Raw genomic sequence first — 144179 nt, 5'->3', positions numbered from 1 at the left:
AGTTGAGTATCGACTCCTGTGTGCGATGTGTGATGCTTACATCAGGACAGGGCATTTCTTTTGCACTTTTGGCTGCAGTCCTGCACCACTTACCTTGTAGCTCACATTCTTCTAGCTTTGGCCATTGGGAGCCCTTTGCGTTAGTCCTGTGCGCTTCAGCACAGTCTGCTCTTGTCCATGTGTCTGTGCGTGTGGTCAGCACTTCCTCACTTTCTGTCACTACAAGAAGCTCCAGGCCGTGTATGTCGGCTCCAGCCCTAGAATCAGCCATTTCTCCAAGGAGCACTTTTTCTTCAGCCAGAGAACAGTATCAGAAACCAAAATGTGGGTACCGGGTGTGCTCATGGCTCCCAGGGTCTTGTTGTTTCCAGGTCTCCTGGGCTAACAGAGCAAGAAAACATATATACAAGTGTACAGTAACTGAGGAATATGCAGGTCTGTACATAACTTCCTGTATCTAGATTAGGGCTAAAGGTGAGTCCGTACTGATGTTTCCGGCTCTGATGCAAGACCACTCAGGTTTCTTTCCAGCACCCTCCCCTTGCTCATCTGGAACCTTCCATGCCAACAGTGAGGAACCTGGCTCCCACCACCCGCTGTCCATTTACTTAACTGGTCCATTGTGATCCACATTTAACGGTATTAGAATTACACCATGTTCGTGGGAAACACTTATCAACTAGACTTCAGTTCTCACGTGCAGGTCCTTCTGTCTTTGGTCTTGCAGACTGCACCCGTGTCCAAAGTTACTCAGGCCCTGCACTCCCCCACCCCCACCTACTTTAGTCACATTGCATCACACATTCCTGATAGAGTTGGTTTCCCCTGCCACAGTCTGCATTTCATCCCCAGGATCCCCCATCACTAAAACCATTTTAAAAAATTTTGTGCATACTTTTTGGACATACTTATTTCAATCATTTAGATATATATTCCCAGAAGTGGGATTACTGGATCATATGGTAGCTTTATTTTTAGTTTTTTGAGGGACCTCCATACAGTTTTTCACCTGGCTGTACTAATTTACATGCCCAGCCACAATGGACAAGCGTTCCCTTCCCTCCACACCCTTGCCAGTACTTCCTATATTTTGTCTTTTGATAATACACATGCTGACAGGTGTGAGATGATACCTCATTGTAGTTTTAATTTGCATTTCCCTAATGATTAGTGATACTGAGCATTTCTTCATGTATCTGTTGGCTGTTTATTTGTGTGTCTTCCTTTAAGAAATGTTTATTCAGGTCTTTTGCTCATTTTTTGTTCAGGTAATTTGTTTTCTTGCTATTGAGTTGTTTGAGTTCCTTATATATTTTTGGTGTTAACTCCCTATCAGACATATAGCTTGTAAATATTTTCTCCCATTCCATAGGTTGCCTCTTCACTCTGCTGTTTCCTTTGCTGCACGGAAGCTTTTTATTTTGATGCAATCCCATTTGTTTATTTTTGGTTTTTTTGTTTTATGTTATTTACCATAGCCAAATTATGGAATCAACCTAAGTGTCCATCAGTGGATGAATGGATAAAGAAAATGTGTATATACATACACGTGTGTATATATATTTTACCCACACAAACACATACATATATATATGTATAACGTGTATATACACATACAAGGGCATACTATTAAGCCTTAAAAATGAGGGAAATCTGGAGAGTTCTGGTCAAGATGGTGGAATAGATGGTCCCCAGTGTCACTCTCTCCCACAAATCAATGAATTTACAACTATAAAAATGTAACATCAGCCAAGCTGGGGCCGCTGGAGCTCAGGGGAAGAGGAGGAGAGACCTACGGAGTTCATGAAGGTGGGAGAAACCACAATCAGAGAAAGAAAAAGCTGCTCTTAGCGTTTTGGGCTGTGGCTGCTTTAAGGCTGGAGCTGCTGAGTGCATGGAGCAGGAGCCAGCAGAAGCCGCAGCTGTGCCCTTCAGATGGAGTTACTTCGAGGCAGCAAGAGAGAAGAGGACTTTGATGGCCCCCAGGACAGCAAGATCACTAATAGGGTTCTCATGGACCCATGCAGGAGCGAGGAGCCAGAACAACTGGAAAAGGGAGCCACTCAGAGGCCGGTGAGTCATCACAGGGTACTGGTGTAGGACCCGTCCCATGGGAAGTGTTTGCAGCACAGGCGGTGGGAGACACAGGCCCCCTGGGGGAACACTGGGACACAGCAAGGACAGCCGATCCACACCCAAATCAGCACAGGACCACTCAGAGGAGACTGGTCGGGAATGCAGAATTGCATGGGGTGCAGTTTGATGAAAAAACTCAGGCACAGATCAGAGTTTCTACACAACCCAAATCCACCAGGTCTCTGGAGAGCCAGAAGTACCTATAAGGTCAACCATTACACCCTGAGCTGCACAAAAAGCCTTCCCTAGGGAAACAGCAGCAAAGCAGCAATTTAGCTCAACCATATAGCTTAAGTACTGGTTCTCACAGGAAGTTCCCCTGTTTTAGAAGTAAGCAAAGGACAACAAATTAGCTCTGGTCCAGGCACACCACCAGCACCTCAGGGCCCGCCTGGGGACATGAGGCATGGAGAAGGGGACCAGACCCTCCTCCCACAACCAGGCACATCATGCCAGTGCTTCAGGACCCACTCGGGGACCCAGAGCATAGAAAAGGGACCGGACCACCTTCCTACAACCAAGCACACTGTGCCAGCACCTCAGCGCCTTCCCAGTGACTCAGGGCATGGGGAAGGGGACTGGACTGCCCTCCCACAACCAGGCACACCATGCCAATGCCTCAGGGCCTTCCCAGGGACCAGAGGCATGGAGAAGGGAACCAGACACATCCCACAGCCAGTCACACTGCCATCACAAAGGAGCATGCCAAAAACATCCCCTCCATGTGGGTCGCCCACCACAACCATCACAGTAACCATGGCTGCTATAAAAGAGGCTAGATGGCACAGACACCACACAGATGACCCACCAGCCACTGGAGTGCATTGACACAAGGATAGTCACCAGCAGAGATAAAGAAAAGGTGAGGATGTCTCTCTCCACAAAGCCCATTTCAGGGTGACAGAAGAAGCATCTGCTCTATGATAATATTGGGGACCTGATCACATCTCTTAGCATTGGACAGATCATCTAGGCAACAAGTTAACAGAGTAACCATTATCTTTTCAGAAGGAGAGAAGAAATCTAGGATAATTAGAGAGGGGAGGAGGAGGGAGAGGGGATGGGGAGAGATTGGACAAGGGGCATAAAGACTAAGTACGATCTGTAACAATATATATGCTGGTAATATTGATTTGATCAACACATCTCAATGTTCAACCCCAAAAATATGTATAATCAATTTTGATTCAATAAATAAAATAAATTAAAAAAATAAAAATAAAAACATATATTCTGGAAAAAAAATGAGGGAGTTCTGTCATTTGTGACAACATGGATGAACCTGGAGGACAGGGCACTAAGTGAAAAAAGCCAGATGTAGACAAACACTGCATATCTGACTTGTATGTGGAATATGAACCAATTGAGCTCATAGAAGCAATTCTTTGTGTATCCTGGGTACGAAGAGAACAAAGTTTCTGTTAGATAGGAGAAATAAATGGTAAGTACTTGAGGTGATGGGCGTGCTAATTATCTCACTGCAGACTTTCCACCTCATATGCATATATCACAGCATCACTTTCCACCCCTAAATATGCATATATATAATTATAATTTGTCAATATCAAGTAAAATACAAATGATAAAGATTGCGTATATTAAGGTTCACTCTTTGTATTGTGAAGTCACATGGGTTTTAACAACCACGTGACGTCACGTGCCCACCAGTACTGTATCACTCAGAGTGGCCCCACTGCCCTAGAAGTCCTCTGTGTTTCGTCACCTCCACCCTCCTCTTTTTCCTTCAAGGCTCTGATGACGACTGATCTTTTCATGGTTGCTGTATTTCCACCTTTCCCAGCACATTTATAATTGGAGCTACAGAGTGTGTGGCCTTTCTCAGACTGGCATCTTTCCCTTAACAATATGCACTTAAGGTCCAAGTATTTCAGGTGATTTCCTGTCTTTTTGTGGCTTGATAGCACATTTCTGTCACTGGATTACATTCCGTTGTGTGAATGTACCATAATTTGTTTATCTATCCATCCGCTGAATGACATTTTGGTTGCTTCCCGGTTTTGGAGATTATGCATAAAGCTGCCCTCAATATTTGCTGTAGGTTTTGTGTAGATCTAAGTGTTCAAGTCAGTTGGATAAACACATAGGAGCGTGACTGATGGATCATATGGTATGATTCTACTTAGCTTTGTAAGAAACCATCAACTGTCTTCCTAAGTGGCTGTGACATCTTGCATTCCCACCAGCAATGAATGAGTTCCCGTTGCTCCATGTCCACACCAGCATTTGGTGTTGTCAGTTTTGCTTGTTTTTATTTTAACCCTTCTGATAGGTGTGTAGTGGTATCACACTATTGTTTTCAATTAGAATTCCTTAATGACAGATGACACTGAGCATCCTTTCACGTGCTTACTTGCCATCTGCGTACTGTCTTTGGTGAGGGGTCTATTCAGATTTTTTGCCCACTTTTTAATTGGCTTGTTTCTTATTGTTGAGTTTCAAGATTTCTTTGTATATTCTGGATACAAGCTTATTATCAGATATGCATTCTGCAAAATTTTCTTCCAGTGTGTGGCTTGTCTTTCAGTATTTTAACAGTGCCTTTTGCAGAGCAGAAGTTTCCATCAGAATAAAGTCTAAAGCTCGTTTTCTTTTGTGGACTATGCTTTCAGTGCTGTACCTAACCCTAATCACCAAACACAAAGCTATCTAGATTTTCTTTCATGGTTTTTTTTGTTTGTTTGTTTTGGTTTTTTTTTTTTTTTTTGTCTTTTTTGTGACCGGCTGGACCGCGCTCAGCCAGTGAGCACAGCGGCCATTCCTATATAGGATCCGAACCTGCGGCGTGAGCGTCACCGCGCTCCCAGCACCGCACCCTCCCGAGTGCGCCACGGACTTGGCCCTTTCATGTTTTTTTTAAAGAGACTTTATAGTCTTCCATTTTACTGTTAGGTTAGATTTTTAAGAGGTATAATAAACAAAATTTGGACCATGTAGAGAGGGAAGTGAGGAAAAAGGTAGAATCAAGGATGCTTTTTGGGTTTCTGATCATTTTGTGTGAAAATGTTTAATCCAAGTATAATGTAGTAAATGGAATAAATCATTACTAGATCATGGTAATAGCTCAAAGCTTGATGAATTTCTGTGAAGTGAGCACACCCACATAACCACTCCCAGGTCAAGATACTGAACATTCTCAGCACCCGACGGCTGCCTCTGACCCTTCCCGGATGGTGCCTCCTCCCCATGCAGGTCAGCAGCATTCCAACCTTGAACCCATAAGTTAAACTTCTATGAATGGAATGGTATAGCGTTATTCCTTTTGGGTCATCCCCTTTTGATCACCATTGCACTTATGAGACATACTCATGTGTCATGTGCACATGAGTTTTTCATTTCCCCTGTTGTGTAACATTCCATCACACACGACGGTTTCTGTTCATTCTGCTGTCAGTAGACATTTGAGTGTGCTGAAAATAGGGCTCTCTCAATGATTTTAGATGAATTTTTTTCTCAACTGATTTACATATTTCTCTCAAGTATGTGTCTAGGAGTGCAGTTCTTGGGCATAATGCTTTTGTAGATAGTGCTGTGTGGTTTCCTGTAGAGTATGCATAAAGCAAATATACTTCACAGGGCCTAGTTTTCCAAAGCCTTGCAGTTTCAAATATTGACCTTCCAAAAAACAGGAAATTTTCCTCAAGCTATTGAGTCTCTGTTGTGAGATAAAGAATTATAACACAGCATGGTTGATGGTTCAAAGACAGGTTACTGATTGATATGTAAAGATACTGGGAAATTGCTGTAAGAAGGAATGTTTGCTAAATCAAGCCTTTGTTAGTGGGTCACTTAATTGCCTAATAGAATGTCATATGACTTGTTACCAGCTTCTATTGTTAAACTTGTTAAAACTTTAAGCCCACCTATGTCTCTTTCTGCCTTGTGGAATGTCATCTGGCTTGTTTCACTGAAAGTTACCGGCCTATATTGTTAAACTATAATCCCACCTATGTCTCTTGCTGTAACTTCCTGGGCTGGAGAGTAAATACAGAAAGGGAACCCTGATTCAGGGTTACTTTCCCAAATGGAAGGAAAGCCTCTGTCTTAAGGATTCTGGGAGATTAATCCCTTTTCAGGCCTTCTCACTGCTCAGAAGAGATGGGCTTTGAGTAATCTTTGGCAGCTCCATCACCCAGGGGAAAAGGGGTGACAAATCCATGGGATGCAAAGCAACAGATTCCCAGGGCTGCTGTGACAAGTTATCACAAACTTGATGGCTCAAGACAAATTTATTCTCTCACAGTTTTGGAGGCTAGAATTCCAGAACAAAGGTATCATCAGGGCCAGGCTCTCTCTCTGAAGGCTCTGGGGGAGGATCCTGCCCATCTCCTCCAGTTCCTGTGGCCTCAGGCCTCCCTTGGCTCATGGCCTCATCACTCGAGTCTCTCTGTGTGCTCTGTGTCCTCACGTGTATTCTCCATTCTCAAGTGTGCGTTCTTTGTCTTCACATGCATTCTCCATCCCTGAGTCTATGTTTCCGTGTTCTCTCCTTTCCTACGAGGACACCATCATATAGGATTGGGGCCTACAATAATCCAGCATGAACTCATCCTAACTGTAATTCAATGCTATTGTAAATAGAATCATTTAAAATTTTCAATTCTTTATTTCTCTCTCTCTCTCTCCCCTTCCTTCCTTCCTTCCTTCCTTCTTTCTCTCTCTCTTTCTTTCTTTCTTGTTTTGCTGGTGGATAGTAATGTAACTATTTATATTGAACCTAGACTCACTTAATAATTTTTATAGTTAATCTATAGAGTCTTTTTTGTATTCCATACATACAATAATGTTTTGTAGTGAACAATAAAATGTTAATTATTCCTTGTAATCACATATGCATATAAAACACGCAATTATTTACACATTCACGGGGGTGGGGCACACTGTGCCTCTGGTAGCTGCTGGAGCAATCCCAAGCAGAAACACTGGTAAGAACGTCCTTCCCCATTCCTCATCTCAGGGACAGAGTTTTAAAGTTTTTGCTCCTAAGTATGAAGTTTATTGTCGATTTTTTTAAGGTACACTTTATCAAATTAAGAAAATTCCTTTTTATTCCTACACTAATAATTTTTATTTTAAAATATTATATTTTGTATGAGCATTTTCTTAATCAATTAAAATGATTGTGTGGTATTTTTTTATTATTATTATTCTGTGGTGAATCACCTAAGTATTCTTGAGTGTTAAGCTGACCTTGCATTTCTGAAATAACTCATCTTGGAAATAATCTATTATTCTTTTCTTTTTCTTTTTCTTTTTTTGCACTGTAGAATTCAATTTGCTAATATTTTCTTAAAGAATGGTTGCATCTATATTCATGAGAGATATTTCCTGTAATTTTCCTTGTCAGGTTTTGTACCCTGCTTCTGTTATTCTCATAAAATAACTGGGAAACCATCCCTGTTTTTCTAATCCCTGGAAGTCTGTGTGAGATGGGGGTTTTGTACCCTGCTTCTGTTATTCTCATAAAATGACTGGGAAACCATCCCTGTTTTTCTAATCCCTGGAAGAGTCTGTATGGGATGGGGATAAATTCTTCCTTATTTATGAAACATTTTACTACCAAAGCCTTTTGTAGGATTAATTTTCATTGTGGATTTAATTTCTTTAAGAGATACAGAATCATTCAGATTTTCTGTAGCTTATTGCATCAGATTTGGTAAATTGTTTTCCAAGGAATTTGCCCATTTCATCTAGATTGTTAAAATTATTGTCATAATGTTCTTGTCGTATAATTTTATTATTCTTTTATGTCTATAGAATCTGTGGTGATATGTGGTGTGTGTTTCCTAATCCTGAGAACGTGTGTATCATCTCAATCTTATTATTAGTAATTAGTAATGTTTATTAGTATTAATCTTTTTTTGACCAATCTTTCTAGAAGCTGATTAGCTTTAGCAGTTTTAAAAAAGCGCTGGCTTTTGGCTTTTGGTGTTTGTTTTCCCTAATGTGAGTTTACTTTCCATTTTATGGATTTGTATTTTATAAATTTATACTTATAAATTTATATATATAAGCTTTTATTTATATTTTATATATTTCCATTTATTTATTTTTATGATTTATATTTTACTAAGTTTCATTTGCTGTTCCTTTATGAGCTGCTTGAGATAAATGCTGAGGTCTTTGATTTTTTCAGGCTTTTTTCTTCTAATATATCCATTTAAGATTATAAATTTCACTCTAAACACTGCTTTGCCCACATCCCTACAGTTTCATCCTGTCATGTTATTATCATTTAATACAAAGTATCTTCTAATTTCCACTCTCATTTCTTTTTTGACAAATAGGTTATTTAGATGTGTATCATTTAATTTCTAAATATGCAGGGGTTTTTCTGATATCTTCATGTTAATGACTCTAGACAAGGTGCAAAAACACTGTATGATTTCAATTCTTTGACCTGTTGAGGCTTCTTTGATGGTATGTAATATGGTTAATTTGGGGACGTCTCCAGTGCATTTGTAAATATAGTTTGAATATTTTGGTGACAATATTCTGTATATTTCAATTAGGTAAAATTTGTCAATATTGTTCTCCAAATCTTCTGTATTCTTAGTGACCTTTTAAGTGCTCGTTCTATTAGTTACTCAGAGAGGTATGGTAAATGTCCAGTTACCCTTGTGGATTTGTCTATTTCTCCTTGTAAATCAAGCCAATAAATATTACAAAGCTTTCATTACAGGTGTATTGAAATTTAGAATATTTAAACCTTTCTGTTAAAATTACCCCTCTATTATTATGAAATATGTCTCATTACTTTTTGTCCCTATTACTAACATTCCCCTAAAATCTACTCCATCTGCTATTAGCACAGATATAGCAAATTTCTTTTTGCACCCTTCTCATTTCAGACTTTATGTTAGTGTAGCATCTTGTAGCCACTTATATTTGAGGTTTTAAAAATTCTGTCTGACCACGCATTTACATTTGATACATATTGATGTATTCCCATTTAAATCTATTATATTTCCTCTAGTTATTTATTTTTCCATGATGATATTTTTTCTTTTTCTTCATTTTTGACTTCTTTTGGACTGATTAATAATTTCATTTCTTATTTCTCCCCCCATTAGCTTGTTATTTTGCATTCTTTAATTGTTGTTTTAGTTGCCCTAGAGATAGTTAATATTATCTCTGAAATGATTGTACTTAGCTTTAATTATTTATTTTACTACTTTCCAAGTTTGCGCAATGATTTTAAAAGACGTTTTCTATATTTATTTCTTCCTTTACTTTTTGTGATGTTCTTGCAAAATGTACAAAAACTTTAACCCAATTACACATTATCGTTATTATTTTGAGAAACCCACGTTGACCTTGACCGACCTCTCACGCACGTCCCTTCTGCATCGTTGTGGTTCTGGCTGGGACCAGTCTGTGCCCGGAAGTGATGCTGTGACGTTTCCTGTGGCAGAGCTTTGCCTGCAAAGCACCATCTCAACCCCTGTTCATCTGAACACGTGTTTGTTTTGTTTTTGTTTTTGAAAGATATTTTGCTATGGCATTCCGAGTCGACCATTACTTTTTCTGTCAGCATTCTAAAGATATCTTTCTATTATCTTTTGGCTTTTATCCTGTTTTCTCTTTTAAAGTAAGTTCTCTGTTTTATCGTTGATTCTTTAATGCGTCTTTTTATGTCTAGCTACTTTTAGGATTTTTTGCCCTGTCTTTGAAGTCCCTGGGTGTACCTTTTGACATTTATACTGCTTAGAATATATAGACGTTCTTTAATCTATAACCTGATTTTAAAGCTTTCTGCAGCAGTAAAGAAAAGAAATTGTTCCTTGTTTTTTCAAACATTGCTTTTCCCCACCGCCGTTGTCTGTCTTCCTGTGACTGCAATTACACATACGCTGGGTTTTTTCACCATATCCCGCATGTCTCTTCCATTTCTTCCTGATTTTCCACCTTCCGCCTTTCTGCACGTTAATCTAGACACACCCTACTCACCTGCCTTTCATTTCACTGATCCTCTCTTAAGCTGTACCTGGTCTGCTGCCAAACCCATCTACTGAATTTTTAATTTAAGCTATTTTACTTTTAAATTTTAAACTTCCCATTTGAAAATTTCTGATACTTTCCAGTTAGCTCATGAAATTTTCTATTTTCAGCCATGTTCTTGAATGCATTATTCATAGTTATTTTAGCTAAGATGTTGTATGACTCCAACATCTTAATCACTCATGAGCTGGTGGTTGTTTTCCTCTTCGTTTCTGTTCATTTTGTTCTGTTTCCTAGAATATGTGGTGGGTTTTCATTGAATGTTGAACCTCGTGTATGAAAAATTGTGGAGTCTTTGGACGATCTTCTCCAGAGAGGATCTCATCCACCCCACCCCCACGATGGGACGCAGATATGAACAGGTCACTTTGGAGCTACAGGAACTGTGTGTCATGCTCCTAATATCTCCACCCGTCCCCTTCCAATATCTCATCTCAGCACCTTCCCGGCATTGCAAAGCTGCTGAAATTGCCACATAGATTTTCATCTTCCTTAGCTGCTGCCTAAGCTGGTTAGCCTTGCTCCCAGGCACACACAGCTTGGGGATCAGTACGGCTCGAGGGGCACTGCGTGTAGAACTTCAGGCCATCTCCTCCAGTTCTCTCTTCAAGACTGGCATCTGGACAGCCCTAAATCCCAGCTTGCTCGTCCCAGCCCAGGGAGACTCGGGCAAGGCCTTCCTGATCTGCCTTTCTGTCCCATGTGGTGGGACAGCAGCTGCCCCAGGGAAAAAAAGCAGTGGCAAGTGTAGGGCCCCCCACGAAGGTGTGTAGGGAGCTCTTAGTGCCTCAAATCATGGCTGCCTTCCAACAGCCTTTTTTGCCATTTTGGTTGCTCTTTGCAGGAGGGTTAGTCTGATATCAGCTAATTCAACATAGCTGGATGTGTGCGTTCAGGGTCCTGATTCTGAGCCTCTCATTTGCTGTATCCCCAGCTTCTAGAACAGTGCCTGGCAAGTAGCAGGAACTTGGCCTGCGTTTGCTGAGAGGCTGACCAGTGGATGGATGAATTGTGTAGAAAACTGAGGGCAGGGCCGTACCAAGAGCTGAGACAAGATCACAGGATGGAAACTGTACTCTGTGAGCAGACGGTGATCTCCATCTCCCACCTACTGAGCGTGAGGGTGATGGAGATGCCCAGCAGGTAACTAAAGACATTTTCTAGATATCAGGAGAGTGGTCTGAGCTGTCCTTAGTACAACAAAGGGGGTGGAAGAGTCTGTACCAGAAATGTGCCAGTACCCCAATTGTGTGGAATCCAGAACTGAACACCTTCCTCCAGTGTCCCCGGCCAATGTAGTGCAAATGTCCATCTCCGTTCTCTTCATGCCCAGACTGGGCAATGCTGGAGGCAACGCACGACCTTGCAGTGGGAGCTGGTCATGCTGATTCCGTGCAGTGGGAAGAGCCTTGACGTCCACGTCCCGTGCTGAGGCCCTCTGCACTCTCCCACTGCACTGAGGCCAATCTGAGGCCACTGTCTTTTCAGCAAAGATAACATGAAGTTCTTTTCCACTGTTCACCTATTGCAGAGACTCACCCAGAGACTTATTCTGTGGAAAATCATTTGTATTGGGAAATGTGTTTCTCAGGATGAGGCCTAAGTGCCTGAGAGAGTCCATGGGATGGGGTTGAGGAGGCAGGGTGGAGCCTCTCCCATGCCCCCGTGTCCACGCTTCTTCTGGTTGCAACCTGATGGAGTTTGGATGTGTGATCCTCCCAGAATTCATGTGGAAATTTGATCCCCAATGTGGCAGTGTTGGAAGCTGATTGAGTCATGGAGGCAGATCCTTCATGAATGGATTAATGCTCTCCCTGGGGGAGGAGGGGTAGCGAGTGAGTTCTCGCCCTATTAGTTCCTCCGAAAGCTGGTTGTTTAAAAGACCCTGGCACCTTCTCTCTCTCTCTCTCTCTCTCTCTCTCTCTCTCTCTCTCTCTCTCTCTCTCTTTCTCGCTTCCTCTTGCCATGTGATCTGCTTGTACCTGCTGGCTGTTTGCCATTTTCCACCATGAGTAGAAGCAGCCTGAGGCCTGTGCCAGATGCAGCTGTCCTAGAATTGTAAGCCAAATAAACCTCTGTTCATTGTAAATTACCCAGTCTTGGGTATTTTGTTACAGCAGCACAAAAATGGACTAATAATACACAGCCTCGGGATCCACCTGGATCTTCAAACTGTGCCTCCCAACCCAGGGTCATTAAAATCACCTGGGTTGTTATAGAAAATACAAATGTCTGCTCTGCATCCCACACTCAGCAGGGCAGAACCTCAGAGTTGGGATGGTGGGTTGCATGGGCATCTATGGGGTGGCTTGGGTATCTATGGGGTGGCGTGGGTATCTGGGGTGGCATGGGTGTCTATGAGATAAAAGCTTCTAAGCAGATTCCAATGGTCAGCTCAGCTGGCTGGTGGAGTTTGTGTACTGTAAGAACTGTACATTATATCACTGTGTATTATTTATTTTATCTATTTTATCTGTTTAGTTCTATTTTATCCATTGTCGGTGTATCTATTTTATGTCTCATATCCACCTGTCTATCTTATCTATCTATCTGTTTTATCTACTCAACCATCTATTTTAACAGATGCTGTCTCTGTTGTCTGGTCCCTGGCACTGCTGGGGCTGCTGGAACAGGGCTAAGTGGACAGCCGGGAGCTGCCCCGTGGGCACTGGGGGCTCTGTGTCCTGCACACCCCTGCACCTGGGGCTGGCAGCCTTGACGTAGGAGTGCAGAGAGCGCCCGAGGGAGGGAACGGGATGCTCCGCACTTCCGGAAGGCTGGCAGTCTGAGGATCACATTTCACACAACAATGCTGTACTCCCAGGATAAGCTGGCACACGTGGGCACCCCTCTGCCATCCGGAGGGAAGTTTGCCCTATCATTTCCCATGGCTACCATAAAATAAAAACTGCAGACTGGGTGACCACAACAGAGATTTATCGTCTCACAGTTCTGGAGTCCCGCAGTCTGAGATGAAGGTGTGGTCAGGGTGCTTCCCTCTGAGGCTGCCCCAGCCTCTCCTCAGCTTCTGGGAGTTGCTGGAGGTCTCTGGTGATCCTGGGAGTGTAGAAGCTTCACCCCAATGTCCGCCATTGTCTTCACAAGGGGCTCCGTGTGTGTGTGTCTGTGTTCACATTTCCCCTCTTTAAAAGGACATCGGTCATATTGGATTAGGGCCCACCCCACCCCAGGATCTTAACTAACTACATCTGAAACAACTCTACTTCCAAATAAGGTCACATTCTCAGGTTGTGGGGTTAGGGCTTCAGCTTGTGACACACAGTCAGCCCATAACATTTGAAGTCAGAGCAGAACCCTCCCCAGGAGGTATCCAGTCCTATGCGGGCCCGAGGGGGACATGCTTTGCTTCTGTGTGGGCCCCTAGGGACAAAGAGAAGGTCCCCCAGCCACCTGGCATCAGGTTTTATTCTGAGGGGCAGAGCTCAAAATACGTAAGGGGGGAATGCACTCCTACAGGAGGGTCTGCGGGTGCATCTGCGTGGAGGTCTGCTCGACCCTGGGGGAGAGGACAGGGTGGGTTGGGAAGGAAACAAGGTCTCTGGCAGTGAGTGCTGGAGGAGCCACCAGGCTCACCTTTCCCAGGACAGGGAGGGGAGCAAGCTCCTCCCACGTCTCCAGGTGTCCCGAGAACCAGAACCGGGACGTGGGCTGTGAGGGGATCCGCTGCCTCTGTGCCCAGAGGGGAGGCCGATTACATGGCATATTAATGGAGCGAGCAACTCAAGTACTGACTGCAGAGCACCTGGTCTGTTCCTGTTGCCTGGACACGTTTACTTCTCTCTTCAGGAGACACAGTGACATGCTAAGGAGGTGGGCTGATGAGTGATTAACTAAGGCCAGCGGCTCAGGCGCCGGCTTCCTGCGAGGGACACGGGCACGCAGCCCTGTGCCTGCTGCTGTCTCAGCCCACCCGTGTCTGCACATCCGTCCACCCCGCAGGCAGGAAGCGCCGGGTCTAACCAGGACGGAAAACCCTCAGCCAGCAGGGCACTGTGGCCATGGTGGGATCCTGGCAGGCCCCACGTGGCTTCGCTGCTCCCATGACACTCGCCTCTCTGTGTCCTCGCCACCCAGTGGCGGCCACACTGGTTCGTCTGAACACCTGGTGAGTTGGCAGTGAGCAGGTCTTGTTCTCATTCCGTGGCCCTGGGCACCACTGCTGCTGGGCACAATATCTGGGTTAAGCCACATAATTGCCCAGAGATGACCGGGGACAAAGGATTCTTCTCACTGTGTGGCTCTTGCCAAAGGATCGGCCGTGGTGGCCCTCACAGTCCCACTGGGAGCTGGAGCTTTCGCATGTCCATGCTGGGGGAGGCTTTATGCCTGCCAGGCTCCACTGCAGGTGAAAGGAAGAAATCACACAGCCTTTGTGCCCGGTCCACACTAGCCCTGAGACAGCACTGAAGCCAGGTGGGGAGTTTGAAGTCCCCAAGAAAGCCCAGGCAGCCCCAGGAGATCAGTCACTGTCCACCCGCTCCAGCCCCCTGGTGCCTTTCCCTGCAGCCCCACGCCCACATGCCCAGCCATGTTCCACCCAGAGCGGTCCAGCCAGCTGTCCTGTGAGGAAGATCCTGCCTGCTCAGATTCCTCACTCTGAGCTTTGTAGTTGAGCACCAGGGAGGAGCCCGAGGCAGTGGAGCTGTGCTGGACGCCAGGTAGACCCTGTGGCCATCGAGTCCCAGGGGACCTGCCTGCTCAGGTGCCGCTTCTGTGGTCTGGCCCCAGGCTTCTGGGTGATTCTCATCCCTCCGTACACGTCAGCTGGGTGATTCTGGCTAAGTTGTGTGGTTTCCAGTCTTCTCACAAAAGGAGCCACATCTGGACCTTGGGGCTTGGATTCAGCGTCTGGGATTCCCACCTGGGAACCTTCCTGAGATGCGTCCACACCACTCCCCCCCACTCGCCTGCCCACAACCAGCGTGGTCATTGCTGGGCTTGGCCACAGGAGCACAGCCACCAGGAGCACGTGGCTGCATGTGTTTTTCTACCTCTCACCCACGAGCAGAATCACTCGTTTATGTTAAGTTCAAGAACACACAAATCTGAACTTTGGTGACAGAAGTCAATGTAGCGGTTACCTGAGGTTGGGATCGACTGGAAAGAGACTCGAGGCTCCTGTCTGGTCTTGGTGTGTGCTGGGCCTGGCTGCACACGCATGCGTGCGAGGTTCAAGTGCCCAGTGAAGGCTTGGCATCTTACTCTGTGAAGGCAACAAAAAACACACATGAGATAAACAGCAGAACTAGAATTTCCTTTGTTCGCCCCAGCGGACTGTCCTGTGGGTGCCACGCACTTGAGGAATGACACCCCTGACCCACTGGGTTCCCCATACCTGCACTTCTCTGCCAGCCCCCCCCCCCATGCCCGCCTCTCCACGGAGGTCCCTCCCTCCAGCGCTGGCTCCCTCGTGGGCTTCCTGTGCAGAAGGTGCTGTCCACGGTGCTGGGGACCTGCTGAGCCAGGGACAGCGGGTCCCACTAAGGCTGAGGCCGGGCTCACAGTGTCCAGGATTAGCTGGGCAGTGGGCAGGAAAGCTAAGAACTGCCGGGCTTCCGGGGCCAAGTGAGGATGACAGCTGAGGCCTTGCCCACGGGCAACATCAGTACCTAAATCTGAGTGCTGGGCAGTAGCCAGGTATGCAAAAGCCTGGTAGCTCCCCTTGGCTTGGTGGGCACCAGTGTGATGCTTCCAGGGAACTAGGCAAAGGCCCACGTGGCACAGCATGCCAGGGGTAGGAGGGTCATGATGTGTTCGCAGACAGGCAGGTGAGCTCCCGATGGGGCCGAGCGCCACAGGGTGGAGTTTGGAAGGGTCTAGCTGTGGGTTGAACTTACTGGATTTACATTATAGTTTTTGACTGTTGTCAAAAATGGACTGCAGGGCCAGAGAGAGGCAGTGGGAAGGTGTGTGGGGCCAGGGCAGCACCCAGTGAGAGCAGGTGGGGCTTGGCCAGGGGTGTGCAGGAAAGGAGGGGCTCAGGCCTGTTGATGAGGGAGAGTGCCCAGGGCTGGAGGAAAGATGGGCAGAGGGAAAGGGGAACTGAGAGCCACCCAAGGCAGAGACAGCAGAGCTGAAGGCTGAGCTGGGGCAGACGAGAGAGACTCTCCAGGGGCACCGGGAGATCGGAGAGTCTGTTGTGCCCCGTGTTTGAGGAGGGCACTGATGTGCACGTGGAAATTTATCATTGGAGGGTGGGAGCTGGGCATGCTCTTGGCCTGGGCCCTTTGGGGCAGCGTGGGGCCCCTCTGAGCAGGCAGAGTGCTGCCCCTGGGTGTGGGAAACTTCCTTCCCAGACTCTCTAATACCATTAGGGAGAGCACTGGGCTCTGTTCATTCCTAAGGACCTTGGTAATCTCTTCTCCACAGCTGCCAGCCACCGACAATGGCTGTGTCCATCTGTGGGGAGGTCCATTTGGGATTCAAGGGACAGGACTGAGTGAATTAGGGGATCTGGGTTCGGGCTGCTGAGCAGAAGAAAACAACCACCTCATTCTGCCTTAGGAGGTCAGGAAGCCGCGGGAAGAGAACGTGGGAGGGTTTGCCTGGAACACTCATCAGAGTCCAGGCGTGTGCAGCTGTGGGGCAGGGCATGGGGTAAGTGAGTCGGAGCGGGGGGCTTCCAGCCAGTGGGAGGGCATCGCCCCTGTGGGCACCCCTGGGTGGAGATAGGCAGCCTCCCTGCCACAGGGAGGACCCTGACACCCACAGACTCAGGGAAAGTGTGACGGCTAAGTCAGGGCCCTGCTCTGGAAAGGTTTTGATGTAAAGGAGGGAAATTGCATGGTATCCCGTGGTATCTTTGAAAAAGAGCCCATGGGGCAGAGGCCTTAACTCAGACTTCCAACAGATCAGCTGTCCCCACTGGATCTCAGGCACATCTGGGGAATTAGGGTTTACTGAACTGTCTTCCCCCCAATTATATGAGACTGGAAGGCTGACGTGCCCCCCGATTGAGGGGACGCAGAGGCATCTGCCTTGAAAGGCAACAAGGTCCCCTCTGCAAGTCGAGCCCTCCCCTCTTGGACACCACCGCAGCAGCTAGTAACGACAGAGCCCCTGCCAGGCAGGTGCTGGGCCTGCTGGAGAAGACAGCAAGTCCACGCCGAAGGGCGTTGTGCTGGACATGGGGGTGTCCACACAGAGGCACGGTCCCATCAGGCAGGCTTTAACTGGACCAGGACTAGGAGAGACAGTGCTCACAGCCAGGACGGCCCTGGGACACCAGAAGAAGTCAGCATTGATTTCCAGGGACCCTGAAGCATCTTCACGGACCCTGTGAAAGTAAAGCGACTTGGGACCAAGTAACAAGTGTAGTCTTGGGCTGCATGTGGCCTCAGGGGCCCTTTAGGGTCCACAGTCCCTCCCAGCAATCACACCCGGGCCCCTGGATGTGTAAGTGAACGGGACGGTTGGCACTTTGTCCTGTGACTGGTGTGGTGGGTGCTTTCACTGCGGGGAAGGCTGAACGGAAAGATCTGAACAGCAAAGGTCTGGTCATTGGATCTGATGGGTCCGTCGCATTCCACTTAACTCAGAAGCTGCTGGCCTCACGGAGCAATGGGCCAGCATTCTGAGTGCACCTCTGAGATGTGAGCTTGGAAATGGTACCCTGAGAGGACGACATGCCATCTCATACGTACACGCATGGCCATCACTTGGTGCAGTAGCAAGTGACATAAAATGACTACTGGTGAAACCATCATGGATGGGAAAATTACAATTTATCTTTGAACTTAAAATGTTATGTGAAACATTTTTTAAAACCCCCTTACTGTTGATTATTAACATATAGTGAAATGGAAAAAAATAGTAAAATTAGCATTTACTTAGTACACTGCAATTTAAAACACTAGAAACATGAAGAATTAAGTGTCTTGTTTCTTTGTGACAAACATATCGAGGATAGTTGGAGCAGCCTTGTCTTCTCGTCCTATCACGGCAGCACGCAGGGAGCTCTTTTCCACGCCTGGGGAATCCTCATGCTCCTTTCTAAGTCGGATGCTCTTGACACTTCCGGTGTCGTGAAATATCTCTGAGCTCCTTTGATGTGGAGATTTTTGCCGGTGTCACATCTCTGGGACATCTCTGGCGCAGTCCATGCCATGGCGGGGTCTTGAAAAGAATAGCTTGGGCTGCCCTGTCCGAGTTGGCAAGGCCTGAGAGGGAGAGCTGCTGGCAGGGCTACGGCTACCAGCACTTGCTTTCACTGTAAAGATCTCTGCCTTGGCACAGTGGTGCAGCTTTCGCTTTCTCTTTTGATGTTTTGGTCAGCGTGGCAGTTTCCTGAGTTTCCAAAAGATGCAGAAAATGACACACAAACAGTTGTTGTCATAAGATTAGATTATCCCACAAAAGATCCGGGAAGATTGAACAATTCGAAATTGTCCCTTTTGAGTCAATTTATTACCCCAATGGATGTTTTAAAAGCACCTTATGAGTAGCCATGAGCAATTGTTTTGACTGAAGAAATTAATAAACAATAGAAATCTCCATCCTCTTCCCACCATCTGGGTAAATGGTTATATGGATTATAAAATGGGGTAAGGAAAAATTTGGTACCCTCCTGGGGGACATCCTAAATATGACTTAAGTTGGCAAACGTCATTGACAGGGGATTACATTAATGGTAAGAGAATGGTTGGAATTAATAGAAAAAGATACTATAGGAAGAATTAAGTTTATGAGAAAGAATGCGTAGAAACCCTGTTACTCATTGGTGTCCTAAGTTAAATAAAAATATCTTAGTAAGATATTGGGACAAAAACATATGATGCACAACTTTCCCTCCTAAAAATAAAGATTATAGATGGAATTTAGAATGCACCTGGTTCTGTGAGGGACGGTGCTGTGCACTTTGACACTTTACATTGGGCCACATGGCCGCTATATTAAGTACACGCATGATAAAGCTGTTCGAATATCCTTTATTCCTTTTCCAAATGAACAATAGGTTCATGCCTATAGAAATATGAGAATCGTTAAATCAAAGTTAAAAATATATAGAAGGTTTGTTTAACACTTTAAAACCACAATCGCTGCCGTCTCAGTTTTGAGTCAGACATATAATTTATGCTTGCTGGTGCTAATAAGTTTAAGGTTAATAGGAGGGCAAGAAAAAGAAAAGAAACACAATGGTGAAAAACGTCAAGAACAGCAAGTCACGGACAAATCCACCACAACAGATACAATCACCAGAAAGAACTGGCTGACCAGCGAGTTTTATTTAACTTTGTGGATTATTAATTTTATGAGAACTGACGTGATTTTTTTAAAAGTTTCCTTTTAACTATTGGTTTAATAATTCTAAAGGTTTATGTAGTTAAAATGCCCACATTAACCACCCCACCCCCCGTGTTGTGTAACAAATAAAAATGCTGTTTTCAGTCTGAAGGCTGCTTCAGCTGCTTTAGCTGCTCTGGCTGTGACAGTGGTGACAGCCCGCAGGGTGAGAACGTGCTTCAGAGGAACCGAGGTCTCTGCCTGTGCTTGTTATTTTCGCCGGCTTCTTCATCCCTCTTTCAAGGACCCCCAACTCGACTGAAGCTGGTCTCCGGCACCTCTCCATCCTTTCAACACAACCATGCCCTGCTTTTGTATGGCCAAGTCTCCTTCTCTCCCCCTCTGTGTGCGGGTCTCACGTCTCTCAGTCAGTGGCCACGTCCACGTCTCCACGGCCACTCCTTCCTCTGTATCTCCACTACACTCGGTCCCAACTGTACATCCAGAGCTTTCATCTCCTTGGTGCACTCCTGTCTTTGTTGGCTGACTCCACTTCCGATTGTCCATTTATGTAAAGTGTCACACGCACTTACCACGGATGAGGGGACCACACAACCCACGTGGTGCTGTTTGTGCCTGGACTGACAGATGCTCCGGGGCCAGTCATGCTGATGTTGAGAGAAGTGCTCACAGGGGTTGACAGCACCCCGTGTTGTCTGCACTGTGATGTGTGGAGGGGAACCGGCAGCAGAATCTGCACATTGTGCGGTTTCTCAGCTGATGTGTCCTGGGACCCGGTGTCTGACCTGCCTCACTGGGGAACCTGCATTACTTAATTAAACTGTGGAGTGGGGACTGCCTGTGCACCCTAGAAGACTTGTCACTGCTGTGTCTCTGATGGGTAGAATACAAGTGTCTGGGAACCAAGTAGTGGACATAAGCGTGTCCCCATCTGTAATCATGCCCAGTGATCCACTTTGGATATTGGTGCTTCCTGTCCCCACAGATGTGGGCTCTGCAGGTTTGGAGGTCCTGTTTCCCAGCGCAAACACACAACACACATCCCAATAAACATTTACCAGTCACTCTGGGCTCCAAGTTCCAGTGACCTGCGTGCAAGGACAGGAGTGCATTCTGCAGGGGCGACTGGCCCTGGTCCCTGGGGAGGTGGGGTTAGACACTGGTCTCAGGGGAAAGCATGTTGGGAGCTTTTAGTCCATTCAGGCTGCAGTAACAAAATGCTCTGAGCCACAGGCATATAAACAACAAAATTTGTTGCTCACAGTTCTGGAGGTGAAAGCCCAAGACGGAGGCGTGGCAGACTCTCTGTCTGGAGACGGACTCCTGGTCCACAGACAGCACCTCCCTTCTCACCATGTCCTCACAAAGTGGAAGGGGTGAGGGGCCTCTCTGGGGTCCCTTTTACAAGGACACTGATCCCATTCAGGAGGGCTCCACCCTTGTGACCTAATCATCGCCCAAAGCCCCCCAACATCATCACCTTGGGGGTGAGGATCTCTGCACGTGAATGCTGGGGACACAGCATCCCATCTCCCCATGTCTAGCAGGTGCCCAGGTCGTCCACCCCAGTGTCTCTGACTATTTCCCATCCAATTTTGATGCTACATTGGCAGGTGCAGCAGCCCTGGCCTGGACACGTGTAGTGACCAGGGGCTCAGAACCCTCAGAGGGACTGCCTGGGTCACCCAGGAGGGAATCCACCTGGACAAGCAGAGGCGCTGGCCAGATCCAGGGGCACCTGGACGGGACGGTGGAGGAGGGAGATGCGGAACGTCAGTGCTGTCCTCGTGACCGCCGCTGTGGAGGGGGCTGGAGCATCCTTCTCACCTCTACCTGTAACTGTCCCCTTGAGAGGGGCCAGTGAGAAGCCCAGAGGAGACACCAAGACCCATTAACTGAAGCAAGTGCCTGAGAGGCTCGGGGTGGAATGTGCCAGTGCTGAGGGTGGCCCAGTTAGCCTGGGGACCAGCGCCCTCCATCCCGCAGCGGCTGGGAGTACGTGGCGGTGGCGGTTCTCAGCTGAGCTGCTCTGCGGGGATCGCCCTCCAGGGAAGAGGGAAGCTGCCTCCCCAGGCTCTGCCTCTCCCAGGGCAGCCGTGGCCAGTGGCTGGTTGATCTGAGTAAAGGCCAGACCCTCTTGCCCCAAGGTGGACAGCTGGTGGGAGGCAGCTCCGAGCGTCCCAGGCACCTGCCTTGGCCCTGTTCTTCCGGCTTTGCCACTGGCCTCTGCCCTCCACCCAGGCCTTCTCCTCTGCTCCCCAACTGTAGACCCCTAGGGCACACCCCATAAACTGCTCAGACACCAGGCCTGTCTCCTGGAGAAGCCACCTGAGGCGGGCATGCTCGTGATGGCCTGGATGTCCTCAGAAGCTTTGTGCTGTGCAGGGAGGAGTCCTCACCTCTCCTCACCTGTGGCTGATTAGCATGTCCCCCCAGACTCGTGTCGGAACTTAATCCTTACTGTGGTATTTGAAAGGTGGGGCCTTTAAGAAGTGATTGGCCTGTGAGGACTGTGGCTTTGTGAGTGGATTGATCCGTTCATGGAGGAATGGGTTGATGGTTTAATGGGTTCTTGGGAGGAGACTGGTGGCCTTATGAGGAGAGCAGGTGAGCACTTAAAGTGCCCTTGCCATCCTTGCCATGTGGTAACCTGCGTCACCTCGGACCCCTGTAGAGAGCTCCCACCCAGAAGAAAGCCCTCGTCAGTTGTGCCCCTGGACCGTGGACTTCCCAGCCTCCAAAACTGTAAGAGATAAATTTCATTTCCTTATAAATTACCCAGTTACAGGTATTGCATTTTCAGCAACAGAAAATGGACTAACACACCTGTGCCTCCACCATGCAGAACCCTGGGGATCCTGAGACCCAGGCAGAGATAAAACAAGGTGTACCACGAGGTGATGACGGTCTTTCCTAGAACCTGCAGGGGTTCTTCGGTGTGGTCGGTGCTGGCAAGGACAGGTACTTGCAGAGGCCACTGCCTTTGCTGCATGGGGCAGGTGGGATATCGATTGTCAGAGGGCTGAGAGCAGTGCCTTCTGGGCCGGGGTTGCCCTGAGCCCAGGCAGGCAGGTGAATGGGGCTTCACCTGGCACTGCCCCTCTCGGGGGTGTGGGCCTGGACCATTCCATGTTAGCAGCCCCTCTTCCTAAGTATCTTGGTCACTCCCCAAATAGACAGTCCGGGACAGAACATCCACTCCAGTGGAGCAAGATGTGAAGAAAGTGAGGACCGAGAAGGGGAGGACTGAGGATGGGTCTGCTGGCCTCCCTCTGCCTGGAGCTCCACGGGACGCAAGCCTTGACCTTCCCTCCAAAGCAGAGTCACAGCCAGCAGCCTAGGGGCTGAGGGTGTGGCTGGGGCCTGCAGGACAGAGTCTCCTGGGAGAGGTGACCACGGATGCATGCACACACCCCTCCTATATATCCCCACACCACATACATGTACTCCCCACCCACAAACACATGCAATGCATATGTGCACACACACACAACGCCGTGCTATACCACATCCCCTGATTACATGCCCCACGTCACACAGACACCCCCACACACACCACACACCCCATCATAATGTCTGTGCTGAAGCCCCCAGAGCGCCGAGGGGCCACCGCCATGTCAGCACGTGCTGGCAGAAGCCATCTGGGGTCGGGGAGGCAGGACTGGGCAGGAAACCTGAGGCCTTGACCTCAGTCTCCTTGTCTGGGCCTCCACTTACCCCCTGGTTAAACTCATTCTCACAAGAGCTTGTGCTTCTGGGAAGGAGGACAGAGTGGGCAGTGGGTCTCGGCCACACAGCTGGAAATGGGGCCAGCAGGCTTGAACTCAGGCCTGAGTTTCCCGTCCTGGCTGCCCACCCTGCCCCATGCCTGGGTCTTCTGTGGGACTTCAGGACGGTGCCTGCCACCACGAGCAAGGCTCAAGACTCCCAGGCATCCACTGGGCTCATTGCAGCCACGTCCACCACACTCAGCTCACCGTGGCCTTCCAGCTGCGATCCTGGAGGGGCAGGAGGCAGCACGTGTCCTGGTGTGTGAGGAGGCGAGCTCCCTCCCGGGGCCTGCAGTGGCTGCGCTGGGCTTTGCTGGCCTTAATGTGTCACCTGCATTGGCTCCAGAGAAACTCATCTTGAGAGGAAGTAAAAGGATCAGAACTTTGAGGACAAACCTGATTGAAGGAAGCAGTGAAATCACAAAAAGAAGGCAGTGACATCGAGGACCCACCGGCTTCCAGGGGTCTAGGCTGCCTGGGTCGGAGCAGGATGCTTAGACTTGGGCCCAATGCTGATGTCCTGTGTCATAGGCCACCTGCTGTATGTGGCACAGTGATAATGTGGCAGAGATAACCTCCTTTACCATGGACAGATGAGTGCCTGTGTGCATTTGTGTGCATGTATGTGCGTGTGTTTGCACGTGTTTGTGTGTGCCTGTGCATGCATGTGTGTGCATGCAGCTCCCTTTTTCCTGGCTGCACATTGGCAAGACCCTGGCGGCCAAGTGCCCCCTACTGCCCGTGGGCATCTGAAGCTGTGGACCGAGCCCCTAAGCAGTGACGGTGCTCGTGGGATACCCCACAGGGCTGTGCCCATGGGTGTTTCTGCCTTGCTGTGGAGGAGGAACTCTGGACAAGCAGCTTGAAATTGCCAGGCATTGCCTGAGGAGAGAGCAGCGGCCTCCTTTAGAAGGTCTTGGGTGCAGAGTCCCCAGGAGGGCCCTGCTGTCTTGGGACAGGCACACTTGGGACAAAAGGTCTTGGAGGGGGACAGCTGAGAGGGGGGGAGAGGGGGAGGTGTGGTGGTTTTGTGCCCTGAGGCTGGGGAATCAGGTCTTCCCTCACACCCTTGTTTAGCAAGTACCCAGGTAGATGCTGGGTCTGTAGAGCCAGGCCCCAAGCCCTGGGATGCCCTCGGCCAAGCCTGACCATGATGGAGGGGAGTGTCCTGCCCCACTAACCCAAGGCACAGGGAGGACCAGCTGGACCCACACGTGGACCTCATGCCTTTGAAAGCCACCCAGCACTTCCTGTGGGGTGTTCTGTGCACATGCACGTTTCCTTCCACCCTACGCCTCCTTTTCTGTCCTGCCAGCACCTTCTCCAGAAGGATGAGAGGCAACAGAGGGCAAGATGCCCCTCCAAGGAGCAGGTGTGATATGGCCCACCCCACACCACTGCCCTGGGTGAAGTCACCCTTTTCTGACCTTGTCCGTCCACATCCATTAGCCCTGCCTCATCTCACCTGTTCCCCAGGTAGCACTGCCTCACAGGTGGTCTCACTCCTTCCTCTCAAGGCCCTGAGAGCCGCACACGGGGGCTGCTGAGGCTCGCGGCATGGAAGGCCCTCCCCGCCTCCCCTGCACGCTGAGCGGGCTCTGGCCGGAGCTGCTTGCAGTTCAGCAAGGGTGATGCCGCCCTTTACACCACTGACAGCACGGCATCTCAGCAGCCCAGGAGGTGGCCTTGGCATGATGTGGGGGCAGGGGCCCTGCTGTGCCCTTTGGAACTTTCTGGAGGAAACAAGGGGAACTTCTCCAAAGCTGCTCAGTAGGACAAGGGTGCTCCCTTGAACCCTGTCTGTTCCATGGGTTGACCAGCCCCTGATCCATGACATGCACCTGTCTGGCCACTGGGGCAAGCACCCCACTTGTTCCAGGGAGGTCGAGTGGTGTCCTTCAGGCCCTACAGCTCTGGGAGACGGCGGGTGTTTCCTCCCTGATGATAAAGTCTGGCTTCCGGTCAGACCACGTTGTTTTGGTACCAATGGACCCTCGAAACCTTCCTAGGGGACCTTCAGGAACGCCATGTTCTACAGCACGTCAGCCTTGAATCATCTGAGCAGCCTTGACCAGACTGCAAAGTGACCCCCAAACAACCAGGGCCCAGTGCACTGTGGCACCTGTGGCTGATGAGCTCAGGACCAGCCTCGCTGCTAGTGGGAGACACTGTAGGTGAGGACGAGTCTGGCTTCTGACCCCCACTCCTGCTTCCTGTGGTTCTCTGTGCATATCTCAGGCCTGGTTAGCCCTGTATCCTGCCTGGCCTGGGTGGGCGGTGCTGCCCAGCAGGATGCTGGGGTGACGGCCCCACTCCAGCTTGGACGCTCACTCACTGAACTGGCTAAAACCCAGTTTCTTCCCCCTAGTGGGAGGAGGGCCTCAGCCTTCCTGTGCAGCCCGTCCACCCCCAGTTAGTGGGGCACTGCCCTGGGGGATACCATAGCCCGGTCAGTTGTCCGGTCAGTCAGCCCAGGCTCTCAGGCATTCTGGTTTCTTGCTTTTCTGCAGAGAAACTCTTCTGCCTGGGGACCCAGAATTCTCTCCCTCAACTCCAGCCAGGCCAAGCATGGCCAGCAGGGACCCTCGGAGTTATCCTGGGCTGCAGACCCCAAACCCCCTGAGTCAGGCCTGTCCTCTCCTTTCCTACAAAAAGCTGGATTGAGGGCCTGCAGGGCCTCCCCCTGGAGCCCGTCACAGAACGTCTAATCAAACATCCTTCTTAATGGAGGATAAGCAGGGATTTGACTCCTCAGGTGTATTAATAAAGAACGGTTTCCACTGAGGCTTCTTGGAAAACATTAAAAGATTATCTTCTCCTCGAGATGCCCATTAACATCCATCAGAGCCCTCACCACTGCCTCAAGCCGGGAGAAAAGAGCGCTGTGCTGAATCAGAAGCAGAAAAGCAAAATGCTCAGACGCGCCAAATTGGCTGCTGAGCCGCCCCATGGGCTGTCAACACGAGGGGCGCAGACATCTCCAAGGGAGCAGACGGACCAGCCTGCCCGCTCACCCCCCAGCCTCTGGCTTTGCAGCCTGTTTTGCGTGGATTTATTTCTTTGAGGTCTTTGTGATGATGCGAACCTTCATGCTGGACAATGGGGCCTGGGTAGACCTTCATGTAGTTTCTTTTAGAGACACGGTTAGAGGCGTGTTTAGATGTGTGGGTTGAGTGAGGGGTTGGGGAGGACCGGGGTGAGGTTTGCCCCTGCTGCCTGCACACGTGGGCGTGGGTGAGGAACGCAGACGTCTGCGGATGCACCCGCTGCTGGCAAGGGCCTCTCGAGGCCTCTTGGCAAAATTAGGAAGCAGGTCTAGACTCATCTCACAAAGTCATTCAGTCAGCAGGCATTTACTGAGCACCTACTGTATTCTAGAGATGTTCTGCTGCTCAGCGTAGGGAAGAATGTTCTAGGAGTTGCTGTGGTACCGTGGGGGGAGGGAGGCCCTGGCCACTGGAATGATTCACGAAGAGTTGTGAGAGCAAAACAGAGGAAGGTCCAGACTCGACCACGCACACGTCCCTTCCCTGGAATGCACTTCAGCTGGGGTGTCAACCACAGGTGCGACCAGCGTCAGCCGCTGCTCCTGGGAGCAGAGGAAGGGAAGGGGCTTTGGCTAAAGCAGATCACCCTAGAATCTAGGGCCAGGATGGAATTGGATAGGAAAGAGGAGGTGACTTTAATTTTTGTTCCTTTGGCTGTAGGGGGTTGCTTACTATAAGGACCCTGCCTTGGCCACAGCTGAATGTGGCTTCAGAAGCCATGGAGACGGCTTAGGGCTCCCCAGATATGTGAGGAGGCATTGCAGGGGTTCACAGAGCAGCGGAGTCACGGGTCCACGCAGGTGCCTCGGCCATAAGTCCCAGTCTCCCTCTCTCCTCTGGGAATTCTTTGTCGGTGTGCTCACGGGGTGCAGGGGCACAGGGACAGAAGCGTTGCTGAGCCGCCTGCTGCAGTTGGAGCACGGGGACTTGCTTGTCTCGGCCGGTGGCTGCTCCCCTGACACTGGGGCCCAGGCCAGGCAGAGAAACAGTAGGGGATTAGATTCTCGCCTGGCCTGGGGCTGGTGGGAGAGCTCAGGCTGGGAAACCCGGGACCAGGAGCCACACCACACGTCCGATTCCCAGTGCCGCCAGTCAGGACCCTCCCACCGATCTTGCGTGGAACGGGCAAGTTCTCCGACCAGCCCCGCAGTGCGTGGAACGGGCGAGTTCTCCGACCAGCGCCGCAGTGAGTTGCTCCCTTTAGTGAGCTCCCTGATCGGCGCTTCTGGAGAACTGGTCTGGATTTCCTTGCAGCTGTCATTGTTTTGATCTTTTTCTTTCTCCTCTTTCTTTTTGAGAAACCCTCTCAAGTCCAAATTTTCTATCACTGGATGGATTTCTTCTTCCACTTTTACTTGCTATTGATTCCCACGCTAACTTGTAAAAGTGTGAAATTTCTCACACATACCTAAGGGGCAAATGCACATACATGCACTGGAAAGAGTTGGAACAGAGGAAGTGCGTGCACCTGCCGCTCAGCTTAGGACGGAACGTCCCAGTGCACCAGCGGCTCCCTGATGGCCCCTTCCTGGTTCCAGTCCCTCCTCACCTCAGGGGAGGACCCACTTGAATTCGAGGTGCTCATTTCCTTGCTCATCTCTAGGGTGTTGCCACCTGTGAACAGCCCTAAATGACGGACTTGTGCATTTTGCCTGTTTTGGGCTTTACGAAGGGAATCCTACTGTTCATTTTCTGGTGGGATTCTTTTCCCTCAACACCAGGTTTTTGAGACTTGCCATGTGGAGGTGTGTCGCTGTGATTCTCTCATTTCACAGCTGTGTATTATCGATTGCACTTAAGTGTGTTCTGCAAGGACATAGTGCTCTATTCGACTTCTGCTCGTCACATCTTCAAATACTCTTTCCCACTTTTTTTTTGCCTTCTTGATTTATCTGTGTGTGTAAGAGCTTCATTTAAATGAAATATCCAGCTCCCCTGGCTGATTGGTCTGTTCTTCCTGCTTCCATCAAAGTTCACCTTACATATTTTGGGGCTAGGTTAATAAGGGCACATAAACTTAAAAGTGCTAAAGCTTTCTGGTAATTTCAACCTTCTACCATCGTCCTGATTATGATCATGGGATTCTGGAATGTGAGGAGGCTGCTGTGATAGCAAGTGACCTGGGGATGTCTTGGGATGGGGATGAGCAGATGTTTACGCACGAGAGACATAAACTAGACACACAAGGGCAGACCACGGAGGTTGGATGATCGGTCGCATACCTCCATTTCTCTGTTATATGATTGTACAGCCACCCCTTTGCCTGGCCTCCAGCTGGGCAGTGTGCACTTCTCTGCCTCTTGATTTTGAGCTTGGCCACGTGACCCACTTGGGCCCATGGGATGTGACACGCATAGAGACCTGACATTGCTTGTGCAGTTGGGCTTGGCTTCCTGTGGTTCTGCAGTTGGCATCAGGAGAACACACCTGGGTGGCTATGCTGTTCCCGCCTGTGCCCCCAAACCAGGCGGGCAGAACAGAGTCACCCCAGCTGACCTGCAGCCTGACCCACTCTCATCGGCCCTCAGACCCTTGAATAACAAGTACGTTTTTATCACTGTAAACGATTGCGTGTTGGCTCGTCCGCTACAAAGCAAAAGCTGACTGAGACAGCTTCCCTGTCTCTTACGTTCTGCTGTTTTACTCACTGTTCCCTTTTTGTTTTTACGTGCTGTCGATTTGCCAGAGACACTGGGTGATTCGTCCTCTCCAAGGCCTCACATGCCGGCCCTGGCTGACTGCTTTCTTGTGGTGTCATTTTGCATGTTGTTCTGTTTCCTGTAAGTAGATCTAGAAACATGCTGAAATTTGAGTCCATTGTATCCTGAGACACATAATACCTCATCCCACCTTTAGTGATGCTAACACATTTTCTTCTTCAACCATGTGGTCACCCCGATATACAGTGTATTCAGGAAAGGCAGCAAAACTATCAGTTTTTAGGAGAAATGTGTTGGTGCCCTAGAAACCTCCAGTGAGGACCATGGTGTTTATTATTCTTAAGTAACGTTGTAAACTCATGAATTGTATGTTCGATGTATGTCAATCCATTGCAGTCACTTTCCTTTTAATGCCCAAATTACACCATGTCAGGCTGGTGGAAACCTTTTAAAGTTGACTCCTATGTCTTTTAACAAAATCCCATTAAACTTTAATTAACGAGTAAGTTAACTAAATTAATTAGCATTGCCAAAACCCTTGCTTTCTGACATTTCATCTGTACATTTTCAGGTAGAATTAGCCATTTCTCTATGGAGCCCTGTTCTTTTGGGAAGAAATGGTATTTAGAGACTGATATCTGGGTATCAGGGGTGCCTGTTGCTGGTGGGCCTTCATTACTTCTTTTTCTTTTAAGGTAAAACCCTCAGTTCACGCTAAGATTTCCTATTTAAATGTATGTACTTGTGTCTTTTTACTACTTATGCTGAATGTATTTGTTTTTTCCTACAACATATACAAGTATATAGTAGTTCAAAACCACAACATTATTGTGCTGCTAACCACACAGCCACTAAATGTAGTTCACAACTGCTCAGCTTTGCACACTTTGAAGATTTTCCTATAGGACTGTGTGGTCAAAACGTGTTTTAAATTCATGTGAAATCAATATAATCTGTATGGTTATGTCACGTACTTGTTATACAGTAGAATAATTTTTTCCAGCTTACTTCCAAATTATTGGGGACTTATTTCCTTTTGATTCAATTTTGTTTGTTATTATATAGAACATTTTTACGGGACTGCAGTGAAAACATATTCCTGTAACAAGTACATTCAGAGAGCTTTCCCCTCCACCCCTTTCTCTGCTACTGTGACCCCTTCCTTTTCTCTTAGAAAACTCCTTCACAGTGAGGTTTCAGTCTATCACTGCATAGCTTCTTTTTGAAAACATAAGCAAATGTGTACATACATTTGTATTATCCTCTCTATTTGCATTCCGCTAATGCTGTTCTGAGCCTTGATTAACTGACTTAAAAATGTATATTGTAGATCACTCTGTAGTAAGGTTTAAGATTTTCACCCTTTTCTGCCTTTTTTTTTTTTTTTTTTTTACCACTGTGTACATTGGTGTGTGCTGGTAAATGTTCAAAACTGGCTCTCTGGAAAATTGTGATTACATCTCTATCTATCTATCATTTATCTCACTGATATACAAGATGGTTAGCACACAATTTACAAATAATAATAAAATAGGCAATAATCTTTATTATTAATTCCACATGGGCAATTCTTATAGAATATTGCTATTGATTTTGGCCAAACTCTTGAATCTGTCGCCAGGCTATGGTTGCAATTTAATCCTAAACTGACAAAATCAGTCTATGAATTAAATGCTTGATGATTATCCAAGACAGCAAAGAAGTCATCCATGATGTTGGCAAAGGAGTGTGGTTCTCCTGTGGATGTTGGCTGATACCCTCATGTCCATTCCTGAGTACCATGAAAGGGAAACGAGATGTGTGTTAGAGTTTCGCTTGTTCCTGGCTAGGAATCACTTGTTCCCTTGTGCTGGGTGAGCCAGCTGGGCACGAAGGCACGGTTCCCTGTAGCATGTTTCATCCTCTACTCAACCATGGCCTGTTGCCAGACATTCATTTTACCCCCCACAGAGTTTGGCTGCTAATAGGAATGCCACAATGAGTAGGTATATGCATATACCATTCCATAGATTGGCAAGTGTATTTTTGGAATAGATCATGAAAAGTGGGCATGCTGACTTTTGCTACTTTTCTATATTCTATTTTTTTGGAGTGATTTTCACTTATTCTTTTGTGTTTTCTAAACATGCAATCACAGCATCTGCAAATTCAGATAGACTTAACTCTTCCTTTTCGGTTGTTAATACACCGTTCACATTCTCTTGTCTAATTGCATTGGCTGTTACCTCCATGACAATGTTAAACAGTAGTGGAAACAGTGGGCATTCTTGTTTGTGCATTTAATTGAAATGCCTATGGCATTTCTGCATTAAGTAAAATGCTGGCTTTGGGTTAATGCATAAAATTTGTATCATGTTAAAAAACCCTTCAGTTCTTATTTTACTGAGTATTATTTTAGGTAAGGAATGAGTATTAAATTTCGTTAAATGACAGTTTGGCTTTAATGGATGTGATGTTTTCCCCTAGATCAATTAGTATGATAGATTAATTATATTAATGTTTTTCTCAATATTGAACCATTTTTGCATTTCTGGAATAAACTCCAGTTATCATGTTGTATTTAATATTTGATGTAATTTGGATTTAGTTTGCAAATTATCTATTCCATTATTTGCAAAATTTTTAATATTACATTTGACATTTTACATTAATATTTTGTATATTTATCTGTTATTTTATTGTGAATCTTTTTCAGATTTTGGTATGAATGAATGCTTTCCTTGCTTCACAAATAGAATGAGGAAACTGTCTTTATCTACTCCTAAATATTTCAAGTAGCAATGAGATTTTATTTATTTTATTTTATTTTGGGCCACAAAACAAGTCTTAAAACATTTAAAAAGACTAAGATCATAGAAACTATGTTCTCTGACCACAATAACGGAAGGAAGTGTAGAAAATTCACAAGTGTGGAAATTAAACAACACTCTCCTAAACACACAGTGGGTAAAAAAAGAGATATAACAGGGAAATTACAGAGTACTTTGAGATAAAAATCAAAGTGCAATAAATCAAAATTTATAGGAAGCAGTTCTCATGCAGTGCTTAGAGGAAAATTTATACTTGTGAACACCTATATTAGAAATAAGAAAAGTCTGAAATCAGTAATACAAATTTCTACTTTAAGAAAAAAGAAAAAGAAGAGCAAACTAAACCAAAAGAAAATATAAGCAGGACATAACAAAGATTATAACAGAAGTATATGAAATAGGGAATTAAAAAACAATAGAGAAAATTGACAAAACCAAAAGCTGATTCTTTAAAAAGATCAACATTTGTAAACCTTTATCTAGACCGATCAAGAACAAAAGAGAGAAGACTGAAATTAATAAAATCAGAAATAAAGTAGGGGTATTATTACATTGTCATTATGGTATTTTGTGGTAGTAAGATCTAGTTTCTTTCTTTCCATTTGCATTTTTGTTTTACCAGTGGGTTTTGATTTTCCTTGTGTATTCATTGTAGCGGTTATCATTTTCCAGATTCCAGATGCAGGACTTCCTTGAGAATTTCTTGCAGGGCTGATTATATGGTAGTGAACTCCTGCAGTTCTTATTTATCTGGAAAATACACTATTTCCCCCTCATTTCTGAAGGAGAGATTTGCTGGGTATAGTATTCTTGGCTGGCAGTTTTTTGATTTTTATTCTTTTAGTATTTTGAATATATCATCTCATGTTCTTCTGGACTGACTATAAAGTTTCTGCTGATAAATCTGCTGGCAGTCTGATAGGGGCTCTCTCAAGGTGACTTGCTGCTTTCCTTTTGCTTCTTTCAAGATTCTCTCTTTGTCTTTGACCTTTGCCAGTTTGACTATAGTGTGTCTTGGAGAGGATCTTTTGGGGTTGAATCTGTCTGGGGATCTTTGAGCCTCCTGGATATGAAGGTGTGTGTCTCTCCCTATACCTGGGAAGTTTTCCATTATTTTTTCATTGAATAGATTTTCCATGCCTTTTACTTTTTCCTTCACTTCTGGAACACCCATGATTCAAATGTTTCTGTGCTGTAGGTTGTCTTCTAGCTCTCTTAGATTTTTTCTTCCCCCTTTTTTTTATAATTCTTTTTTCCGTTTTTTTTTTTTTTTTTTGTCTGCCTGAGTTATTTTAAAAGACTGTCTTAAAGATCAGAAATTCTTTCTTCTGCTGACTCTAGCCTGTTGCTTAAGCTATTGGTTGTTTTTTAAATTTCATTGAGTTAATCTTTCAGTTCCATGAGTTTGGGTATATTCTTTTTTAAGGTATTAATCTCTTTATAAACTTCCTCCTTCATATCCTGGATTTTTTTTTTCTTATTTCATTATGTTGTCTAACTGAGTCATCTCCTATCTCAGTGAGTTCCCTTAAGATTGTTGCTCAGAATTCCTTTTCAGTCATTTCAAGGGTTTCCTGATCTATAGGGTCTGCTTTTTGAGAATTACTGTATTCTTTTGGTGATGTCTTACTATCCTGAGTTTTCACATTTCTAGTATCTCTGTGTTGATGTCTGGTCACCTGGTAGAGCAGTTGCTTCTCCTATTACCCTGGAGTGGGCTTTGAGGAGAGAGACATCCTCTTGTTTTTCAAGTCACTGCTAGTGACTCTCCTCATGTCAATGTAGTTGAGTGTCTGGTAAGTCACCTGCACAGTAGCTGTGGCTACTGCTGTGATGTCTGACACTTCTGTGGCAGCTATGACTGTGGTGGTGGTTGTGGTGGGCCACCTGTGGAAGTGGTATTTTCGGTGTGCTCCTCAGCTCCTGCCTTAGGACCCCAGGTGTGCTCTCTTTGAGATATTAGAGATTAAAAGAGTTGGTTAAATTTCCCTATGAAATCATTTGGGCTTTTTGTTTGTTTAATGGGGAAGAACTTTATAATTTTATTTCTTGTAAAAAAATTGGTCTTTTTTAGACTTTCTACCTTGAGTCATTTTTTTTTCCCCTGAAAATTGTCTATGTCAATTAGGCCTTCAAATTTATTTGTTTAGAAATGTGATAATTTTTAATTTAAAAATTCTTCCATTTTGATAACTATTTCCTCCTTGTCATTTTCTAATTTGTATATTTGTGCTTTTTTCTTTAAAAAAGTACTTGGCTATTGGGATCCAGTTGCCAATTCCCAGGAGAGCCAAGGAACAGAGGAACAAGTTAAATTGCACAGCCCAAGTTCTTCAGCTGATAAACTATGGGAAAAAGAAAGGGGTGGAGGGGAGCCTGCAGAGCAAGAGCAACTTATCAGATGTATCATACTTAAAATAGTCACAAACAAGTTGTCCAGGGGTTTGTCTTTTACAAAGACACTGGCTTGATTAATATAGTCATTCTGTAGTTTTTACATATTCTGTAATTATTTTCTGTTTTTATCTTTATTACTTTCTTCTGTTTATTTCCAGTCACTTTATGGATATTTTCCCCACATTTTCAATTGACTATTCTCTTGTTTATTTTTATAAAAATACTTATTATTGTGAATTTTATTTAGAGCACAGCTTTATTATTATTGACCAGGTATTCTTCAATTTTGTTTTAAATTTCACTCTGATTCATGATAATTTCACAGAGTATTAATTGTTTCATTGTAGCCTAATAATGTGGTCAGTGTTTATTTATTTAATTTTGTTTTATTTTTATTGAAACATAATTGATTATATATATTTGTGGTGTACAGAGCTACATATCAATACATGTGTGTAATGTGTGATGATCAAATCAGGATAGTTAGTATATCATCGTTACAAAACATGATCATTCTTTGTCCCCCTGAACCAATTTCTTGCTAACTCCCCTCCCCCTCTCCCTCTCCCACCTCTAGTGGCCACAGTTATGTTCTCTCCTTTTGAAGATTTGATGTATTATTGTGATCTTTCTTTCTTTCTCTTTTCTTCTTTCCTTCTTCCTTATTTTTTTTTTTTCAGCTCCCACTTATGAGTGAGGACATGTGGTTTTTCTTTTTCTGTATCTGGCTTATTTCACTTAATATAATTTTCTCCAAGCTCATCCATGTTGCTGCAAATGACAGAACTTCATTCTTTTTTATAGCTGAGTAGTATTCCATTGTGTATATATAACACATTTTCCTTACCCAGTCATCTGTTGATGGACAGTTAGGTTGGTTCCATATCTTGGATATTGTAAATAGAGCTGTGATAAACATTGGAAAGCAGGTATCCCTTTGATATGATGATTTCCATTTCTTTGGTATTTACCCAGTAGAGGGATTGCTGATCATATGGCAGTTCTATCTGCAGCTGTTTAACAAAATTTCATACTGTTTTCCATAACAGCTGAACCAGTTTACAGTCCCATCAGCAGTACAAAAAGGTTTTCCTTTCTCTGCATCCTCACCAGCATTTGTTATTCTCTGTCTTTTTTATACTGGCCAGTCTAACTGGGGTGAGATGATATCTCAGAGCAGTTTTGATTTGCATTTCCCTGATGCTTAGGGATGTTGAGTATTTTTTCACCTATCTTTTGTCAACCTGTATGTCTTCCTTTGAAATATCCATTTAGCTCATTTGCCCATTTTTAAATAGAGTTACTTTTTTTTTTTTCACTGTGAATTTGTTTGAGTTCCTTGTATATTCTGGATATTAATCCTTTGTCTGATATGTAGTTTTCAAATACTTTATCTCACTCAGTAGATTGTCTTTTTACTCTGTCAATTGTTTCCTTTGCTGTGCAGAAGGTTTGTACTTTGATATAATCCTATATGTTTATTTTTTCTTTCGTTACTGTGCTTTTGGGGTATTATTCATAAAGTCATCGCCCAGTCCTACATCCTGAAGTGTTTCCCATACGTTTACTTCTAGGAGTTTTGTAGCTTAAGGTCTTATATTTAAGTCTTTAACCAATTTTGAGTTGATTTTGGTACATGGTGAGATGTACAGGTCTACTTTCATTCTTTACTACATATAGATATCCAGTTTTCCCAGCACGATTTATTGAAGAGGCTTTCCTTCCCCCATGGTAGGTTTTTGATGCCTTTGTCAAAAATCAGTTGGCTGTAACTATGTGGATTGGTTTATATGTTCTCTGTTCTGTTCCATTGGTCCATGTGTCTGTTTTTATGCCAGCACAATGCAGTTTTTGTTATTATAGCTTTGTAGTAAAATTTGAAGTCAGGTAGTGTTATTTGTTTATTTATTTATATTTTGCTCAGGATTTCTTTGCCTATTTGGGGTGTTCTGTTGTGCCACATAAATGATAGGATTGTTTTTATTTTTCTGTGAAGAATGTCATTGGTATTTTGATGGGAATTGCATTGAATCTGTAGATTGCTTTGGGTAGTGTGGACATTTTCACAGTGTTAACTCTTCTAATCCAACAGCATGTAAAGTCTTTCCATATTTTTGTGTCCTCTTTAATTTCTTTTAGTCGTGATTTGTAGTTTTCATTGTAGAGCTCTTTCATGTCCCTGGTTAAAATTATTCCTCAGTATTTTATTTTATTGTTGTAGCTATTGTAAATAGGCTTGCTTTCTTGATTTCTGTTTCAATAGTTTGTTTTTGGAGCATAAAAATGCTACTTATTTTTGTATATTGATTTTGTACCCTGAAAGTTTACTGAATTTGTTCATCAACTCTAAGAGCTTTTTGGTTGACTCTTTAAGTTTTTCTGTATGTAGGATCATATCATCTGCAAACAGGGACAGTTTGACCTCATCTTTTCCAATCTGGATGCCCTTTATTTTTTTCTCTTGCCTGATTGCTCAGGCTAGTACTTCCAATGCTATGCTAAATAGAAGTGGTGAGAGTGGACATCCTTGCCTTCTTCCTTTTCTTAAAGGTAAAGCTTTCACCTGTGTCTAAGTCAGGATTATATTGGTGGTGGGTTTGTTGTATATGGTTTATTTTGTTGATATACTTTCCTTCTATACCTAATTTGTTAAGAGTATTTATCATGAAGGAGTGTTGAATTTTGTCAAATGCTTTTTCTGCATGTATTAGATAATCGCATGGTTTTTGTCCTTGATTTTGTTGATGTGGTGTATCACATTTATTGACACACACATGTTAAACCATTGCATCACTGCGATAAATCTCACTTTACTATGGTATATAATTTATTTGATGTGTTGCTATATTCTGTTTGCTAAGATTTTGTTGAGCATTTTTGCATCTGTTTATCAAGGATATTAGCCTTTAGTTTGCTTATTTGGTTTGTGTCTTTGATTTTGGTATTGGGGTGATGTCTGACTCATAGAATGATTTTGGGAGAATGTCCTCTGTTTCAGTTTTTTGGAATAGCTTGAAAAGACTTGCTATTAATTCCTCTTTAAAGGTTCAGTAAGATTCAGTAGTGAAGCCATCTAGTCCTGGGCTTTCTTTTTTGGGACACAGTTGATTACTGCTTCAAACTTATTGCTTCTTATTGGCCTGTTTAGGTTTTCTGTTTCTTCTTGGTTCAGTCTTGGTAGTTTGTATGTGTCCAGATATTTCTTCATTTCCTACAGGTTTTCAAATTTGTTGGCATATAGTTGTTTATAATAGTCTCTAAAAATTCTTTGTATTTCTGTGATATTGGTTGTAATGTCTCCTTTTTCATTTCTGATTTTTATTTGGGTCTTCTCTCTTCTTTTTTGTTTTTTTGTTTGTTTGTTTGTTTTGTTGTTGTTAGTCTAACTAATGGTTTGTCTATCTTGTTTATTTTCTCAGAAAAACAACTTCTTATTTTGTTGATCTTTTGTATTTTTTGTTTTGTGTGTGTGTGTGTTTCTATTTCATTTATTTCGGCTCCTGATCTTAAATATTTCTTTCCGTCTATTAATTTGGGATTGGGTTGTTTTTGTATTTTTTTAAGTGTAACATTAGGTTGTCTATTTGAAATCTTTCCATTCTTTTGATGTATACATTTATTGTAATAAGCTTCCCTCTTTTTACTGCTTTTGCAATATCCCACAGATTTTGTAGATTTGTCTTTGTTTTCATTTGGTTCAATAATTTTTTGATTTCCTGTTTAATTTCTTCTTGTTCTCATAGGTTGTTCAGGAGCTTGTTGTTTAATTTCCATTTATTTGTATAGTATTTGTACAGTTTCCAAAGTTTTGCTTGTTATTCGTTTCTAGTTTTAATCCATTGTGATCTGAAAAAAATACTTGAAATGATTTCAATTTTTTATAATCTGATGAGACTTGATTTGTGGTCTAATATGTGGTCTATCCTGGAGAATGTTCCATATACTGACAAGAAGAGTGTATATTCTGTAGTTGTTGGTTGAAATGTTCTGTTGATGTCTGCCAAATCCAATTGGTCTAAACTGTAATTTAAATCCTTTTTTCTCTGTTGACTTGTTTTCTAGATGATCTGTTCAATGCTGAAAGAGGGGTGTTGAGGTTCCCAGTTGTTATCGTTTTGGGGTCTGTTGGTCTCTTTAGGTGTAATAGCATTTGCTTTATGTCTGGGAGCTCTGATGTTGGATGCATGTATATTTATGATTGTTATGTCTTCTTGCTGAATAGATCCCTTTCTCATTATGTAATGATATTCTTTGTCTCTTTTTATGGTTGTTGGCTTAAAGTCTATTTTATTGGATCTACTTCTGCTTGTTTTTGGTTTTCATTTGCATGGTAAATCTTTTTCCATCCCTTCACTATTAGTCTGTGTAAGTCTTTATAGGTGAGGTGAGTTTCTTGTAGGCAGCAAATAGTTGGGTCTAGTTTTTTTAATCCTTTCAGCCCGTCTATGTCTTATGAGTGAGGAATTCAATCCATTAACATTGAGGATTGTTATTGAAAGGTATTGTCTTTCTCCTGGGATTTCATTGATTTTTGTTTGGTTATTTTAACTATCTTTTGTTCCTCTTTCCCTTTTATTATTTGTCTTCAGCAGGAGTGGTGGCAGCTACAGTAGGTGTTAGTGGGGGGAGCCATGTAGGGGGTATGGTGGCAGCTGTGGCTGGTGTCAGTAGTGGGCTGGGGCACAAGAAAGAGAAGGACCACTGCTAGGAAGTGCTCACAGCTGAGTAGATTATTTTCACTGCAAGGGAAAAATCCTCCTGTGCTGCTTCTGGTGTTGGAGACATGGCAGCTGAAGGCATGTGCTTCTTTCTCCTGTCTATGCTACTTTCCTGGGGTTTTGTGCTCCCTAGCATCCTCAACAGACTTCTGCACTCCAATGCTCTCCATCCAATCCCGTCTTTAGTGTTTAGCTGTCTGTTCCTTGTTCTGGTCTTTTTTTGTGGGAGGAATGTACCCTGGACACCTGTAGTTCTCCATCTTGCCTTCTTCCTACTCTAATAATATCTAGTCAGTGTTTATTAATTTATCATATGCACTTAAAAAGTAGTTCATAGTTTAACATTCAAAGTATGTGTATATTATCTATATACTATTTCAGTCTTCAATGTGCAAATGTGTGTTTTGTCCATTTGATCTGTTTCTCCTATTGTTAAGTGTATTTTGCTGTATTTTGTGGTTTCTCATTGTCATATATTTTGGATTTTATATTTATCAAAGTATTTATATTTTGTAGTTTCTCTTTATCAAAGTTTTTGATGTGTTATTGAGTGCACTGATGTTAAAAAATGTTATACTCTTGTTATAATTTCTGTCTCTGCCTTGTTTAATGCTTTTGGTCTGAATTCCCTCTCATCAGAGATCAACCACATGACCCTTGTTTTCATTCCATTTGGGCTTTCTTAGTGAGTCTTTACTCATGTTTTTATTTCTATCTTGGTGAATCTCTTTGTTTTAGGTGCATCTCATGTGTATATCATAGTAAGATTTTTTTGTTAACCCAGCTTTTACTGAGGGAGTTAAACCTATGTACATGTATTGATATGCCCTGTATGTTTGGTGTCAGTACTGTCATGTGTGTATGTCTTTATTATTATCTTTTATTTTTAAAAATTCTAAGTTAATTTTTCTGTATCTGGTGCTTGAGAGTATTTGTCTATTTGTCCTACTACATTTATCCTCACACTTTTTCACCTTCAGTCTTTTCAGGTATGGATGGTCTGTACTGGTTTTCATAATGTGCGGTAATGAAATTAGCAACCTCTTCTCTCTTCCCAACTTTTCTCTTCAGCATTTAAATAAAGTATGGTCTTACCACTCTAAATCGATAACTATGAGACAATCAGAGAGCTATTCCACTTTACGTGTATTCTGATTTTCCCTCAAATTTGTTGTAATTTTATTGTCACAGCATATAACAATGTCATAGTGTCACCTATAAACTTTGTCATTTACTATTGGCTCTACACTTAGATCTAGTAATTGCTCAGCACCACATCTTATGCTGAAGTTTCTCCCATGACTTCTCTGTTATCTGTCTGCAGACCCTCCTTGAGTTGGTTTCCCAGGAAGGACCCATAAGAGATACAGGGCTTGAGTTCTTACTTATTCATACCTGTTTGTCTGTTGTCTTGATACCTAAAGACCAGTAGACACAAAACGCTTGGCTTGCATTTTGTTTCTTTGAGTGTCTTAAATGTATTTTTTCTTGTCCTCTGCTATAAAGTTTTGCTGTTGAAAAGCCAATGACGATCTCATTATCTTTTTCTCATATGTATGTCAGTGACTGTATGTCCCCATTTTCCCAAATGAGTCCAGGTTTATGTGTGGTCTGTACAATACAACACATGCAAATATTGCTCCCTTTTTTGTCAGAAATTCCTCTGATTGGATAATTATAGTGTTACCCTACTTACACATATGCTTGATCTTCCATCCACATTGTGTCAGCAGATTTTTTCTTTATCTTTAAAGTCCAGTAATTTTACCAGATTATTGTTCAGTGTTGGCCATTCTGGGTAGACTGTCCTGTGTACATTAACGCGCTCCTTCAGAAAGTCTTCTTTTATTTCAGGTATGGTTGTTTTCATGAGAACAGAAGCCCCTGTTCTGTTCCATTGCTTCCTTCCCTACTTCTGGGGGATTCTGTTCATGTGTATGTTGGATCTTCTTTGCTTCTATTCTATGGCTATTGTTTTGTCTAGAATCTTTATTTTTACACCCTCGCCCTACTTTTCTCCTTTCTGTCTCCCCTTTATTTGGCTGTAATCTCTGTCATGTCCATTCACTCTTGTGTATGTACTGGTTGAATTCTCATTTCTGAAACATGGTTTTTCTCTGCTCAGAAATTATTTTCTGAACTCCTTTAGTCTTTTTCTGCTCCTTCCTTGTTTGGCTAGCTCATTTCTGAACTTTTCTATTTTTTATTTACTGTGAATTTTCATGGATCTGTCATTTTCCTAATTTTGTTTAGTTTGTCTATTGCATTAAGGTGCAGTTTGCTTCTGCTCAGTGGCCATATTTTCCAGAGCATGAACATAATGGGCACATTAGTCAGTTCATGTTCATATTTTATTGGCACAAAGGTATCTTTGCTGGGGGTTTTTCAGAATCCCTTTCTCTCACTCACCCTTAAATGAGATCAATGTTCCTGGATTTTAGAGGAGGTTTCTGTGCATGTGGGAGGTGGTGGCCAGGGTAGTTTTCTAGCTTCCCAACTCATGGCATTCTTCCTCTGCTATTACCAAAAAGTGTTACAGATACAGCCTCTGTCTACCTCTACCTTCACAACACTAAGGACTGTCAGCTCAGCACCAGTCCTAGCGTCTGAGCCTCTGTCCTCCTTTTCCATTGTATTCCTGCCCTTTGCGATTGGGATCTACTACCAGAAGGTGTTTCTCAGGGCAGGTGTTTGTCATCTGGGAAGGTAACTTTGCTGGGGATATTCAGTGTCCTTGAAGGCCTTCGCTATTCTAGCACCCCATCATCTTCCCGTGGTCCTCCACAGTCTTTTGTGACCACCCAAAAATTGGGACCATGGAGCCCTCTCCAGTTTTCTCGGTTCTTCCCAGGTGCTCTGGCTGACGTGTCTGCTCCAAGTGTGCAGCCCTGGTCTGGGGGAGGGTCTGCTGGTGCTTCTATATCTGTGGCTCTTAGTGGAACTGGGACTCTCCTTTCCCTCCTTTCTCCATCCACATATCCATCGATCCCAAGGGGTCTGCATGGTCCCGTTGCCCACCACCCCATATTGTGAGCTGAGTAGGGATGGTTGGCTAAGTCATTTTACTAAAGCGTTGTCCCAGGGATTTTGTCAGTAACTATCCTAGGTTTATCTTAGTTGTTTGTTTGCTTCCATGGGTAGTTTGGGAGATGAATAAAAGACACTGCTACCATGATCTTGCCCAACCATCAATAATTTTAAATGTATTACTGTTGTTGTTATTGTCGCATTCTGCCCCTGTGTTTCTAGGGATCTGTAGTGGAAGAATTTTCAGGTTATTCACTTTTTTCAAATTCATGAAAATGAAGGTTCTTGTCATCACATATTGCTTGCCAGCTTTCTGCTACATCTCACAAATTCCTTCCTTTCATTGCATTCTTCCGAGCAAGCAGCTTGAAAGAGTGGCTGAGCGTGTGGATTTTCAGCAAGACTGCCTGAGTTCTATCTCAGCACTGCCTTTATCAGCTGTGAGCACTGGGCAGCTCCCATAGCCTTTCTGTGACTTTGCTTCTCTATCTGTAAAATTGGGCTAATAATGGTGCATTTCCCCTAGAGGGACTGTGAGGATTGGGGGAGATAATTCCCCAGACAGTGGACAGTCTCAGACACATAGATAGTGCTCAGTAAGGATTAAGTATTATTTATCATGGAGTCCACCAGGCTTCTAAAATTTAATTCTTACTGCCCTAGTGCATTACTTTTTTGAGTCATTGTGATTATGTTTGCTTTCTTTGGATCTCAGTAATTTTTCACTAAAAAATTATTTCCTGGGCCGAGCCCGTGGCGCACTCAGGAGAGTGCAGTGCTGGGAGTGCAGTGACTCTCCCGCCGTGGGTTCCAATCCTATATAGGAATGGCCGGTGCACTCACTGGCTGAGTACCGGTCACGAAAAAGACACACACAAAAAAATTATTTCCTACCTATGTTGATTATCACCTGCATATGTTCAAGTGGGAAGACATCTGTCCAGGGTCATGCTTTGCCTACAGACATGGCGTGTACACATGCATCTTGGTGCATGAAAAAGCCAGTGTCAGATCTACAGGTAGAGAGTGGACTCTGGGAGTAGGTGGGTGGGGAAGGCAGAGGCTGGAGGTTCTGGGTTGTGGGTGGCAGCCCCACATTGTGCGGTGGGAGTTCACCTCCTCTCTTGGCACCTCACCTTCAACCTGGCTCCATGACATCACTGTCTGAAAGCTGAGCCACCCATGGGGTGGGGACCCCAGTGTAATTTGGGAGAAGGGGCCCAGAAAGCACAGTGCACTGTCTGCCTGCAGAAGTAGCACCCAGTCCAACACACAGCCTCACCCACCGCTGCCTCACTGCCTGCTGTGCCTGTCCCCACCCCAGCTGGTCCCACCCCTCCCAACCTGCCTGTCTTCCAAGACTCAGCTCCAGTCCTTGCTGCTATTGGCTCAGTTCCTCTGATTGTTCCCTCCTGGGAGCTCCACAGCACTGATCCCTGGAGGCATTGGCCACAGTGACAACACGTGGACCTCAGGCTTGACAGATCTGGGTTCCAACCCCAGCTCCACACGCTGGCCATGTGCCCTTGGATGGTCCACTTCTTTCTGAGGGGGTATTTTCTCCTCTGTAAAATCGAGTGCATGACACACTTGTGTGGGTTTTGTGAGGATTAAGCGGGATGATGGTAGTGAACAGTGAGGCGGCACTAACGGGTCCCAGAGCTGCCACCACTTCGTTGGGCCAGGAGCCCCCTCCGAGGGTCTCTCACTGATGGTTCTTAGACCATGGTAGGTATTGAGCCATAAAAACTTGTTAGAGAAATAAAGGACTGAAATCTCTTCTCTCCTTAGAAGAGAAGTCAAGCTGGTCACCAGGACTGGGGCCCTCTGGATTCACAGGTTTGGGGCTGCTCTCTAGAGGTCACCGGCTCGGGGGCCTCAGCTCTGGCCCCCCTGTTGTGGGGGCTGGGGCTGCACAAAAGCCTGTCCGTCCAGGCTCTGCAGCCCTGGGAGCAGGCCTCGCTCTGAGGACATTCCCCAACCTTACTCAAACCGATAATCTCATGCTGATGGACAAAATTAGGCTCCGAATTCTAATGAGACTGTGCACCCAGGAGACAGACAGCTCATCCGAACATTAAATGAGAAAAATTGCCACTTTTGCTGGTTCCTTTAGAAGCTCGTTTGCATGCTGTCAGCTCCCATTATGAAGGGAACCTCAGACACTGAGGGACTGGGGGTGGGGTGGGAGGTCTGTCCGGAGTGAGACGGTGTGCTGTGCAGCAGACAGGCGGGGCGGGCTCTCCGCAGGCCCCGTACCCCCACCCCCAGCCTGCTCAGGGGCCTCTCTGCTGCCTGCGCCCCCCCAGGCATTCAGGCTGCCCTGCCACAGCCCTCGCTCCCCTCCCCAGAGCTCTGCGGCAGGGGGTGCAGCCACCTTGGCCCTCTTCCTTCCTGTCCTGAATCTTTTCCATGTGGAGATTTCCCTGTGCATCCCTGCAGGAATCTGAGCAGAAGGAGTAACCCCAGGCAGGGCGGTCCCTCTCATGCCATTTTCTGTGGCTGGGTGGCACATCGTCCCCACACTATGTGGCTTAAAACAGCAGCCATGGATCACTTCTCGCAACCCTGTGCATCGGTGGGACTGTTCTGCTGCTGGTCTGACCTCAAGGGACTCCTTCATGGGACCCTTCGTGGGACTCCTTCGTGGGACTGCATTCGTGGAACTCTTTGTGGGACTGCATTCCACCTACAACTGGGCAAAGCTGGAAGGTCCAAGAAGCCTCCCCACGTGTCGGGCAACTTTGTGCTGCCCATTGGATGGGGCAGGTGAGGGGAGGCTTTGTTTTCCTCCATGTGGCCTACACAGGCTTCCTTGGAGTATCCGGGCTGCTTCCAAGAGAGTCCTGGCCTCGGCTGCTTCTTAGTCCAGTTCTAGCACCGATGTGGCCTCACTCCCTGCAACATCTTCATGGTCAAAGCAGGCCACAGGCCAGCCCAGGTTCCAGGGGAGAAGAAACAGACTCAGGCTCTTGACAAGGAAAGCAGCTTTTTCATACTATGGGGGGTGGGGAGAGACATTGAGGGCACCATCTGTAAAGACTGTCTGTCAGTCCACATCTGCCCACAGTAAGTCATGTCCCTTTTCACCCCCACAGGGGCTGGCAAGATGCATCACCTTTACCCGAGACCCCCAAGTCACATTCAGTGACAGCTTCAGCTTCAGGTCAGTATCACGTGGCCTCTCTTGAAGGACAGGATGACTGCGATCAGCACTGCAGTTATGACAGCAGGACCAAGAGGTGCTGGGCAGAGCAGCTGTGAAATCCAGCCCAGCACCTGCACCACCACCAGTCTCTAAGAGCAAAAATAGTTCTTGATTTGAGCCCAGTTCTCTTCTCTTGGAGCTGCTGCTTAATCCAGTGCTCAGCAAACTGGTCTGTGGGCCAGTTCTGGCCCACTGCCTGTTTAGTAAATAAAGTTTTATTGGAACACAGCCTTGCTTACTCATTTATGTGCTGTCTGTGGCTGCCTTTGTGCCATGCAGCCGTGTTAATAGTTGCCATGGAGACCCTGTGACTGGGGAGGCCTGAGCCGCTGTCTGGGCCAATCCCTGCCCCGGTACATCGCCCTCCTCAGCGTGCCCCTGGGCTCTGGGCTCCCCAAGAGATGCCCTTCCTTTCTCAGCAGAAGTGGCCTGTGTCACGTGCTCAGCCGTCAGCTGCCCGCAGGAGGCCGGAGGCCTCTTGGCCGCTTCCCGTTCTGAACTGTCTTCTTCCCTTCTCGTCCAAGCTAGTGACACTTTCTCCAAAACAATTCTCTTAAAAATGTGAGTACTTTTTTAGAAAATGAATCTGATAGGCGTTGACGCCACGGCCCCCAAATTGCACTCATATCTCTTTCCAGGGCAGAGGTCTCTGCAGTGATCATGTTGTGGGGCTGCAGGACAAGGTGCTGATGCTTCTGGAAGCCCCTCCCCCTCCAGCTTAGAGGCTCTAGATCTTTCTGTGTGACTGACAAGAAGTTTTAGAGTCATCTTAAAGACGATCAACCACACAAAATATCTGGAAACTCTCCAAGTTCTCAGGGTCGGGGGCTTCCAGCAACCTTCTGAGGGGCTATAAATGGACTCTGTTTCTGGAATTTTCTTTGTGAGGTTGGGTGTGCTGGAGTCCTCTGGCCTTCCCAGCTCTAAACTGGAGAGGTCACTGGGCTGATCCAGGCTTCAGCCAGGGGTGGTTTGACCCAACTCCCCAGAAACCAGAACAGAGCGTTCATGGCCCAGCCAAAGAGGAGGTCAAGTCTCCACTGCAAGTCGGCATTGCCAATGTGCCTGCCTGGAAAGCAGCCTGGCACAGGCCAGTGCAAGGGAGGAGAAGACGTGAGAGGACAGGAGACAGGCGAGCGGCTATGCTCAGTGCCTCCCTGATGCCGGCGGTGAGAGCGTGGTGGGGCTGCACGGGTCTTTCGACAGTGACATCCGCACCAGGTGCATGAGCCACAGTGTGTGTGAGTTTACATTTATTTTACTTAACATCCAAATTGCTATTTTCCCCGATGACCTCTCCCTTAGAACCTCACGTGAGAGGTATAACACAGGCAGATCATTAAGTCAGTCACCAAAGCTAACAGCTGACACTGGCACTAATTGTAATTAAAAATTAGCATAGAAATGTGCTTTTAGGAAATTAAAATTATTGGTAGGTCCTGACCCGTCCACATCACCCTAAGTGATGGGCGACACAGGAGCCGCGTTAGATAGAGTACAGCTAATGGGCTTCTGAGAGAGAAAAGATGCAAACACATTGATTCTCCTTTCTCCTTGATTTACAAATGCGTCTTCTGCATGATAAACACCACCCATCGGGACTGCACTGTCAGAGCCTCGTCCTCCTGGGCTGCTCCAGCCAGCGTCCTCATCAATTTCCATGCAGGTCAAGGACCTCTAATAACAGCTTTGTCCCGTAAGCACTTTCTATATTCTGCAAATCGCATTACATATTAGGAATATTATCTTCACGCAGCAAACTATCAGTTAATGATGATCTAAGTGGTAAATGCATGGCAGAAAGAGAATACAGATCTCATGGAACAGTTACAACCTGGAGCTGTGTTTGCATTCTGGCGGGTGCGGTCTGCACGTGGCGGGCATTAGGGGCTGCTGTTCAAAGACGGTGATACGAAGACAGATGTGTCAGGGGGCACTCTGCAGCCTCGGATGCGAACTCTTCACCTCTGTCCACCCAGGGTCCCCTCAGCGAGGCGGGGTGGGGAACAGGCTTCTCCACCCTTCGGAGCCACAGGGTCTCCCAGACAGACGGGGGCAGTGGTGGGCTCAGGCTTGTTGGCAGGACTCAATGAGATGGTGCCCTGGTATAGCCCGAGGCCCGCCCGTGGTGGGAGCTCTGTTCATGCATTCAAAAATTAGGCAGCACCTCTGAGGGGCTCTCTAGATTGGGGAGTGGGACAGACACACAGACACGTCGCCACGCTGACACAGCAGACAGGGTAGACAGGGAGCGGCAGACACATAGTGGATGGACAAAGAAGAGAACCAGGCCAGGAGTTGCAAAGAAACAGGAAGCAGCAGGGGACGGGCACGGAGGAGGGGCTGGCTTAGGTGCTGTCGTCACCGAGGGCCTTTCCCCAAGGAGATGAGGGAGGAAGTCACGTGAACAGGTGGGAGGAGAGACTCCTCCACAAGGGGGACATGGGGCACTAAGCCCTGAGGGTTTGGAGGAGCTGCTGTTTTAGGCCACAGGAAGGCCGGCTTGGTGGAGGGGAGCGGAGAGAGGGCGGGGTGCCGGTGGCAGGGCCACTGGGGCTGTGATGTGGGGATGTGGGGCTCCCCCTCTGGGAGATGAAGGCCCTGCCAAATCCTGAGCAGGGGAGGCCGGGGTTGGACCCACGCTTTAGAGGGTCGTGCTGGCCTCTGTGCAGAGAATCAACAGGGGGCCCTGCAGAAGTTGGGCAGGAGAGGGCAGCAGCCCGGAGGAGGGCGCTCTGAGAAGGGCTGGACTCCAGGCGGGACGGGGGCTCAAGGATGATGACAGGCTTTTGGCTCAGCCACTGGGCACCTGATGAGAGACAGGAAGGGACAGGGCCTCCCGTGGCACTGACGCGAGGTTGAGCATCCCTACTGCCTTTGCCCTCTCCCGTGCATGTGCCCCGTGGGCCGATGCCTTTGCTGTGAGATCCCACTCACAGAGGTTTCTGACTGACTGGGCCGTGCAATACCCCTCTGTAGATTTCAGCACCCACCTGGTTGAACCCATTCCCATGCAAGAGGAGATCTGCCCTGCCCCTCCCTGGAGACCCTGTCATGGTCCTGACATCACCTTGGCATCCTCTGTCTCTCCTCCTCTGGTGGCCTCAGGCCCTTCTCTCCAGGCTTGGGGACCCACGACTCCCCACTCTTGTGTCCAGTCCTGACCCTGCTGGAAATTCCAGGAGCTTCTGTCCAACAACCTTTCTCTCCCCCAGCTCCCTCCCAGGCCTCCAACCCGCACTGGAGCCCAGCCTCACCGTCCTTCAGGCCCTCCTCTCCGTACTTTGCAGAAGCTGCTCCCTCTCCCCTTGCCCTACAGAATGCTCTCACTCCAGGAGAGGGGCAATATGATCCCCGGGCACCCTCATACCCTCCCCCACTGCCAGCAGGCAGCAGCTGCACCCACCAGGGGTCCCGGCCTGGCCAGCACATGGCAAGCTTTGTTGAAGGAAGGAGGAGCCTAGACGTGGGATAACAGGCTCTGTGAACAGGCTGACCATGGCGCTGGGATGCCAGGCCGGACCTGGGAGGCTGGGGTCCCTGGCTGGCTGGGCATGTACATCCTCACCATCAAAGAGGAGGTGCAGGTTCTAGAATCTCCAAGGCCGCTCAAAATTCTGTGGCTTAGCAGTCAGTGAGCGAATCGTGCGATAGCTCAGGATTACTTTTTAAGCTAACTGCTGGAGCGTGCCTGGGTTTCGCTCAGGCTCCTTCTGCCCATTTATCTACATTGCCTGCACCTGCGGTCTCTACCCAGCGAAAACCAGGCTGGCTCAGCGCCTTAACTCCTGGAGATTAATGGATAAAGCAATCATATTCCCTAGAATTGGGTCCTGAAGTCAAAGAAAGGGATGGGGAAGGGGTCGCCTGAGAAAGGCCCACACAGGCCGTTTTATTAACCCTCGGCGACCTCAGCAATTTCTCCCCAGGAGCGGCTCCCTGGGTGAGACTGCAGCGGGCTGGCTGCGGGCGGGGACCTCAAGGAGGGACAAAGAGGCTCTGGGCCACTCACTTCCACAGCGGGGTTCCACCTGCTCCTTGTCAGCCCTTTGAGGAACACCAACGGCTGTTTTTGGTGTCTGAGTGAATTACTTACTGCAGAACAAAAGCCTGACCTCGGAGCACCTTTAAGAATGCAGAGGAATTAGAAGGGTGGACTGGTTTTCCTCTCTGGCTGTCTCTGTTTCTCCTGGAGGGGTCTTGGGGGGGTGCGTCTCAGCTGCTCAGCCGCAGGGCACAGTGGGACCTCCTTGCCTCCTGCACTCTGCCCTCCAGCCGACACCGCTGCTGCGTTCACACCACAGGCCGGACTGTGGCATCATCTGGCCCCTGCCTGTCCTCACACCTCCCATCCAGACCTCAGACCCCAGCCGGCCACCACGCCCACACGTCCTGGCGGCCAGGTCTGCTCTCCTCTCTGAACCTTCCTGCGGGCCCCAAGTTGGGAGGAGTGGCCCAGGTAGCAGAGGTGGCGGCTCCCCTGTGTCCCTCCCTGCCTCCCCAGCCTGTGCCCAGGCTATGGCCATACCCCGCACGTGGCCATCCCCGTTTTGGGGGCCCTGTGAACATGGCCACGTAGCCTCCTCTCACCACATGAGCTCTGCCAGGGAGGCACCTCAGGAAGGTGTGGGGTAAGCAGTCGGGACCCGGAGTCCTAGCCCCTCCTGTCTGCTCCTCAGCAGAGAGAAGACAGTAACAGCTGCCCAGGGGTCACCAGGGTGTAGGTGACCACATGAGGACCTGGCACGCCATCGGGCACACAGAGGGTGAAGGAATGGGAGCCAAGCCAGCTGAGAAGCAGAATCCCAGGGTCAGGTGGCATCACCGGGTAATGATGTTGTCAATTCAAATGAATGTCACTGAAGGAAAGTGGCCCCCTCTCTAGGTGTGGGTCTCTCTGAGCTCCCAGAGACACCAGGACTGGCATGCTGGGATGGAGAGGGGAGGGCTCAGCATGAAGAGCAGGGTCCCCATGACTCACCCATGTCCTGGGATCAATGCCAGGACCCAGGCAAGCTGCAGCCGTCCTTCCTTCCACTGCCAGCCTCAGCCCAAGCCCCAGCACCCCTCAGGGCACCGCCCTCCACTTCCGAGATGCAGGCCTGGCTCTCCCTAGCTGGAGTCAGCAGTGGCGTTTAGATGCACCATGTTAGCTCTGTCCAACCCCAGGGCCAGGGTGCGGTGGTGGGTGTGGGGATGGAGTCCAGGCTGGGTCCTTACAGCGTGTGCGGTTGTGCCCCCGTGGGGTGAGGGGGCTCAATGCCACGATGCATGGGGGCCGACCCTGGAAGCACACAGGAGGCTGGAGTTTGTGATGAGGGGCTGGTGGCTACGCAGTCCCAAGACATCCCCACCTTAAAACCCACCTTCCCACTTGCCAAACTCAGTTCCTCATTCAGCAAATTATTAAACCCGGGCATCATGCCAGATACTGAGATGGGTGCTGGAAATGCAGGCATGAATAAAATACAGTCTTGACATTTGGGGGACACAGATTCTAGTGTCTAGAGTAGTGGACAGGGCAGTAAACGGGCAGTTGAAGACCACATGGCGAGCATTTTAAGTGGGAAGTCAGGGACAGACGTACTGCCACTGGGCATAGAACATGCTTTGCCTCTTTGCTGTATCTGTAGCCCCTATAGGTGCTCAACAGCTGTGTGTCTAGGACCATAGAGCTCGATGTCTGTAGGCTCACTCTCCCTCCACACTCCTCCCCAGGCCGTCTGTTAGGAGGAAACAGGCCCAGCTGTGAGCCTTCGAGGGCTAGTGGGGGGCTTCCATTTATAGCAGTGGGAGGAACTGGATATCCTATTCTCCAAGAAACTTAAAAAAGCTAAATAGAATACATTAAATACCTGTTCAAATGCATAGCTAAGCTCTAAAGAAAGTAAAATAAATCCCTAGGAACCAAAAATGAAGAGCGGCCTGGAAACAGAAGTGCTGAGCTTCTGCGGCAGCTGCCAGGCTTGAGGGCTATTTGCAACCCTGGTAACCAAGAGGCTGGGGCTCCTATGAGCTTCAGGGAAATAGGAGAAAAGGATTTACGCCTAGTGTGCTGGGGGAAGGCACAACTGCATGCAGACTCCTGTGTAAGGAGATAAGAAGGGATCCCCAAAGGGGCATGAGCTCAGTGAAAGGGTAAAGTGGAAAAAAATCAGCCTAAGGGCAAAGGGGAAGGACACTCACAAGCGTGTTTCGTCAGTTGGGTTTTAAATGCACACCGCCTGCAGATTTGTGAAATCAAAATGACAGGAAGTTAGGTTACATTTACTGTGAAGTTGTTTGAGTTCTTTAGACATTCTGGATATAAACCCCTCTTGGACATATAGTTTGCAAATATTTTCTCCCATTCTGCAGGTTGTCTTTCCGCTCCGTTGATTGTTTCCTTTGCTGTGCAGAGGCCTTTTACTTTGATATAATCCCATTTGTTTATTTTTTCTTTTGTTGCTTGTGTTTTTAAAGCCTTTTTCATAAAGTCTTTGCCCGATCCTACTTCTGGAACTGTTTTCCCTATGTTTTCTTTTAATAGTTTTATGTTTTCTGGTCTTATAGTGAAGTCTTTAATACATCTTGAGTTGATTTTAGTATATGGTGAGAAGTATAGGTCTAGTTTCATTCTTTTGTGCATAGATGTTCAATCTTTCCAGCATCATTTATTGAAAAGGCAGTCTTTCCCCCAGTGTATGTTTTTGATGCCTTTGTCAAAGATCAGGTGGCTGTAAGCATGTAGGTTGATTTCCAGGTTCTGTCCCATTGGTCCAAGTGTCTGCTTTTATGCCACTACTGTGCTGTTTTGGTTCCTATAACTTTGCAGTACAGTTTGAAGTCAGGTAGTGTTGTGGCTCCAGCTTTATTTTATTTTATTTTGCTTAGGATTGCTTTGGCTATTCATGGTCTTTTGTCATTTCATATGAACTTTGGGATAGTTTTTTTTTTTTTTTCTATTTCTGTGATTAATGGTATTTTGATGGGAATTGAATTGAATCTGTAGGTAGCTTTGATACTATGGACATTTTCAAAATGTTAATTCTTCCAGTCCAGGAGCATGGAATGTCTTTCCACATTCTTGTGTCCTCTTTAATTTCTTTCAGCAGCAATTTGTAGTTCTTGTTGTAGAGATCTTTCACCTCCTTGGTTAAATTGGTTCCTTGGTTTTGTTTTATTTTGTTTTTTTTTTGTTTTTTTTTTTTGTTTTTGGTGACTATTGTAAATGGGCTTGCTTTCCAGATTTGTTTTTCTGCTAGTTCATTATTGGAGTGTTAAAATGATACAGATTTTTGGGTGTTGATTTTGTGTCCTGCACCATTACTGAAATTGTTAATCAGCTATAGGAGTTTTTGGTAGAGTCTTTAGGTTTTTCTCTGTACAGGATCATGTCATCTGCAAACAGGGACAGTTTGACTTCATCCTTTCCAATCTGGATGCTGTTTAATTCTTTCTCTTACCTGATTGCTCTGGCTAGTACTTCTAATACTATGTTAAATGGGAGTGGTGAGAGTGGCCATTCTTGTCTTGCTCCTGTTCCTAAGGATGATATTTGTGGTGGGTTTGTCATATATGGTTTTTATTGCTTTGAGGTACTTTCCTTCTATACCTAATTTGCTGAGAACCTTTATCATGAAGGGATGTTGGATTTTGTTGAAATGCTCTTTCTGCATCTATAGAGGTAATCATATGATTTTTGTCCTTGATTTTGTTGATGTGATGTATCACATTTACTGACTTGCATATGTCAAACCATTCTTTCATCCCTGGGATGAATCTCACTTGATTGTGGTGTATAATTTTTTTTGATGTGTTGCTGTATTCTGATTGCTAGTATTTTGCTGAGTATTTTTCGTCTGTGTTCATCAAGGATATTGGCCTGTAATTTTCTTTTTTTGTTGTATCTTTGTCTGGTTTTGGTTATCATGGTGAAGCTGGCCTCAGAATGAGTTTGAGAGAGTAGCCTCTGTTTCAATTTTTTGGAATAGTTTGAAGAGAATTGGTATTAATTCCTCATTAAAGGTTTGGTAGAATTCAGCAGTAAAGCCATCTGGCCCTGGGCTTTTCTTTGTTAGGACATTGCTGATAACAGCTTCAATCTCTTTGATTGTTATTGTTCTGTTCAGGTTTTTTATTTCTTCTTGGTTCAGTCTTGGTAGTTTGTACATGTCCAGAAATATATCCATTTCCTCCAGGTTTTCATATTTGTTGGCATATAGCTGTTTATAATAGTCTCTAATGACTGTTTGTATTTTTTTTTTTTTTTGGTAACCTAGCTAATGATCTGTCTATTTTATTTATCTTCTCAAAGAACCAACTTTTTGTTTCATTGATCTTTTGTATCGTTTTTTGAGTCTTGGTGTCATTCAGTTCTGTTCTGATCTTTATTATTTCTTTCTGTCTATTACCTTTAAGATTGGATTGTTCTTGTTTTTCTAGTTCTTTGAGGTATTGCATTACGTTATTTATTTGAAGTCGTTCTGTTCTTTTGATGTAAGCATTTATTGCAATAAACTTCCCTCTCAGTACTGCTTTTGTAGTATCCCACAGGTTTTGCTATGATATGCCTTTGTTTTCATTAGTTTCAAGGAATATTTTGATTTCCTGTTAGATTTCTTCTTGGACCCATAGGTCATCCAGGAGCCTGTTGTTTAGTTTCCATGTATTTGTATAATTTCTAGAGTTTCACTTGTTATTGATTTGCAATTTTAAACTATTGTGCTCTAAAAAAATACCTGAAATGATTTCAATTTTTAAAAATTTGCTGAGACTTGATTTGTGACCTAAAACGTGGACACACAGTAAAAACACAAATAATCCAATTAAAAAATGGGAAGAGCTGAACAGACATTTTTCAAGGGAATACATACAAATGGCCAACAGGTACATGAAAAAATACTCACCATCATGAATCATCAGGGAAATGCAAATCAAAACCACATTGAGATATCATCTCACCCCAGTTAGATAGGCCAGTATTAAAAAGACTGAGATTGACAAATGCTGGCAAGGATGTGGAGAAAGGGGAACGCTGCTCCACTGTTGGTGGGACAGTAAATTAGAAAAGAAAGAAAAGCCCACAGTAATACGTTGATTTTCAGAAGGAGAGAACAAATCTGTGGTTACTAGAGTCAGGAGAGGGGGAAAGAGAGGGGTTGGAGAGACATTGGGTAAGAATAATTATCATTTGTAATAATGAATATGCTAATAATATTGATTTGATCAACACATGTTGTACACAGGTGATGGTAGTCAACACTATACCACAAAAAACATTTATAGCCAATTATGCTTCAATAAAAAAAATTAAAAATTAAAAAAAAATCAAATTATATTGTAGTGCTGCTAGATTTTCCATGTTCTGGGTCACCTACCAGAAGCTAGTACAGATGCCCTCTTGAGGGCACATCCCATCCCAGGTCCTAAAGGATTCTCATAGACAAAGCATGAGCTCACAATCATAAATTACAAAACATACAAAACCAATGCTATCCTGAGAGCCAGGAGAAACAACAGACAGAAGCAGGCCACCAAAACACTGGACATGTGAAGTATGCAATGTGGAATATAAAATGTTTGTCTGAACATTTAACATTTAATAAAATAAAAGAAGATTTAGAAATGTAAACACAAATCTAGAAAAACACTAAAAATAAAAATACCAAGAATGGCTGAAAAATAAATCAATGGAATCTTAACAAGTGAAAATAACTCATTATTAATTTTATTTTTAAAGAGAGAAAACTGGTAAAAATAAAAGCTAGAGCTCATTAAGCTTCCCCAGACAGAGAGGATGAAACATGAAGAATAAATACCAAAGGAGTGTCATAGTTTAATCATAGTTCCAGAGAGATAACAAAAAGTTGAGGACAGGTAATAGCCAAAAGATAACAGCTGAAAATGTTCCAAAATTGGTGAAAGACATGAATCCTCATATTGAGAAAGTATCTTGAATACCAGATTATAAAAATAAGAGTTCCACACTGAGATACATCATAAAAATTAATTGAAGGATACCAAAATCAAAGGAAAGAACTTAAAAGTGGCCAGAAAGAAAAGACATATTGCCTCCAAAGGAATGCCAAGTCTACTGGTCACAGAATTCTTAGCAAGAATAACAGAAGGAAGAATAGATAATAGAATAATAACTCCAAAGGTCTGAGAAAAGAAATATGTCAACTTATGATTTTATAGGTAGTATTCAAAATAAAAGAAAGAATAAAATTATTTTCAGACAGACATGGAGAATTCATCACTAAAACATCCTGGCAGAGGATTTTCTAAAGCAGGAATCAACAAACTTTTTCTGTAAAAGACCAGGAAAACATTTTAGGTTTTGCGGTGCACGTACAGTCTCTTTCCCTTAAGTTTTGTAGTTGTTGACACAACCTTTAAAAGTGTACAATCCATTTTTAGCCAGCAGACTCCCAAAAACAGGCTGCAGACCCGATTTGACCCATGCGCTGAAATTTTCTGATCCCTGTTGTAAAACAGTGGTTTTCAAACAAAATATTGTTGATTTGGGGGTAAAGTGATCATTTCCAATGACCAGGTAATAAATAATTCTACAAATTCAGGTAAGTTTAAAATTCTTTCTTTATCAACATAACTCAGAGTGTCACACAAATTATTGAAATTTAAAATCATTTTAGTGACAACTTATATTGAATGATTTAATCATAAATCAATTTTAATTTTTAAATCATAGTCATTTAAAATCATGTCTGATAATAGATCCCTAATGTGGTTTTAGGCATGAACTGGCCATCCACAGTTATGTAACAAAGCACCTGAAAATGTTGTGGCTTAAGGCAACTGCAATCATTCTAGTATCATCTGTCATGGTTGACTGGGCTCGGGGGCAGGGGGTTCTCTCTCAGGATCTCCTGTGTGGTGCACACGAGATGGTGGCAGGGGTGGCAGGGGTGGCTGGGGCCATCTTGAAGGCTTCTGCCTCATCTGTCTGTTTTGGCAGCTGGGGCTGCCAGTCAGGTCCCATACCTGTGGCCTCCCTCTGTGGCCTGGTTTTCCTGACCATGTGGAAACTGGGATACAATAGCAAACGCCTCTAAAACAACCCCAAGAAAACATACATCTGATGTCAGAGAGGGGGGTCTGGGGGGCCCGATAGTCAGTCTCAGCCCACTCTGTCCTCTCACCAGGTTCTTGACTCTGCCACAGGAAAGAATTCAAGAGCAAAGTCACAGTAGAAAGTGAGAACACGTTTAACGAAATGAATAAGAGATGCATTCACAGAGAGAGTGCAGCAGAGCTCCAGGGACTGAGCAGGGCCCACACCAAGTGTAACACAAAAGCAAGCAATGCACACCTAAGGGTCAGTACCGAGAGCAGGCTGGCTCAAGAGAGCGAGCAGCTGCTTGCTGAAAATAAGTTTGGTACAAAGAGAAAGAAATACGCACTCCACAGGCAGAGTGAAGGCTGCCTCCAGGACGATGAGCAGCAGCCCTGTCTTCTGCTGGGATCTGGCTTTTATAGTTTCTCTGTCTGATGAATATTCAATTAAGGGGATGGGTCCCTGTTGTATAACATTTGGTCTTGCACATGCTCAGTTGGTCTCTTCTTAGAACATGTTAATTCATCAAATCCTACCCCATGTACCAGGCTCTCCGGCACCTGCAGTGGAAGGTCATTCAGAGGATAAACGCCACTTTACTGAGCATGCCTGGCCATCAGGGTTACATAAGCCCCCTCTATTGAGCATGTCCAGCCACTAGATTTGCATAAGCCAGCCTCTTGTGGTTTCAGTGGTCAGTCCTGAAAATAGGTCTAACTGGCAATGGTAACTTTCCTCCAGGGGAGAGCCCAGAGGAGGGGCCTGAGACCTCGGGGAATGGCTCGAAACCCAGAGTTGTGTCCTGTAACCTGAGCCCAGGGAAACTGAGGGCCTCCTATGTCACATCACATTGATTTTTTTGGATTTTTAAAAAAATTATGTTTAAAAAATATTTTTTTTAAGTTAGTCATTTTTTATAGGTGTACAGCTCAGCAGTGTTCAACACATTCACATTGTGCAACTCATCTCAAGAACGTTTTCATCTTCCCAAACAGGAACTCTGTTCTTGTTAAATGCCAAATCCTCAATCTCTTCTCCCCTAGCCACTGCAACCACCAGGCCGCTTTCTGTCTATATGATTTTGACAACTCTAGGGACCTCATGTGAGTGGAGTCGTACAGTATGTCCTTTTTTTGACTGGCTTATTCAATTAGCATAATGTCTTCAAGGTTCATTCATGTCATAGCAGGTGTCAAAATTTCTTCCCTTTTAAGGCTGTCTAATATTCCGTTGTGTGGATAGAACATATTTTGCTTATCCGTTTATCCTTCGATGGACGTTTAGGTTATGTCCACCTTTTGGCTATTGTAAATAATGCTGCTATATAAATGGTGTACAAATGTCTCTTCAAGGCCTGCTTTCTATTCCTTTGGGCACGTACACAGAAGTGGAGTAGCCGGACCATGTGATAATTCTTTTAACTTTTTGAGGACCTGCAGTACTGTTTTTCATCAACTTAGATTCTCCCCAGCAGCGCTCAAGGCTTCAAATTTTTCCACATCCTCACCAATGTTTGTTTGTTTGTTTGTTTGTTTGATGCAAAGCATACCAATGGGTATGAGGTGGCATCTCACTCTCGTGTGTTTGGCCTTTTGTGTCCTGGCCTCAGAGATCACACATCACCGTCCGCAGTGGTCACAGTCTTGTAGAGATTCCAGTGAGGGGAGCACAGCCCCACCTGTCAGAGGAGCACATGGACCTCATGCTGCAAGGGCGGCACGTTGGCCAGGTGTCGTGTGCAGTGCTCAGAGAGGGTGTTCTGTAGCAAACATCCCGCTCACAACTTCAACTAATTGATGCATGTCTCATTCAAAACTTCCCTTCGCTCTCATCTTATTTATATGAACACGGTACCTCAGTTCTTTCAATTAAAAAGGAAAAAACAAAAATTAGGAATAAAGTGGATGCTGAATGTCAGCTCATTGTGGCAATTACTCACATTCAGCTAGAGGGACACGATTTAAATGTGGGCAGAAGCCTCTTCATCAAACTGTTTGATGTATTTTTTTAAAAATTTCTTATGTTTACTAATTATTTGTCAGAATATGTAATGCGTTCATGTAGTTTTAATTTAGTGTTGCTAATAATTATAAAAATAACTTAACCTGGAAGAAATTTCTTTCAGCACTTAAAGCCCAATGACACCTAGAAACTAAAAAAATTATCAATTTTTATATATATTTGTGAATATTATGATAGAAAATTGTGATAGGACTATCAATAAAAAACTTTGAAAAATGAAATATATTATCTTAGGATATAATATTGTGAAGGACTGGAATAGAAATATGAGTGTAAGGTAAAAAATAAGAGCCTTAATTTCAGTTTTAATAGTGAGACAAGAACTTAGTTCTTTAAAAACAGCATGATACCTGTTATCGATTGCTGTAAATTAGGATTGCATTGCAAAAATTTTAAATAATGATGTAGTAGTTATTTTTTAATATTTACAGTAAATTAAAAATCACATTCTTGCAACTATTTACACTTATGATGATAAATTCCAGATGTCACCATTTTATTTCATTGTTAAGAATAATACATAAAATGCATATAACAAATATAATGTGCATCTTGATTAAATTTCTTCAAATGAACAATAAACACCAGGTCACATGAGAAATTGTTCCTGCTCTGAAACTCTTCAAATGCTCCACCCTAATCCCAGCTTCTTACTCTTGCCCTGGAAGTATCTACACTGAATTACTTTTTAAAATTGTATATATTTACCCTCTGAATATGAGCCCTGATGCTCTCACACAGCATGTATAGGAATCATACACTCTGTACTGCTTTGTATCCGGCTTCTTGTGCTCAAAATTATGTTTATGAGATTCACCCATGTGCGTAGCAGTAAACAGGTTTGGACTGCTGGATACACCACGATCAATTACTTCATTCTATAATGTTTATGGATTTTGCTTTTGTGTCTAAGACCGAGTCATGAAGCAACTCTTGTCTATGGCCATCTGGGGATTTACCGTTCTGTTTATCACTTTACGTTTACAGTCCACCCGGACTTAATTTGTACGTAGGGTATGTCCAAGGGTCAAGTCCAACTGCATTTTTCCCACACAAATCCTCAATTATTCCAGCGCCATTTCTGATGTCCACCTGTGTCGGCTGTGCCGCTGGACTCGCTGCTCCGTTCCAGCTCCTGTTGGACTGTTTCTGCTCTTACAGCACGCTCTCCCTCACTGTGGTTTTATGATAAGGCCTTGATGTCCAGTGGAGAAGTCTGACCACCTTGTTCTTATTCAAGATTGTCTCTCAACTTCCATCGAAACAAAGCAAAACAAAATAAAATTTTACTGGAATGTTTATTGGGAACACATTGACTCAACAATATTATGACAATTTTTCCAGAAATAACATCTATAAATGTAGATCAACAAAAGAACAATATTAGAGTAAAAAAAAATTAAAAATTAAAAAAATAAAGTTTATCTGGAAGGGAAATGTTTTCAAGAACAGCTAAGAGAAAAAAATCGGGGAGTGGATAACAAGATTTTATATATTGAAATTCTCTATACTGTATCCTTATATTTTATTTACTTCATCTGCTGATTTTTTAAGGTAGGCATGTAAACCACATTCCATGTGATTTGGAATTTATCAAATGCTTTTTAAAATTTTCTATCAGCTTTTGCTGCTTCTATTTCAAAACAGTGTTGTACAGTGAATAAAGGTTCATAACGTGTAAAAAAAATAATAAAACAAGTATAACCATAAAAAATAAATAAATAAATGTAGTTCAACAATCCATAAATATGACATGACTCCCTATTTATTTAGGTCATCTTTAATTTTCCTCATTAATGTTCTATAATTTTCTGTGCAGGGATCTAGCACATCTTAAATGTATTTAAATATTTTGGTATTTTTGTGAATTTTATCCTTTTTAGATGTCTTTTTTAATTGATTATAGTATTTAGAAATATAATTGACTTAATTTATGTGGACTTTTTATCCAACAACCTTGCTAAATTTACACATGAATTCTCATAGTGTATTTGTATTATTACTCATTTGCTGCGTATCCAATCATATCATCTGTAAACAACGAGAGTTTTATTTCTTTGCTTTCAATACTTACAGATTTTAATTTATTTTTCTTGACGATGCTCTGGTTCCTTCAGTTCGTTGGATATGATGGTGAGTTTCCTTTTTTATCTCCAACTTCAAAGACAAGCCTTTAAAAATTTCTCCATTATTTAAGGTGTTTACTGTAGATTTTTCTTTTATTCCTGTTGTTGAAGAGACCATTTGTCAGCTTAAGACAGTTTTCTTCCCTGAGTTTGTTAATAATTTTTTTTTTTATTTTGCTTTTTTCGCAACCATTGAGATGGCCCTGTGATTCTTCTTCTCAATTTTGGTGACGTGGCACATTACATTCACTGATTGACAGGTGCATGTAAGTTTAGAAATGTTATATCCACCAGTGATTTGAATCTTGTATCATGAAACGTCTATGTATTGTTAGTTTTCTGTCTGAAGTCTTTTCCAAGTAGCAACTTTATTTTGCTTAGCATTTTACATCTTTTATTGTTTTCCATCTTTTTTTCCTTTAAACATTCTCTATCTTTTTATTTTAGATGTATATCTTGTAAATGCTCTGTATATAGCTGTTGTTATTTTATCCAGTTAGAAAACCACTTGCCTTAGAAGTGGAACATTTGATTCCTTTTCACTTAACAAAAATAGTGATATATTTCGGATTAATTATAACATCACATAAGTGTCCCACCTGCTCTAGGTTCTTTTTTATTCATTTATTGCTTTATTTTGTATTGATTGTCTTCATCATTCTGATTTTCCCCTCTGGTTTGAAAGTTATAGTGTCTTTTACTATTATATTGTTAGATATCTTTAAAAGGATAGCATGTATTTTAGACCCAGAAATGTCTCATATTAATGGGTATTCTTACCCTCTTCCCTAATAAGGAAACAACTTAGGACACTTAATCTCCATTTATTCTCCTGACCTCATATGCCTATATTGCCAGGTATTGATTCTCTACTTTAAATGCCTCGAAATATTATTATTAGTGTCAGTATTCATTTGGATTTGCTTTCATGCTTACAGTTTTCACTGCTATTTATTCCTTCCTACATCTCCAACCTTTCCTGTTGGATCTTTTCATTTAAAAAAAAAATCTAACAAACTAACAAAGTGTGATTCTGCTGAAATAAATATCCCTCAGTTTTGTGATTATTCTTTGGGCGGGGGAAGCAGATGATGACAAATATATGATTTTATTTCTTTATTCTTGAAGGATGTTGCTATTAGATAAAATATCCTCTGTTGGCATGCATATTATTTTATCACTTTAAAGATATCATTCCACTTGCTTGTTTTCTTATTTGTATTGCTTCTGTTGAGAAGCCAGCTAAATTTCTGACTGCCTTTTTAAAGGTAAATATCATTTTCTCTAACTATTCTTAGTATTTTCTCTCCTGTCTTCAGTTTTTAGCAGTTTTTACTTTTATGAGGCTAGGTTTAGATTTCATTTTGTTTAACCTGCTTGACACTTATTGGGCTTCTTCCATCTGAGGATTGATGTCTTCTGTCAATTTTGGAAAATTCCGTGTCATTTTCCCTTTCTCATAAAGTAATAAACTTCATTTTTTAAGAGTAGTTTGAGATTCGTGCAAACATGAGCAGAAAGTACAGAGTCCCTGTAACCCCTGTCCCCCCAACACATGCACTGTTACAGAAAATGCAGCAAAGGAAACATAGACACTCAGAGAGATGGAGAAGTCAGATGATTTATTCCACTTGCAGTTCCAGGTGAACTTTTGTTCCAAATTCCCAGGCCCCAAGTGCAGGGAGAGCTGGGGTTATAGACCTTTCCTGAGCAAGCATGCAAGCTTTCCTATTGGCTCTGTCTGTATCCAGGCAGAGTCACCCAAGCTGCGGACTTCATCAAACAGGTGAGAAGCTTCATAAAATTGGGTTACAATGGCAGGAAATATGGTTAAGGGGCTTTCTGCAAACCGAGCTGTCAGCATCTCACACACACAGGCCAAGTTGACAGGTTCTAGCCACAGAGTCACTGAAGCCAGAGATATAGTTAACTGTTAACATTTAACAGTAAGGGACTCTTAGACATCCCTTACAAGCAAGCACATTTTAGCTGTAAAGTTAAAACAGGGGAGGCAGGTAAGAAATTTACATTTTGGGGTCCACTTGAGCACAACCTCCCACATTATTGACATTCTGAATCACAGTGGTACATTTACTACAATTGTTGAACCTACACTGACATATCATTATCACCCAAAGTTCCATATTTATGTGGGTCCATTTCTGGACCCTCAATTTTGTCTGATCTATTTGTGTGTTCTTTTACCAATACCACACTGTCTTGATCACTGTAGCTTTACAGCAAGTCTTGAAGTCAGGTGGTGTCAGCCCTCTGGCTTTGTCATTCACCTTCAGTATTGAGTTGGCTATTCTGGGTCTTATGCCTCTGTATACAAACTGTAGAATGAGTTTGTCCATATCCACAAATCAGCTTGCTGGGATTTTGGTTGGGAGTGCATTGAATCCATAGATCAAGTTGAGAAGAACTAAAATCTTGACAATATTGAGTCTTTCTATCCATGAATGTAAAATACTTCTTCATATATTTGGTTGTTCTTTGATATATTTTTTCAAAGCTTCATAGTTTTTCTCATATAAATCTTGTGCATATTTTGTTAGATTTATACCAAGTATTTAATTTATGGGGGTGCTCATGTAAAATGTATTGGGCTATTAAATTTGTATTTCACTTGTTCATTGCTGGTATATAGGGAAGCAATTGACTTTTGTATATTAATCTTGTATCCTGCAACCTGGCCACAATCACTTATCAGTTCCAGGAGTACTTCAGTCAATTCTTTTGGATTTTCTACATAGACAGTCATTTCATCTGGGAACAGAGAAAGTTTTATTTCTTTCTTCCCAATTTCTATATACTTCATTTCCTTTTCTTGTCCTATTGCATTAGCTAGGACTTCCAATACGATGATTAAAAAAATGGTGGTGAGGAAGGGCATCTTTGCCTCTTGATCTTAGTGGAAAATCTCTAAGCTTATCACCATAAAGTATGATGTTAGTGGTAACATTTTTGTAGATGTTTTTTATCAAGTTGAGGAAGTTCCCCTCTAATCTTACTTAGCTGAGAGTTTTTACCATGAATGAGTGTTAAACTCTGTTAAATGCTTTTTCTGCATTGGTTGATATGATCATATAGTTTATTTTCCTTAGCCGTTGATGTGATGGATTACATTAATTGATTTTTGAATCTTTCACCAAACTTGCATACCTGGAGTAAATCCCACTTAGTTGTGATGTAGAATTCTTTTTATATATTGTTGGATTTGACTTGCCAATATTTTGTTAAGTGTTTTTGCAACTGTGTTCATGAGAAATATTGCTCTGTACCTTTCTTTTCTTGTAATGTGTTTGTTTGGTTTTGGAATTAGGGTAATGTGGCCTCATAACATGAGTTAGAAAGTATTTCCTCTGCTTATACCTACTGAAAAAAGATTGTAGAGAACATTTTTAAAATGTTTTGGTAGAATTCACATGTAAAACCATCAGAGCCTGGTGCTTACTGTTTTGTAAGGTTATTATTAACTCAACTGTTAAAATACATATAGAACTATTCATATTGTCTATTTCTTCTCATGTGACTTTTGGCAGATTGTGACTTTCAAGGAATTGGTCCATTTCATCCAGGTTATCAAATCTGTAGGTATAGAGTTGTTCATAGCATTCCTTCATTATCCTTCTGAGGTCCATGGAATCTGTAGTGATGGCCTCTTATTTATTTCCAATATCAATAATTTGTGTCTTCTCTCTTTTTCATAATTATCCTGGATACAGACTTATCCATTTTATTGGTCTTCTTAAAGAACCAGCTTTGGGTTTATTGATTTTTTCCTCTTTCAGTTAAATTGATTTTTGCTGTAATTTTTGTTATTTCATTTCTTCTGTTTACATTGGATTAAAATTGCTCTTCTTTTTGTTTTCTAAAGTGGAAGCTTAGATTATTAATTTTAGATCCTTCTCCCTTTTTAATATATGCATTTAATGCTATAAATTTCCCTCTAAACACTGCTTTTGCTACATCTCATAAGTTTTGAATTTTTACTTTCATTTAGTTCAAAATATTTTAAAATTTTTCTTGAGATATCTTCTTCGACCCATGGGTTATTTAAAAGTGTGCTGTTTAATCTCCAAGTATTTGGGGGGGGGTGTTCAGTTATTTTTTCTGTTATTGATTCCTAGTTTAATGTCAATGTGGTTTGAAAGCAGACGTTGTGTGATTTCTATTCTTTTACATTTGTTAAGGTGTGTTTTATGGCCCAGAATGTGACCTATCTTGGTTAATGTTCCATGTGACCTTGAGAAGAATGTGTATTCTGCTGTTGCTGAATGAAATAGTCTATAGACATAAGTTATATCCAGTTAGGTAACAGTAGTGTTGAGTTCAACTCTGTCCTTACTGATTTTCTGCCTGCTGGATCTGTCCATTTCTGACAGATGAGTGTTGAAGTCTCCAACTGTAATAGTAGATCCATCTACTTCTCTTTGGAGTTTTATCAGTTTTTGTCTCACATAGTTGGACGCTCTGTTGTTGGGGGAATGCACATTAAGGATTATTATGTCTTCCTGTATACTACAAGAATACTTCCCCTTTATCACTCTGCAACACCCCTTTTTAACCCTGATAACATTTCTTGCTCTGAAGTCTGCTCTGTCTGAAATTAATACAGTTATTCAGCTATCTCTTGATTATTTTATCCCAGTATGCATTTCTCCATCTTTTACATTTAATCTATGTATGTTTTTATATTTTAAGTGGATTTCTTTTGGACAACACACAGTTGGGTCTTGTTTTTGGTCTGCTCTGATGATCTCTGTCTTTTAACTGATGTGTTTAGACTGCTGATGACCACTGATATAGCTGGATTAATATCTACTATATTGGTTACTGTTCTCTTTTCTGCCTTTGTTCTTTGTTCCTATTTTTGTCTTCCACATTTATTCTGCCTTTTTGTTGTGTTAATTGAGCATTTTGCATGGCTCCATTTTCTCTACTATCTTAGCATATCAATTATGATTCTTTACTTTTATAAGGCTTTGCTGTAGCATTTGCATTATACATTTACACATAATCCATCCCACTTTTATACAACACACTATGGCTTCACAGGGAGTGCAAATACCCTACAATAACAAAATAACCCTAATTCCCCCCTCTTGTCCCTTATATCATTGCTGTGATCATGTAATTTTTACATATATATGTGTATTGATATGTGCATACATGTAAATACACACGTATATACATTACGTTATTGCTATTACCTTCAACAGAGTGTTGTATGTTAGGTCAATTAGGAAAAAAAAAGTTTTTATTTTACCTTCACTTATTCCTTCTCTGATAATCTTTGTCCTCTGTATAGATCAGAGTTTCTGACCTATTTCATTTCCTTCTTTCTAAAGAACTTTTTAAAAACATTTCTTGCACGGCAGATATACTGGCCACACTCTTCAATTTTTGCCTGTCTGAAAAAGTCTTACTTTCTCCTTCACTTTTGAAGTGAAGGGTACAGAATTCTAGGTTGGTGAGGTTTTTTTTTTTTTTTTCTTTCAACACTTTAAATATTTCAATGCTTTAAATATTTAACTCCACTCTTTTGTTGCTTGCATGGTTTCTGAGAAGTCAGATGTAATTTTTGTCTTTGTTACTCTGTATGTAATGTACTTTCTTCCCCCTCTGGCTTCTTTCAAGATTTTTTCTTTATCTTTGATTTTCTAAAATTCAAATATGATACATCTAGGTTTAGTGTTTTGGGCATTTGTCTTGCTTGGTGTTCTCTGATCTTCCTGAATCTCTGATTTGATGTCTGGTGTTAATCTAGGGAAATTGTCAGTATTGCCTCAAATATTATTTTTGCTCCTTTCTCTTTTTTTCTCCTTCTGGTATTCCCATTATGTGTATGTTACACCTCCTGTAGCTGCCTCACGGTTTTGGGATATTTTCCTCTACTTTTTCCGGTCTTTTTTCTCTTTACTTTTCAATCTTTGATGGTTCTTTTGAGATAGGGATCCCTCCATCAGCCAAGTCCAGGGTACTAATTAGCTCATCAGAGGCATTCTTTGTTTCTGTTACAGTGCATGTGTGTTTAACTGTGGCATTTCTTTGATTCTTGTAATTTCCATCTGTCTTTTTATACTATCTGTCTTTGCATGTTCTCTACTTTTCTCATTAAATCTTTTGGCATATTAAGCATAGTTTTGTTTTGTTTTTTAAATAACCCTGTTCCGATCATCCCAATACTCCTGCTATATCTGATTCTGGCTTTGATGCTTGTATAGTCTCTTCAGACTGGGTTTTTAGACTCATGGTACGCCTTGTAATTTTGTGCTGAAAGGCAGATGCGATGTACTGGGTAAAAGGAGATGCCAAAGATAGAATTTTAGCAATGTGGTGGTAATGTGTGTAGAGATGGGAAGAGTTCTACTGTCCTATGATCAGGTCTCAGTCCTTTGGTGAGCCTGTGCCCTGGACTGTGAATGTCACCTGTGCTTATATATTTTCCTCTTCCTCTCCTTTCAGGTGGGACAGGATGGCTACAGGGGCCTGGAGTCGGGTATTTCCCTTTCCCCAGGTGGGCTAGGCTCTCATAAGACCCTAGCAGGTTAGTCTCTGTTAACATAGTTAGGAAGCTTTGTTAAGAACAGGGTGCTCTGGAATGTTTCAGAATTGTTACTTTCCCTGCTGCCCTTGACAGAAACATGTGGGATTCTCCTCTGACATTCACTGGGAGAACGTGGTCAACCTCCTGGAGGTAAAACTCAGAACAGTGCGAGGCCCCCATGAGCTGGCCGCCCTGGAGATTTTATGTCTCAGACTCATCCACACGGAGCTGCCTCTGGCAATTCATGAGTTATAGTTCAGATTTTCCCACCCTGTTGCTGGTTCCCAGAGAGGTTTCTGCTCCTGCAGGCCATGATCCCCTGCATCCACCTGTCTTTGCAATTTTGGGGGCAGTTGTTTGCCCTGTGACCTCACTGCTCTGATGGATCTAAGAAGAGCTGTTGATTTTTAAGCCTGGGCACTAAATTCTATTCTCTCTCATCTACTCAAGCGTTCCCCTCCCCCTCTCCGGTTAATTTTCCCTCTTTGTTGAGTTATTACAATTATCTTGGGTATGTTGTTATTTTGAACACCATAAAATGCTTCTCGGGTCCTATTCTGTCACTAATTACTGCCGTATCTTCCTGCTTGCCTTTACAGCGAAATACTTTGAGATTTGCAGCTGTTGTCATCAACCCTCCAACAAAACTGTTCCTGACACTGTCGGACTTTCCTGTGGCTCAGTTTTGGGGCTTCTTCTCTGTCCACACTCATGGATTTTAAGTACCAGCTATGTTCCAATGACACCCAAATGTAAACATCAGAAGCATAGAACTGGGTGATCTCTTTGACATATGCAGTGAATGTATAAAATATACGTCAAATTCAACATTTCCAAGACCAGTCTCTACCCTGCCACCAGGAAATCAGGCAAAGAAACCACAACAAAAATGTTAACTGCAGCCTTCCTTATGCTAGTTCACAGCAACCCCATCTGCTGGGGTCAAATGTGTCCCCCAAAAGTTCATGTGTTGTCACTCAGTGTGACAGTGGTAAGAGGGTGTGGAATCCAATCATGATATTTAAATGGCGGGGTGTTTGAGAAGTGATTGGGTCATGAGGACCGTGCCCTTGTGAATGGATTAATCCATTCGTGGAGTAATGGGTTATCATGGGTGTGGACTGGTAGCTTTACAAGAAGGGCATGTGGGAGAGCTCTTTCCATCCTCATCATGTGACACCCCGTGTTGCAAGGGGACCTTTTATAGAGCCCACACTGAGAAGGCTCTCACCAGGTACTGCACCCCTGCACCTTGGACTTCCCAGCCTCTAAGCCTATAAGAAATAAATTTCATTTCTTTATATATTACCCAGTTTCAGGTATTTTGGTATAAGCAACAGATGGACTAATACACCATCCTTCCAGTTGTTGAGGCCAAAACGCATGGAATTATCTCTGATACACGCCCTGGTATTATCTGTCAGGAAGTGCTGGGCACTGTATTAAAAATGCACACGCAACTGGACCAATCCTTGTCACTGTCCACATCCTGGAAGAGCCACCATCCTCTCCAGCCTGGTTTAGTGCAGAAGCCAGAATGACTCTGCTAAAACCCGTGACAGATCGTACCTCTTTGTTGTTTATTGTGCCTGGAGTGCAGCCAGGACTTCAGCTCCACGAGGACAGAGTCCCGGGCCTGTTTTGCTCACCGATATATTCCCAGTGTCTAGAACTGTGCCTGGCACATAGTAGGTACACAATTCATGTTTACTGAAAATTAAATTAATAGGCTTGGTTAAGGGGACCAAAGCAATGGCAAACTTGTTAATTTTGTGTAAGGAAGTGATCTGACTGGAGCTAAGTTGCTAATCACCATTTTCAGGGGTTCATTGAGGATTTCAGGGGGATGGTGCTGAAGGACAGAGCTCAGCCAGAGGCTGTGTAGTGAGAGGCTGTCTGGGGAAGCAGATGGAACTGGCTGGAGGGATGTATTCCAAGAGGTCACACCTAATTGCAGAGAGGAGAAGTGATCATGGTGTACCAACCAACAGGCAGGGCTCTCTACTCTGGGCTGGATCATTCAGGCAACCCCTGGACAACCAGGGCCAGTGCAGGGGGCCTCTGCAGTGTCGCGGGCAGGCAGAGGCTTTAGAAGGACGCTGGTGGGAAGATGTGCTGACACACCTCCCAGGGAGAGTGTGGGGGCAAAGGTGAGCCTGGTCAACAGGGCCCTTGCCGAACCCACACGGATGGAGACCTGGCTCATCTAAAACACCTAGTTTCTGAAACTATGTATACGTATGTGTGTATGTGCATACACATGCATATATTTAAGTACAACTTTTTATTTTGAGATAATTATATTGTGACATGCAGTTGTAAGAAAGGAGTACAGAAATCTCATGTACCTTTACTCAGTCTTCCAAAGGTACCATTTTGCATAACTGTGGCACAATGCCACATCCAGGATATTGACTTAGATACAGTCAAAATATTCCATCACCACAAGGATGCCTCACGGTGCCCTTTTATAGCCACCCTCTGCCCTCACCCTTCACGCTTCTCAACCCCGGCAACCAATGAATCTGTTCTCCGCTTCTAAAATTTTTCCTTTTCCAACATTACGTAGCTGGAATCATACAGTATTTAACCTTCGGGACTGACTTTCTCGCTAGAGATTCTTGCAAGTTGTTGCATGTATCAATAGTCTGTTCCTTTTTATCTCTGAGTAGTTTTCCGTGGTGTGGATGTAGTGCAGTTTGTTTAACCATTCACCTTCATTACAGATAAATCTTCTATGAACGTTCATGAACAGGTTTTCATGTGAACCTAAGTTCTCATTTCTGAAGGATAAATGGCCAAGTGTGTAATTGCTAGACTAGTTTTATAAGAAGCTGGCAAACTGTTGTCCAGAGAGGTGGCGCCGTTTTACGTTCCTACCAGCAGTGTATGGAAGTTCCAATTGTCCAGCACCCTGCCAGGATTTGCTGTTATCAATTCTGGGGGATCCTGCCATTCTGATCCGTGTGCAGTGGCGTTCCATTGTGGTTTAATTGGCATTCCTGTAATGGCTAATGCAGCTAGACAACTTTGCATGTGTGTATTTTCCATCATCTTTGCTGAAATGCCTGTGTGTGTCTTCTGCCTATTTTCTAAAGTTGGGTCTTGAGAGTTCTTTATGTATTCTAGATACTAATCTCGTGTCAGAGATGTGCTTTGAAAATACCTTTTCCAAGTCTGTAGCTTGATTTTTCATCCTCTTAACTTCACAGAGCAAAAGTTTTTAATTTTGATGAGGTTCAGTTTACCAATATTTCCTTTTATGGATCTTGCTTTTGGTGTCAAGTCTGAGAATTCTTTGCCCAACCCTAGATCTCAAGATTTTCTCTTATGTTTCTTATATCTCTTAAAATAATGAAGCATTGCTAAATCAAATTTACAAAAATTAATATTCATGCTAAATATAATTTTTTGTTTTTTTTTTTGTTTGTTTTTTTGTCTTTTTTCGTGACCGGCACTCAGCCAGTGAGTGCACCGGCCAGACCCATATAGGATCCGAACCCGCGGCGGGAGCGTCGCCGCGCTCCCAGCACCGCACTCTCCCGAGTGCGCCACGGGCTCGGCCCATGCTAAATATAATTTTAATGCCAAAAGTATTCTTCAAAATTAAAAAAAGTCCCATGTGATTTTTCGACTGATAAAGTATGGACCATGGTAAGATATATGTTGATGACTCTGTTGAACATCTTCCCTCCATCCTGCCAGGGTGCCTGTGGGGCATGAGTGCAGAGGTGACATCATGGGTGTGGGTGAGACTTGCCCTTAGAACATGTGGCTGGGCTGGGAAGCAGTAGGTCTCCTGCATACCCCATCCTGTCCCCCACCAGACTCTGGGGAGCTGCAGGACCTGGCCCAAGCTTGCTCCCCTCACCTCTTATGGCTGACGCAAGGTGAAAACAGGAAGCAGCCTCCAAAACCTCAATGGCCTTGACCCCGGCTCATGTACCAAACCCTTTGCCTGTGCTCGGCATGGCTGCTCCCTGTAGTGTTGCCTCATGGAATCCTGACATCCCTGGGGGTGGGGTACGTCATACTGCCCATTTTATAGAAGTGACAAGCAGGTAGCAGAGGTTAGAGCACAGCTCTCCCAGAGTCGGGGAGGGAGGCAGGGACGGAACTGAGATGGAAAGCCAGCTCTGACTTGGGTCCCACTGGCCTTACCCCCCAGACCCTGCAGTGAGGAGGCAGGGTTATGTGCTGGGAATCAGAGGACCAGCCCACCCCCAAGACTGCAACCGGCATGCACAGAGAAAGCTGTGCAGGGCATCCTGGCTCTCAGGGCCAGGAGTGGGAGCATGCCTGAGCTGTGAATATGGACACGGCTACACCGCCCATGTGGTGGTGAAGTGTGGGTCCAAAGCAAAGGTTGGGGTGGAAGGCCGAGGCGGGCAGGGTTCATCCTGTGTCCCTGGGGGAGGCAGGTGTCTCTGAATTGTGATGACCCCAAACCTCATCACAGCCTGGCTCAGCAATGGGTGTTCCATGGTTTTAGGGAAGCCGGCTTCTTTCCTGTCTGCTCTCTTGGGGTCCCCACATACTTCTTGCCTCCCTCATAGGTGGTATTGGCATGTCTGCTGCCAACCACTAGCAGCCTCAGCCCATGGGGGTCCTGTTGGCCCAGGGCAGGGTCCTGATTATCTGCCCAAACATCACGAAACCCACAACCCGCATTGCTGCTAATTCCTTAATGAAAGAGCATACTTATGAAACCTGACAGCATCAGGGGAGATTTCTAAATGCTGTACATTGGGCCTTTCACGGGGAATAGCTAATGACAGGCAGACTCAGCGGAACAGAGATTTCATCTGATATCAGTTTCAGGAAAGTCAATTGCAGGGTTATTTCTGCAGATTAAATTAACTCTATTTGGAGGTCACCTCCTACAGCTAGATTGAGAGAGACAGATACATAATAGCAGACTCTATCAATGAGATACTAATTCCACTCCACAAACAAAGATATTATGCACCCCCCCAACCCCTGAATACTTTAAAAGAGAAGGTTTTTCTTTATCAAACCCAATCTTCATGTGGAGGTTGAAGGACAAAACATATTGGGCCAATTATCAGGAATGTGCACATCCATTTAGAGAACTTCTCAGTGGGATCACTCGGAACGTGGCGTGAGAGCGGAGTTCCTTTGCTCCAGCTCTGTTCTCTCGCTGGATGTTCAGCGGGTAGCAGCTGGCGGTGAGGGGAGGAAGGAAGTTGGAAGTCTCTGTGGAGGGGTGGGAGCCTCCCACCAGGGTCAGGGTGGCCAGGGGAGCTGCGGTCCCCTCAGCTGAGGCCACTGGCCCAAAAACCTGACCCTGCTTCAGAGTACCCGGAGCAACTTTTAAACTTTTATGTGAGCTTCCAGAAAACCATGGCTCAGAGCTGCTACTTAAGGCAGCAAGGTGGCCCACTGGCTTCCCTGCTCCTGAGTTTTATTTATTTTTTCTTTCCTTGTTTCCCGTTTTCAGTGGATCAGAACTCAGTTGTTTCGGACATGAGTGAGTTCAATGCCAGGCTTCCCTTGTGTCTGGGAGCTGCTAAAACAGTACATAATGACAACACTGAGGGATGCTGTGGCCCCATGTGAGTGCTGTGACCACTTGGTGCAGGGTGAGGGAGCCAGGAAGGTAAATAACGGGAATGCACGTGTCAGAGTGAGCACGAGGCCCTTTGCAGCCTTCTCGGAATTCCCAGGAGGCTGAGATTATCATTTCCCCAGACTCAGCGTAAACTGAGTTTTGCCAGGTCCTCTGGCTGGTTAAGTACTGAAGCCAGGAGCCAAACCCAGCTGCGAATTGGAGCAGGGCTCCTGGCCTTCACTGGGACTAACCCGTGACCCAGCGCAGCAGCAACTAAGTGCTTGTGTCCTCCTCTTATACCCCAGGGACATCTGAGTTCTCGCTTAGCTGGTGGGGCTTTGTCTGCTGGGGGCTTTTCCCATCTCCTATGCCATGGCCAGTTTTCTACCCCTGGACCTCTGCATTATTCACCTCACCTCTTAACCTCCTCTTGCTCCAAAGCCCCAAAGTCCCAGGACGCTTTTGGTACATCCCACAATTTCTTCTTTTGGCCAGAATGGTGTGTCCCGCGAGCGATTAACTCACTTATAAACCAAGGAGGTGGCAGGTGGCAGCCCCAGCTGACCGTCAGGCTGGTCCGACTGCTCACACCCAGGCTCAGACTTGCAGCAGGCTCCATGTCCCTGTGAGGACAAACGGACGCCACAGGAAGGAAGGTTGAGTCAGCCCAGCAAGAAACAAGCCCCGGGATGCCTGAAGCCACCAGGTACTGGAAGCAGAAGGACACACCCTCCGCTAGAGCCTGTGGGGGAGAGTGGCCCTGCCACACCTTGTTCTCAAGACTTATGTCCTGCAGAACTGAGAGATAAATTTGTTGTTTTCAGCCAGCCAGTCTGTGGTACTTGTTATGGCGGCCCTAGGACACTCATACAGGGCCATGTTACATGCAGATTCCCGGACCCTTCCTCACAATCGGACCTCTGAGGTGAGGCCCAGGAACCAGCATTTTTGCACACGTACCAGGGGGGACCTATGCATACCCCCTTCCTACCTCAGATGCCCTTTGCCTCCTCACCTCCCAGCCCACGGGCCCCTTGCTGAGGCCTCCTGTCCCTGTACGGCTCCCCAGGGAGGGCCTTGTGTCAGGGCCTGTGTCCCCTCTGAGGAACGCTGCCCCACTGTCTGCTATACAGCCAGCCGGGGTGGACTCAGTCTTGGCTAAGCCCCCACGGTGGGTGGTGGGGGCGGCAGAGAGAGACCCACAAGGGTTTCACAAGAAAGAAAGGCTGGCAGGAGCGAGTATGCCTGGAGCAGCTGGTTTTGTTTGTTTTAAATTCGCATTATTCTGCCCCCCTCCTCGATGATGCCTGCCCAGGGCTCCTGCTGCCTCCCCCCAGCCCCTTCTGCAAACACCCCCAGAGGCGAGTCCCCACCAGCTGTAAGTGGTGATTAATAGACCCAGCCTGGGGTGGGCGGCGGCACTGATACCTCTGTGAGAGGGAGCTCATTTAGGGCAATTTTAAGCAGAGACTCATGACTTTGGTTAAGCTTCAATTTAGTCGATAGCAGCATAAAAATAAATATTAGGAGAAAAGCAGCAGGGACGGGGCCTCGGGCCTAGCTGGGACCAGGCCCAGGGGTGCTCAGAGCCCCTCCCGGGGCGGAGGCCCTCCCTCTGGGGGCAGAGGCTCTTCCAGGCATGGCAGCTGCTACTTCTGGGCTCCCATTCTGCATGCAGCCTCCTTCCCTCATCCGCTCACTCCTCTCCAGGCGGAGTCCGGTCAAGCGACCGCAGCTGCAGCTCTGGGCGCCGGGCTGCATGGGCCGTGTGGAGTCCGCCTCTGGCCCCAACTTCCTCCAAGGCCCTCCCAGGGCTGCCCTCAGGGTCACCTAGCCATGATCTCAACCACTCTCTTGATGTCTTGGATATGCTCGGTGGCTCTCCCCCAAACCTCATCCAGCTCCCCATGCTTAGCTCCTACTGTATGCACTCTGGGGGTATAGAGCTAGAGAGGGGCACATGTGACCTGGCGTTGCTTCATTCCTGGACTGTTCTCAGCAATCCCTCTTCCTTGCACGCTGCTGCCTGCACAGGGTATGCCCTGGAGGGCCATGCTTTACAGCCAAGTGTCCTCGACCATGCGTGTTTGGCAGGAGCACCTCACCCAGCCGGCCCATCATACCGGCTGCCCAAGGAATTTGGGTTTGGAACTGAGAGAATGTGGTCTGAGGGTGGGAGACGGTGCATTGCTCCCTGTGGCTACATTTGACAAAATCGTACAGGAAGGGACTAAGCTAAGGAAATGATTGGCTGATGTGCCAGCAAGGGGGTCAGCAGTAGAGAGAGGGTCGTGCAATTAGGAGACCTGCAGTTTGGAAGAGGCGACTGGGTCTGACACCCCCAGCCCCCTTCCCTGGTCTACCCCCATCCCTGCCCCCAGGGCAGGATGGAGCCGGGGGGCAGGATGGAGCCGGGGGCAGGATGGAGCTGGGGGCAGGGATGGAGCCGGGGGCAGGGATGGAGCCGCGCTGCAGGCCAAGGCTGGTTAGAGCTCAGCCCTGAAGACGCTCATCTCGGCTTCAACTGTCAGGGGCTTTGTTGACATTTCCTGTGAATTGACTTGTTTCAGAGCAAAGATCCATTCTGGTGTGGCACCTGGAACATCATGTGATGTGGACACAGTGGCCCAGAAAGGGGAAGGAGACGAGCATGTGTCCATCTCATGGAAATTTGGGAAGATCAAAGGATCTACAGCTTAATATGGGGAATGGCAAGGAGTCAGGACAGCAAACAGGCACAATCTCAATCTCTCTCTCTCTGCCAATTTTCCTTCCAAGCTCATGTTTCTGTGTGCCCAAGCCTGCTGCTGTCACCAGCTGCCAACAGAACATATGCAGAGCTATATTGCTTCTCCCCGAAGACCACAGCAATGCAGCCACATGCAGATAAAAACTGCCTGCAGAGGAAACACACTCACACACGGCTGCAGAGAGGCATAAACTGGTTCCTCTCTCTCTAAGGAGGTCGGTTTCTCATGTCCTATAAAAAGCTCTTAAATGGGCAAAATGTGACCCAGAAATTTTATTTCTAGGATTCTGCCCTAAAAATATATAAAAAGATATATGCAAAGAATTAGCTATAAACATATTCATAAACTTGTTTGTAATCCTAAAGATTTGCAGGCAAACAGCATATCCAACATTTAGCAATCATTTAAATACTGCATAGTAAGGGGCCATCTATAGAATATAATCCCCTGTATATACTGAAGGTCAATGTTTTAGTCCGTTTTGTGTTGCTATAACAGAATACCTGAGACTCGGTGATTTATAAAGAAAAATGACATTTATTGCTTACAGTTTCTGAGGCCAGGAAGTCCAAAGTCCATCTGCTGGTGGCAACAGTGACCCAGGGGTCTCACATTGAAAGATGGTGGATGCAGAGAGAGCAGAGAAGAGAGGTTTATTTGGCTCACGATTCTGGGACAGCTGCATCTGGCACGGGCCTCAGGCTGCTTCTGCTCATGGTGGAAAGTGGCAGCAGCTGGTGGGTACAAGTAGATCACATGGCAAGAGGAAGCAAGAGAGAGAGAGGAGGTACCAGGGTCTTTTTAAGCAACCAGCTCTCGCAGGAACTAATTGAGCAAGAACTCACTCATTAATCCCCCCTCCCACAAGGAGAGCATGAATCCATTCATGAGGGATCCGCCCCCATGACTCAATCAGTTTCCAGCACTGCCACATTGGGGATCAGATTTCCACATGTGTTGGAGGAGACAACACATCCAAACTCCATCAGTCACTGTCATAATAGACATGAGAATGCCAATAAAAAATAAACAACCTTTTCAGGATAGTATTGGTAACAGAATAGTTGCAGCTAGAATGGAAGAGCGAGAGATGGTATGTCTGTTTATATCCGTACAGTAGAGTATTATTCAGCCACGAAAAGGAATGAAATACTGATACGCACTGCAATGCGGATGAACCTCGAAAACACACAGTGACAGAAGCCAGATACCGAAGACCACGTATTCCATTTCCATGAAATACCTAGAGTAGGTAAATCCATAGACAGACACAGATTGGTGGTTGCCAGGGGCGAGTATGGGGTGCTCACAACGGGTAGGGAGTTTCTAATTGGACTGGTGGAAACACTTCAGAACTACTGAATTGTGTCCTTTAAAATGGTTGGTTGTAGGTTGCCTGCAGCTGCGTCTCTGGTTTGTCTGCCCCTCAACCGTGAGACCTGTGGCAGCTGCCCCTGGTGCTTTGGGTGCCTCCACGCCAGGCCATGCTTGCTAGGTGCAGGGTCGACAGAATGTAATTGACTCGCCCACGGTCAGACCCACATCCAGTGCCAAGCTGCACCCACTGCCCGGTGCAAGTCTCTGAGACACAGGTGCCCTCCTGGCAGCTTGGCATGGTGTGTCCTCACTTGGGACATGGCTGCAGGCACCACGCCAAGCTCCTTTCATCAGTATACCTGCCCACTATGATGGAGCTGCTGTCATCACAGCTAACTGTGGGTGAGATGGGGCTGTCTCCTTCATGGGTCACCTCACGTGTTGCTTGTGACAGTCTGTGGTATGGGCAGAGGAGAGACGGTGAGGTTGGGGTATGGCAGGGCTTTGATCCGGCCCTTAGGCCTTTTCCTGAGGATTTGTGAATTGGTGGCACTCACAGCTGTCACACAGACACAGTCCAGCCAGACACAGTGGCATGCTCACTGGGGGACTTCAGTCAGACTTCAGGAGGAAGGGGCGAGGCTGCAGTGTGGGAGACAGGTCCCCTTGGTGAGCCGGCAGACACCAGTGCCAGCACTGCCGTGGCTCTGAGCCATGCCCGTGCAGGCCTCCTGCTTCCTAGCGCACACGCCTCATGGTATCAGAGCCGGGCTCCAGGGCAAGCCAGCTCGTGGGTGGGGGCGGTGGCCCTGAGCCCCCTGTCAACCAGGGCCACACCTCCCACTTCAGAGCTCCCACCCTCCTGGGTTCTGAGTGCCCCCGAGCAGCCCATCATCCTGCAAGTGACCCAGAGACCCATCGGGACATCCGGGCACATTCCAGCTGCATCTTGCAGGGCTGCCTGTTGGGGATGGCTGCTGGGGCCAAGGACACCAGCGGGACCCTCTAGAAGTCACCTCACACTCCTCCTTCTTCTGTTCTCCATGGCTGGACTCACCACAAAGCACTGTGACCGGAGCAACTGTCCTGGCTGCTGTGGCGTCCAGGAGGCAGGTGGGGAGGGCTGGGGAAGACAGGGTTTGGTCAGAACCTCCTGCTTCATTGGAACAGGGGATTCCAGGAGATTGGGAGGAAATCCTGCTCCCACTGGAAAATGGCAGCCCCAAGGGGGGAGGTTCCCTGAGCCCCGGGGTAGCCTGGGACACGTATGTGTGCACACATGTGCACATGCAGGTGACACACATCCACACACATGCATGGGTGCACACGTGTACACATGTGCATAGGCTGTGCATGGGGGGAGGGGTCTGCCCTCGGTGCCTCTCTGGTCTCAGCCGTCCCTGTCCCCCACACCTGGTCACACTCACAGCGAGGGCTTCCCTGACTCAGGTCTGTTTCTGGACTTCCTACCCTGCTCCTTCCTTCTGTTTGTCTCCAGGACCACAACTGATCACTTATTGATTACCAATAGCTGCTGGAGCTAGCCACTCCCTCCCGCACCCCTTTTTCGTGGCCACTTTTGCTTTTATTTTTTCACATGAAGTTAAAACCGCCTTGACTCATCTGAGAGAAAACAACCTATGAGTATTTTTATTATAATTGTGTTCAGTCTTCAACTTAACTTAGAATATGTGTCTTTGCCATACTGTTTTCCTGACGACGTGAATTTCCATTTGCTCAAATTACTTTTTTTTTTTTTTTTTTTTCATGAATGTCTTCAGGTTGTTCTCATGCAGCTCTTGCACATTTCTTGTAAATTTATTCATGGGCATTTTATCTCTTTTGTTATGTTGTGAATGGGACCTGGTTGCCCACTGTACCTTCTAACTGGCTGTTGTGTGTTATCGCACTTTGTCTCGCAGCTGGTGTTTTTTGCATATGCCTCATTCAGGTTTCAAGATTAGATTTCTTTAAAAGGCAAAGACCGTGTGTAGCACCTTCCTCTTCAAATCCTCCTAATGTCTGGCTGAAAGCCTTGCCCTTAATAGGTAAAAATTACTGTTGGAAGGGAATTAGGAAATGAGAGTGTGGATCTTGGACGGGAAGCTCAGGTCCACTGGTTTTTCGCTTTCATGATCCGTGAGCTGAGGTCACGGCACCCATGAGCACACACCCTGCTCGCAGGCTCCGGGTGCATGCGTGGTTCAGGGGGCACCTGAGTCTCACCCGCGGTGCTGCCCCGAGGAGCCTGGTTGGGAGTCACAAGCTGAGAGCCACCGTCATCAGGGTAGACCTTTGATGTAGTGGGGTCCTGGCACAATGCACAGTCAGTGTCAGAAACACTGTCCCCATATCCTGCTCAGAATGCCCTGGGGTAGTAGCGAGTTCTCAGTTTCACGGAGATGTCCCAGGTGCACTTTCTGCCTCTGGAGACAAAGGAGATGGAGAGGTGGCCTTGGTCAAACTCCTGTCCCTGCCCCTGGCTAACCGAGAGCTTTGCTTTTGAAGTCGGTTGAGACACACGCACCTCTGAGCCAGGGGGAGGAGGTGGGAGTGAGCAGGAGGGGGCTGCCGGGAGCCACGGGGCTGCCTGATGTACGTGTCCATGGACTGCCACAGCATGTGCAGGACCTTCCTGTGGGCTCCCACGTCTCCAGATGGAGTGCGTGGGGGCTCGTCCATCACTCAGACACGACGGACGTGGCTGAGCAGCTCCACAACACTCTGTGTCCCTCCTGTGTCACGCTGGACACTCCTGCCCTCTGGACAGCCCGAGCGACAGCTCTTGCTCCTCTTACTTCAGAGGTGAGGACCCCAGCTCAGAGGGTTGAGTGGGTCCACGGCCTCTCCCTTCCTCTCCCCAGCCCTCTGTGTGTGTGTGCACGTGCATGTCCGTGTTTGCAGGCGTGACCACGAGCTGTCCTGTGTGTGCACATGCACATGTGCACACACATGCAGGTGCCTGTGTGGTGTAGGTGTGTGCATGCCTGTGTGTATGAGTGTGAAGGTGTGTGTGTGTACACTTGTGCTTGTGTGTGGCAGATTCTCAGCCTCCCAGACCCTCTGCTCTCCAGCGAGGGCTGTACCACTGCTCCTGTTCACCGCCATCTTCTCTGGAGTCTTCCTCTGCCCTTCCCCGTGCCAGATGCTGTGCTCTCGGGGGTGGACCAGGAGAGGAGACAGGGCTTACCGCCCTCAAGGAGCTAGCAGTCTAGGGAGGGGTCGACGTGTGCACACAAGTGACCACCGTGGGCTGGTAAATGCTTGAAGAGCCTGAGGCCCAGGCAGATGACTCAGAATTTGTGTGGAATGCAAGGCTCCATCCCTGGGGGTGCTGGCTTCTGGAACTGTCAGCTATCTGACAGTTGCATCTGTTCCTGGGGTGACTTGCTGTGGCCTCCGTGATGCTGGCCCCAGACCTGTCCCTGCAGGCCATGGACAACCTGGGAGGGGACCCTATATCCTGGAAGCGCTGCCTCCTGGCCTTCCAAGGACACAGAATCAGGACACCTGACCTCTGCCACTGATGCCCAGTGACCATCTGGAAGAGGAGCCTGGTAACCTCACAGCGGGCATTGTCCCTGGGGGAATGGCCTCCTCACAGGGACAGGGTCTCCCCAGGCAGGTAGGGGCGTGCGCTTGGGTAGATCTGCACCTGCTATTCTGATTCTGTGGCCTCCAGTGTGAGTCAGCATGGCTGTAAGATAACAGGAGTCACTTACCCCACTTGACCCATGGCACACCCCGTTCGTCTGCCTTCCCCGTCCGTATCTTAGTGATGACTCCTCAACAGTTTGTTTCTCTGCTCAAAAGTAAGCACAGTCGGAGCTTCCAATCTCGGCCCAGTTCCCTTCAACTCTTGTGGCTTCCTGGAAGGTGGGTGACGCAGCTCAGGTCTCCCATCTCCCACCAACCCGCGCCCCAGCCGGGGAGGTGGCCGCACTGTCCATTTCATTTCAGGGCTTTGGGGAGGCCCGAGCACTCAGCTTCGTTTCCCAGCTCTGTTGTCCAGCCTCTCGGCCACAGGCCTCCCCTGTCTCATTCCCAGAGAGGGTCCTGCCTGGTCTCCCTCCCGCTGGCCCTGGCAGGCGGGCTGTGCAGGGGCCAGTGCCCACAGGGCCCAGGCACAAGTGCCCGAGGATGGGACTCAGCTTCTCGCTCACCGCAGCCACCCTGCCATCACCTGTGCCAGGTGCAGGGTGGGCCTCAGCACGTGAGGTGAATGCACGAGGCGATGAAGCAGCCGCCTCTCCACCTGGCTTCTCTTCCTGCACAGGCTGTAGGGACTTGGGCCGCAGCCCTGGTTCGTTGGGACCCTGGGTCCTGTTCAGCACTGTCCCTCCCCTTCCCACCAGCCCCGGACCCACCATCACGCTCAGGTCTGCTCAGGTCAGGGTCTGCTCAGGTCAGGGCTGGCGGGGCAGCCGCCCACTCCTCGGGGTTCTGGGGCTAGTCCTGCACGGTGCTGCCCTGGAAGGTGAAGTCCCAGCAGGGGGAGAGAAGGCTGGGGGTTTGGGAAAGGCCATGAGGGCCTTGGATGCTGGGGCAGCTTCTCCATTCTCTATGCCCAGCAGAGTCTCCCCCCAGGATCCACCTTCCAGGCAGCCACCTTCCAGGCCAGCTTCAGTCACCACTCAGGAGAATTGCAGTGTCTCCTGTGGAGCATCTGGTCTGAGCAATGCATCCTCTTCTGGGTAAATTCATGGATCTTTCGACTTGTCTACTTCACCCCTGCTTCTCACGAGATGGTGGCCAGGTGTTTTGGGAGACCCCGTGGTCACTGCAACTTGGGCAGTTGCTGGGTCTTACGGCTGCAGCTGGCCTTGGCTGCAGGGCTGACACCTCCTGTTGGCTGTTTGGCAGGTGACCATGTCTGTGGACCCTCACTAACCCCCACCCCACCCCTGTCACTGCCCTTGGTGCCCACTACCCCAACCCTGGATCCCCAAACCCCTCCAGGTACTAGGGAGCGTCTAGGTCTCCCCAGGCACACCTGGGTGCCCCTTCCGCATCTCTATCTGGAAACTTCCTCTGCCGGAGTTGAGCTGTTCCTTCCAGCCCATGCACAAAGGACACAAGACATCCCTGAGACACGAGAGCAGGCTCCAGGGAGTGGCTTGAAGCTCAGACTTGGGGGGGCTGCCCCACACTAGCAAGGATCTTCCTCCAGTCACTGCCAGGAGAGAGGCTGGACCTCACCTCCTCGTCCACCCAGCTTCTGCCTCCCACGCTCCAAGGGGCAGCATTATCCCTGCATTCCCCTTTGCTGTCCAGAGGGCTTTCCCTATAAAATAACTCGTCCTCAGGACTTCAGCCCAGGGGGCTGGGCTCTGGTGATGGGGGTGCGGGGAGAGGCTGACCTGCTGAATGGGCTGCCCGTCTCCCCAGGAGGAGAGCAGGTTCAGAGACGGGAGAGGACGGGGAGGGGCAGACCCCTGTCACAAAGGAGCCACCTGCTCATCCTCCCCAAGACTGAGTCTGTCCCTCCCCAGAGCCGAGCGCTCCCTGCAGAGGGTGAGGCAGGGCCATGTGTGTCGGGACAGATCCAGCTGGCTCTGGGCGCCCCACAGTCACCTGCCTGAGACTCGGTGGCTCTGTGCCACCTCTGTTCCCACTGTGTCTCCAGAGCACTTGCCCTCCAGCGTCCACCTCCACTCAAAGCCACGCTGCATGGGAGGAAATGGGGGCATTTAGCGCTGCGGGATAATAATTCATCCTGCAGATGCTGCAGGAGGCTCCAGGCTCATTCACTCGTCTGAATAGAGCCCACGATTCCGCTAACTGTGCCTGTTTAGTGCTTACCAGTTGATTATGCAAAAGTAAGGGTTTTTCTTAAATAAAAGGCGACCATCTCCCAATCCATTTTCTCTTGGCTTTCCCTGTCTGGTCTGTGCACAGAGGGTGCTGAGGAAAACGTCCTCCCACAGGCAGCGGGAGGTCCCCACCTGGCCAGCCCTAGGCCACACAGCGGAGAGTCTGCGTCTCGCCCCCTCCATCTGGAGCCGGGCCTTGAAAGGGTCAGCCCCACCTGGGAGGTAAGGGCTGGACAGTTTGTCCAACACAAAAGCTGGTGTTCAGACGTGAAGGAGGACACGCGTGGGGCAGAGCCCTGCACAGCAAGTGGGCAGTTGCAGTGGGGTGACAGTGAGGACATGCTCGCGGGGCTTTCTTGCTGTTCTGTGGTGGAGGAAGCTGTTAGCTTTGGCCACAGCAGCGAGAATAAGAATGAACAACACAAGTGTGGGCAGAGGGCTGGGGACTCACACCACCACCATTACCCCACCCGGCAGGTACGGAAGCTGCAGCCCGGGGTGTGGCTGGCCCCTGTGACCCTCAGATGAGGCCCCCGAAGGCAGCAGCTGCAGGTTACCTCTGTCCTGCTGGACACGGGTCCCTCGTCTCCCCGAATTCTCCACGCCCAGCTCCTGCAACATCACATTTCCCTCCTCTCACTTTGATCTGTCCTGTAGGTGACAGGAACCTTGTCCTTGGGTCTCTGCCCACCTCCCTCTACCCTTTTTCCAGTGACCTCAGTGGCTGTCACGGCTGCCTGGATTAAACCTCCTCGTCTCTGACCTGGACCAAGGTGTCTGCCTCCTGGCGTCTCCTCTCACCCCCCTGCAGGACCCATGCATGCCACTGCCAGGGCCCCACTTGCACTTGGCAGCCGACCCTTTCCCAGGCCCCCCACTGGCCCTGGCTTCCGGCTGCCCCTCAGTGCCCCTCCTCCATTCCCACCCCCACCCCAGGATCTCACCCTCTCGGCTGCACATAGTCGCCGCCGGGCAGGGCCCCTTCACCAGGCGTAACTTCTGCTCTGCCCTGACCCCGCTCGCAGCCCTCCCTGCTCTGGGTGCTACCCCAGCCCCAGGGTGGCTTCATCAGCCCCACACTTTTTCTGTTGCTGGTTTCTAGTCTCTTGTCGAGGCTGCTTTCTCCGCCGTCTGTCCCTTGGAGGCTGGGAACTCCTGGGGTGCAGTCACTGAGCCTCTGCCCACATGTGTGTCCCTGGAGCTCCAGGGCTGGGTGTGCTGGGGACACCTGGTCAGCGGGGTGGGATGGATGCCTGGGAGACACGTGGGAGGTGCTAGCTGCCCCCTCCTGCTGCTACAGTAAGGAATGCAGATCTTAAATACAGAGATGAGGTTTCACTGCCTGTAGCGATGCCCAAATAGGACGAGAACTTTCCAGTTAGTGTCATTGGCACTGGGTTTCCATCCATTCCTCACATTGCACCACACAGTGACATCAGGGGGTGGGCAAGGGCCCTCGCCAGGCCCTTTCCCTCAGCTCACACCATGAGCCGACGCGGGCGGGAAGCCAGGAGCCTCCTCTGGCGGCTCTGGCCGGTTCCTCTGCCACTCAGCCTGGGGGTTCAAGGGGGCACAAGTGTGTGCTCTAACCCTCCTTCCCCCGAGTAGATGCTGAATGCCAGGAGCCCTGCCATGTCCTGGCTCTCCTGGGCACCCTTACTCCAGGTTGTTTGGGGCAAAGGCCTGGCCCAGGCTTGCCCTGGAGCTGGAGTCCACCCTCAGGCTGGGAAGTGCCCACCATGGGTCCTCTGGCCAGCCAGAAAGGACCTGGCAGTTCACAAGGGCAGAGCCGCCAAGCCATCCAGCCCTGGGCAGCCCTCGGGAGCTGTCCTTCTCCCGGGCATGCGTGATACACAGCCAGGTTGGATGGCGAGCCTCATGCCATAATCCCCACATGCCCCCAGGACAAAGCAGCCTCATCCACTGTCACCGGAAGGGTCTGCAGTCAACGTCTTCTCCTGTAGCAGATGCCCTCACCAGCCTCTCCTCTGGAATATCTCAGAGACCCCTGCCCTGGCTGGGAGTCCTGGGGAGACCACAGGTCCCCTACATCCTCCCAGGGTCCACATCTGTGTAAAGCAAAGTCTGGACCGGCTCTAAGTTCTCTTGCTCTGGTCCCAGATCCTGCTCTTTGGAGGCTTTCAGAAAGTTCTAGGGGTCAGCGAGACCACAGCAGCCTGCAGGCCTCCTGCCCCAAGCCCAGGGCTCCCCCAGCCTCAGTGGGATGGGACCGTGTTCTCGTACCCCTTGGTCCTGGAGCAAACCGTAGTGCACAGCAAGCCTGGCTGCACCCCGCTGTGTCCCCTGCGGATCCATGCCTCCTCTAGGCGAGGAGGTGGCACTGCAGAGTGGAGGTGCCCGAGCCTGTGTCCCAGCACTGCAGTCCGGGGGGATTCTCACCACAAGTGACACACATCTCGCTCCCAGAGCAGCCGAGCATCTCCCGCCGTCTTGTGTGCCATGGAAAGCTGGTGAAGGCTGTCTCCTGAGGGCCAGCCTCCTTTCCAGCTTCCACTCACCTGCGTTCTTGGAGATACTTATTGGACACTGACGGTATGCACTTCAGCTAAACAGAGCACATGACCTGTGCTGGCTGGTGGGGTGCTGGGGAATCCTGCGACAGCTGACAGGGCCCTGTCTTTGAGGCAGACACCAGACACACTGGTATGATATTTCAACACAGGGAGGAGGGGTGGGCAAAGAAGAAGCAAGCCCCATTGGGTGACAGGGAGGCCCCAGAGGCCCCCCCCAGAGAGGTGGCTTGGGGATGGAGTCCTGGGAGCTGGCAGGTCACGGCAGGGACGGGCTCAGGAGGGGACATCCAGGCAGAGGTAGGGTGAGGGCAGATGCTGCAGGCACCTGGACCATGTGCGGGGACTGGTGAGCCAGCGGAAGGCTGGTGGACAGCACTGGGGGCTGCACAGCTGAGGGACTTGGGACTGAAGGGCTTGAACACTGCCCTGTGCACTCGGCCCTGGGCCTGAGCCACAGCGACTGCAAAGGCTCAGGCTCTGGTCCTGGGAGGACGCAGGACGAGTAGGCTTGGGCCTGGAACCATGGGGCACTGAGGCTCGAGTAGTGCTGGGACAGCAGAGTGGGGGTGCGTGAAGGCAGAGACCTGATTCCAGCCAGGGCTCTGCAGCCAGTGCCCGGTGCTCCTGTGCCCCCAGGGCCTGGCATCATGGGCGCTGATGGCATCCACTATTAGTGCGTCTCTGCCATCCCCTCTCCCTTCCGTGTCCTCACACGTCTGTCACTGTCTCACCTGGACTTTCTTCCTGTGTCCTTCTGTACCAGGCAAGGTGAACACCAGGCCAATCTGAGGAAGATATCAGGACAACAAGCTCAACTTGAAAATAGAGATTAGGAGTCAGCTCTGGCGTCTGCTGAAGGTATTTGTCCAGAAACCATTTGGGGAGCCGTCATGGGAGTGTAAAGGGAGCGGCAGGTAGGGCAGCCTGGCCCGGGCTCCTGCGTGGAGGGCCAGCAACGCTCGCCTGCGCTGCAGGACCGGGCACCCGCGCTCCGGGGGAGTGTCTGGGAGCCCTCCGTGCTCCTCCCTCAGCGGCCCTGGCGTGGCCTTGTGAATCCTCAGGAGCCAGGACGGGCGGGTTTTAGGCAGGGACAATTGGGTCTGAAAAAGAAGCAGCACAGCCACCAGCTGGACGTCCTCATGTCCCCATGAGTCGTTGCTGGAGCAGGGAGAAGTGTGAGTGAGCATGTGACAAACTGCAGAATGGAGTGTCAGAGCCTCTAGTGTTTGGAAGAAACCGGTGAGTGCTGGAGAGTGTCCTGCCCCCCCCTGAAGCTGTGTCCTGAGCATCCAGAGACCCTACCTGGAGCTGGCTGGGTCTGGGCTTGTGCAGAGGACGTCGGCAGGCTTACAGGGTGGTGCTTTGGGTGGGACAGGGTGGGCACAGGGCGGGCACAGGGCGGGCACCCCACCAGCCAGCACAGGGCGGTCCCTCATGTCTGAAGGTCGCCAGGGAAAGAGCAGGAAACGAAGTCAGAGCCTCGGCCCCGGGGACCGCCGCCTCTACAGGACACAGAGACACCAGGCAGGGGCTGGGACTCATACCATAGGCCTCCAGCAACCCTGGGGATGTCCACAAGAGGCTGTGGGACTCAGGCCAAGAGGACCAGCTGCTCGGGCCTCTTTGAGCTCTGAGTGTCATGTTTTTCCAAAGCATAAAATATCCAGATACCAAGGCCTTTGTCTTCAGATGTGGGTCCTTAGTAGCTCTTGCTATTTTTAATCGCTAGAAATGGTTCTGCCAGCCAGACTTAAAATTCATCAGCCCAGAGTCCCCTGCCTGTCTGCAACACTCAGTGTCTGAGCACAGGAGCCCAGGGGTGCCTGGGGGCAGAGCAGGTACAGCCCGTGGTGTGGTGGTCCCACCTGCGACAGATGCAGAGAGTGGCACCCCTGGGACGCTGCCCTGAGGCCATCATGCCTGGCCCTGCAGGGCTCCAGGAGGCATCAGCAGTGCCCAAGGGGCTGAGGGATGCTGGGGGCAGTTTGGGAGCCACGTGGCACTGCCCCCTGCCCTCTGGTGTGAGGATCTTGGGACCTGACATCCTTGGGGAGGCACACGTGTGCTTTCTTGGGAAGGGCCCAAGATTCTGAGCTGTCCTGAGGCTGAGTGTGTGGCAAACATCAACAAAGATCCAGAAGCTCAGGGTCCCGGGAGGAAGTGGCCAGTCCAGAGGCTGAGGGTACAAAGCTCAGCTCTCAGGGGAGCAGCAGGAGCTCTCGGTTACCCTCCTGCATTCATGCCTCCTTCCTTCCTTGCTTCCCATCTACTACGCACATCATCACAGGCGCCCTCCAGCTGGTCTGTGTGTGTTGGGGCAGCCCTGTGTCTGGTCTCCAGGGTCCTACTGGTGTGCCACACACGTGGCGGGTGGTGCAGTTGGCCAGGCAGGCAGGGCCTGCTCACATCTCCCTCTTCTTACATCCTCATTTTAGGGGCCACCCAGTGCTGGCTACTGCTCAGCATGGACAGGAGGTGCTGCTGTGATGAGGAGCAGGGGGCCCCTGGGACTGGGCCTGGTCCTGGTCTTACGTCCAGATGTCTCTGGGCAGAGCAGGTATCTGCACACTCTGAACACACAGCGGGGAGTGGGCTCATAGCCCTCCATGGCCCCCCAGAGCACAAGCTGCAGGTGGTCATAGTGAGGGACCTTGGGGACTTTAGTATGGTCGGAAGGGCCCCTCCACTGTTCCAGCCACCGCAGGCCACGGCCCAAACTCTGCAGTATCCGGCAGAGCCTTTACCAGTGGGGACCGTGGTGTGCTGGGCAGGCAGTGAGAGGACAAGGACCCCTCCTCCAGGGGTTTCGCTTCTATTTGGTGGGGACGAGAGTGGAGGTGGGGGGCAAGTAACCAAAAGGAAGAGAGAAGTCCCGAGAGCGGCCCAGACCATGAGCGCGGAGCTGGGCCCACACTGTTTCGGGGGACAGTGACCTTGAGCAGATGCTAGAATGACAGCGGGTGGGGAGAGGGGGACGTGTGCCTCTTCCTACCGTCCACCCCTCACCCCCTCTCCTGTTTCCTGGCAGAATCCACTGACCTGCTCGGGCTTCCCTGCCTCTGCCCAGCTGAGCCTGCCTGGTTAGTCCCTGTCTCCAACAAATGTGGACGGGACCCAGCAAACCCGCTGCTCCCCGTGAAGGGCCCCCCAGGATGAAGCTTGGGAACGTGGGGTAGAACTTTCTGGCAAACAGGCAGACTGCATGCAGATTTCTGTGTCCTCTTCCTCCAGGGCCCCCCCAAGTCTTGAAGACATGCAGCCCCTTGCTCAGAGATGGGGACAGCACGAGTTAGGATGGGCAGAGGGCTGGGACGGTAGGAAGACGGTCCTGGCCCCCTGGGTCCTGGAACACTGCGGGCACTGGGGGAGGACCGAGGGCCAGCTGGGAGCAGGCGCCACCACAAGGCGGGAGGTTCACTCTGAGACCCATGCTGTCCACAAGCCACACGTGCTGAAGAGCTCCTGCAATATCCAGACCAAGGCACTCTGTGAGTGTAAAACACACCAGATTTGGAAAACTTTGCATGAAAAAAATAAAATAGGGCAATACTTTTCACTATCGATTACACATTGAAATACTATTTGGGATATTTTGACTTCAAGCAAATATGCTAATGAAATCAATTTCACCTGTTTCTTTCAATGCGGCTACTAGAAAATTAAAAATTTCACACGTGCCTGGGCTGGGGCAGCTCTGGGGTCCCTCCAGAGACTCCACGGGGAGCACGGGAGACGCCCCCACCCAGGTCCCAGAGCTGAGGCTCAGGCTCACCAGGAATGGGATGAAAGACACAGAAAGACCTTCTGGGAACACCAGCAGGCCCGAGTCCCTGTTGCAATGCCACCGAGCCTCGACCAAATCACCTGGCCAGGTGCACGCTGCCCGTTCTTCCCCTCTGACCTGGCTTCATCCCTCCCCACCAGCCCCTGGACTCTAGCGTGCCCCCAGCTTGAATAAGCAAGAAATGCCAACCCCCCAGAATCGTGAGCACGCCCCACACGTGGTCTGTCATGCCTCTTGCTCATCAAGTCCTGCTTACCCCACCCCATAGGAGAGAAGCCTCTGCAGGTTTCAGGGATCTGAGCATCGCTGTCCCCACCACACTAGCCCTTTGGATGAATTCTCTCCTCATCCGTCTGGGTTTGTTCCTATTTGACACGAACTTTCTGCACAGGGAGGTGGGAAGAGTGGCTGAGAGACTTGGGGGAAGGGAGGCTGCCTGTGGGGCTCCCACCCCAGGCCTGGATAGCTGGAGGAAGGATGAACCCTTATGCCCCCAGTCGACTTCTGATCAGCAGACAAGGCCATCTCAAGGTCATTCTGACAAGTGGGTTGCTTTTGAATCCGTGCAGCAGGGAGTCTTCCTGCAGGCAGATGGCCTCGGGGCACCTGGAGCAGGTGCTGCACTGTGAGGGCCCCGGTCTGCAGAGCAGCAGGTGAGCTGGCGCTCGCCTTGGTCCCCACTTCATAGACAGGACACAGAATCCCATACTCCTGGCCTCAACACACTCTGTCTCCAAGTATATCAGGCATGTCAAAGAGAGGACTCACTGTCAGCAGGTTTGAGTGAAAACGACATTCCTGAGAAGAGTATTTTAACATATTATTCATTTTCTGAAACCCAGCAACTGATAAATATTGAATTTCACTTCTTCACAAATACACCAATTATCTCCCCAAAAGCAGGAATTAGTGCTGCATCACGGTGCGTTACTAAATGTCATTCAGCTAATTGAATTTCTTGATTGACTAAAATATTCCCAGTTCTGAAATTTAGTCAGACAACAGAAAGGTTTCCATGACTACAGCTCTTCCCAGGAGGTTAGGGTAGGGAGCACTAGCCCTCCCCTCCAGTGGCTGGGGTCCCAGGAGACCCCGGGAGGTTCACCCATTCTCTTCCCACGAACAGGGTGAGGGCAGGGGTGGCCCAGCTGGATGGTGCCTCCTGGGGTGGGCATTAACTCTGGGAGTCCCAGACACCTTGGACACCTTGCCATGCCGTATCTGAGTTCACCGCTTCCAGCCTGTCCCCCACATGGACACGAGGAGCCTCGCAACACACAGTCTCCCCATCCAGTTGCCCATCCAAGGCCGTCATGGTCCCTGCATGCTGGGAGGAGCAGCCAGCAGCTCCCACTGGCTGCAGAGTTCAGCCCTGGTATCCGTCCAGCGCCCCCAGCCCTGCCCCCCCCCCCAGGCACCCAGATCTCTTGGAACACATTGTGCGTTTCAGTGTCCCTGTGCCCTTGGACCGGCCGTCCTGCAGCCGGGGTGCCCTGACCCATCCTCGTCATTGAAAGTCACATCTGTCTCTTCATGCAGTGTCTCGAATCTCCAAGAGGTTTACAAGTCACTGAGGCAGAGGTAGCCACGTCCTCTTCTCAACACCACGGCATTTGGAGGAATCTGCCCCCGCCCCTCCCTTTTCCTTTTCTCCTTCCATCCTCTCTCCTCCCCGCACCCCTTCCTTCTTTCCTACTGCCTGTAGGTATTTGGGGACCCAGCTGTGTGCCAGGACCTGTCTCTTGCACTATCCAGTCACACGTGGCTGGAGTTCTGTCATCTCTTGGCATCTGATGCCCATGTTTGCCTGTGAAACAGCATCAATAGCACGTCCTGCCCTGAAGGTCGTTCTCCTGGGGTCCTGGGCTCGGGAGCCTGCCTGTGCCGTTTTCAGGACGTTGCTCCCTCAGTGTTTTCTCTTCCCTGACTTCAAGCGCCCCCGTCCTGGGGCTGAGTCCGGCAGCTCTCAGTGGGCCTTTGTCTCCTCCACCTTAAACCCAGCCCGCAAATTAACAAGACCCTTCTCATCTTTGCATCCTGTGGACGTGCCAGACTCTCTCTGGTCCTTCTCAGACAAGCCCCTCAGAAGAGCTGGAGCCCGTGCCTGCTGCAGCCACCACCGGCATCTTTCCCGTTGGCCCCACGATTCTTTTCTGTCGCATCTCGGGGCTGAGGACGAGGGCTGGATTTTCCTGCTCCTCCCTCAGCACCTGCTAGCGCGGGTGACGTGTCCTTGTCTGGTCTCCCCCGACCCAGGCAGGAGGGACCTGTACGGGGCTGGGGTTGGACACTTAGCTGCTTTCACTCGTTAGCAACTGCAGAGCAGACAGACGGGGAGGGTGAGTCGGAGAAACGTTCTGTTTCCTGCAGGAGGACACGTTTGTTCTTCATTCCCTGAATCACTCTCCTGTGCACGCCCAGTCAGGTTCAGCCATCGCCGGAATGAACTGATTTGACAACTTTGATTCATCGAGTGTTTATTGAGCACCTAATATGCTTGGCATTGGGGATGTGAGACGAGCCACCTCTTGGCCCTCCTGGTGCACTGACAAACACGGGGACCCCAGCATGGGGACAGCAGCCTGCCTGTTCCCAGATGCTCCTGCAGCTGGATGTCCTTCCCACAACCTCAGCAGCCTGTTCCCTGCCTGGAACCCAGTCCAGGAGCGGAGATTCTGCTGAATTATCATCCATTTTTATTAAGGGCTTGAGATATACCGCGAGCCATTACTGAGTCCACGAGGAGAGTGCAGTTATTACTGTGTTATGGGATGTCTTTTTCCTCCTCCACATTCATAGTCCATTTGTCATCAAGAAATGGATGTGTAGATAACACGGACCTGAGATGCAGTTCACTGGGGGGAATGAGTTCCTTGAGTACATTAAACCCCTCTGGGAGTGCTGTCAGGGTCATAATACTCAAGGTGGAACCAGTCTGAGAACCTGGGGGAAACAGGCCAGACCCATCATGGCCTTGGTGGCCAGCCTCTGCGGCTCCAGGTGGGCCACCCTGTGGTTCCTGAGCTGACTGCTTAGGCACAGTTTGTCCCCAGTGGAGAGAGCAGGAATGCTGGGACATTTTGGTCAAAGACAGGAGGCTGTGCAGTGTTTGGGTGGAAAAAGGCTGCAAGGTGGGCTGGAAAAAGCCACTGAGTAGAAGAAACATTGGTGATGCGCGAGATGAGGAGACAAGCGCATCGTGCAGAGACGAGTCACTGGCTCCGCCTGCCCTGAACCACAGCAGCTCTGGCCACAGAGGCTGCAGGTCGTCCCCACCGTAGGCTCCAGGCTTGGTGCTGCTCCTGCAAGCTGCTGTCCCCACCACCCACACACAGCCCCATGCCAGGCAGGTGGCCGTGGCTCAGGGGCCCAGCAGAGGTGGACTGGGTGCCCGGCACCTTTCCTCACACTGGCCCCTCTGGTTTCACACTCTGCAGGGTGCCACCCAGCATGGGTGTCCCCCACTCACCAGAGGGTGAAGCTCCTGCAGCTGTTTGTGGGTGAGGGTAAGGACCCCCAATGTGCCTTCCTCCAACGCTTGCCACTGTGAGGTTGGGATTGTCTGCAGGGTGGGTCCCAGAGTCCCCTGTGACAGGAGCATGCACCTTCATAACCAGGACAGTCTTTTGTGACCACACTCTGGCAAGAAGTATCCAAAGCCTTACAAAGGAGCACACCTTTTAATCAAGTAATTCCATTTCTATGAATTTATTCTAACAAACATAACTTGGACAGACATGCTGAGATGTGGGTGTGTGTGAGATGGTGATACGTTTAGTAACAGTGAAGGCCTTGAGATGGGCTGATTCAACTGAACAGGCTTAGTGGGAGGCACCAAAACAGGGATGTCTACACATTGCGTGGTGTGGAAAAAGGGTCATGACATGCTACATGAGTATAGAAGGTTATGTGGAACACGATCCGTTAGTGAAGCCTGTATGTGGTCGTGGATCCTGCGGAACCCAGTGCTGACAGTGGAGATTGGGTTGAGATCGTCGGGTGCCAGCTGATGGGGCAATGGGCACTAGGCTGTCTATCGTGCAAGTGGCCAAGAGCCTGAGAGGCAGGTTGAGCTGAGCACATCTGGGACGCATGTAGGTGAGGTCTGTAAACCTTGGGCCATTTAGAATTGCTAACACTTTTCTATTATATACTGAATTTTATAATATGGAAAGGGGGTGCCTCAGATCTTCCCCAAGAGAACAGGTTCAATTTCATTCTCCCAAGACAGTGGCCAGTCGCAAACCCCCAAAAGATAAGGGGAGTAGTAGCAAAACAGGCTGTAGTTGCTGCTGCGGCAGCGGGTCCCGGGCCATGACTGATTTCCATGGCTCTGTCCTCCTCCACGCCATCCAGCTCTCCTCCCCGTCAGCCTGTGAGCTGGCCCGCTGTGTGCTCGGTAATGACGGGGCCTGCATCTGGGGTGGGACGCGGGAGTGGCGAGCTCCTGGTCTCCTGGCCCTTGTAGACCGTGGGCTGCTGTTACTCATCACTGCTGCCCAGGAGTAAAAGCACCGGAGCATGATCCAGTGGAACCCTGGTCCAGACACACCCCATCCTGAGTAACAGCAGCTGTGCACACCAACAGCACCAGGGCAACACAGGACATCAGCTCCTGCCACATGTCACATGATGTCACGTCATGTCGTGTGCTGTTATGGAGTGTTGCGTTGTGCTGTGTTGTGTTCTGTTGTGCTATGTGGTGTGTTGTGTTGTGTTATGTTGTGCTATGTGGTGTGTTGTGTTGTGTTATGTTGTGTTGTATTGTGCTGTGTTGTGTTCTGCTGTGCTATGCAGTATGTTGTACTGTGTTATGTTTTGTTGTGTTGTATTATGCTATGTTGTGTTGAGTTGTGTTGTGCTATGTTGTGTTGAGTTGTGTTGTGCTATGTTGTGTTGTGTTGTGCTGTTTGATGTTGTGTTATGTAGCATTGTGCTGTCTTGGGTTGAGTTATGTTGTGCTATGTTGTGTTAGTTATATTGTGTTGTGTTATGTGCTGTTTTGTTGCGTGATGTTGTGTTGTGCTGTGCTGTGTTGAGTTATGCTGTGCTATGTTGTGTTATACTGTGTTGTGTTATGTGCTGTTTTGTTGTGTGATGCTGTGTTGTGCTGTATTGTGTTGAGTTATGCTGTGCTATGTTGTGCTATGTTGTGTTGTGTTATGTGCTGTTTTGTTGCGTGATGTTGTGTTGTGCTGTGTTGTGTTGAGTTATGCTGTGCTATGTTGTGTTATACTGTGTTGTGTTATGTGCTGTTTTGTTGCGTGATGTTGTGTTGTGCTGTGTTGTGTTGAGTTATGCTGTGCTATGTTGTGTTATACTGTGTTGTGTTATGTGCTGTTTTGTTGCGTGATGTTGTGTTGTGCTGTCTTGGGTTGAGTTATGCTGTGCTATGTTGTGCTGTGTTATGTGCTGTTTTGTTGCGTGATGTTGTGTTGTGCTGTGTTGTGCTGAGTTATGCTGTGCTATGTTGTGTTATACTGTGTTGTGTTATGTGCTGTTTTGTTGCGTGATGTTGTGTTGTGCTGTCTTGGGTTGAGTTATGCTGTGCTATGTTGTGCTGTGTTATGTGCTGTTTTGTTGCGTGATGTTGTGTTGTGCTGTGTTGTGCTGAGTTATGCTGTGCTATGTTGTGTTATACTGTGTTGTGTTATGTGCTGTTTTGTTGCGTGATGTTGTGTTGTGCTGTGTTGTGTTGAGTTATGCTGTGCTATGTTGTGCTATGTTGTGTTGTGTTGTGCTGTTTTGTTGTGTGATGTTGTGTTGTGCTGTGCTGTGTTGTGCTATGTTGTGCTGTGTTGACTTATGTTGTATTATTTTGCCTGCTTGCACAGTGAGATGAAGAACTCGAAGCATCCTGCTGGAAGCCTCTCTTTTTCCCTGGAGAACGGGCTCCTAAGGAACCAGGATCTCCCACCTGGAGGCGCCCAAGGTTGGGAAGAGCAATTGTGCCAGAGGGTGACCAGGAATGGTGGAGACATGGCTGGCCCTGCCTGCACCCTGCGGTGCCCGGGTCTGAGAGTTCTGTCTCTGAAGACACAGCTGCATGTCAGCCCCTGGGTAGGTGCAGATCCAACACCCCAGAGGCTGGGCCCAACCCAGAGGCTGGTGCCTGGCCTGAGCCCTCATCGGACCGTCTGCCCTTCTCTGGCCAGCCGTGGCTCAGCCGGGGAGCTGGATCAGGTCTGTGAACCCCATGGTTGGGGGACACTGCCCACTGCCTTGTGCATTATGTGGGCACATTGTTCTGAATCAGGTAGGCCTAGGGATGGGTGTAAATTTAGTCTGATGTAATCTCTAGGTGCTGATTTCAATTTGTCTTTTCCTTAACTTACATCATCTCATTTTTCACTATTGGGTTTTCTCTACTGAGTTGAAACTTGACCTTAATAGTAAAATATCAGCTGTTGAAATGAGGGAGCAAGCAAGCCCTGGGCTAGCAGGCACTGTGCACAGCAGGTGGGCTGGGCTGCAGGCAGGATGAGCCCCAGGGCTGGGAAGGCTGCCTAGGGGAAGGCCCCACAGTGGCTCTGCAGGGCGTCGTGGCTGTGCACAGCTGGGGCCTGTTGTGACAGCACCTGCAATACCCCCAGGCCTGGGCCTCGTGGTTGCTCTGTAGGATGAGAGGGATTGCAGTTGTCCATAGTCACGTGTCCAAGGCCACAGGGTGCATTCAGCCCAGATGCTGCTGCTTCTCTCCAGGGCTAGGCCGTCTCTCTGGCACCTGCCTTGATTGGTGCTGGAAACACACATGGCATGCTTGAGCTAGCAGGACACCAGCCTGGAGTCCCCTGAGAGGGGAGGAAGCCATGGGAAAGCCTGCCACCTGCCCAACTTCTCCTGCAGGGGGCTGGTGATTTCCCCTCCTACTGGCTCCACCGACAGTGAAACCAGCCCTTGGGCCCAAGGCCACGTCTCTGGACTGCAGGCATGTGCTGACCTCAGAGGAGCTATGCTGAGCTGGGGGCCTCCCTTGGCTCATGGGGAGGGGACTTTCCTACTGTTTTCTTAATCATAATCCCAATGGCCATCTTGTAATGTATTTGACAGACATTGTCTCCTGCTTGTTTCCACAACTCCACAGGGGAGAGATTATTGTTAGGAAACCGAGGCTCAAAGTTCAAGTAACTGTGAGAAGTTCCACCCTCTAAATGGAAGGTGAGTCTGTGTCGTCTAAGGTGGGAATTAGCGGGGCCCCCTTGTAAGACCCTCCCTCAGAGGCTCCCAGTGCTCCTGCAGTGCCTCCTGGACCCAGACGGCCAGGCCAACTCATGGCTGACCACCCTGAGTCCTCTCTTTCCACCATCAGCTGGAGAGTTTCCATCTGGAGCGGGAGGGAAGGGACGACCCTGCTGTCTCTGAGCTCTGCATCAGCATCACTGCCTCCTGGAGTAATTGGCAGAGATACCTGAGCTCACATTTTAATGATACGCACACTTAATAGAACAGTTCATCAAGTGTTGTTTATTTGCTGCAACTCAAATGCTGGAATTCATCTTCTAGGTGCTTCGGTTCATCTCTTCTGTGCAGAAGACGATTCCCGGCTGGGGACGGTGCTCCCTTGGCCCTGCCTACCCTGGTCTGACTTTTAAGGCTCAGCCAACTCCAGTCTCTCAGACACTCTGGCACCTCAGGTGCACGCCCATTCATCTCAGCACACAGGCGTCCTGCCAGGAGACAATTTATCTGGAACCCCTGGAGTAAGTGCTTATGATGCAGATGACCAGGGCAGCCACACACATTTTGCCTCATGGCCACTTTCACAGAGTCCTCTCAGGTTTTTCTGCAAATCTCATGCTCTGCCTGATGTGTCCATGTGTTTCCTGGTTGGACCAGGATGAATTCCTCAGGGCAGAGACACCACCTCTCACTGGCCACAGTGTGTGCACAACACGATTTGCAGATTTGGAAAGAGACTGATGGGCAGGGTGGGCTGCAGATCCAATGCCTGTCTGGGTCCCCCATGGCTCTCCCAGGACTCAGAGCCCTCCACCCTGTGTATGGATCCTACCAGCCCCCGGCCCTGGCCACCCTTCCTCAGTGAGCGCCTCAGGAGCCTGCAAGCTCCAGGTGGCCTCCCCTCAGCTCCAGAGGCTGAGCTTCTCCATCCTTCTCTCCTTCTCAGGAGCAGGGCACTCTGAGCCCTGCCACCCTCTGCCCATGTCCCCAGGCAGGAAGCCAGGTAGTGCTTGGACGTCTGGGGGCAGCCACTACCTGGCAGGGAGCTAGTCAGGGCAGTTCTCAGCCCCTCACTATGGCAAGACTCCAGGCACCTGGGAGAGCTTTAGAGTTCCTGGACTGCCCACCCACTGGCCTTCCCATTCACTGATGGGGAGACTGAGGCACAGAGAGGACACTGGGCTGCTCTCAGCCACAGTGACTTTCCCAGGACCTGCCCCAGGCCCATCCCGCCATAGCCGGCATCCACAGGTATACCTCTGAATAGTGAGATCCAGGGCTCAACACAAGACTGAGTTGGAATCTGGAGATGCCAGGGAGACTGTTCCAGAGTCAGCCCTGAGTCCAGGTGTGGATGAGGTAAAGCCCTTCTCAGAGATCCAGCTGAGGGTGGGGCTGAGCCTGTCAGAGCCTCATACACCTGCTCCATGCCACATGTCCCCAGGAGGGGCCCAGCACAGTAGGATCTGTCACCACCTTCCTCCGATGTGCCTCACGGAGACCAGCACACAAAATAAAATGTTGACGGTTGCTAGTGTTAGTTACCTGTGACCACATGACAAATTACCCAAAGCCTCAGCATCTTAAAATCACATGAATTTGTCTTTCAGTTTCTTTGGGCCTCACTTTGCTGGGTGCCTCTGCTCAGGATCTCTCTGAGGCTATGAGCCAGGCATGGCCGGGGCTGAACTGTCATAAGGCTTGACTGGGGAAGGATCAGCTTCCAAACTCACTTACTTGCCTGGCCATTGATGGAATTCAGTTCCTCATGATCTGTTGGCCAGGGCCCTCCCTCAGTGTCTTGCCAAGTGAGCCTCTTCACAGGGCAGCTCCCAAAATAAGGCTGAGAGAGCAAGCGATGGATACTGAGCAAAGTGAAGTCACAGTCTCTTTGTGACCTAACCTCAAAGTTCCCTGCCATCTCCTCTGTTTGTTGGAAGTAAGTCATTTGGTCCATCCCACACTCAAGAGGAGAGATTTCATAAGGGCATGGATTCCAGGAGGTGGAAGTCACAGGAGCTATTCCAGAGGGAGCCCCTACAGCAGTCAATAAATACTCTAACTCACTGCCATCTGGAGTGACCTTGATCCTTGTGTCTGTGTGTAGGAGACAGCAGCACCTCACTGTGGTCCACACTCGAGAGGGACTGGGGGTCTGAGCCCCCCAGGGAGAGGTGAGCCCAGAGAGGGCCCTTCAGTGCTGGGCATGATGGTCTGCACCCCTGACACAACCCCCTCCCCCAACAAAGCCCCTAGAATGCCTTTAATAGGAGAGAAAACCCTTTATTGTCTAGGTTGGGGAGGGCTAGTGGAGGAGACTCTGCTCATGAGAGGAGGTGTGAGGGGAGAGAGAAGGGATGTCCCATGGCCCAGCTGAGACTGGCAGATGTTAACATTGGGGACCATAAAGTGTACCCCATTTTGGAGGTTTGTAAAGGAGCTCAGTAGAGGGAAGTTTGAGCATCCCAAAGCCGAGTTGAGCCTCCAGTGTGCCTGAGACCACGTTGCTGATTCTTGGCTCTGCCCTGTTGGGACACAGAGGATTGACTGGAGGAGAACCAAGCTGCTGTGGTCCTCAGCCACACATCACCAGGGACCAATGACAGGCTTCCCCCACCCCTTTTCATTAAAAAATAAACTCTTCATCAAAAGTAGGTGTCTTTATTGTCAAGATTCTAGAGTTTTCAATCACTTTTTCAAAAGCAGAGATGCAGTGAGGAACTGGAAAAGTGATTGCATTTACAGGAGCATTTGGGGGAATACATTTCAACATGGATTATTTGAGCAGCTTTCCTGAGCATGGTGCAGCCCCAGACCCCAGGGAGAGGGGGAGGTAGCAGCTGTGCCTGCTCCAGGATCACAGTCCAGGGGGCAGCACAGACTGATCCAATGCACTAAGCACAACTGAGCCGAAGCTCAGAGAGCTCAGACAGGAGGAGGAACAGGTCCTCAAGGGCACTGGCCCCCCTTGTGGTCACCAGCCTCTGCCCTCAAGGAGGTGGACTTTGCTGTGACCTTGCTGCCTGTGGGGTGGCTTCCTGACCTCAGGCCTGGAATCAGTGCCAGCTGGGGCTTGGAGGGGGGAAGGCTGGACTGCACATGGCCCAGAGCTCAGGGAGGGATGGACTTAGGCTGGACATGGCCATGCAGGCTTCAGGCAGGTGGGGCAGCAGCAGACAGCTCGGTCCTGGACTCTGCACACAGAAGGCACTGGGTACACATTGGCCATTGCTGTGGGGATGCAGACGAGCTCCTCTCTTTCCAGTTCTCACAGGAGAAGCACTAGCCATGCGATGCTCATGGGGCTTTGGGAAGACTTGATCCTCACATGTGGACCCACTGGGCCATGTTCAGGTCACGGCCCTTGAGAAGAAGGGGACATGGTGGTCTCCCCTCTAACAGCCCAATGCTGAGACGGATGGGGAGGGACTGGGACCACAGAAGTCCAGCCCTGTACTTTGGGGCCATTGAGTCTATGGACATCACCCACATGGTCTGGCTGGCATTTGAGGCCCTTCCAAGGCTACTGGATAAATGTCCATTTGTATTTGGGGAATACAGTTGAGATGAGCAGACCTGGGCGGCAGCACTGACATATGTCCAGGAGTGGAAGTGGGGGCACGATGGGAGCCTGGGGGATGGCATGGGGAGGGAGTAGGGGGAGAACAGTGGGCACCTAACCAAGCCTGTGGGCAGAGCAGCCTCCTGGGAGCAGGGAGAGAAGAATTAGCCCCATTTCACAGATGAATAAAGGGAGGTTCAGAGAGGCAAGATTACTTTCTTAGGGCCACAAAGCTGGTTAGTAGCAAAAACTGGCTGAGTGAGGAAAACATAAATGTTCGATGCCAAGTCTTATTCACACTGGCCACACATCCAGCTCCCTGGGTCCCTGTGGAGCTTGGCCCCGGAGACCCTGCCCACCTGATGTGACTGTAGCAAAGGGCAGCCCAACCCCTGCAGCCATTCCCCCTGGCTGCTGGCTTCTGTACAATGTAGGGTGGTGCTGGCCCCATAGAACGAGTTAGGAAGTATTCCATCTGCTTCTGTCCTCTGAAAGACATTGGAAAGAATTGGTATAATTTCTTCCTAAATGTTTGGTAGAATTTACCAGTAAACCCATCTGAGACCTTTCCTTTCTATTTTGAAGGGTCATTAATTATCAAGTTAATTTCTTTTAGATATAGGTGCATTTGTATTGTCTATATCTTTTGTGAGTTTTGGCAGATTGTGTCTTTCAAGGACTTGGTCCATTTTATTTAGGTTATCGGATTTGTGATCACAGAGTTAGTCATAGTTTCACTTCATCAGCCTTTTAATATTTGTGGGATCTGTAGTGATGGCTCCTATTTCATTTCTGATAGTAGTGATTTCTGTCCTTTCTCTTTTTTTCTTAGATAGCCTGTCTAGAGGTTAATCAATTTTGTTGATCTTTTCAAACAGCCAGCTTTTGGTTTTATTGATTTTCTCTATTGATTTCCTGTTTTCAGTTTCATTAGTTTCTGCTCTGGTTTTATTATTCTTTTCTGCTTACTTTGTATTTAATTTGCTCTTCTTTTTCTAGTTTCCTAAGGTGGGAGCTTGTATGACAAATTATAATCTCTTTTTTTGATACATTTATTCAATGCTATAAATTTTATCCTAAGCACTGTTTTCACTTACAGCACACAATTCTTGATAAGCTGTGTTTTTTATTTTCATTTAGTTCAAATATTTTAAAATTTCTCTTGAGATATCTTCTTTGACCCATGTGTTATTTAGAAGTGTGCTGTTTAATTTTCAGTATTTTGGAATTTCCAGCTTTCTTTGGGTTATTGATTCCTAGTTTAATTTTATTGTGGTCTCACAGCAGACATTGTATGATTTCTATTTAAAAAAATATTTTAAAAAATGTGTTTTATGATCTAGAATGTAGCCTATCTTCCATGTGAGCTTGAAAAGAATGTGTATTCTGCTGTTGTTGAGTGAAGGAGTCTATAGAAGTCGATTGTATCCACTTGATGGATGGTTTTGTTGAATTCAGCTGTGTCCTTACTAATTTGCTGACTGTTGGATTTGTTTATTTCTAATAGAGAGTGTTGGAGTCTCCAACTATAATAGTGGATTTATCCACTTCTCCTTGGAGTTTTATCAGTTACTACCTCTATTTCTTGGAGTTTCATCAGTTATTGATACTCTGTTGTGCGGCGCATACACACTCTGAATTATGAAGTCTTCTGGGAGAACTAGCCCCTTAATCACTACGCAGTCCCCTCTTGATCCCTGACAACTTTGCTTGCTCTGAAGTCTTCTCTGTCTAAAATGAATACAGCTAATCCAGCTTTCGTTCTATTAGTGTCAACGTGGTATGCCTTTCACCACCCCCTTACTTTTAAACTATGTGTGTCTTTATGAGTATATTTAAAGTGGCTTCTTGTAGGCAACATATAGTTGGGTCTTGTTTTTTGAACCGCCCCCCAAAATTCTGTCTTTTAATTGGTGTACATAGGTCATTGATGTTTAAAGTGAATCTTGATATAGTCAGATCAACGTCTACCATACGTGTTATTGTTTTCTATTTGTTGCCCCTGTTCTTTGTTTTTATTTTTGTCTTCCACACTTTCTGCCTTTTGTTGTTGTAATTAAGCATTTTATATGACTCCATTTTCTCTCCTTTCTCAACATATCAATTATACTTTTTTTCTTTTTAACTTTTACTTGTTGCTGCCCTAGAGCTTGCGATGCATGTTCACCGCTAATCCAAGTCCACGTTGATAGAACACTGTGCCACTTCACGGGTGGTGCAAGTACCTGATAAGAACAAAATAGCCCGACTCCTTCTTGCTGTCACTTGTATTGTTGGTGTCACTTATTCCACTTATGCAGAAGCATATCTATTTATGTACCCATTTATAAGCATACAATCGAATACAGTGTTACTATTTGTATTTGAAAAAACACATGATCAGTTAGATCAGTTAAGAATAGTAAAAATAAGTTTTTATTTTGCCTTCGCTTATTCCTCCTCTGACATTCTTTCTTTCTTTATGTAGATCAGTCTTTCTGACCTATGTTATTTTCCTTCTCTCTAAAGAACTTCTTTGAGCATTTCTTTTAAGACAGGTCTACTGGTAACAAATTCCATCAATTTTGCTTGTCTAAGAAAGTCTTTATTTCTCCTTCACCTTTTAAAAATATTTTAGTTCTATACTGACATTTACTGATTCTAGAAATTCCTGATTTACTGATTCTAGAGATTCCTGTTGTTATTTCTTTCAATATATGTTTGGGGTAAAATAGGCATAACATAAAATTTACCATCTTAACCATGTTAAGTGTACAGTTAAGTGGTATTAAATGCATACATAATGTTGTGAAACCATCTCCCCCCATCCATCTCCATGACTCACACCGTGCTGTAAAACCAAACCTCTGTCCCCTTCAAACGACAGCTCCCCAGCTGCTGGCAGCCACCGTTCTACTCTCTGTCTTTATGATTTTGACTATTCTAAGGATCTCCTGTAAGTGGAATCATACAGAACTTGTCTTTTTGTGACTGGCTTATTTTACTGAATGTAACGTTCTTCAAGTTTCATTCAGGTAGCATATATCAGAATTTTCTTCCTTTTTAAGGTTGAATAATATTCCACTGTACGTCCATGCCTGTAGACACTTGGGTTGTTGCCTTGCTTGGGCTTCTGTGAATAATGCTGCTGTGAACATGGGTGTACAAATATCTCTTTGAGACCCTGTTTTCAATTCTTTGGGGCATATGCCCAGAAATGGAATTGCTGGATCATACTGTAAATCTGTACTTCTTTTTTTTTTTTTTTGAGGAACTCCATACTCTTTTCCATAGCAGCTGCATTTCACGTGTCCATCATCAGGGCACAAGTGTTCCAATTTCTTCACATCCTCACCAACACTTTTCTTTATTTGTTCTTTTTTTATCGTAGCTACCCAAATGGCTGTGAGTTGGTATCTCACCGCAGTTTTCACTTGCATCAGGGTAAGGGTGGCCTCACAGGATGACTTAGGAAGGGTTCCCTCCTCTCCCACTTTTTGAAAAAGTTTGAGAATAATCGGTGTTAGTTCTTTAAATGTATGTTTGGCTTTACTTTAGGAGGACAGTTTTTCAGGAAACAGAATTCTAGGTTGGGGTTTTTTGTCAACACTTTAAACGTTTTAGTACAGTCTTCTCTTGCTTACGTGATTTCTAAAGAGAAGTCAGATGTAGTTGTCATCTTTTCTACTCCACAGGTAAGACATTTTTTCCCTCTGTCTTCCTTCAAAATTTTTTTCTTTATCTTTGATCTTCTGATGTTCAATATCATATGCATAGGTGTGCTGTTTTGTTTTTGTTTTGGCATTTATCTTGCTGGGTGCTCTGTGAGCTTTCTGGATTTGTGGTTTGGCTTTTGACATTATTTTGGGGACATGCTCAGTCATTATTGTTTCAAATATGTCTTATGTTCCTTTCTCTCTTCTCCTTTTGGTATTTTCATCATGTGTATGTTACAACTTTTGTAGTTATCCTGCAGTCCTTGGATATTCTGTTCTATTTTTTTTTTATTCCGTTTTTTTCCCCTCTTTTCTTTTTAGTTTTGGAGCTTTCCATTGAGATATCATCAAGCTTAGAGATTCTTTCCTCAACCATATCCAGTTTACTAATAAGGCCGTGAAAGGCATTCTTCATTTTGCATATTTTTGATCTCAAAAATTTCATTTTTGGTTCTTTCTTAGAATTTTCATCTCTCTGCTTATGTTGCCTGTCTATTCTTGCATCCTGCCTCCTTTATTCATTTGAGACTTTAGCATGTACATCACTGGTGTTTCAAATTCCCAGCCTGATAATTCCAACATTCTTGCCATGTCTGGTTCTGAGGCTTGTTCTGTCTCTTCAAATTGTGGTGTTTTGCCTTTTAATATGTCTTGTAATTTTTCTGGCTAGCCAGCCACAATGTACTAAGTAAAAGGAACTGTTACAGGCAGATCTTTAATAATGCAGTGTAAAGAGTAGAGGAAAATGAAATGTCCCACAGTCCTATGACGGATCTTAGTCTTCTAGTCAGCCTGTGCCTGTAGATGGTGCACAGGTACTTTCTGTACAGTTTAGCTCAGTCTGTTCTGAATAGCAGGGTTAAAATAACAATATGATAATGCTATACAGCTATTAAAATGATCAAAATTTAGAACACTGACAACACCAAATGCTGGCCAGGATGTGGAGCAACAGGAACTCTGATTTATTGCTAATCGTAATGCAAAATGATACAATCACTTTGGGAGACAGTTTGGCAGTTTCTTACTAAACTAAACATACTCTTAGCATATAATCCAGTAATTATTCTCTCTAGTATTTACCCAAAGGGATTGAAAAATTATATCCACACAACAACCTATGCATGCACATCTACACAGCTTTATTCACAATTGCCAAAATTTAGAAGCAACCAAGATGCCCCTCAGTGGGTGAATGGATAAATTAACCATGGTGCAAACGGACAATGGAATATTATTCAGCATCAGAAAGAAATGAGCTATCAAGCCACAGAGAGACATGGGGGAAACTTAATGCATATTCCTAAGTGAAAGAAGCCAGTCTGAAAGGGCTACATACTGTATGGTTCCAACTATGACTCTAGCATTCTGCAAAAGGCAAAACTATGGGGGCAGTAAAATATGAGTGGTTGCCAGGGGTTGGGGTTAGGGGAAATGAATAGGCAGAGCACAGAGGATTTGGGGGCAGTGAAACTACGCTGCAGAATACTCTAATGGTCAATATATGTCATTATACATTTGTCCAAAATCCACAGAAGGTGTAACACCAAGAGTGCACCTAATGTAAACTGTAAATTCTGGGTTATAATGACGTGTCAATGTAGGTTCATCAGTTGTAATGAAGGTACAACTGAGGGTGGGGGTATTGATAATGAGGGAGGCTGTGCTTGACGGAGGACAGGGGTTATGTGGGAAACCTCTGTACCTCCATTCAATTTTGCTGTTTTGAACCTACAGCTGCTCTAAAGTAAATATGAAAAGCTAGGGAAAAGAAAACAGGGCCTGCCCCTGGGATCTAACTAGCTAATCCAGTTAATGTGCCTTTAATGAACTTACTGGTACTGGAGCAAGTGCTTGGAAGGCCCTGCACATGCTGACCCTGCACACAGAGATTGCTGTTTGCTCCACCTTTTGGGGGAAAGGAGGCATGCTGGTGGAAACAGGTCCTCAGTAGGCGTTTATATATCTATTTATTTTTTTCTGGGGAGTTCAGTAGAGACAGGTATTAGCAGGCCCTGGTGTAAGCACTTGATTCCATTAGCAGCAGAGCTAAGCTGTGGGGTGCAGTTTGCTCTCATCTAGAAACACACACTCTTGACGAGGATGCTCTGGTCTCCTCGGTCCCTGGGGAGTGCTGTCTGTCTTAGGATCGGGCTGTCCAGGAGTCTGGGGGGCATGAGCCAGGCTGAGGCGGGTAGATTTTATGCAAGGAGATGACACTGAGTGACTGTTAGCAGGAAAGTACCCAGGACTTCAGAATGGTTAGGATGATGTTTGCATTTAAAAGTATTTGAGAATGTGAAGACTGTGTGGGCCAGAAAAGAATGCCAGAGGGGAGAACAGACGGGAGTCTAAGAGAGTAGAAGGGACAGACCAGCCACTGAGAGACAGAGACAGAGACAGAGATAAGGAGGGAGAGACGGTGGGGGTTGTGGACAGAGCGCCGGGTGGGAATGGAGAGGGCGCTGGCTCCTGGGCCCTCGGCTGGACACCTGTGGGTGGAAGAGCCGCTGCTGTGGTGGGAAAGGTGGAAGAAGAGAAAATTAGGGGTGAGAGACTGAGAGATAATTATAGCCATGTGACGTTTTAGGAAATTCCCAAGTAGACAGTTTCGCTGGCTGTCAGATCTGGAGGGGGCTGTGGGCTCCATATGCACCCCTAGGAGTCAGGGCAGGAGTGCGGCCACCCCGGGAGAAAGTGGCTGAGGGGGAGGAGAGCCAGCGAGCCCGGCCAGGTGGGAGTCAGGCAGGTAAGGAGACGCCCTGTGGAGGGGGCCTGAGTCACGCATGGAGGGAGGGCTCCCACTGGTCCTGGTCCCCGTCTGTCAGCTGCAGGCACTTCCCAGCACCCAGCCAGTTGGACCCTGCCACCGAGGTGCCCTGCCACCAGGAAGAGGGGGCACCTGAGGGGCTTACCTTGAAGGAAACAGGGGAAGGTCCTCCACATGCGTCCTGCATTCTGTTCTCTCTTAGATGGGTGGGGACATGCCCGTCCCTGTGACAGCTCAAACATGCGGGTGTGACCACGTGGATGGCAGCGTGAAGCCATGTCTTAGGACCCTGGTCATCAGCCACAAAGGTCATGTAAGGCCTGGAATCTGTTCTTGAGGAAGACAGTAAGGAACCCTTTGAGACAACTCTTTTTTAATAGTTTTCGAGCAGCTGGGGGGATAAAAACAAAGCACAAGACAAAGAGAAGAAATAACCACATTCAGATCTCAGCAACCTGCCTCTTCCTGAGCCTCCGGGAGCCAGAAGGGCCGGCAGGGGCAACCCCGGGGCCTCCCCAAATGCCTCCCAGCACTGCACGTGCAGGGAATGTGGGCATCAGAAGAGAGACGGAAAAAAGACTGAGTCAGGCCGCTGGATGGGTCTGGAATGCAGGAGGACATGGTGGGGCAGGGGCTCCTGAGCCAGCAGGAAGCACTGGCAGAGCCTGGAACTTCCCTCCTATTCACGGGAGCAGGGACTGTGCTGGGTGCGCCAGGCTGCAGGCTGCGGCGCTCTCCTGCTGTCACCTCCTGCTCCCTTAGGTGCCGCCTGGAATAACCTTGAAGATGACGGACAGCGGTGGCCTGCACTGAGCGACGGCCTGAGAAGAGCAGACACTGACTCCCCTCTGCAGGGAGGGGCCGACTCACCTCCGGGTGGCACAGACCAACCCGCTCCCACGAGAATCAGTAGAACCCTTGGGGTTGATAGATCTTAGTGCTCCTTTCAGCAGAGATCAGCGCCTCCTTCCCACTGCTCCCCATGCCCGGATGGCAGACGGGCCACCCACGGCCCGCACCGGCATCCGTGCCACGTTGCCCTCAAAGCTCCATCGGGCCCTCCCGTCCCCTCGGAGGAAGCGGCAGCTCCCAGAACCACTTACAGCCCACCCAGCCTCTCTGTGCCCACCTGCAGAACAGCACGGAGAGAGAGATGGCAGAGCCACCCCATGCCCCACGCCCTGGGCAGGATGTCCCTGGTCTGCCAGGTCCTTGCCACGGGCAGCCCAGCTCCTGGACTGTGTGTGTCCACATGAGCCTCCCTGCCTGGTGGCAAGGGGCACCACAGGCTGTGGGTCCTGCACTGTAACCCCTCCAGCCCCCGGTCACGAGGCCCCCATGGTTTGGTGGCCATCCCTGCCCTGTAGCCCCAGCTCGCCCTCACCTGGGCCCTCCCACTCCTGTAGGCCCCACGTCAGGTGAGGGTGAGGGGAGGTTGCAGGCAGAGGCAGGGACTGAGTGGAGAAATCCAAACACCCCTGGAATTCCATCTGCCTCCCAGGCCTGCCTGCTTGAATTCTGCCCTATCTGCGAGTTAATCAGAAACTGAGCTGGTGTATCAGTTTGGGGTGCGGGTATTTCTGACTGGGTTAAGTATTGTAAAATTGCCAGTTTTTTAAGATTGTAAAACATCTAAATTATAGGCTTGGCATCTATTAAGTGTGCTGAGCCTTGTGGCTGAGTTCACAGAGTTGCAGGTGTGGCTGTGACTGCCATGTGGCTGATGTGGGCAGGCCGGCATCCCCACCAGGCCCTACCCCTCTGCTTTCTCCCACCCCCAAGGCTGGCCCTGACCCTGGTGCCCACTCCACTGCCAGCATGGTGTCCCAGTTATGCCTTGCTCCTGCTGCCTTCCACCAGCTCTTGTGGGAAAGCATGTGCAGGGCCAGGATTCCCCAGAGAAGTGGGCTCTGGGGAAGGAATCAGGATTTCCTTTCTGGGTCCCCAGGACCTGGCACACCTTGGGATCTCTGAGCCACAAGGGACCCACGCATCTGGGCTCTATGGTGTGGTCATGTCTACTCTCTAAGACCATCCACAGGCTCTGATAGGGCAAAGGACATGTATTCTGCTTTCCACAAGATCCTCTAGAAGGGAAGATGCCATCATACCCTGCACCAAGGAAAAAGCTCAAGCATCCATCCATCCATTTAAGCCCCCCAACCACCCACTCATCCACCCAACCATCTACCCAACCACCCACCCACCCATCCACCCACCCATCCATCTGTCCACTCATCCAGCCATCCATCCATCCACCCGTCCACCCACCCACGCGTCCATCCATCCACCCACCCACCCATCTACCCATCCACCCACCCACCCATCCACCCACCCATCCATCTGTCCACCCATCCACCCACCCATCCATCCATCCACCCACCCACCCGTCCATGCATCCACCCACCCACCCATCCACCCAACCATCTACCCACCCACCCACCCACCCACCCATCTACCCATCCAGCCACCCATCCACCCACCCATTCATCCAGCCAGTCAGCCATACACTCATCCATTTATCCAACCATCCATCCACCCCTCCACCCATCCACCCATCCACTCACTAATTCCTTCCTTCGTCATTTCTGTTCTGTGCCTCTGCTCAGGGCCAGGCTTTTTTAAAGAGGCTGGAGATGCCACAGACATTATTATTAGTCCATTTCTGCTGCTTATAACAGAATACCTGAAACTAGACAACCTATCAAGAAATAAAATTTATTCTTACAGTTTGGAGGCTGGGAAATCCAAAGTCCAGGGAACACATCTGGTGAAGGACTTCTTGTGGGTGGTGACTCCCTACAGCAACACAGTTTGTCACATGGAGAGAATGGCATGAGCAAGAGAGAGCTGCCTTCTCAGTCATTGTCCTTATAGAGCCATCAGAACCACGCCCCTGACCGCCATTAAACCATCAACTTACTACTCCATGAATGGATCAATCCGTTCACCAGGGCATCGTCCTCACAATCTGGTCACCTCTCAAAGGCCCCATCTTTCAAATACCAAAATAGGATTTCCCACCCTCACACTGTCACAGTGGGGTTAATATATAAACTTTTGGGGGACATGACTGAACCCATGGCAGATATGGAGGCAGAAAGGGTCCTGCTCTCTGGGATCTTTATTCTGTTGGGAAAACAAAATAATAAATTAGTGAACGAATTCATAAAACAGTCCCTCTGTTGTGAAGCTGAGCAGTATGGCATGAGGCCCACAGCAGGAGGGCTGGGCAGGGCCCACTGCAGGAGGAGGGTGTGAAGAGTGAGACACGTGTGCAGGGTCTGAGTGCACATGGCATGTGACGACGGCCAGGTGTCCCCAGGGTCAGGAGCCTGTCCACTTTATTCATGAGAGCAGACTTTATTCATGAGAGCAGCTGAGAACTTCCCTCCCTCCTTTGTGGCTGGACTCAATAGGACACTGGGGCAATCCCATGGAGACCAGGTTAAGGTCAGACACTTCCTGCAGAAGCTTGAGCTGGGGGACTTCCCAGGCATGGACAGATTGGGGCAAGTCCCACAGAAAGATGATGGGCTGTCCCCAGATATACAAGGCTGTGTCTGGGGGTGGGGAGAAGGGCTCTCCTGGATCAGGCTCCAGTCACCATGCACTGGAACAATCTTTACTCGTTATTTCAGCAGCAGTCCTTTGTGGGTCCCTGGGTGTCCTGCCATGGGGCTCAGATGTGTTATAAGGAGAAGAATGGGGCCTGAGCTCCACCAAGGAGGGCTGAGCGCCCTAGTGTGAGTGTGTGTGTGAGTGTGAATGTGCATGGAGAACACCTACATTACAGACAACTGCCACCACCACCTCCCATGCTGTCCGTGCTCTCAGCACATGTGGGACAAGGCCAGGGTGACCACATGGCTTCTCCTGTCACTGCTGCCCAGCTGGGAAATGGTCTGCTCCAGCTCAGGCCCTCAGAAGGAAGTGGTTCTTCTGGCCGAGCAGGAGAAAGTTCCCTTCCCCAGAGCTGGGCTCACAGCAGATGCCCAGGGGCATGTACAGGGCTGGCGGAGAAGCTCGGCCTCCCCACCTCCCTCCGAGATCCTGAACACCCTGCCTGCAGGGATGCACATACATGGCTCTTGAGGGCTCAGGAGGGAGGTGCAGACCAGAGGGGTGTAGGCGGCCCAGCACATGACCACGCGTGGGCTGTGGTGGGCAGCAGGGACACAGACCTAGCCTGAGCCTGGGTGTGAGCAGGCACTCATCAGGGTACCCAGGTAGGAGAGACATGCTCGGGTACTGGACGGGGCCGCCTGCCCCCGAGTGTGTGAGGGGAGGGAGGATTTGCAGTTAGTAGTGGCTGTGACACTAATGAAGGTCTGGGTGATTAGGGTGCCATCCATCTCAATATAGCAACCATTACACCAGCAGTTACCAGAGCAGTTACAAGTCCATGATTTATGGAGATTATAATGATTATTTTTGTAATTGTAAGTTAGAGGGATTTTTGGTAATATATCAATTTGAAAGAAATTGAAATATAGTTTTTAAGTGAGGAACTGAATGAAACAACAAAGCGTGTGCGTGTTTGTGCAAGTGCTTGAGTGGGAGCGCCACTCGTCCCAAGCCCTGGCCAAGAACCAGCTCAATAGACATGGGTGCTGGGACTCTGAGTAGGGCTGGGTGCTCGCTGACCCCAGACCCTTGGAAAGAACTGAGCTCTATGACATCGTGGCTTGGGTGCTGGGTACCCAAATATCCACAAGGACGGCCAGGTTCAAGGACCGCCCAACAGGAAAATTGAGCACGGGAGGAAACTCTGCTCTTGTTCCCACAGACTGAGCTGCACAGAGCCATGGCAGTGTCACGGCATCAAGGTGGAATCCTGGCCATGGCTCCTGTTCTAGACTGGATGGAGACACCTGACCGCAGGGGGCCTTGTCGTGTCAGAGGGGCACAGGCTTCCTGCCCCACTAGCTGGCGTCTGTGTGGCTGTCCGAGCCTTGTTTGCTGAGGGGTTGGAATAGAGGTTAGACCTCTGCCAGACAGGGTTGTAGGAAGCTGTGGATCACGTATGCAGAGGGCCTGGGGGACAGGCAGCAGACGACAGCTCCTGCATCTTCTTAGCCCTCTGAAGGCCACAGCATCTCAGGCACAGGGTTTGGGGAGAGACACGTCTCCTCCTTCAGGGAGTTTAGTCTAATGGGAGCCCAGATGAGTAAACGGGGTGGGGGGATGGGTATACTAGTCTGTTTCTGTTGCTCATAACAAAATACCTGAAATTTAGGTGATTTATAAAGAAAATCAACATTTATTGCTTACAGTTTCTGAGACTGAGAAGTCCAACGTCCATCTGGTGGTGGTGACAGTGACCCATGTGTCTCACACTGCAAGATGGTGGAAGCAGAGAGAGTAGAGAGAGAGACAGACAGACAGACTCTTCCTGCTCCCCTTTTAAAGCCCTCAGAACCACGCCCCTGACCACCATTTTTAACCCATTCACTATTGCACAGTCCTACATTCCAATCACCCCTTCAAGGCTCCACCTTTCAATTACCATCATAGGATTTCCCACCCTCTTAACAGTCACAGTGGGGGCCAAGTTTCTAATACATACAACTCTGGGGACACAATTCAAGCCTCAGTGAGTTTCGGGGGACATAACTCAATCCACTACAGGGAGGAACTAAACTAAAACAACACAAACTCTATAAATGGAAAAATACTTGACCTTGAGCTTGAAGAAGTGAGATGATTCTGTAGACTCAGGTGGGACCGGGGTGGGGGTGGGATGAGGAAAGGATGTTGTGCTGTTTTATCCCCTTCTCTGTGCCTGGTGTTTAAAAGCTATTGTCTCAGTCATCCTTCCAGACTTCTGCCTGGCACGTGCTTTACAGATGAGTAAACTGAGCCAGGACACACAGCCAGTGAGTGCTGGAGTTGGAATTGCTCCAGGCAGCCTTCCCACCACGTCACTGAGCCATGTCATGGGGTGAACATGATCCCTGGCAAGGAAAAGGAGGAAGCGCAAATATGTTGGTAGCAAGTGCCCAGCATTTTAGAGAAACTTAATTTTAAGGTTGGGATGGGAGAAGTAGCCATTGCTGAGTTAACGAAACTGGATGTTTGGCTAAAGAACTAAGCCAACCTGAAGACAATGGGGAGCAGGTGAATATTTTAGGTAGGGAATGGCAGGTAAAAGTGAGTTTTGGAAAGGCAGGCTGGAGGGACAGAGGCTGCACACTGTGTGGAAGGGATGCATTCAGTACCTTTGCCTCATTCTGTCCCCAAAATGATTTAGTCATGCAATTGAGAGGGCCAGGGAACTACGGAGAGGAGATCAAAAGCTAACAATGAAGTGCTGCATGTACCTAAACAACATATATGTATATTCTAATATGTCAAAAAAGTCTAGCAACTGCACAAGAAAAAAGTGCACACACAATCCGTGTATGGACATTGAACAACAGACTAAGATGTGTGTCTCACGCTTCCCCGCCCTGCCCTGTCCAGCAGAAGTGGATCTAGGAAAAGCAGGAGCGTCCACGATGCCCCAAAACGTTCCTGAATTTGGAGAGAAGTGACCAAGTAGTGAGTAGGCAGCCTGAGAAAAAGTTAAGACAGGACAGTATTGAGAATAGAAATCCTTACCCGCCTCTGCAGGATCCCAGTAGAGGCAGAGGGTCCACTGAGGACCCCCCATTTACCAAGTCTCCGAGCTGAATCAGAGGAGGTTCTGTTTGCATAGACAGACTAAATACCAACTAGGTGGAGGAGGGAGACGGGAGTGGGTCATTGCGAATCTCTGACAAGGAAGTCAGAGTCTAGGCCCTTCACAGCAGTGTAAACGCCCATCTGAGGACCACCTTCCATGTGCGTTATGGAAAATAGACAAAACTAACATCATCAACAAACCCTCAGGGACCCCCTGCCCAAGGACAGCCCAGAGGGCAACACAAGTGGGCCTCGGATAATCTGAGGATGAGGGAAAGTCGTTCCACCCTGTGTCAGATCTCGCAGGGTGCCCAGAGTGACAGTCCTTCCAGGAAGATCGAGTTGAGGAAGAAACAGTCTGTCAGGTGAGCAAACATTGGCGTAGAGGAGGAAGGTTGAGAAAGAAAGGAAAAGACAATGTAAAACAGGAAAGAGGAGGAAATAGACATAAGGAAACAAGTTGGAAGAGAATATACCTGTGAAAACTTTATGTGAATTAATCAAAGGCTTAATTAAAACACAGTTTCCACAAAATAAGAGCTCAAGATGAGACGAGTAAAAACTAAGAAGATAATGAAATCTTAGAGCTGGGGAGACAAACAGAGAGAAGGAATCCAACAGACTCCACACGAGACTGTCAGTGCAAACAGGCGTGCGAACACGAGATCTGAATGCATGTGAAGTCGCTGACAGGGGAGATTGTTGGCGTCTGTGCAGCGGGAGTGAAAAGGCTGGTAAGACGGGAAAATGGGAGAAGGCAATGGTGCTGGAAGCCAAAGAAGGCAGCCCAAAGTAATTGAAATAACAAACCAGTGGAACAGAAAAGTCTCCAAAGATATAATAGAAGAAAAAATCCCCCTGAAGTGAAGAACTGGGTCATAGATCAGAAATGAATGCCATGCTCCAGCAGCTGCTGAGGCAGAGTGACTGGCAGCCTGACATGTCCTCGTGAAGTCACCCCCAGCCAAGGGGGACAGAGGGGTCTTCAGGCCTCTGCCCCAGGGGGAAACGCAGTAAAGCTGAGAGAGACCAGGCTGTCCTGTTCCTCTCGATGTGTCCTTCTGTGCCGGACGACCATGGAGACAAGTCCACATGTTCTGCAGAGGAAGACAAAAGTTCGCTGAGCTGAGGTGTCATTTACTGTGAAGGCAATGGCAGGCTTTCTAAAACACAAATAACTAAAGCATCCTTCTTAAGAAAACTACTTAGTGCTGACATCTCACCAAGCAAAGGGTGACGGTTGAGATGCGGTGAGTGTTGGGTGAGCTTAGCAATCATGAGCACATACTCTGGTGTCTCATCACCTGTGGGACTTGGCACCTCACTGGGCCTCTCCAGAGCAGGAGGGACAGGACATGGACCCCCCCCCCCAACACACACACACACAGTCTTAGCAAGGGTCGGAGAGAGGTGCATGCTGGGCTGGTGCGAACAGTTGGGCACAGCACGTCCAGGGTACGCTTGCCAAAATGGATGTCACCACCAGCCTTGACGGCAGAAAACAGCATGACTTGGGTCAAGGTTGTTGGGAAATGAGACTCCATAATTTTAAAGCCAGCCAGGTTTGTTATACATATGAAGGCAAATAGATGTTTTAAAAAGCCCATATATGCAAGATGAATAAAATCCCACAAAAGAAAAAGCTCAGGAAGTTACAAGCCACTCTGGAAAAAGCATCTGATGGCATAATCCAGCACGCCAGACAGGCAGACAGCAATAAATGGACGGACAAAGATTGGGTCAAAAAGCTGGTGGTGTCATGGTGAGCACCGATCAACACACATCCAAATGTGGAATGAAGGTTAGACAACCGTGGTCACTGCAGACCTTAAAAATAATATAAACCAAAGTAAAACACCCAGCACAAATCCAAGGCTCTGGGCAACTTCCTGCTACTGACAGCAGATCTAGTGAACAGAGAACAACTGAGACATGAAACACTCACATGCCTGCCCTCAAATACCAAAACGTGCTTGCATTTTTTCCCTTAGAAACTCTTTAGGAACTAACACGTCTGATGGAAAAGAACTGAAGACCAGCGATTGTCTCATTTCACTTCAGGTTATTTATTTATTTTTTTTGAATTAAATATAATTCAAACTGAATTACCTAATTGAAAAGACATGTATAGAATGACTTCCTCCCTTCCCCCCGCCCCCGCCTGGAGCTGTCCTGCGGGTGTTTCCCTCCTATGCAGGCAAGCTCTTTCGGGGTGATGAGACTTTGGGTGATGTTTTGCTTTGCATATTTTCTGAATTTTTTTTTTTCTCAATGCATGTGTCACAAAAATAAGATAATCGAAATTCTGCGACGGAGAACAAGCAGATGGCTCTTCATCGCTGCGTGGACACCCTCTTGACCTTGTCCTACCACAGATGGAGGCTTCTGGGTGGAACAGTGTCCAGGACAGCCGGCCTAATGGGGCTTCGAGAAAGGCGGCTTCTGGAGTCAGGGGATGGTGAGCAGGTAGGTGCTGTCACCTCTCCTTACCAGGCACTTTTTCCAGGTCTCTGGCAGGAGATGGGGCAAGGACCACTCAGAGCCGAGACCCCCGGGCAGGAGCCTGTGCTCTTTAGGGCCTGCACTCCCTGGAAGCAGCTGGGGGTGCTCATAGGTTCAGCCAAGGGAGTGGGACAAGCTCGTCCTGGCCTTTGTAGAATCTGGAGGAGACGACCCTTAGGGATTTAGGCAAAGGCAGCAGAATCCAGTCTGGACTTATTGTGGTTTCTGGAAAAGGTCGTGTCTGGGCCGGCCTGAATCCTGAGGGACCAACAGTTGCCCTCAGGCTCCGGCCCTTGCGCCAGCCTGGGTGGTCACTTACGCGGGGAGGAGCTGGCTGGGTCCCATCTGCTGCATCTGGGTCTCAAAGGGAAGCTGAGCCAGCAGCCCCTCCGGTTTCGGACCACTGACCTTGGACTGCCTTTCCTGAGAGCGATCGCCCCGCTCTCTGCACACACATTTGTGCGTGTGTGCAGGTGTGTGCACGCATGTGTATTTCACGGGGCTGCTGCCTATCGGTGGTTTACTGGAGCTACGACTTTCACAGAATCAGTAGAACTGCTCCTGCCTCGGTTGTGCCTCCATCTGACTTCTTTCAATTTGTCAGTCTGTCAATCAGTGCTAACATGGAGTCAATTATCACAGCCGGCACTGAGGTCGACTGTCTTACATTTCGTGGATCTTCCTCATTCGATCTCGACTCTGTCTTCTTCCCTCTCGGATCAGGCACCTGGGGTCTGTACCACGTTCTCCTCTATCGTGGAGACCACAGGCTGCTCTCTCCACTTGCGTAGGGCGGACCCCCCCATCCAGGCATGGCCCCAAGTCAAGGGCGGGAAAGTGACGCAGAGCAACATCGCTGGAAGAGGTAACGACTTCAGTCCCTCCCAAGGAAGATACTGCGTCCTGCTTTACAAACAGGCCCAGCAACATAAAGACTGAAGCTCAAGAAAAACAAAGTTATAAATCACAAAAGAAGATAATAAAATCAAACCAATATTGAAATCGTGGCGGTTGATGGGCACTTTTGGTGCAGCCTATGTCTTAAGATACTGGGGGATGCCTTCATAAAACTCTCATAAATCACTTTGGTTTAATCACTAGAATATAAATGGAAGTTATAGTGCCATTGGAGAGGCGTCCTTTAAAATAACACATTAGCGCCTCTGCTGTGACAGTTCAGGAAAAAAATGGCATTCTTTCGAGTTTGTTTATTTCATTTATTTTTAAATTAATAGTTTATTAGCCTGCTATCTTTAAATATTTCCTTGAAGCATTGATCTACTTTATTTATTTCTCCCTGATTTCAGAGGCGATTTGTGTCTTTGTTTCCTTGTCCCCCAGCGACACTCTGCCCTCCTCTCCTACTGCATGGGGACAGGAGAGCCTGGGTACGTGGGAAGAATCAGCTTGCTCCTTCCCTCGGCTGTTCCCTTATTGCTAGCCACTTTCTCCGTCTCAAAGCTCGACCCAGGTTCTGCGTGCTATTCTTTGAGCCGTCTCAGTGGATGGCCACAGAGAGTGGGAACTAGTAACCCCTACTCACATTGACGGCAACACCTGGAGCAACAGTGGAGCTGTGCACATCACTCGCTGTGGGACCTGCCATGGGTCACGAGGCTGGCGTGCCTCACACGGCTGAGCTCTCCCAGCCCTATGAGGGGGATGCTATTAGAACACTGTTTTACAGACAGGGGAGTGAGGTCTCTAGACGAGAGCTGCCCACTCTCCTACAGCAAGAAGTTACTGGATCTGAGCTCCACACCCAGTGAAACTGACTTCAAAGCTGGAGTTTCTAGAAGCTTCTAAGTCACTATCAGCATACAGTCACTCCATAGAGATGGTGCAGAAACTCCCATGTGTGTTAGATGACTGCTGCTACTTTCCACAGAGTCGCTGGGGCGACTGTCCTGAAATAAAGGTCAGCAGAGCAAGGCCTGGCCAGAAGCTCTCACTGCAGTTACACCAAACCCAGACCACAAGCCTGCATGGCATGGCCTCCTCTACCCCCCGCCTGGAGGATGTCAGCCTCTGTGAGGGGATGTGTCCCACCCCGGCCCTCCGTGTGCTCCCCCAGATGTCCCACCCCTCAGCAGTTAGGACAAGTGGCTGGCTCTGACCAACGGGTGAGAGGAGCCTGAACACAGGTCATTTCTGGGCCGGAGCATGTAGAGCCTGTGTGTGGAGCCCTGTTTCCTGCCACACAACCTGGAAGTATGTGTAGTTGTTGGTGAACCAAGGACAGAGCAGTGAGATGCAAGTCTCTGAGTGAGAGCTGCTGCCCCGCGTCCTCCCAGCCCATGCTGGAGTTTGTACACTTGGGAATTCCACCTCTGATGGTGCGATGGGTCATGTGTCTCACAGAAGTTCATGCGCTAGAAAGTCGACCCCCATTTTAACAGTGTTAAGAGGGGTGGGAAATGCGATTATGGTATTTGAAAGGTGGGGCTTTTAAGAGGTGATTAGATTCTGAGGACTGTGGCCTCCTGAGAGGATTGATCCCCTCAGGGAGCCATGGGCGTGGTTCTGATGGCTTTATAAGAAGAGCGAGAGGGAGGTCAGCTCTCCTTCTCAGCTCATTCTCTCCATGTGACACCCTGTGTTGCTGTAGAATCACCACCCACCACCAAGGTCCTCACCAGATGTGTTCCCTAGACTGTGGACTTCACAGCCTCAAAACTGTAAGGAATAAATTTTATTTCTTAGTAAATTACCCAGTTTTAGGTATTCTGCTATAAGCAACAGAGACAGACTAATACAGATAAGATATGCCACTGAGGACAGAGTCAACTCCTTACCTCTCCCTGGCCTGTGCTTGCTCACCGACACAGAAATGGGTTCTGGAGAGGCACCGACGGATGTCCCCAGACTTGCAGTGGTGGCACGAGCAGCAGCAGTGAGGGGTCCCTCTCAGGCTGGGGACACAGGACCCAGGTATGCAGGCAAAGTATTTGGTAAACAGCCCTAGGACAGTGTGGCAGGAAGCACACAGACGTGTGACAGTACCAGGCCATGTCAGTCACAGCCAAGGATGGGGTCCCTACAGGGCCAGTGTCCTCCAGCCAGTGCCCCGTCACTCTTTTTCTCCCTTCCTGCAGGTCTGCAGTCGCGAGCTTGTGTTCTGGTGCAGGAGGTTAGGACACAGCTTCCGAGTCACCATCAGAGGACGGCTGCCCTGAAGCACTGCCCGGCCAGTGCTGATGCCTGCACAGGCAGGTGACAATGATCCAAGGTGACCCCTTCAAGCGGCCTCCTTAAATTGGATGGGGCTTGGGACTTGCTTGTAACCAATCGAATGTGGTGAGTGTCATGAAATAATCTCACTGGCCTTTGTCCCTGGTTCCTAGGGGGCAGCCTCCAACTCCATGGAATTTCCCAAATATCAGAGTGTCCTTGTGATTCCTGAACCCCTGCCCCACAGCTGAATTCCTGCTGGGGAGGTGACTCAGGGTGGGGCTGGCCACCCCTGAGAGACCAACCATGTGCTTTAGGGTGTGGGGTTGAGCCCGAGACGTCCCTACTCCAGGGAGTGGGGATGCTGCGTTAGAATCAACCAATCATGACCAGTCAAACACCAGTGGAAGCCCGGGGAGCGTCCTGGCTGAGCACACGCATGTGCTGGGGTGCCCAGACTCCTTGAATGGGGCACACAGAAACTCTGCTCCCGCAACCCCAAGACCCTGCTCTATGAGCCTCTGCATTTGGCTGGTCCAGACTTTTATCCTTTAAAATAAAGCTATGTAATACTAGTATTTATTTCTTGAGTTCTGTGGATTGTTCTAGCAAATCATCGAACCTCATGAGAGTCCTGAGATCTTCCTGGACTTGCAGCCAGTTGGTGAGGAGCTTGTGGTCTGGGGCCCTGAACGTGTGGCTGGTGTCTGAAGTGGGAGTGGTCTTGTGGTTCCCGTGCCCTTGAACATGTGGCTTCTGATGCCGACTCTGGTGAGTAGTGTCAGAATCGTACTGCAGCACAGGACTGGCATGAGAACAGGAAGGTGATGAGGGGTCACTTCCATGGGGACACTGTGGGTTTAAGACTCCGTCTTGCAGGCAGAACTGCTCCAGCTTTCCTGCTGGCCTGGAAGCATTGAGATGAAATGTGAATTATGAGTGGAAATGAACGTGTGGCAGGGGACTGCATGGCCTCCAGGAGGTGAGGGCATCCAGCCAAACACCCAAAGTGCTCAGTCCTCCGACTGCAAGGAGGTGGATTCTCCCAGCAGTGCAAGCGAGGGTGGACGCAGACTCTTCTCGTAAGCCTTAGGTGAGACCATGGTCTTGGCAACACCTTGACTGCAGCCTCATGAAACCCAGGGACAGAGAACCCAGCTACGTTGTGCCCAGACTCCCAACGAGAGGGAAAACAATTGTGTTGTGTGTGTTATGTGCGCGTGTGTGTGTGCGTACGTGTGTGTGTGTTGTGTGTGTTATGTGTGTGTGCGTGTGTGTGTGTGTGTTATGTGTGTATGTTGTGTGGTGTGTGTGTGTGCATGTGTGTGTTGTGTGTGTGTATGCATGTGTGTGTTGTGTGTGTGCGCGTGCGTGTGTGTGTTATGTGTGTGTGTGCGTGTGCACGCGTGTGTGTGCGTCGTGTGTGTTATGTGTGTGTGTGTTGTGTGTGTTATGTGTGTGTGTGTTGTGTGTGTGTGTTGTGTGTGCTGTGTGTGTGCGTGCGTGTTGTGTGTGTGTGCGTGCATGTGTGTGTGCGCGTGCGCATGTGTTTGTGCGTGCGTGTGTGTGCGTGTGTGTGTTGTGTGTGTTATGTGTGTGTGCGTGCGTGTGTTATGTGTGTTATGTGTGTGCATGTGCATGTGCGTGTGCACTTGCTGTCCTAAGCTGCTGCGAATGCATCGATTTGTTACACGGCAATAGGGGACCAACATAGCACTTGATTGTGCTAAGGCACTTAGGCTTTGGGCTAATTTGTTAGTTCAGAGTTGGCTAATCCTGTCCTCACAAATAGAGCAAAGTGGACCTAGGCTCAAACCTCAGCCCCGCCTCTCCTTGGCTGTGTGACCGTGAGCAAGTTCCTTAACCTCTAGGACTCAGTTTTGCCATCCATACAATGGGACATAATGATCAAGAGAAAGCCAGCTGCTGTAACAAATAGATCCCAAAGCCTGGTGGTAGAGTGCACAGAAGGGTATCACTTGTTTACAAAAAGTCCAACACGGGGGTGCTTCTCTCTTCCCAGGAGTGAGGCTCTGCCTTCTTCAGCGTGTGGTTTCCCAGCTCAGCATGGAAGGTTTTGGTGAGCCCAGCACCTTGGCCCACATCACATCAGCCAAGATCAAACACACGACCTCACCTGCCTGCCACGAGGACATGGCATCTGAGTGGGAGGTCAGCATGAAGGAGACCCTGGTGGGTGTCCAGCCTGTGCTCTGTGACAGGGATGTCTACCTCCCAGGGCTACTGTGAAGAGTTCCTAAGTCAGAATGTGGGAGGCGCCAGGAACTGTCCCCACCTAGGTGGGTGCCCTGTGGTGGCTTTGCTCCCCCTAAAGATTCCAGACTCACAACCCTTTGACCCTGCCATGAACCCACTGAGATCCATGGACCCCCATCACAACTGGCAGGACTGCTGCTGCTTGATAAACTCATAGGATATTTTCAGGTGAACCAGAACGGCACCTGCTCCCACCTGGGAAGCTCGTGATTTCCAGATCTCTGCGAGTGGCTTTGTTGCCAAGAAGAGAAGAAACTGCATTTGGGTGGAGACCTCTAATCCCGGCAGATTTCTCGCTCTTCGTTGCCAAAACAGGACGAGTCATGAAGAATGTATTTGCGTGTTTGCCGAAGCTGAATTATCAACAGCGTACTGTAGGGTGGAGAGCAAAGGGTACAGAGTAGTCTGGCTTTCGAATATTAGGCATTTTATATTTTCCCCTCAAGAACTTCCCTTTAAGAAATGGATTTGCTGTCCTCCTTAAACCGCAGGACTGCCTTGGTGGCTCTGTTTGCTGGGACGAGTCCACCACCTGGGCCTGTCCTAATGACGCCTACTTTGAACTCAGAGGATCTAAGAAGTTAACATACGAGCCTTTCTTTAATTCCTTCTCAGTTCAGTTTCACAGGAAAAAAAATGTTATTTGAACAAGGCCTTGAAAAAATAGCTAAGACAATTTAGAAAAAGGAGAGGAAGTTGGGGGGGAGCTACCCTCGAGGTCACACACCACAGAGCTCAACAGCCAGCTCGGGGCCTGGTGGCAGCGATGGCACAGACACAGCCGCACAAGCTTCCTGCAGGGCGTCTGTCCTCGGTGTCCCGTGGCGTCCAGAATGGGATGGATGGACCGTCCTCGGTGGACCTGAGGAAATGGTCACAGGAATTTTGGTCTCTGAGAAACTGTGGGACAGATGAGCAGTGGACGTTTCAACTCTAAACTACTCTTTAGAAACCGCACGAGCCCCGCAGTTCAGTGGAGATGAATGTCGTCAGTTTCCAGGGCTGGGAAGCTGCTCACTGCAACCAAAGTGTCTCAAACCCGGTTCAAAGGGGCGCGTCAGTCGGATCAAAGGCCCACGTGTGGAAGGCGCACTCGCAGAGCTGAGGAGGGGACCGTGTGCACGAGCACTCCGGGGCTGGGCCTGGCCATTCAAAAAAACATAGTAATCAGTGGAGAACATAAGACACCAATTGACCTAAACACATCTAAATTAAGGGTTTCTTAATTTCCAACCAGATTTTTAATTTTATAATCAAATAAATTTTTAATCAAAGTAGGATTTTAACTTTAATCAAGAGTAAGGGATTCTTAATTCTAAAACTGCTTAAGTAAACTGCCTTCCATGTGTTGAAATGAAGGGTGTCTGTGCAATAGAGGATATCACAGACTAGGCTAACAGACAGACAGACGTGCTGGAGAAGATGCTACAAAATCGTAAGCTGACCAGGGATCACCAGGTCTAACAGATGTAAGAAAACTGCTGGTCAGCAGGAGAAACGACAGAAAACCCAACAGAAAGTGGGCGAGGGTTAGGAAGAGCCGCGTCCCGGGCCGCGAGCCCCAGCGGCTGCAGGTAAACACGAGAGGCTGAGCTCGCTGGTTATCTGGGGACGTGGTGGAACCGCGATAGAGGAGCCTCGAGATGGAAGGCTGGCTGGTGCCACGTGCTGGCTGGGGCAGGACGAGGAAGGAAGGGAACAGGGAGAGAAGGAAGTGGGTAGGCAAGAAGGCAGCGTGGGAGTAGCCAAACAGAGCCAATCCTGCAGCCTTGGGGCCGTGCCCTGGAGGCTCCTTCCTTTCCTCTCCAGTGGCTGGTTTCTCCCGGGTTGAGCCTCCTCAGAGGGGCTCCTGGGAGCTGTCCTGGCCCAGCCTCTGGCCTACAGGACCCCTGTCCCCTCTTCTCTACAGGGCAGCGTGCTTGCTGGTTTGTGTGCAGCCTGTTGTCCTGTCTCTTCCCAGCAGACTGCCGTGTCCTCCGAGGTCGGCCTTGGCTGCCGGGTCTCCGCTTCCGACCCGGGAGCCCTGCTGGGCAGGCGCCACATTCCAGATATGACTCAATGAGTGGTGAACAGATGGGGAGGAGATGCCCCGGAACCTGCACCAGGTCTGGAGGGCAGCAGGGACTGGGTGGAGTGTGGGGAGCACGTGCACTGGGTGTGGGTGACACTTGCAGGGATCCCCGATCTGGGCCTGCCGGTTTCTGGGGCTCTGTCTCAGGGTGCAAATCAGCCTTGGGATGTGTCTGGAGGCTCAGGAAGAGCCACTTCCAGGAACAGGCTGGTGGGCTGTCCTGAGGGTTCCTGATGGAAATACAAGCCAGTCTCTCCTCCTCGGGGTTCACAAAATTAAACAGTCTTTTTCCAGCAGATGACAGGGAACATGCACCTGGTCCCTTTTGCATGGTCGTGAGAGTGTGTCATGTGCCAGGAAGAGTCTCGGGCCAGAGCTGTGAGACTCGAGAGCTGCCGTGGCCCAGACACTACCTGGCTATGTAGTGCCCAGCGAGACTCTCCAGGCCAGCACTGCCAGCGGGAACACAGTCAGGGCCAACTATGTAATACAAAGTGTTCTACTGGCCACAGTCAGCAAAGTAAAACAAACAAGGGAAATGGTTGTATCTTGAAAGTATATTTTATTTAATTCAATTATCCAATTTTATCATTTCAACATGCGATCAATTTTAAAATGACTCGTGAGATATTCCACGCAAGTCTTTGGAGTCGGTGTCTATTGCACACCTACAGCACGTCTCTGTCTGACTCCCCTCGGGTCAAGCGCTCAGCAGCCTCTGCCTCCCCAGAGACGTCAGTGTTATCATCCCACAGATGTGGCGCTCGGGTGAGATGACTGCAGGGTGTGTCCAGCTCCAGCTGCTTGGGAATGTGTTTGCAGCCAGATGTTTGGCCTGTGATTCCCCCCTCATTCTCACTGCCTGGTAGACACCTGTGGCCCCAGCAAGTCCTGCATAGGCATCTAGGAATCCCACCTCAAGGGAAGTTTTGCTGCCTGTAGGAACCAGGAGGGCAACTCCCAGGAATGAGGGGGTTGGGGGGACTCAATCAGGTCAGTTCCTGCTCCACCTCTTCCTGGGGGTGATCTTGGTCAAAGTTTCAATTTCCCCATCTGCAAACAAGCCACCAGCAGGCTTGTCCTAACTTGTTTCAGTGTAGTTTCAAAGGACAAAGGACTGAATGTAGGGTCAAATTAGCATTCCAGTCTGCAAAGCTTAATCTGGTGTGTCCCATTTCAAGTGTGTGGGAAAGCCTTTTCAGGACATAAAATATCTCCCAGAGCTCTGTCTCCTGCCGCCACCCTCATTTGGCCATGGGTGTCTCCCCAAGGTCTCAGGCTCTGGTCTTTCTCCATCCACCTGTGCTGTTGGAGACCCAGGGGGCCTTCAGAAATGCAGATATGAAGATCCCTCCACCTGCTAGGTGCCCACTCTCACCTCTCACAACTGTTTCTACACTTGCCCCTGACCATACCACTCGCAGCAGCCACACCCCACGGTCACAGGCTGGCTGTTACCTTGTCCACGTCTGCCACACCACCATGGGAGCCATCTCATGACTCTGCCATTTCCAGACCGCTGCCCTTTCCCTGTGCCCTGCAGCTCAGCCTCAAGGCCACTTTCCAGCAGACCATTCTTGGCCACTGGAGAGCCTCTGGCCACCTTGTTGGTAATTACCAGCTCATCTGCTCTCCTCCCACAGGGCTATGACTCCCCAAATTGTGGAAATTCCTTTTTTCTAGCATCAGGGAAATGTTCGCTGAACTTTTTTTAATAAACAAAGTTAAATACAATTGCATAACAGAAGAATCAAAATAGCTTGGTTAGAGGAAATGACTGTCCTCGGGCCGCGATAAGGTCTCAGGCACCCACAGGTAGGTCTGGGCCTGGGTGTGTGCTGGCCTGGCCGCCTCCCTGGACTGCAGTCTGCAGGAGGAGGTCCAAGGCCTACAGGAGAAGAGCTGCCCAGGAGCCACCCAGCTCATCACCGGCCTCATTTCTGAAATGAGTCGGTGACTGTCCTCCTAGAAAGCCATCTGTGAGGGACAAACTGACCCATCGGAGGCAGATTGGGTGGTCCTGACTCCCAGGACAGCAGCTCCCCTGACGCAGCTGCCTTTTGTCCAGGCACCTGGAACTCCTTTCTAGATAAAGAAGCCGTTACGCTGGAACAGAAGCGTCCAGCCAAGGGGCAGTGGCCTGGGGAAGGTGGATGGATCTGCTGAGAACCGCTGCAGCCAGTTCCAGTAAAATTTCAATTGCGTTTTCTTCCACAGACATCAGAATCAGATCTTCCCTGGATCTGTGGGAAGGGTGAGACATCAAGAGACGCTAGTTTATTCTGCTAACACTGTGCTGTGCCCTTTGTGTGCCACACACTGGGGTACAGACCCATGTCAGACAGGTCCCTGCTCCTGGGAGGTCACATTCTAGCAGTGACAGCTGCGTATGATGCTAACTGGAGTGTGATGGGACCATGTGCAGAGGAAGGCGGGATGAGCCCTACCCTGGACAATTACAGAACTCCACAAGGTGGGTCTTGAGGGTTGAGCAGGAGTTCATGAAACAGATTTTGAGGACGCGTCTTTCCAGGAAGCAGGCACATATGTGTGACCTCAAAGCATTGAAAGGACAGATGGTGCTGGAGAAGTTCCCAAGTTCTTTGTCGCTGGAGCAGAGCATGCCTGGTGGGGTGGGGCACAGGTAGAGACCCGACAGGTGTAGTACAGACTCCACCTGCCGCGAGTGCCGGGCCTGGCTGCCCCGTCTTCCAGTGCAGGACTCCCCTGTGCCTATTTTTGCTGAAATCAGAAGGAGACACTGGTGTGTGTTTTATATTATCAGTTTTAGAAAGCTGGAAGAAACAGCTTCTCTGTAGTAACAAGATTCATCATAATACAGATTTTCTTGGTGACCTCTTTATTACTATTAAGTACCATATTGTATTAGAAAAAAAAAAAGAAAGAGAAGAAAAAAAATCTCAGCTTTCTACTCCCTGCAGACTGATTGCCACAGATTTCATTTGCAATTTCTCTGTAAAAACAGGCGAGGGAATTAACATCCCCTGCCAAAGTGTCCAAGCACATTAAAATGTGGTCAACCCTGCCGAACTCCTAATGTTTTTGTTTTATGTGTCAAAAAGGCAAATGGGATTCTATTTTGCTTTGGAAGCAGCTGAGGAGGAATAGGCCTGCCCTTGGCAGGAGGGCTGGAGGCTGGTGCCCATTCGCAAGTCCTGGAATTGGGGGCCAGGGCAGCTCTGCTGTGGCTGGAATGGCCTCAGACTCCGATGCCGGTTTCCAGAGCGAGGTCTGGTGTTAATGAGCTCTAAAGCTGGAGGGAGAAGCCCAAGCCCGCGAAGATATTTTCAGGCCAGCAGCTTGCCGGGAGCGGAAGGCTCAGATGCTGTCTCCAAAGTGTTCCTTCCTGGAAGATCTCAGAGACAGATCGACCTCAAAGCCAGGCAAGTGCCTGCTGGTTCCCGGGTCTGTGGGGATGCTAGTGTGTTCCTCGGCACGTGGGAATGGACAGGGTCAGTGGATGAGGGGAAGGTCACCAATCTGTTTTGCCTAGAAATTGGACCATGTCTCTTTGTTTCAAACCAAATATGGCTGAGAAGAGCTTGAATTTTCAGCAAACACCTTCCAAATTCAGTTTGCTAGATTTGGCAAATAAAAACACAGGAGGCCCAGTCAAATTTGAATTTTAGATAAACAGTGAATATTTTTTAGTATAAGTACATCCCATGCACTATTTAGGATATATGTATCCTAAAATTTATTTGTTGTTTGTCTGAAATTCAGATCCACTGGGTGTACCGTGTTTTATCTGGCAACCTACCCCAAATGCAGCTGAGACATGAGGGGGGCTTCTGGGCAGGTAGATCTGTTTGTGTCCTGGTTGTGGGGTGGTTACAGGACATGTAACGTACACGGCCCAGTAAGGGGAGAGTGCAGCCTCCACGCAGTGAGGATCAGGAGGGGACCGTGCGGGCACAGGGAGGCAGACGGGTCTGAGAGGAGGTGCGGAGGGAGAGACGTCAGAATCTGGAGGTGGTGTGGATGTCGTTGTGGAGCTGCGTTTGTCTTGAAATGCCAGGGGGTTGTGACGTCATTTGGGTCGTTTACTAGGTTAGGCGGGGGTGGGGGGTGGGGGTGGCCTGTTGGCACTAGGGTTGGCAAGACTTTTTTTCTAATTATCTGGACGAGCACAGCATCTGGCATCCAGTAGCCTCAATACATCTGCGTGATGGAGATAGCACGCTTCATCCCGCGCTTCCACACTGGCCACCGCAGCTCTTTGCTAACAGATCAGATCACGTTTGAGCTTTGTGCTCAAAAGCCTTTGTCACCTGACTCCTAATGAACTTGAAACTGGCTCGTATTCATAGCTGGGCATGGTGACCACTATGATTGGCTCCTGGTAGTGGCTGCTACTTGGCTGTTCCAACATCCACTTTTTCCTTTCTTTCTACAGATCCATGATTTTATTTAGGATGGCTATACGCTCATCTACAAGATGACATTTCCCCACCTACCCTGCAGATAGGTATGGCCAGATGACAAGTCTCTGGCAGAGGAGATGTCAGCAGAAGTGTAGAATTCTAGGAGGTTTCCTTCTCCAGGATGGCAGATACAATGGCTGGAGCACAGGCAGCCCCAGTGGACCCCAAGGCAAGTATGGTGAGGACCCAGGAGCAGCCACAAAGAAGGAGTGGGAGCCTCAGATGATTCCATGTCCACCTAAGCCCACCCCAGACAAGAGAGCAGTGACCTTCCATGCTGCACCTCCTTTGTCTTCTTCTCCCTGGTACACATAGCCAGTCTCTTTCCAGCTTTTCATCTGCATCTTCTACTGTTTCTTGCCCATTGCTCCTTGAAAAGGCCCTGCATCATTTCTCCCTGCCAGGAATCCCCTCTCCTTTCTTTCTCCATCCCACGGGCTCTGCTCAACCCTCGCACCCCATGTGATGCCCCCAGGTAGGTTCCACAGTGCATTCCATTGTGTGCCTGCCTATGTGGCCCTTGGGTGGGCACCTGTCTTTCTGCTCCACTCCAGTGAAGCTCCCAAGGATCATGGGCTGTGTCTCCCGTCCTGTTTCTCCCCCATTCTCTCTGTCACCCAACAAATAGACTCACCTCTCACCCACAACCCTGCTTTGTGTGACCCCTAATTCCAGGGGCTTGAGGCCCCATGGGGAGACAGACTATTTAACCAGTCACTGAAATAAAGCCTGTGCCATGGGGACATACCCCAGAGGGGGATTATTCCCAACCCGTGCCTGTTGCTGGAGATGCAAAAAAGCATCAGACTTACCCTTTGCCCCAACGTGGGGACGGGAGAGAAATGCCAGGGTCAAGGACCGTGCCCAGGAGCTGGGACACTCGACAGAAGCCCCTGTGGCAGGCATGAAGGTCACTCCTCCTCAGCCAAGCAGCTGGAACCCCCTGATGGCACATTTCCCTCAGCCTGCTTGCCAGTGCGTTCTGAATTACCACCCCAAATGCGCATCCAAAAACCAATCGGTGACATAATGAAAGTAGTTCTGCCCTGAAGCCATGCATATAAATCGCACGTGTGTTGGAGGTGCAAAAACAGATCGCTTCACTGTGTCTAATATCTGAGAGGGTCGCCTGTTTCCACCTGATCCGTCATTTCAGCCAAAGTTTCCATCATAATGCCATGCGCCTGAACAATGGGGCCGTGGTGCACTTACCTTACACGCGTGTCTCTGCACATTTCTCCTTCTGGTGGCAGATGGGCCGAGCCCACCATGATGGCTGGGCTTCCTGCTGCCTCCTGTGGAAGGGCTCTCAAGGGTCTGCAGGGTGGTGTTTCTCCTTGTCCAGACGCGGCAGGACTGGGCCCAGGCTGTGGCTCCGAGCTGCCTCTCTCTGACCCTGACCTGGGACCCACCTGAGAGTGTCTCGGTGCACCCAGCTGGGGCCGACTCTGCAGCTGGGAGCAGAGTGCAGGCAAGCAGAGGTGCTCAGCATGAGCGTGTGGCAGGCCAGGCTGGGGACATTCTGGCTGCTGCTCCCTCATGGGTGTAACAAACACCAAACCTGCTGCATCTGCCCTCCCGCTCCCCAGCCCAGCAGTGGCTCTGCTCAGGCACCCCGACGCCCCTTAGTCATCTAACACCCCCTGGCTGCTCCTCTGTGAGGCCGTGTCTTTCTCCAGCATCAGTCACGTCCAGCTCTCCTGCTCCTGCTGCTGCCAGCACTGTCCCCACCTCCCTGGACACCATCACACACCTGCCACGCACACACAGCAGAAACACACACCACGCACACACCACACACCACATACAACACACACACACATCACACACCACACACACCACACACACACAACACTCACACACATACACACCACACACATATACAACACACACACACCACACACACACACCACTCTCACACACACCACATACAACACACACACCACACACACACACAACACAACAAACACACCACACATATACAACACACAACACACACACACACACCACTCACACACCACACTCACCACACACCACACTCACCACACACCACACTCACCACACACAACACAACACACACACACACTGCACATACATACACACCACACACACACACACACACCACACACACATCACACACCACACACACCACACACACACAACACTCACACACACACACCACACACATATACAACACACACACACACCACACACACACACCACTCTCACACACACCACATACAACACACACACCACACACACACACAACACAACACACACACCACACACATACAACACACCACACACACATACACACCACACACCACTCACACACCACACTCACCACACACCACACACACAACACACACATACACACACACTGCACATACATACACACCACACACACACAACACACATACATCACACATACACACCACACGCACACACCTACACAAACATACACACTACACACACCACACACACGCACACACACCACACACATCACACACACCACACACACCACACACATCACACACACACACTACATGCACACACACACACACGCACGCACGCACCACGCACACTGCACACACAGGTGCTCTTCGCTGGACTCCGGCTGCTGTGGCCCAGGGCAGAGGTTCCTCAGTGCTCGCAGGCCCTGGCTGAGTGTCTCGAGCTGGCTGTGCTGCGAGCCCAGCACCGCCTGGTGCGAGTCCTCCCTGATCTCCCTCAGGAGCTTTAAGGAACTGAAGGTGACGAGCAAGTTGGGCCTCCCTGCAGCTACCCCTGCCCCAGGCATTGACCCCACTGCTGCCCTTGAGCACCTTCTCAGGCTCCAGAGGCTGGTGCAGGCCCCGTGGCTGTGCCCTGCAGGATGGCACCTCCTGAGCAGCAAGCAGCCCCCAGCCCTCCGGCCCTGCCCCTCCTTCCCCGGAGGCCAGCAGTTCCCAGAGGAAAACACCCAGGACCACTCTTTGAGGCCATGCAGGGGAGCTCAGTGAAGTTGCCCCAGAGAGGCACCGCCACACACTGAGGCCAATGTGCGGGAGGGCTTGGCAAGCCCCAAGCCGGGCCAGGCAGTGACGGGGAAGTGGGGACACCAAGCACTGCTGCAGACCCACACGGGAGGGGACACAGCCAGCACCTGCGTGGGCTCCCCTCAGGCAGCAAGGTACCGCAGCGTGCCAGCTCTGGTCACACTCTGACTGGCAAGTGCGACCTGCTCCCTGGTGGCTTCTGGACCTTTGCTCACCTGGAGGGAGACTCCTGGAGGTCCCTGAAGCAGGGGGCACAATATAGGACTAAGTCACCAAGGAACGGATTTCCATCCTCTGCTGAGTGAGGACAGGGCCGGCCCCTCCCACAGTGTCACTGCAGAAACAGGGTCCCTGGCCTTGCCCAAGCCCCTGGTTCACAGCTGCAGTGTGGGCACTGGGGGAATTTATCATGGACTCTGCATCAGAGGCAACACACACCATCAGAGCCACCAGGCGAAGACTGGACCTTGCCCCTCCTGCCTCCTGGAGGGTGCATTGTCCAGGGGCTGCTGGGCTTGGTCCTGGATGCACTGAGCTCCAGACACTGAAACTCTAAGGCCATCCCTCCCTCCTCCAGCAGCACAAAGTAACGATTTCCTGAGCCGCTGCCTCATGGAGCCCTGGAGACCCTACCCCAAAGGTCACACAGTTGCAGGGGCAGTCAGACTCAAGAAAGGGCCTGCAGGCCAGGGTCTTCTCCTGGCGTGTGCTGCCTCTGAAATCCACCACACAGCACGCGATCTACCGGCATTGCTGGCCTTCTGCTAGAACGCCGGCTCCGTGAGGGCAGGGACTGTCCCGTTTTCTTTCTTTGGAGCAGGCTCACTTGCTCACTAGTGTATTCCACGTGCTGAGTTCTCAGGAGATGTATGTAGACTGAGAAAATGAGTGAGTGGATACACATGTTGGCTCGCTGGACAGAGGTGTCCTGTTCATCTCTGCCCAGAGTCCAGCGTCCAGCCCAGCCCTGAGGACTTGTCCCCGAATATGTGCCTTTTGTGTGAGATTCCAAACCTCAGGCTGTGTGACAGCTGATGTCTGCAAAGTGCGGGGCAGATGGCGGGATGCCCCTCGGGGGGAGCTTGTGGGCCACCAGCTCTGCATTCAGACGAGGTACCTCCACTGCCTGGCACTCAGAAGTACCCACGACTCCCAAAAGAGCCTTTAAATGAGGCACGACTTGCAGAACAGCAAGTGCCCCCACCCAAGGAATGGCCTCTTCTCAGTACCACGGACCAGGCTCCCAAGGAATTCCCAGCTCGTAGGTGGCGCTCCGAGAGCTGCTCTTTCACACATGAGGCCGGGTCTCGCCATCGGGCAGCGCTCCAGTGTAGAATGAATCCTCGTTCCTTCCACACGCAACATGCATATTTCTGTAAAATGTAAGTAGTGTTAATTTCTCCACTCCCTAATACAGAACACAGAATTCTGTTCCCATTAAGATCAGTAGAATCCTGTACGAGAACCAGAAAGAAACCTCTGGGTCCTTCCCTTTCCCTGGGAATGACTCAGCTTTGGAGCTATCCCAAGCACAGTAAGAACGGGGTGGTCTCCCAAACAGGCTTTGTGTCACAGTTACCTGGCGAACATAGGTTTTTGTTTCTTTTAAAATCATCTTTATCGAGGCACGATATCAACACAATAAAGTGCAACCGTTTAAAGGACAGCACAATGAGTACCGTCTAATTCCTACACCCGTGTCACCTCCTACCTCCAGCTTCGCTCTCTTTTTCAAAGTCACTTTGGACTGTTCTAGATCCTTTGCACTTCCAGATAAATTTTAGAATTAACTTAAATATTACTGCAAAAAAAAAAAAAAATCTGCTGGGATTTTTATTGAGATGGCATTGACTGTATAAATCATATTGGGGGTAATTTTCATAGAAACAGTATCGCTTCTTCTAATTTATGAGTCCGATATATCATTCCATTTATTTAGGGCTTTCATTTAATATAATTCTCAGCAATTTTGTGATTTTCAGTGTACAAATCTCACATATCAAAAAATTAGCACTAAGTATTTCATGTTTTTTAATGCTATTGTAAATATTTGTAATTAAATTTTCAAATTGTTCAATGATAATATTTAGAAATATAGTTAACATTGTGATTTTGCTAAACTCACTTGTGTAACATTTTTGTAGATTCCTTTGGACTTTCTGCACATGTGCTCATTTCACCTGCAACCAAAAACAATGTCATTTCTTTGTCTATTTGTATATTCAGATTTTTTCCATCAATGAGTATTGAATTTTGTCAAATGCCTTTTCTAAATTTATTGACCACTTCCTCCTTTATTCTGTCAATATAGCGTGGTACATTGATCAGTTTTTCTGACTCAAGCTTATATTCCTGGAAAAATTATGTATATATATTTATGTGTATACACACACGCATACATTATACACACATATGCATTTCTGCCCCGTATATGTATACATGTATGTGTATATGTACATGTGTGTGTGCTTGTATGTGTGTGTGTGTGGCTAGATTTAATTTACTAATAATTTGAAACCATTTTTGTATCTACATTCATGATATTTTTAAAAATTAACCTTGTCTGCTTTTCCTCTCATGACAATGATGATAATTCTGGTCATGTACAATAAGAAGGAATGTATTCCCTCTATTTTTTGGAAGATTTTACTTAGGATTGGTACTATTTCTTTCTTAAATATTTGATACAATTCATCAGTGAATCCATCTAGGTCTGAAGTTTTCTTTGAGAAAAGATGTCAAATTATGAAGTCGATTTCTATGCAGATTTTATATTTCTTCTTTTAAAATTTTGATAGTTTGTGTCTTTCAGAGAATTTTTCAATTTCGTCTCATTTATTGCATAAACCATTCATGTTTGTTTTATTCTTTTAGTTTCTGTTATGTCTGTAGTGATGTCTCCTCCTCAATTCATGGTGTTTGTTACTTGTGTCTCATCTCACCCTCGAACTGCAGTTCTGACGTAAAGCTGCATCTCGACTTTCACATTTATGTTGAGGTTGTATCATTTTTATTACTTTATTTTTATTTTTTATATGAAAACATTTCAAACTTAATAAAAAGTTGCAAGGATAGTACAATAAATACAATGCACACCCATTTACCATTTACCTGGGCTCACCAGTTCATATTTCAGCACATCAGCTTTATCTCTATCTGTCATAGATGTGGCCGTTGTTATTATTATTATTGATATGCTATTTAAAGGTAGACTTCAGAACCATGGCTTTTTACCTCAAATGCTTCACCCACATCCTCTAGGGACATTTTCTTACACACCTCAGTTCTCTTACCAACCTCAGGAACATTATCCCTGATATAATCCTATTGTGCCCCATGTGGTCCGTATTCAAATTTCACCAACTCTTCCAATAATGTCCTTTTAAGCTATTATTATTATTTCTTGATGATTCAAGATGTGATCAAGGACCATGCACTGCATTTAGCTGTCATTTTTAAGTCTCCTTTAACCTGGAGTAATTCCTCATTCTTCAAGTTCCTTTCATAACATTGGCATTTTTGAAGATGACAGGCTGATTACTCAGTAGAATGTCCCTTAATGTGGATTTGCATGACGGTTGCTCATGCGCTGATCCAGGTGTGAATGCAGTGTGTCCTGTTATTGGGGGCGTTGACCCTGACCACTTGGTGATGGTGCTGTCTTTCGGGATTTGGCTACTGTAAATTTACCACTTTTTCTTTGGAATTAAGAAGCAACCTTTGGGTGATTCTTTGAGACTGTACAGACATCCTCTTTCCCATCCAAGTGTCAGCCGGGGACAGCCCTTGTCCGGGTGTCACTGCCATGGTGGTTGTGCGGTGATGGTTGTTCTAACCCTGTGATGAATCCCACACTTACTAGTTGGCAAACGCTCTAGAGCTTCCCTCTCCCTGGCTAGTTTGGACATCCCGTGCCCATCAATCCCTTCTTATAGTGTGAGTGTGGACTCCCGGAGTCTTATGTCGTTCAGTGAGTCATTCTTACTGGAGCTTGTACACACATCCCTGTGGAAGTGACCCAGCAGCTGCTACCAGGTGTTGCCAAAACTGTCTCCTCTTCTTCCTGGGCACACAGAGGTCTCACCTCCTGCATTGAGGAGTGAGCGATGCCACTGAGACCTGCGCGGGGTGTGGGAAGAAGCGACGGACTGCTCTGCTCTTCCCACCTGCCAGGCATACTCGGAGCATCCAGCAGAGACTCACCTCCCCGGGGACGGCAAAGCCACAGGGACAGAGCTTGGATCCTGGGGACTGTGTGATGCCAGCTACTGAGCAGAACGACCCTGCTGGACTTTGTGGGAACCCAATAAGCCTCCTCACATGAGTCGCTGTGCTATGGAGGGTGGTGTGTATGCTGCAGTGGCTGGTGTTTCTCACTCTGAGGACCAGAACGACAGAGACATGGGGCTGGCTGTGGGTGGCCACTGCGAAGGATGTGCATAGTTTATGTTTTGAGGGAAACCACAAATTTGCTGTCTAAACGGCCTCCAGTTTTCATACCTCTCCAGTACTTTGAGAACCCGTGTCCCCACATGTGCGCGGCCCATGCTGCCCTCTGTCTTTACCCTGCTCCTAGCACAGCCGCCCTCAGACTATCCCTCCTCCAGGAGCGATGCAGCCTGCCAGGGCATCCCGGTCACTGCCAGTCTCACCGTCCTGAACCCTGACATTTCACCCAGGTGGGGTCCCCTGCACTCTGCTCTCTGTTCCAGGCACTTCACGTACCTCTTCAGTGGGGCTCTCAGCCACTGTGTTGCTGTTGTGTGCACGCAGGCCTGTGGGGCCTGCCTCTCAGAGCCAGCAGGTGCCATCTGCACAGCCAGACACTGACGCCCAGATGGAGGAGCTAATGATCACTGTCACCATGGAGGAGAGGGGCCCCCTTATCTGGGTCCTGCAAACACACACACATCACACGACACATCACATGCTTCATACACCACACACATCACACATACCACACACTTATGTCCTGTGTCTGCAGAAGCTGTCACGGGAGGCAGGACAGTGGACCTGTCATATCCCCTCAGGAAAGCCCCTGAGTCAGCCCTGTCTTCCTGCCCCACCCTGGGGCCCACCTCACAGCTCTCCCAGTGTGTGCTGCACCCAGGGTGCTCCCCTAGAGGGGATGGGAGGAGAGCAGGCTTGTACACAACCCACCTATGATTTTTCCTGTCACAGTTGGGGGACCCCAGCATCCACTGATGTGCCCTCTACTCTCCGGCCCAGCTTGGGAGGCAAGATACCACTTGCTGCCAGCCCTGCTCACCCTCTTCAGCCCTCCTGAGTGCAGGCTGGGCTCTGGGGGACATGCCTGAGGAGAGAGGCCCCAGCCTTCTGTCCCTGCTCCTGCCCGGTGCCACCAACTGTCCTGGAGGAAGATCAGGCAGGAGGGGATGCCAAGACCCCTGCCCAAGTGTCAACCCTGGGACACTGACAGCTGCTTTTCCTATTTTAAGCAATTCATTGGGAAATAACTCAGTCTGTAATTGTGTCAGGTTAAAGGTACATGCTTTGAGATTTATGGAGTCATTACGAAAGCTACAGAAACCACTCAGAACCAAACCCACCCTGGCATTATCCACGTGGAGATTTATGCACAAATGGCTAAGGTTTATTCGAGCAGCTCAGCTGGGAATTTAGGTGGTGGTCTTCTGCACTGCTGGCTCATGGCTGGCGGTGGGAGCCAGGAGTCCATCTTTCCCTGATCGCCCCCTCAGCTGGTCCCCATGATGGGTCTCCCTGCTTGTACCTGCTTTAACCTTCCGTGCCTTCAGAGCTCCCAGAGGTTCTGGCACCCAGAGATTGGCTTGGGAGCATCGGGGGACATCCGATGATGCTGTGTCCCCATGAATCTCACCTTGCTCTTCAAGGCCACTCCAGGAGCAAGTCCCAGGACCCTGGGAAGGAGAGGAGGTGGGCCTTCCTATCCTGTTTCATCCACGGCATGGGGAGACATCTGACTCCATGCATGGAATGAGCCCTAGTACAGCTCAGAGTTCAGCCCCATCACTGACCCCGCTATGCTTCAGTTTCCCCATTTGCACATGGAGACATTCTCAACCACCTGAGACCACCATGCAGATTAAATGAGGCCATCTTTGACAGTGTGTGCTCAGGGCTGCCGTTTTGGTCTCTGCCGGGCCAAATCTTTTGTCCTGGCAGGCTGGGCTGCCCACAGCTTCTTCCCAATGGTGTCGCCATCCAGCTCCTGCTGCCCTCGCGATGCGGAAGGAGGCGTGAATGGAGGCCTGCAAACTGTGGGTGGTGGAGGAGAGGCAGCAATAACAGCAGCGATCCTGGCCGTAGCTAAGGTGAGCCGAGCACCAGCAGGGGCCTGCACTGCACTGAGCCTGGATGCAACTCCAGAACAGAGGAGTTGTTGTCACCATGGCTTTGCAGACAAGGAGACTGAGGGTCAGAGTGGAGGCTGAACTGTTCTCCTGCCTCTTCAATCTACTTCCACCCTAGCGTGAACCCTCCTTTTCTGCTCCCACAGATCCCACACCCCTCTTTCTTGAGTGGCATTGCCCAGTAAGTAAAAGGACATGATATTTATTCACACAGTGATGTGGTCGAGAAATGTTTATGGAGCATCTGTTATTGTTCTGGATGTGAAGGAAATGGTGGTGAGATGAGCAGAGAAGGACCTTGTTCTCCTGGAGTCTAACTTCCAGCTGAGGCTGGAAGAAACACAGAGAACAACTACACATACGATATGTGAATGCAGTGATGGGAGGCCAGGCAGAACCATGAAGGCTCCTGGACTGGGCCGGGCAGGGGCGATGGGAGCTCCATCTACAGAGTGGTCAGCAGAGCCTCACTCCTAAAGAGAGAGTCGAGCAGAAGCCGGGGCAAGGAGCTCCTGTGCCGCAGGTGGATACGTGGTGGAGTGTCACAGGCAGAACACCTGTCCACTCACTATCCATGTATCCAACGATTATTTCCCAGGTGCTGCAGGGACCTCTGTCCATTAGCAGGGAAGCTCCATCCTGCAGGCAGGGAGGTCCAGAGAGGTCTGTCCTGCAGCAGACACAGGCGTGATTGGGTTGACCTCCCCACACCAGGCTGCAGGCACGCTGAGCTGCCCACACAGTGGGGAGGGCAGGCCACCTTCTTGTACTATAAGCCTTCACCGCATTTCTCAGGCAACATCTTCATTTTCCTGGCACAGGGGGTTTGGTGGTTTGCCTGCCCTTCTGCGGTGCCCTCCCTCCTCCAGAGTATTCAGGGCTGGGCCGGGTCAGAGCCCCCAGCCCCTTGGCACGCACCTGGCACTGAACCCTTGCTGTCTGTGTGGCTGAGGATGCTGGTCCTGCAGCCAGCAGTGGCTGGGTTTGGGTCCAACCTTGTCACCTCCTGGCTGCACAGCCTCACTTGTGAAAGCCACTTCTTTATCGGGAAAATGGGGGAACTGTGGGAACTACGGTTGGGATGATGAGGGGAGGGAGCCAGGTGATGCTGAGGAACGTTCCAGACCAAGTATACAGCAAGTGCTCAATAAGTGGTAGTCACTGGATATCCTCACCCCTCCCCAATTTAGCTGACACTGCTGAGTCCCACTCTGCCTCAGTAAACCAGAGGTTTTTTTTTTTTTTTTTTTTTTAATTTTATTTTGTCAATATACATTATGGCTGCTTATTGCTCCCCATCACCAAAACCTCCCTCCCTTCTCCCTCCCCCCCTCCCCCCCAACAATGTCCTTTCTGTTTGCTTGTCGTATCAACTTCAAATAATTGTGGTTGTTATATCTTCTTCCCCCCCCCCCCGGTTTGTGTGTGTGTGTGTGTGTGTGTGTGAATTTATATATTAATTTTTAGCTCCCACCAATAAGTGAGAACATGTGGTATTTCTCTTTCTGTGCCTGACTTGTTTCACTTAATATAATTCTCTCAAGGTCCATCCATGTTGTTGCAAATGGCAGTATTTCATTCGTTTTTATAGCTGAGTAGTATTCCATTGTGTAGATGTACCACATTTTCCGTATCCACTCATCTGATGATGGGCATTTGGGCTGGTTCCAACTCTTGGCTATTGTAAAGAGTGCTGCGATAAACATTGGGGAACAGGTATACCTTCGACTTGATGATTTCCATTCCTCTGGGTATATTCCCAACAGTGGGATAGCTGGGTCATATGGTAGATCTATCTGCAATTGTTTGAGGAATCTCCATACCATTTTCCATAGAGGCTGCACCATTTTGCAGTCCCACCAACAATGTATGAGAGTTCCTTTTTCTCCACAGCCTCGCCAGCATTTATTGTTCAGAGTCTTTTGGATTTTAGCCATCCTAACTGGGGTTAGATGGTATCTCAAAGGCACCAAGCCTATTCACTGGGGAAGGGACTGCCTCTTCAGCAAATGGTGCTGGGATAACTGGATATCCATATGCAGGAGAATGAAACTAGATCCATACCTCTCACCGTATACTAAAATCAACTCAAAATGGATTAAGGATTTAAATATACACCCTGAAACAATAAAACTTCTTAAAGAAAACATAGGAGAAACACTTCAGGAAATAGGACTGGGCACAGACTTCATGAATACGACCCCAAAAGCACGGGCAACCAAAGGAAAAATAAACAAATGGGATTATATCAAACTAAAAAGCTTCTGCACAGCAAAAGAAACAATTAACAGAGTTAAAAGACAACCAACAGAGTGGGAGAAAATATTTGCAAAATATACATCTGACAAGGGATTAATATCCAGAATATATAAGGAACTCAAATAACTTTACAAGAAGAAAACAAGCAACCCAATTAAAAAATGGGCAAAAGAGCTAAGTAGGCATTTCTCTAGGGAAGATATACAAATGGCCAACAGACATATGAAAAAATGCTCAACATCACTCAGCATCCGGGAAATGCAAATCAAAACCAGAGTTTTTATAAATGTTGACAGGTTAGGGAGGCTGTTTTCTAATTCCCCATAGACCCCAGCACAAAATCGGTCTATCCTGTATTTTCCATCCTCCACCCATCTAACGTCTATCCATCCACCCATCTAACGTCCACCTATCCATCCATCCATACACAATCCATCCATCCATCCACCCATCTAACGTCCATCCATCCACCCATCTAATGTCCACCTATCCACCCATCCATACACAATCCATCCATCCATTCACCCATGTGTCATCCATCCATCCACCCATCCATCCACCTATCCACCCATCCATACACAATCCATCCATCCATTCACCCATGTGTCATCCATCCATCCACCCATCCATCCACATATCCACCCATCCATACACAATCCATCCATCCATCCACCCATCAAGCGTCCATCCATCCATCCACCCATCCATCCACCTATCCACCCATCCATACACAATCCATCCATCCATTCACCCATCTGTCATCCATCTATCCACCCATCCATCCACCTATCCACCCATCCATACACAATCCATCCATCCATCCACCCATCTAACGTCCATCCATCCATCCATCCACCCATCCATACACAATCCATCCATCCATCCACCCATGTGTCATCCATCCATCCACCCATCTATCCATCCATCCACCCATCCATACACAATCCATCCATCCATCGACCCATCTGTCATCCATCCATCCACCCGTCTGTCATCCATCCATCCACCCATCCATACACAATCCATCCATCCATCAACCCATCTGTCATCCATCCATCCACCCATCTGTCATCCATCCATCCACCCATCCATACACAATCCATCCATCCATTCACCCATGTGTCATCCATCCATTTACCCCTCCACTCATCCGTCCACCCGTCTGTCTATCCACCCGTCCACCACTCATCCATCTACCCATCACCTCACCCACCCACCCATCCACCATCCACCCACTCACTATTCATCCATTCACAATCCATTTATGCATCTGTCCAACCATCCTTTCTTACATCCATCTACTTATCCATCCACTCATCCACCCACAATCCATCCCAACGTCCATCCTTCCTTCCGCCAACTCACCACTCACTCCTTAAGCGCCTCCTGCGTCGAAGTGATGTCTGCATGTCTAGTCTGCCTCGTGTTCGTTAGAGAAAGGTGCTCTGTCTGCAAGGCCTTTCCTTCCATCTCCCAGGTGCGTGTCGCAGTGAATGAGTGAGTCTCCAGCATCTCCAGTACGACCGTGCCAGACCTCTGTTGAGGATGATGGTTCTCAGCGGCCACCTGGACACATCTGGAAAATACTGAAAGTCAGGCCCCGCCTTGGTCTTGGCTGAGGCCTGGATGTTAGGATTGTTTCAGTTCCTCAGGCGATTCTGTCCTGTGGTCAGGGTGGAGATGCACTGCAGCAGGGACGTCTTACCAAATGGCAGGACTACAGCTGCATCAAGCTTCTGCCTGATGAACGGCAGCTGGATCAGGCTCCTGCCTCATGATCCAGTGTCCCATGGGGACACTCCACACAGAAAATGTGGTACGCAGGGTTGACATCTTGTTCCTCGCCTCCTGGACTTAAGGTCCGTGTCACTGTTTGCTGGTGAATGAATAATAAGACAGACATATTTCCTCCTGTCAGTGGCCCTGCCTGGCACCGGGGGCTGCGTTGTCAATGACACAATTAATGGTGTTGTCACTGCTGCACAGATGATCCGGCATCTGCCTCGAAGGGAGCCAGAAATTCCTGCCTGCCCTAACTCCTGGGCTGGGGCCGTAGCAGCCTGGGAAGGTGACCGGAGTCTGCTGCCCACCGCCAGCCCGAGGCCTCATTTTCATGCGTAATCCCACAGCAAATAGTCTGATTGTATTAGTCGGGGGTAATTTTCCACCCTTCACAGTAGCTGCTCAGTTTGCCTGCAGATTCTGCTGACTCTACTAGGAATTTGCACAATAAAATAATGGAAAACCTACAATACCTAGCGAAGCCAGACCAGAAACGTCATTGAGTCAAGCGCTCAGAGCAGAGAGCACTCATGGGCCAGCGAGCCCCACCTCCTGGGCTCCCCTCTGTGGGTCCCCTCTTGTCCAGGCCTGGGAGGGCCAGTGCCTCAGCTTGCTTTACCGGTGACATTGAATGCACTACATTGGGTCTGCCTAACATGCCCTTTTCTGTGGTCTTCGTTCAGTGTAGTTTTCACACCACACACATTGCTAAACCTCAGGGCCAAGCACCCCATGAGTTGTGGGGAGCTCCCCATCTGGGACAGGAGGTGGAGGCCTGGCAGAGACACTCTGGCATGGCATAACAAGGCCTAAGTCTGTGGGGCTGGATGTGCTGCCCTGGGGCACAGCCCACTGGGAGTTTTGAGATAGGAGGCCAGGCTCCAGTGGTCGTTGCTGGCTTCTCAGGCGAGGGGTGACTTGAGCTGGCAGGACAAAGGCGGAAGTGGGGGGTGTCTCCTGCTTGCTAGTGTTGAGGCAGGGGACAGACTGTTACCTGTAGTGGGCTGGATGGTGGTCCCCGAAGGATATGTCCACATCCTGACCCCCAAATCTGTGAACGTGACCTCATATAGAAAATAGGGATTTGCAGAGGTAATTGACTTATGGACCTTGGGATAACATCATCGTGGGTTATCCAGGTGGGCACTGAATCCAATGGCAGGTGTCCCTGTAAGAGAAGGAGAGGGAGATTTGACACTCAGACACACGGGAGAGGAGGACATGCAAAGACGGATGTGGAGATTGGAAGGATGTGGCCATAAGCCAGGGAGTGTCTGGAACCACCAGAGGCTGGAAGGGGCCAGAAGGATCCTTCTCTAGAAACTCCGTAGACATGGCGGCCCTGTGATGCCTTGATTTCAGACTTTTGCTCCTCAGAACTGAGGGAGAATGAATTTCTGTTGTTTTAAGGCACCGAACCTGTGGTTGTTTGTTACAGCTGCCCGCGAGACTCCCACGTGGCTGGCTCCTTCTCTACTGGCGAGGTGCTTAGTGCTTCATGCAGCATCTGATCTCATTCTTCCCAGGTGCCCTGTGGTTTCACCACCACCTGTCCCTGTGCCCAAGAATCAAAGCTACACAGTCAGGAAGGAAGGGGTTCGGGCAACCTGACCCAGGTTCTCATTTCTACAGAATTTTACTCATCTAGCGGCGGGGGGTCACCAGCAAGATGGGGGAGGACATGGGCAGTAGGCCAGCCATGCCCAAGTTCAAGTTCATTCCCAGGGAAACCCAGAGACAGGAGGAGGGACAGCTGACAACACGGGGGGCCTTTAAACAGATGGCATTTTAAATACATGTTCAACATTTTCTAATCGGGTGCTAGGACACCCACCAGTCTAATAACCATCACTGTGGACTTACGTGCCTTTCATTCAAAGTCAGGGAGTTCATAACGTTATGCGGCCAATGCACCGCTGTTCACCACCTCGTGATTTTGTCCAGTTTCACCGTTTCCAGTGCTCCCAGTGGACGGCGTTGGCCCCACTCAGAAGCAGATGCCCACACACGCCTGTGAAGAGTCTGCTTGTGCTTAAACGTCCAGTCTCCACACCAGCGGACAGCTTCTCTCTTTTGTGTGAATTCACGATCCTTCTCTAGTTTTCTCTTGATTTCCCACCTCATACAGCTTCTTAGGAGACACATCAGTGGTATGACATTGACATGGAGTGACATTTTCTCTAGGAAAGTCACAAAGCCCCACGAGTCTCCCCAAACACCACGTGCTCCCCATGTTCCCCAGTCCCACGCGTCTGAGCTAGTCCATGAAGGCAAGTGCCACCCCCTGGATGAACCGACAGGAGAGTCAGCTGCTGTCCTGGAGGCCGGGAGCTCCATCCATCACAACATTTCTTGCAGTTTCTGAGAAAGAGGGGTAGTGCTGCACATGGTCCGGCATTTCCACGTCAGCGTGCTGTCCACGCCTTGTCTACATAAAACATCAGAGTGGAAACCTGAGTAACTGCCTACTTGTTTCCGATCTGCTCATGTGGCCTGCATGACTCAGGGCACCATCTAAGCTGGGGAAACACAGAACTTCATTTATCAGCCCAAAGCTGGGTAGTGCTGGGCTGCTAGGGGACTCTTCCACCTCTACCCATGGCTTCCGACACTGAGCCCAGGATGGCTGTTCCAGCTCCTGCCATCACATCTGTGTCCCAGGTAGCTGGAAGGAGGATTAGTCTTTGAAGGGCATTTCCCAGAAGTGGTGCACTTTTCTTTTGCTTGGGTCTCATTGGGCAGAACTTAGTCACATGGCCACTGCTAGCTGCAAGAGAATCAGAAAAAGGCTGCCTCTATCTGCTACATGCCCAGTTAAATTTGGGAGCGTCTCTAAGTTTGAGGGAAGTGGGAGACTGGAGGCCTGGGGAAGCCACTTCTCCAGCTCCTCCAGCAGTGCTGGCCAGCTCTTCTGGTTCTGGGCAGGGCACTTCCATGCTGTCCTGGAGTGCTGGAGCTTAGGATGAGAGGCTGCTGGAATTTGCTCCAGAGAATTGTTTCCAGCATTCACTGGCCCATGATCTTCTCCACATGGGCACTCTTCCCCATGGGACAGCCTACAACCAGGGAGGAAAGGGAGCCCAGGGTGACCCGGTCTCTTCCTGTCACCTGGGTACATTGGTCCCACACAAAGTCTCCAGGTTCAAAGAGTGTGGCCACCCTCACTATGCCCCAGTCCTCAGGTGAACATGCTGGGCTAGAAGGTCTGCAGCAAACCCTGCACCACATGGAGGCTGGATTATGAATATTCTGACCATGACGCAGGTGGGAAGGGCTCACCCGCACACCTGTTTTGCTAAATGGTGTTGGGTCACCAGTTCTCCCTTTTTCAACTGTTCAGTCTTGTAATTGCTTTGGATGGTCAGCCTCCCTCCCCAGCAGAGAGCCAGTGCAGGTGTGGTGCCAACTGTGCACTGAGGACACTGCCCCTGTGGCTCTGCCTTGCGTGCTGCAGATGAGCGGGTATGCGGAGGGTCACCCCTCACTTTCCCAGCCCCAGGGCCCCAAGGGGAGGCAGATGCAGGCAGAGCTGTGAGGAGGAGGCAGGCAGGGATGTCCCCTGTGACCTTCCACAAGCCCCACAGCTCAGTCCCCATGTCCAGGGGGCACCACCTGCGCAGACATGTCCTCTCCTGTTCCCAGCACCCAGGGCAGGTGCCCACAATGGCAAGCTCTGGGTTTTCTAAGAAATGGGATGTTGAAGTCCAGGGGCAGGTTATGTAACATGGAGGCCATCCAGGTGGCCATGCTCAAAGCCACGTGTGACCAGTGACATCAAAGCCAAGGGAGAGGGTAGGGCTGGGAGTGAGACCAAGTGTACTGA

This window comes from Cynocephalus volans, chromosome 12, assembly GCF_027409185.1.
Source record: "Cynocephalus volans isolate mCynVol1 chromosome 12, mCynVol1.pri, whole genome shotgun sequence".
Classification (NCBI taxonomy): domain Eukaryota; kingdom Metazoa; phylum Chordata; class Mammalia; order Dermoptera; family Cynocephalidae; genus Cynocephalus; species Cynocephalus volans.
This window is presented reverse-complemented; position numbering follows the sequence as displayed.